The sequence below is a fragment of the Pimephales promelas genome, chromosome 2 (assembly GCF_988280905.1).
Source record: "Pimephales promelas chromosome 2, fPimPro1.hap1.1, whole genome shotgun sequence".
Lineage (NCBI taxonomy): Eukaryota > Metazoa > Chordata > Actinopteri > Cypriniformes > Leuciscidae > Pimephales > Pimephales promelas.
This window is the reverse complement of record NC_142770.1, coordinates 8,925,012-9,066,469: the sequence shown is the minus strand read 5'-3', so window position 1 is coordinate 9,066,469 and position 141,458 is coordinate 8,925,012. Positions and strand designations below refer to the sequence as shown.

General features: G+C 38.5%; 12 protein-coding genes and 1 pseudogene across 13 annotated transcripts; 3 read left to right on the top strand and 10 right to left on the bottom strand.

The window, feature by feature from the left end:
- The first annotated feature begins 27,117 nt into the window (after positions 1-27,117).
- LOC120486517 (transcription factor 15) lies at positions 27,118-28,161 on the top strand. The gene is made up of 2 exons (XM_039682585.2): positions 27,118-27,838; positions 28,129-28,161. Exons 1-2 carry the CDS (start codon positions 27,287-27,289, stop codon positions 28,159-28,161), a joined length of 585 nt encoding a protein of 194 aa, XP_039538519.2. The 5' UTR covers positions 27,118-27,286.
- A 3,166-nt stretch (positions 28,162-31,327) lies between these two features.
- On the bottom strand, positions 31,328-38,287 carry bzw1a (basic leucine zipper and W2 domains 1a). The gene is made up of 12 exons (XM_039682584.2): positions 38,140-38,287; positions 37,331-37,403; positions 35,759-35,935; positions 35,565-35,659; positions 35,357-35,422; positions 35,115-35,250; positions 34,925-35,034; positions 34,126-34,296; positions 33,806-33,952; positions 32,397-32,535; positions 32,119-32,241; positions 31,328-32,036 (listed from the first exon to the last, which is right to left on the bottom strand). Exons 2-12 carry the CDS (start codon positions 37,392-37,394, stop codon positions 32,005-32,007), a joined length of 1,260 nt encoding a protein of 419 aa, XP_039538518.1. The 5' UTR covers positions 37,395-37,403; positions 38,140-38,287; the 3' UTR covers positions 31,328-32,004.
- Positions 38,288-39,107: 820 nt separating this feature from the next.
- Positions 39,108-39,482, top strand: LOC148995792 (hatching enzyme 1.2 pseudogene; annotated as a pseudogene).
- Positions 39,483-39,787: 305 nt separating this feature from the next.
- Positions 39,788-73,251, top strand: aox5 (aldehyde oxidase 5). The gene is made up of 35 exons (XM_039682966.2): positions 39,788-39,957; positions 40,907-40,964; positions 41,085-41,181; positions 41,361-41,469; positions 41,572-41,698; positions 41,781-41,842; positions 41,984-42,064; positions 42,208-42,288; positions 42,525-42,666; positions 42,898-42,990; positions 43,085-43,236; positions 43,322-43,415; positions 43,581-43,690; positions 43,844-44,028; positions 44,153-44,315; positions 44,386-44,475; positions 44,563-44,732; positions 67,995-68,121; positions 68,283-68,405; positions 68,519-68,615; positions 68,725-68,849; positions 69,439-69,572; positions 69,702-69,789; positions 69,882-69,968; positions 70,137-70,328; positions 70,592-70,822; positions 70,968-71,063; positions 71,157-71,285; positions 71,365-71,439; positions 71,534-71,586; positions 71,719-71,833; positions 72,046-72,111; positions 72,252-72,440; positions 72,780-72,947; positions 73,201-73,251. Exons 1-35 carry the CDS (start codon positions 39,808-39,810, stop codon positions 73,249-73,251), a joined length of 4,110 nt encoding a protein of 1,369 aa, XP_039538900.2. The 5' UTR covers positions 39,788-39,807.
- LOC120486804 (hatching enzyme 1.2) lies at positions 44,702-47,186 on the bottom strand. Its single transcript, XM_039682960.2, has 5 exons — positions 46,112-47,186; positions 45,939-46,017; positions 45,686-45,826; positions 45,483-45,600; positions 44,702-45,365 (listed from the first exon to the last, which is right to left on the bottom strand). The coding sequence occupies exons 1-5, from the start codon at positions 46,178-46,180 to the stop codon at positions 44,969-44,971; spliced, it is 804 nt and encodes a 267-aa protein (XP_039538894.2). The 5' UTR covers positions 46,181-47,186; the 3' UTR covers positions 44,702-44,968.
- LOC120486805 (hatching enzyme 1.2) lies at positions 47,460-49,749 on the bottom strand. The gene is made up of 5 exons (XM_039682961.2): positions 48,826-49,749; positions 48,663-48,741; positions 48,417-48,557; positions 48,226-48,343; positions 47,460-48,141 (listed from the first exon to the last, which is right to left on the bottom strand). The coding sequence occupies exons 1-5, from the start codon at positions 48,892-48,894 to the stop codon at positions 47,751-47,753; spliced, it is 798 nt and encodes a 265-aa protein (XP_039538895.2). The 5' UTR covers positions 48,895-49,749; the 3' UTR covers positions 47,460-47,750.
- LOC148995791 (hatching enzyme 1.2-like) lies at positions 50,477-52,730 on the bottom strand. The gene is made up of 5 exons (XM_089134579.1): positions 52,049-52,730; positions 51,888-51,966; positions 51,642-51,782; positions 51,444-51,561; positions 50,477-51,359 (listed from the first exon to the last, which is right to left on the bottom strand). The coding sequence occupies exons 1-5, from the start codon at positions 52,115-52,117 to the stop codon at positions 50,969-50,971; spliced, it is 798 nt and encodes a 265-aa protein (XP_088990705.1). The 5' UTR covers positions 52,118-52,730; the 3' UTR covers positions 50,477-50,968.
- On the bottom strand, positions 53,686-55,564 carry LOC148995790 (hatching enzyme 1.2-like). Its single transcript, XM_089134568.1, has 5 exons — positions 55,260-55,564; positions 55,097-55,175; positions 54,851-54,991; positions 54,653-54,770; positions 53,686-54,568 (listed from the first exon to the last, which is right to left on the bottom strand). The coding sequence occupies exons 1-5, from the start codon at positions 55,326-55,328 to the stop codon at positions 54,178-54,180; spliced, it is 798 nt and encodes a 265-aa protein (XP_088990694.1). The 5' UTR covers positions 55,329-55,564; the 3' UTR covers positions 53,686-54,177.
- Positions 57,402-58,610, bottom strand: LOC120486807 (hatching enzyme 1.2). The gene is made up of 5 exons (XM_039682963.2): positions 58,527-58,610; positions 58,364-58,442; positions 58,119-58,259; positions 57,921-58,038; positions 57,402-57,836 (listed from the first exon to the last, which is right to left on the bottom strand). The coding sequence occupies exons 1-5, from the start codon at positions 58,593-58,595 to the stop codon at positions 57,446-57,448; spliced, it is 798 nt and encodes a 265-aa protein (XP_039538897.2). The 5' UTR covers positions 58,596-58,610; the 3' UTR covers positions 57,402-57,445.
- LOC120486808 (hatching enzyme 1.2) lies at positions 62,359-65,121 on the bottom strand. Its single transcript, XM_089134556.1, has 5 exons — positions 63,730-65,121; positions 63,567-63,645; positions 63,322-63,462; positions 63,124-63,241; positions 62,359-63,039 (listed from the first exon to the last, which is right to left on the bottom strand). The coding sequence occupies exons 1-5, from the start codon at positions 63,796-63,798 to the stop codon at positions 62,649-62,651; spliced, it is 798 nt and encodes a 265-aa protein (XP_088990682.1). The 5' UTR covers positions 63,799-65,121; the 3' UTR covers positions 62,359-62,648.
- LOC120486806 (hatching enzyme 1.2) lies at positions 66,290-68,932 on the bottom strand. The gene is made up of 5 exons (XM_089134561.1): positions 67,395-68,932; positions 67,232-67,310; positions 66,987-67,127; positions 66,789-66,906; positions 66,290-66,704 (listed from the first exon to the last, which is right to left on the bottom strand). Exons 1-5 carry the CDS (start codon positions 67,461-67,463, stop codon positions 66,314-66,316), a joined length of 798 nt encoding a protein of 265 aa, XP_088990687.1. The 5' UTR covers positions 67,464-68,932; the 3' UTR covers positions 66,290-66,313.
- Positions 73,252-73,463: 212 nt separating the features above from the next.
- Positions 73,464-138,662, bottom strand: aox6 (aldehyde oxidase 6). Of its 2 annotated transcripts, none has more exons than XM_089134527.1 (35): positions 138,554-138,662; positions 94,106-94,163; positions 93,662-93,758; positions 93,192-93,300; positions 90,918-91,044; positions 90,777-90,838; positions 90,319-90,396; positions 89,753-89,833; positions 89,411-89,555; positions 89,194-89,286; positions 88,768-88,919; positions 88,225-88,318; positions 86,300-86,409; positions 86,049-86,233; positions 85,360-85,522; positions 85,194-85,283; positions 84,657-84,826; positions 84,015-84,141; positions 83,794-83,916; positions 83,611-83,707; positions 83,395-83,519; positions 82,828-82,961; positions 82,627-82,714; positions 82,404-82,490; positions 82,094-82,285; positions 78,611-78,838; positions 78,405-78,500; positions 78,199-78,327; positions 77,946-78,020; positions 75,611-75,663; positions 75,308-75,422; positions 75,169-75,234; positions 74,333-74,521; positions 73,975-74,142; positions 73,464-73,857 (listed from the first exon to the last, which is right to left on the bottom strand). In XM_089134527.1, the coding sequence occupies exons 2-35, from the start codon at positions 94,131-94,133 to the stop codon at positions 73,795-73,797; spliced, it is 3,939 nt and encodes a 1,312-aa protein (XP_088990653.1). In that variant the 5' UTR covers positions 94,134-94,163; positions 138,554-138,662; the 3' UTR covers positions 73,464-73,794. The 2 variants fall into 2 exon arrangements, with proteins under 2 accessions (XP_088990653.1, XP_039538899.2); XM_039682965.2 differs by lacking the exon at positions 138,554-138,662 and adding an exon at positions 94,405-94,568.
- Positions 127,052-129,044, bottom strand: arl4ca (ARF like GTPase 4Ca). Its single transcript, XM_039682959.2, has one exon. The coding sequence runs from the start codon at positions 128,573-128,575 to the stop codon at positions 127,997-127,999; it is 579 nt and encodes a 192-aa protein (XP_039538893.2). The 5' UTR covers positions 128,576-129,044; the 3' UTR covers positions 127,052-127,996.
- Positions 138,663-141,458: the final 2,796 nt, after the last annotated feature.

The following is a 141,458-nucleotide window of genomic DNA, read 5'->3' as shown; positions in this document are numbered from 1 at the left end:
TTTCGGGCCGAATTTTTGAGTTTCGATATCTCAGCTCTGGAAGGGGCTAGAGCCTCCATTTTTGCACTCAGGTCTAAGTCTCATGGCCCTCTATCAGAATCCAGAGTTTTGGGAAGATTGGAGAAACTTAATTTTTCGCCCAAAAAAAAAAAAAGTAAGGGGTACCACTGTCGTTTTTTTTTTGGGCCGAATTTTTGAGTTTCGATATCTCAGCTCTGGAAGGGGCTAGAGCCTCCATTTTTGCACTCAGGTCTAAGTCTCATGGCCCTCTATCAGAATCCAGAGTTTTGGGAAGATTGGAGAAACTTAATTTTTCACCCAAAAAAAAAAACGTAAGGGGTACCACTGTCGTTTTTTTTTCGGGCCGAATTTTTGAGTTTCGATATCTCAGCTCTGGAAGGGGCTAGAGCCTCCATTTTTGCACTCAGGTCTAAGTCTCATGGCCCTCTATCAGAATCCAGAGTTTTGGGAAGATTGGAGAAACTTAATTTTTCGCCCAAAAAAAAAAACGTAAGGGGTACCACTGTCGTTTTTTTTTCGGGCCGAATTTTTGAGTTTCGATATCTCAGCTCTGGAAGGGGCTAGAGCCTCCATTTTTGCACTCAGGTCTAAGTCTCATGGCCCTCTATCAGAATCCAGACTTTTGGGAAGATTGGAGAAACTTAATTTTTCGCCCAAAAAAAAAACGTGAGGGGTACCACTGTCGTTTTTTTTTCGGGCCGAATTTTTGAGTTTCGGTATCTCAGCTCTGGAAGGGGCTAGAGCCTCCATTTTTGCACTCAGGTCTAAGTCTCATGGCCCTCTATCAGAATCCAGAGTTTTGGGAAGATTGGAGAAACTTAATTTTTCGCCCAAAAAAAAAAACGTAAGGGGTACCACTGTCGTTTTTTTTTCGGGCCGAATTTTTGAGTTTCGATATCTCAGCTCTGGAAGGGGCTAGAGCCTCCATTTTTGCACTCAGGTCTAAGTCTCATGGCCCTCTATCAGAATCCAGAGTTTTGGGAAGATTGGAGAAACTTAATTTTTCGCCCCAAAAAAAAAAACGTAAGGGGTACCACTGTCGTTTTTTTTTTCGGGCCGAATTTTTGAGTTTCGATATCTCAGCTCTGGAAGGGGCTAGAGCCTCCATTTTTGCACTCAGGTCTAAGTCTCATGGCCCTCTATCAGAATCCAGAGTTTTGGGAAGATTGGAGAAACTTAATTTTTCGCCCAAAAAAAAAAACGTAAGGGGTACCACTGTCGTTTTTTTTTTCGGGCCGAATTTTTGAGTTTCGATATCTCAGCTCTGGAAGGGGCTAGAGCCTCCATTTTTGCACTCAGGTCTGAGTCTCATGGCCCTCTATCAGAATCCAGAGTTTTGGGAAGATTGGAGAAACTTAATTTTTCGCCCAAAAAAAAAACGTAAGGGGTACCACTGTCGTTTTTTTTTTCGGGCCGAATTTTTGAGTTTCGATATCTCAGCTCTGGAAGGGGCTAGAGCCTCCATTTTTGCACTCAGGTCTAAGTCTCATGGCCCTCTATCAGAATCCAGAGTTTTGGGAAGATTGGAGAAACTTAATTTTTTGCCCAAAAAAAAACGTAAGGGGTACCACTGTCGTTTTTTTTTCGGGCCGAATTTTTGAGTTTCGATATCTCAGCTCTGGAAGGGGCTAGAGCCTCCATTTTTGCACTCAGGTCTAAGTCTCATGGCCCTCTATCAGAATCCAGAGTTTTGGGAAGATTGGAGAAACTTAATTTTTCGCCCAAAAAAAAAACCGTAAGGGGTACCACTGTCGTTTTTTTTTTCGGGCCGAATTTTTGAGTTTCGATATCTCAGCTATGGAAGGGGCTAGAGCCTCCATTTTTGCACTCAGGTCTAAGTCTCATGGCCCTCTATCAGAATCCAGAGTTTTGGGAAGATTGGAGAAACTTAATTTTTCGCCCCAAAAAAACAACGTAAGGGGTACCACTGTCGTTTTTTTTTTCGGGCCGAATTTTTGAGTTTCGATATCTCAGCTCTGGAAGGGGCTAGAGCCTCCATTTTTGCACTCAGGTCTAAGTCTCATGGCCCTCTATCAGAATCCAGAGTTTTGGGAAGATTGGAGAAACTTAATTTTTCGCCCAAAAAAAAAAACGTAAGGGGTACCACTGTCGTTTTTTTTTCGAGCCGAATTTTTGAGTTTCGATATCTCAGCTCTGGAAGGGGCAAGAGCCTCCATTTTTGCACTCAGGTCTAAGTCTCATGGCCCTCTATCAGAATCCAGAGTTTTGGGAAGATTGGAGAAACTTAATTTTTCGCCCAAAAAAAAAAACGTAAGGGGTACCACTGTCGTTTTTTTTTCGGGCCGAATTTTTGAGTTTCGATATCTCAGCTCTGGAAGGGGCTAGAGCCTCCATTTTTGCACTCAGGTCTAAGTCTCATGGCCCTCTATCAGAATCCAGAGTTTTGGGAAGATTGGAGAAACTTGATTTTTCGCCCCCCAAAAAAAAACGTAAGGGGTACCACTGTCGTTTTTTTTTCGGGCCGAATTTTTGAGTTTTGATATCTCAGCTCTGGAAGGGGCTAGAGCCTCCATTTTTGCACTCAGGTCTAAGTCTCATGGCCCTCTATCAGAATCCAGAGTTTTGGGAAGATTGGAGAAACTTGATTTTTCGCCCCCCAAAAAAAAACGTAAGGGGTACCACTGTCGGTTTTTTTTCGCGTCGAATTTTTGAGTTTCGATATCTCAGCTCTGGAAGGGGCTAGAGCCTCCATTTTTGCACTCAGGTCTAAGTCTCATGGCCCTCTATCAGAATCCAGAGTTTTGGGAAGATTGGAGAAACTTAATTTTTTCGCCCAAAAAAAAAAACGTAAGGGGTACCATTGTCGTTTTTTTTTCGGGCCGAATTTTTGAGTTTCGATATCTCAGCTCTGGAAGGGGCTAGAGCCTCCATTTTTGCACTCAGGTCTAAGTCTCGTGGCCCTCTATCAGAATCCAGAGTTTTGGGAAGATTGGAGAAACTTAATTTTTCGCCCAAAAAAAAAAACTTAAGGGGTACCACTGTCGTTTTTTTTTCGGGCAGAATTTTTGAGTTTCGATATCTCAGCTCTGGAAGGGGCTAGAGCCTCCATTTTTGCACTCAGGTCTAAGTCTCATGGCCCTCTATCAGAATCCAGAGTTTTGGGAAGATTGGAGAAACTTAATTTTTCGCCCAAAAAAAAAACGTAAGGGGTACCACTGTCGTTTTTTTTTCGGGCCGAATTTTTGAGTTTCGATATCTCAGCTCTGGAAGGGGCTAGAGCCTCCATTTTTGCACTCAGGTCTAAGTCTCATGGCCCTCTATCAGAATCCAGAGTTTTGGAAAGATTGGAGAAACTTAATTTTTCGCCCCAAAAAAAAACGTAAGGGGTACCACTGTCGTTTTTTTTTCGGGCCGAATTTTTGAGTTTCGATATCTCAGCTCTGGAAGGGGCTAGAGCCTCCATTTTTGCACTCAGGTCTAAGTCTCATGGCCCTCTATCAGAATCCAGAGTTTTGGGAAGATTGGAGAAACTTAATTTTTCGCCCAAAAAAAAAACGTAAGGGGTACCACTGTCGTTTTTTTTTTTCGGGCCGAATTTTTTAGTTTCGATATCTCAGCTCTGGAAGGGGCTAGAGCCTCCATTTTTGCACTCAGGTCTGAGTCTCATGGCCCTCTATCAGAATCCAGAGTTTTGGGAAGATTGGAGAAACGTAATTTTTCGCCCCAAAAAAAAACGTAAGGGGTACCACTGTCGTTTTTTTTTCGGGCCGAATTTTTGAGTTTCGATATCTCAGCTCTAGAAGGGGCTAGAGCCTCCATTTTTGCACTCAGGTCTAAGTCTCATGGCCCTCTATCAGAATCCAGAGTTTTGGGAAGACTGGAGAAACTTAATTTTTTGCCCAAAAAAAAAAACGTAAGGGGTACCACTGTCGTTTTTTTTTCGGGCCGAATTTTTGAGTTTCGATATCTCAGCTCTGGAAGGGGCTAGAGCCTCAATTTTTGCACTCAGGTCTAAGTCTCATGGCCCTCTATCAGAATCCAGAGTTTTGGGAAGATTGGAGAAACTTAATTTTTCGCCCCAAAAAAAAAAAACGTAAGGGGTACCACTGTCGTTTTTTTTTCGGGCCGAATTTTTGAGTTTCGGTATCTCAGCTCTGGAAGGGGCTAGAGCCTCCATTTTTGCACTCAGGTCTAAGTCTCATGGCCCTCTATCAGAATCCAGAGTTTTGGGAAGATTGGAGAAACTTAATTTTTCGCCCAAAAAAAAAAAACGTAAGGGGTACCACTGTCGTTTTTTTTTCGGGCCGAATATTTGAGTTTCGGTATCTCAGCTCTGGAAGGGGCTAGAGCCTCCATTTTTGCACTCAGGTCTAAGTCTCATGGCCCTCTATCAGAATCCAGAGTTTTGGGAAGATTGGAGAAACTTAATTTTTCGCCCCAAAAAAAAAACGTAAGGGGTACCACTGTCGTTTTTTTTTCGGGCCGAATTTTTGAGTTTCGATATCTCAGCTCTGGAAGGGGCTAGAGCCTCCATTTTTGCACTCAGGTCTAAGTCTCATGGCCCTCTATCAGAATCCAGAGTTTTGGGAAGATTGGAGAAACTTAATTTTTCGCCCAAAAAAAAAAAACGTAAGGGGTACCACTGTCGTTTTTTTTTAAGGGCCGAATTTTTGAGTTTCGGTATCTCAGCTCTGGAAGGGGCTAGAGCCTCCATTTTTGCACTCAGGTCTAAGTCTCATGGCCCTCTATCAGAATCCAGAGTTTTGGGAAGATTGGAGAAACTTAATTTTTCGCCCAAAAAAAAAAACGTAAGGGGTACCACTGTCGTTTTTTTTTTTCGGGCCGAATTTATGAGTTTCGATATCTCAGCTCTGGAAGGGGCTAGAGCCTCCATTTTTGCACTCAGGTCTAAGTCTCATGGCCCTCTATCAGAATCCAGAGTTTTGGGAAGATTGGAGAAACTTAATTTTTCGCCCAAAAAAAAAAACGTAAGGGGTACCACTGTCGTTTTTTTTTTCGGCCCGAATTTTTGAGTTTCGGTATCTCAGCTCTGGAAGGGGCTAGAGCCTCCATTTTTGCACTCAGGTCTAAGTCTCATGGCCCTCTATCAGAATCCAGAGTTTTGGGAAGATTGGAGAAACTTAATTTTTCGCCCAAAAAAAAAAAAACGTAAGGGGTACCACTGTCGTTTTTTTTCGGGCAGAATTTTTGAGTTTCGATATCTCAGCTCTGGAAGGGGCTAGAGCCTCCATTTTTGCACTCAGGTCTAAGTCTCATTGCCCTCTATCAGAATCCAGAGTTTTGGGAAGATTGGAGAAACTTAATTTTTCGCCCCCAAAAAAAAACGTAAGGGGTACCACTGTCGTTTTTTTTTTCGGGCCGAATTTTTGAGTTTCGATATCTCAGCTCTGGAAGGGGCTAGAGCCTCCATTTTTGCACTCAGGTCTAAGTCTCATGGCCCTCTATCAGAATCCAGAGTTTTGGGAACATTGGAGAAACTTAATTTTTCGCCCAAAAAAAAAAACGTAAGGGGTACCACTGTCGTTTTTTTTTCGAGCCGAATTTTTGAGTTTCGATATCTCAGCTCTGGAAGGGGCTAGAGCCTCCATTTTTGCACTCAGGTCTAAGTCTCATGTCCCTCTATCAGAATCCAGAGTTTTGGGAAGATTGGAGAAACTTAATTTTTCGCCCAAAAAAAAAAAAGTAAGGGGTACCACTGTCATTTTTTTTTTCGGGCCGAATTTTTGAGTTTCGATATCTCAGCTCTGGAAGGGGCTAGAGCCTCCATTTTTGCACTCAGGTCTAAGTCTCATGGCCCTCTATCAGAATCCAGAGTTTTGGGAAGATTGGAGAAACTTAATTTTTCGCCCAAAAAAAAAAAACGTAAGGGGTACCACTGTCGTTTTTTTTTCGGGCCGAATTTTTGAGTTTCGATATCTCAGCTCTGGAAGGGGCTAGAGCCTCCATTTTTGCACTCAGGTCTAAGTCTCATGGCCCTCTATCAGAATCCAGAGTTTTGGGAAGATTGGAGGAACTTAATTTTTCTTCCAAAAAAAAAACGTAAGGGGTACCACTGTCGTTTTTTTTTCGGGCCGAATTTTTGAGTTTCGATATCTCAGCTCTGGAAGGGGCTAGAGCCTCCATTTTTGCACTCAGGTCTAAGTCTCATGGCCCTCTATCAGAATCCAGAGTTTTGGGAAGATTGGAGAAACTTAATTTTTCGCCCAAAAAAAAAACCGTAAGGGGTACCACTGTCGTTTTTTTTTCGGGCCGAATTTTTGAGTTTCGGTATCTCAGCTCTGGAAGGGGCTAGAGCCTCCATTTTTGCACTCAGGTCTAAGTCTCATGGCCCTCTATCAGAATCCAGAGTTTTGGGAAGATTGGAGAAACTTAATTTTTCGCCCAAAAAAAAAAACGTAAGGGGTACCACTGTCGTTTTTTTTTCGGGCCGAATTTTTGAGTTTCGATATCTCAGCTCTGGAAGGGGCTAGAGCCTCCATTTTTGCACTCAGGTCTAAGTCTCATGGCCCTCTATCAGAATCCAGAGTTTTGGGAACATTGGAGAAACTTAATTTTTCGCCCAAAAAAAAAAACGTAAGGGGTACCACTCTCGTTTTTTTTTTTCGGGCCGAATTTTTGAGTTTCGGTATCTCAGCTCTGGAAGGGGCTAGAGCCTCCATTTTTGCACTCAGGTCTAAGTCTCATGGCCCTCTATCAGAATCCAGAGTTTTGGGAAGATTGGAGAAACTTAATTTTTCGCCCAAAAAAAAAAACGTAAGGGGTACCACTGTCGTTTTTTTTTTCGGGCCGAATTTTTGAGTTTCGGTATCTCAGCTCTGGAAGGGGCTAGAGCCTCCATTTTTGCACTCAGGTCTAAGTCTCATGGCCCTCTATCAGAATCCAGAGTTTTGGGAAGATTGGAGAAACTTAATTTTTCGCCCAAAAAAAAAAAACGTAAGGGGTACCACTGTCGTTTTTTTTTCGGGCCGAATTTTTGAGTTTCGATATCTCAGCTCTGGAAGGGGCTAGAGCCTCCATTTTTGCACTCAGGTCTAAGTCTCATTGCCCTCTATCAGAATCCAGAGTTTTGGGAAGATTGGAGAAACTTAATTTTTCGCCCCAAAAAAAAAAACGTAAGGGGTACCACTGTCGTTTTTTTTTTCGGGCCGAATTTTTGAGTTTCGATATCTCAGCTCTGGAAGGGGCTAGAGCCTCCATTTTTGCACTCAGGTCTAAGTCTCATGGCCCTCTATCTAAGTCTCATTGCCCTCTATCAGAATCCAGAGTTTTGGGAAGATTGGAGAAACTTAATTTTTCGCCCCAAAAAAAAAAACGTAAGGGGTACCACTGTCGTTTTTTTTTTTCGGGCCGAATTTTTGAGTTTCGATATCTCAGCTCTGGAAGGGGCTAGAGCCTCCATTTTTGCACTCAGGTCTAAGTCTCATGGCCCTCTATCAGAATCCAGAGTTTTGGGAAGATTGGAGAAACTTAATTTTTCGCCAAAAAAAAAAAAAAAAAAAAAAGAGGTCTAAGTCTCATGGCCCTCTATCAGAATCCAGAGTTTTGGGAAGATTGGAGAAACTTAATTTTTCGCCCAAAAAAAAAAAACGTAAGGGGTACCACTGTCGTTTTTTTTTCGGGCCGAATTTTTGAGTTTCGATATCTCAGCTCTGGAAGGGGCTAGAGCCTCCATTTTTGCACTCAGGTCTAAGTCTCATGGCCCTCTATCAGAATCCAGAGTTTTGGGAAGATTGGAGAAACTTAATTTTTCGCCCAAAAAAAAAAACGTAAGGGGTACCACTGTCGTTTTTTTTTCGGGCCGAATTTTTGAGTTTCGATATCTCAGCTCTGGAAGGGGCTAGAGCCTCCATTTTTGCACTCAGGTCTAAGTCTCATTGCCCTCTATCAGAATCCAGAGTTTTGGGAAGATTGGAGAAACTTAATTTTTCGCCCCAAAAAAAAAAAACGTAAGGGGTACCACTGTCGTTTTTTTTTTTTCGGGCCGAATTTTTGAGTTTCGATATCTCAGCTCTGGAAGGGGCTAGAGCCTCCATTTTTGCACTCAGGTCTAAGTCTCATGGCCCTCTATCAGAATCCAGAGTTTTGGGAAGATTGGAGAAACTTAATTTTTCGCCCCAAAAAAAAAACGTAAGGGGTACCACTGTCGTTTTTTTTTTCGGGCCGAAGTTTTGAGTTTCGATATCTCAGCTCTGGAAGGGGCTAGAGCCTCCATTTTTGCACTCAGGTCTAAGTCTCATGGCCCTCTATCAGAATCCAGAGTTTTGGGAAGATTGGAGAAACTTAATTTTTCGCCCCAAAAAAAAAAACGTAAGGGGTACCACTGTCGTTTTTTTTTCGGGCCGAATTTTTGAGTTTCGATATCTCAGCTCTGGAAGGGGCTAGAGCCTCCATTTTTGCACTCAGGTCTAAGTCTCATGGCCCTCTATCAGAATCCAGAGTTTTGGGAAGATTGGAGAAACTTAATTTTTCGCCCAAAAAAAAAAAACGTAAGGGGTACCACTGTCGTTTTTTTTTCGGGACGAATTTTTGAGTTTCGATATCTCAGCTCTGGAAGGGGCTAAAGCCTCCATTTTTGCACTCAGGTCTAAGTCTCATGGCCCTCTATCAGAATCCAGAGTTTTGGGAAGATTGGAGAAACGTAATTTTTCGCCCAAAAAAAAAAAACGTAAGGGGTACCACTGTCGTTTTTTTTTCGGGCCGAATTTTTGAGTTTCGATATCTCAGCTCTGGAAGGGGCTAGAGCCTCCATTTTTGCACTCAGGTCTAAGTCTCATGGCCCTCTATCAGAATCCAGAGTTTTGGGAAGATTGGAGAAACTTAATTTTTCGCCCAAAAAAAAAAAACATAAGGGGTACCACTGTCGTTTTTTTTTCGGGCCGAATTTTTGAGTTTCGGTATCTCAGCTCTGGAAGGGGCTAGAGCCTCCATTTTTGCACTCAGGTCTAAGTCTCATGTCCCTCTATCAGAATCCAGAGTTTTGGGAAGATTGGAGAAACTTAATTTTTCGCCCAAAAAAAAAACGTAAGGGGTACCACTGTCGTTTTTTTTTTTCCGGCCGAATTTTTGAGTTTCGATATCTCAGCTCTGGAAGGGGCTAGAGCCTCCATTTTTGCACTCAGGTCTAAGTCTCATGGCCCTCTATCAGAATCCAGAGTTTTGGGAAGATTGGAGAAACTTAATTTTTCGCCCAAAAAAAAAAAACGTAAGGGGTACCACTGTCGTTTTTTTTTCGGGCCGAATTTTTGAGTTTCGGTATCTCAGCTCTGGAAGGGGCTAGAGCCTCCATTTTTGCACTCAGGTCTAAGTCTCATGGCCCTCTATCAGAATCCAGAGTTTTGGGAAGATTGGAGAAACTTAATTTTTCGCCCAAAAAAAAAAAAACGTAAGGGGTACCACTGTCGTTTTTTTTTCGGGCCGAATTTTTGAGTTTCGATATCTCAGCTCTGGAAGGGGCTAGAGCCTCCATTTTTGCACTCAGGTCTAAGTCTCATTGCCCTCTATCAGAATCCAGAGTTTTGGGAAGATTGGAGAAACTTAATTTTTCGCCCCAAAAAAAAAACGTAAGGGGTACCACTGTCGTTTTTTTTCGGGCCGAATTTTTGAGTTTCGATATCTCAGCTCTGGAAGGGGCTAGAGCCTCCATTTTTGCACTCAGGTCTAAGTCTCATGGCCCTCTATCAGAATCCAGAGTTTTGGGAAGATTGGAGAAACTTAATTTTTCGCCCAAAAAAAAAAACGTAAGGGGTACCACTGTCGTTTTTTTTTCGGGCCGAATTTTTGAGTTTCGATATCTCAGCTCTGGAAGGGGCTAAAGCCTCCATTTTTGCACTCAGGTCTAAGTCTCATGGCCCTCTATCAGAATCCAGAGTTTTGGGAAGATTGGAGAAACTTAATTTTTCGCCCAAAAAAAAAAAACGTAAGGGGTACCACTGTCGTTTTTTTTTTCGGGCCGAATTTTTGAGTTTCGATATCTCAGCTCTGGAAGGGGCTAGAGCCTCCATTTTTGCACTCAGGTCTAAGTCTCATGGCCCTCTATCAGAATCCAGAGTTTTGGGAAGATTGGAGAAACTTAATTTTTCGCCCAAAAAAAAAAACGTAAGGGGTACCACTGTCGTTTTTTTTTCGAGCCGAATTTTTGAGTTTCGATATCTCAGCTCTGGAAGGGGCTAGAGCCTCCATTTTTGCACTCAGGTCTAAGTCTCATGTCCCTCTATCAGAATCCAGAGTTTTGGGAAGATTGGAGAAACTTAATTTTTCGCCCAAAAAAAAAAACGTAAGGGGTACCACTGTCGTTTTTTTTTCGGGCCGAATTTTTGAGTTTCGATATCTCAGCTCTGGAAGGGGCTAGAGCCTCCATTTTTGCACTCAGGTCTTAGTCTCATGGCCCTCTATCAGAATCCAGAGTTTTGGGAAGATTGGAGAAACTTAATTTTTCGCCCAAAAAAAAAAACGTAAGGGGTACCACTGTCGTTTTTTTTTCGGGCCGAATTTTTGATTTTCGGTATCTCAGCTCTGGAAGGGGCTAGAGCCTCCATTTTTGCACTCAGGTCTAAGTCTCATGGCCCTCTATCAGAATCCAGAGTTTTGGGAAGATTGGAGAAACTTAATTTTTCGCCCAAAAAAAAAAAAACGTAAGGGGTACCACTGTCGTTTTTTTTTCGGGCCGAATTTTTGAGTTTCGATATCTCAGCTCTGGAAGGGGCTAGAGCCTCCATTTTTGCACTCAGGTCTAAGTCTCATTGCCCTCTATCAGAATCCAGAGTTTTGGGAAGATTGGAGAAACTTAATTTTTCGCCCCAAAAAAAAAAACGTAAGGGGTACCAATGTCGTTTTTTTTTCGGGCCGAATTTTTGAGTTTCGATATCTCAGCTCTGGAAGGGGCTAGAGCCTCCATTTTTGCACTCAGGTCTAAGTCTCATGGCCCTCTATCTAAGTCTCATTGCCCTCTATCAGAATCCAGAGTTTTGGGAAGATTGGAGAAACTTAATTTTTCGCCCCAAAAAAAAAAACGTAAGGGGTACCACTGTCGTTTTTTTTTTCGGGCCGAATTTTTGAGTTTCGATATCTCAGCTCTGGAAGGGGCTAGAGCCTCCATTTTTGCACTCAGTTCTAAGTCTCATGGCCCTCTATCAGAATCCAGAGTTTTGGGAAGATTGGAGAAACTTAATTTTTCGCCAAAAAAAAAAAAAAAAAAAAAAGAGGTCTAAGTCCCATGGCCCTCTATCAGAATCCAGAGTTTTGGGAAGATTGGAGAAACTAAATTTTTCGCCCAAAAAAAAAAACGTAAGGGGTACCACTGTCGTTTTTTTTTCGAGCCGAATTTTTGGGTTTCGATATCTCAGCTCTGGAAGGGGCTAGAGCCTCCATTTTTGCACTCAGGTCTAAGTCTCATGGCCCTCTATCAGAATCCAGAGTTTTGGGAAGATTGGAGAAACTTAATTTTTCGCCCCAAAAAAAAAACGTAAGGGGTACCACTGTCGTTTTTTTTTCGGGCCGAATTTTTGAGTTTCGATATCTCAGCTCTGGAAGGGGCTAGAGCCTCCATTTTTGCACTCAGGTCTAAGTCTCATGGCCCTCTATCAGAATCCAGAGTTTTGGGAAGATTGGAGAAACTTAATTTTTCGCCCAAAAAAAAAAAAACGTAAGGGGTACCACTGTCGTTTTTTTTTTCGGGCCGAATTTTTGAGTTTCGATATCTCAGCTCTGGAAGGGGCTAGAGCCTCCATTTTTGCACTCAGGTCTAAGTCTCATGGCCCTCTATCAGAATCCAGAGTTTTGGGAAGATTGGAGAAACTTAATTTTTCGCCCGAAAAAAAAAAACGTAAGGGGTACCACTGTCTTTTTTTTTTTCGGGCCGAATTTTTGAGTTTCGATATCTCAGCTCTGGAAGGGGCTAGAGCCTCCATTTTTGCACTCAGGTCTAAGTCTCATGGCCCTCTATCAGAATCCAGAGTTTTGGGAAGATTGGAGAAACTTAATTTTTCGCCCAAAAAAAAAAACGTAAGGGGTACCACTGTCGTTTTTTTTTCGGGCCGAATTTTTGAGTTTCGATATCTCAGCTCTGGAAGGGGCTAGAGCCTCCATTTTTGCACTCAGGTCTAAGTCTCATGGCCCTCTATCAGAATCCAGAGTTTTGGGAAGATTGGAGAAACTTAATTTTTCGCCCAAAAAAAAACGTAAGGGATACCACTGTCGTTTTTTTTTTCGGGCCGAATTTTTGAGTTTCGATATCTCAGCTCTGGAAGGGGCTAGAGCCTCCATTTTTGCACTCAGGTCTAAGTCTCATTGCCCTCTATCAGAATCCAGAGTTTTGGGAAGATTGGAGAAACTTAATTTTTCGCCCCAAAAAAAAAAACGTAAGGGGTACCAATGTCGTTTTTTTTTCGGGCCGAATTTTTGAGTTTCGATATCTCAGCTCTGGAAGGGGCTAGAGCCTCCATTTTTGCACTCAGGTCTAAGTCTCATGGCCCTCTATCTAAGTCTCATTGCCCTCTATCAGAATCCAGAGTTTTGGGAAGATTGGAGAAACTTAATTTTTCGCCCCAAAAAAAAAAACGTAAGGGGTACCACTGTCGTTTTTTTTTTCGGGCCGAATTTTTGAGTTTCGATATCTCAGCTCTGGAAGGGGCTAGAGCCTCCATTTTTGCACTCAGTTCTAAGTCTCATGGCCCTCTATCAGAATCCAGAGTTTTGGGAAGATTGGAGAAACTTAATTTTTCGCCAAAAAAAAAAAAAAAAAAAAAGAGGTCTAAGTCCCATGGCCCTCTATCAGAATCCAGAGTTTTGGGAAGATTGGAGAAACTAAATTTTTCGCCCAAAAAAAAAAACGTAAGGGGTACCACTGTCGTTTTTTTTTCGAGCCGAATTTTTGGGTTTCGATATCTCAGCTCTGGAAGGGGCTAGAGCCTCCATTTTTGCACTCAGGTCTAAGTCTCATGGCCCTCTATCAGAATCCAGAGTTTTGGGAAGATTGGAGAAACTTAATTTTTCGCCCCAAAAAAAAAACGTAAGGGGTACCACTGTCGTTTTTTTTTCGGGCCGAATTTTTGAGTTTCGATATCTCAGCTCTGGAAGGGGCTAGAGCCTCCATTTTTGCACTCAGGTCTAAGTCTCATGGCCCTCTATCAGAATCCAGAGTTTTGGGAAGATTGGAGAAACTTAATTTTTCGCCCAAAAAAAAAAAACGTAAGGGGTACCACTGTCGTTTTTTTTTTCGGGCCGAATTTTTGAGTTTCGATATCTCAGCTCTGGAAGGGGCTAGAGCCTCCATTTTTGCACTCAGGTCTAAGTCTCATGGCCCTCTATCAGAATCCAGAGTTTTGGGAAGATTGGAGAAACTTAATTTTTCGCCCGAAAAAAAAAACGTAAGGGGTACCACTGTCTTTTTTTTTTCGGGCCGAATTTTTGAGTTTCGATATCTCAGCTCTGGAAGGGGCTAGAGCCTCCATTTTTGCACTCAGGTCTAAGTCTCATGGCCCTCTATCAGAATCCAGAGTTTTGGGAAGATTGGAGAAACTTAATTTTTCGCCCAAAAAAAACCGTAAGGGATACCACTGTCGTTTTTTTTTTCGGGCCGAATTTTTGAGTTTCGATATCTCAGCTCTGGAAGGGGCTAGAGCCTCCATTTTTGCACTCAGGTCTAAGTCTCATGGCCCTCTATCAGAATCCAGAGTTTTGGGAAGATTGGAGAAACTTAATTTTTCGCCCCCCCAAAAAAAACGTAAGGGGTACCACTGTCGTTTTTTTTCGGGCCGAATTTTTGAGTTTCGATATCTCAGCTCTGGAAGGGGCTAGAGCCTCCATTTTTGCAATCAGGTCTAAGTCTCATGGCCCTCTATCAGAATCCAGAGTTTTGGGAAGATTGGAGAAACTTAATTTTTCGCCCAAAAAAAAAAAACGTAAGGGGTACCACTGTCGTTTTTTTTTTTCGGGCCGAATTTTTGAGTTTCGATATCTCAGCTCTGGAAGGGGCTAGAGCCTCCATTTTTGCACTCAGGTCTAAGTCTCATGGCCATCTATCAGAATCCAGAGTTTTGGGAAGATTGGAGAAACTTAATTTTTCGCCCAAAAAAAAAACGTAAGGGGTACCACTGTCATTTTTTATTCGGGCCGAATTTTTGAGTTTCGATATCTCAGCTCTGGAAGGGGCTAGAGCCTCCATTTTTGCACTCAGGTCTAAGTCTCATGGCCCTCTATCAGAATCCAGAGTTTTGGGAAGATTGGAGAAACTTAATTTTTCGCACAAAAAAAAAAACGTAAGGGGTACCACTGTCGTTTTTTTTTCGGGCCGAATTTTTGAGTTTCGATATCTCAGCTCTGGAAGGGGCTAGAGCCTCCATTTTTGCACTCAGGTCTAAGTCTCATGGCCCTCTATCAGAATCCAGAGTTTTGGGAAGATTGGAGAAACTTAATTTTTCGCCCAAAAAAAAAAACGTAAGGGGTACCACTGTCGTTTATTTTTCGGGCCGAATTTTTGAGTTTCGATATCTCAGCTCTGGAAGGGGCTAGAGCCTCCATTTTTGCACTCAGGTCTAAGTCTCATGGCCCTCTATCAGAATCCAGAGTTTTGGGAAGATTGGAGAAACTTAATTTTTCGCCCGAAAAAAAAAACGTAAGGGGTACCACTGTCGTTTTTTTTCTGGTCGAAATTTTTAGTTTCGATATCTCAGCTCTGGAAGGGTCTAGAGCCTCCATTGTTGCACTCAGGTCTAAGTCTCATGGCCCTCTATCAGAATCCAGAGTTTTGAGAAGATTGGGGAAACTTAATTTTTCGCCCCCCCCCCCCCAAAAAAAACAAAAGGGGTACCACTGTCGTTTTTTTTTCTGGTCGAAATTTTTAGTTTCGATATCTCAGCTCTGGAAGGGTCTAGAGCCTCCATTGTTGCACTCAGGTCTAAGTCTCATGGCCCTCTATCAGAATCCAGAGTTTTGAGAAGATTGGGGAAACTTAATTTTTCGCCCCCCCCCCCCAAAAAAAACGAAAGGGGTAACACTGTCGTTTTTTTTTTCTGGTCGAAATTTTGAGTTTCGATATCTCAGCTCTGGAAGGGTCTAGAGCCTTCATTTTTGCACTCAGGTCTAAGTCTCATGGCCCTCTATCAGAATCCAGAGTTTTGAGAAGATTGGGGAAACTTAATTTTTCGCCCCCCCAAAAAAAACGTAAGGGGTAACACTGTCTTTTTTTTTCTGGTCGAAATTTTGAGTTTCGATATCTCAGCTCTGGAAGGGTCTAGAGCCTCCATTGTTGCACTCAGGTCTAAGTCTCATGGCCCTCTATCAGAATCCAGAGTTTTGAGAAGATTGGGGAAACTTAATTTTTCTCCCCCCCCCCCCAAAAAAAAAAAACGTAAGGGGTAACACTGTCGTTTTTTTTTTTCTGGTCGAAATTTTGAGTTTCGATATCTCAGCTCTGGAAGGGTCTACAGCCTCCATTGTTGCACTCAGGTCTAAGTCTCATGGCCCTCTATCAGAATCCAGAGTTTTGAGAAAATTGGGGAAACTTAAACCCCCCCCCCCCCAAAAAAAAACGTAAGGGGTAACACTGTCGTTTTTTTGGGGTTTTTTTGGTGCGAAAAAAAAGTTTCTCCAACCTTCTTGAAACTCTGGATTCTGATAGAGGGCCATGGGACTTACACCTGAGTGCAAAAATGGAGGCTCTAGACTCTTCCGGAGCTGAGATATTGAGTTATTTATAATGGCATAAATGTAAGTAAGTACAGGGGTTGGACAATGAAACTGAAACACCTGGTTTTACAACACATTAATTTCTTAGAATGGTGAGGGCCTCATTTTGCATCCAAACACAGCACCAATTGACAGATAGAAGTCCTTCACAGTGACCAGTGGGATTATGAGCCGTTCCTCTTCCAGAACAGTGTCCAGGTCACTATATGATGCTGGTGGACTCGCTCCTCCAAAACACCTCAATAATATTCAGATCTGGTGACTGTGCAGACCATGGGAGATGTTCAACGTCACTTTCATCTTCATCAAACCCTTCTGCTGTGTGTGTTGGTGCATGATCATGCTGATACACGGTTTGAGCATCAGGTGCTCATGATCCTCCAGAAGGGTTTGGTAGTCCTCGGCAGTGTCGTGTCCATCAAATACAATCAGGATTGTCATGATATTGGAGCTCAAATCATCACTGATCCACCCGTGCTTCACTCTGAAGATTGGCTGCCAGGCATATAGATGTGAAACCTCCAACATTGGCCAGTGGTTCAGTTTCATTGTCCAACCCCTGTAAGTAAGTAAGTAAAGTAAAAGTTTATTTATATAGCACCTTTCACAGGTATAGGGCCACAAAGTGCTTCACAACAAAAAACAATTTATATAAAATACACACAATAAAAGCAAAGAGAGTACATGATCACATCAACCCACAAATAGCTAATTGAAAGCCTGAACAAATAAATGTGTCTTTAGTCTGCAAATGCTACGTGGGATCTCAATATCTCAGCTCTGGAAGGGTCTAGAGCCTCCATTTTTACACTCAGTTCTAAGTCCCAAGGCCCTCTATCAGAATCCAGAGTTTCAAGAAGATCAGAAAAACTGGTGGTACCCCTTTCGTTTGTTTGTTTGTTTGTTTTTTGGTGCGAAAAAAAAGTTCTCCAATCTTCTTGGATCTCTGGATTCTGATAGAGGGCCATGAGACTTACACCTAAATGCAAAAATGGAGGCTCTAGACCCTTCCGGAGCTGAGATATTGAGTAATTTATAATGGCATAAATGCTACGTGGGATCTCAATATCTCAGCTCTCGAAGGGTCTAGAGCCTCCATTTTTGCACTCAAGTCTAAGTCCCATGGCCCTTTATTAGAATCCAGAGAAGGCCTTTTTCACAGCCTTGGACTAGCTAGAGGCAGTGAGTGAGCCGCGCATGCGTTAAATGTTCAATTTCTGCGAAAGCAATCAAACATATGCACAAAGTCTGTTGTTTCGCTCTGAGTCTTGTTTTGGAGCTAAAACATGAACAGGAAAATAGTCTCTGTCGATGTCTTTTTATTCAGCATTTATTTTTTTTCTCACAAACATCAACACAGATGATGACGCAGGAAAGAATAGCTTGTTTTCCTATGACGTCACGCCACTGCGTTGCCAAATGGAAGGCAGGAATTGATTTGCTGTATTTAGAAAGCACTATAACAAACTCAAAATGCCTGTGTTTTGAGTCATTTATGGTTACTTGAATCGATCAAACCACAAGGAGTTTTTATCGTGTACCAAAAGTTGTTGTTCATAAGAGGGGATGCTCTAAGAACATAATGCAAGAAATTGATCGAAAAACGGCTTGCAAACCTATGTCTGCGGTCGGTTAGTGATCGTTAGTGATCACTTCGTCAAAGGTGAGTTAATACTATTTAAGTGACTGTTTGTGTAACATTTGTTTGTGTAACGTTTCCGAACTTTGTAAAGTCAAAGTATGTCTGTAAGACGAGGTAGTTGCTGATCTACCGCCTCGATGGCAGGAAAATATTTCAATTCAGTTGTAAAATCGCTCCTCTTCATAACGTAAGGATCAGGTCCAACATATGTTTGATTTTTTGTTTATTTCTTTCTCTTGTAATAGCGTGTAAAGTAGTACAGTACGTACGGACTTTCCTCCATCTCGTCCATTGCACTCTTCACTCCTTGCCCTTCATCTGAATTCCACGCGTCATCATAATCACGTGACTGAAACCCAGCTATGGTCTTGTTATTTTTAATTGTACCAAAAACAAATAGTTTCATTTGACCCCAAAAATATGAAGAATTTATATATATACAAATACACAAGAGTAATGAAAATATAAAGAATATAGTTATTGTTTTTCTATTGATTTTGAAGTGGCCTCCAGCTCCACTGGACTTTCTTAACCTAATAAAAAAAGGCATTTATTTAATTCTCTTCCAGTTAACGTTCAACGGATTGCACTCAGTCTGTCCTTTATATCTTGGAAATGTCTAATTAAAATGTGACCTTGAACTTGAAGTATAGCTATAAACTCCTCAATCGTGTAAATATCCTCTGGGTTATGCATCTAATTTGCGATTTATCATTCATGTGCATAAGGCATGTACGTAATTATAATCTCAGTTCTAAAAGCAGCCATATAACTGTGGTTCTCTCATTTATGCTTAGAAAATGAATTAGTAAATACTTAGGCTAATATACTTACTAGAATAGACTATAAAAAAATTGCCATTATCATAAATTATTAAACACTGGTGTATTTTGTGATACTCCCATGTATTAATGGAAATATGACACGAGAAGCTACAGTGATTTTACAGGGTTTAAGGTAATCAGCTTCGTATTGCAGGACGCACTACCTCTCATTATTTCTTTAATAATCATAATTGTATGTGTTTTAAGGTCTCTTTAAGCATATGGGGCCACAGACGAAGATTAAGCCATGTATTTGTGTTCTTACCTCCTACGGTGTTGTTATTTAACATGTTGAGAAGTGTTAACTATGGTGAGGAGGATGATGACAGCCTTCTAACATCTTTTTGTCAAGCTGTGATTCTCACTCCATGTGTTATAATTAAACCGGTTGGGGATTGTCCAGTTTATGCCATATACTCTCTCCAATCACACTTTACTTGTCTAGAGGTCATATTGAAAGATTATTGATCTATTGTTTGAACATGACATGAACAATGAGGTGAGATATTTTACTGAGTACCAACATTGTTTTCTATGGACTTGACTGATTAGCAATAAGTAAACATTGTGACTCAAAGCAGTTACATATTGCAGTAAAAAAACAGCCTCAATATTGTTGGGAAGAACAAGAAAAGACAAAGAACTTAAAATGGATGAAGACGTGTTGCATCGTATATCTTAGATCACATATCTTAGCATAAGCATTAAGCTAATCTAGACAAGTTATTATGTTTTCCTCAAGTCACTTTGGATAAAAAGTCTGCTAAATGAATAAATGTAAATTATGTTTGATTAGCTTATCTAACAAGTTCAGTCAGTTACATGATGTATTTATTTATTTGGCAAGTAGGCTAGGCTATTCATGTACTGTAGCAAGCAACCTACGGTAGCTACGCCGCTCATTAATGCAAAAATAAAAACATTCAGGGTGACAAAAGAGCTGCATACTTTATGTCAAGGTCTTTATCACCATGTCTGGGTATATTTTGCAATAATAACTGTGCATTATCCCTGTTGCAAAAGCTGGCTAAATCTGACTATGCTAGTCTATAGAATCTGATTAGTAACATTTGTGAGGCATTTAGGTGCAAATGTATGTCTATAGGCTAAAACTGAAATGCTATAGTCCAGGCAATCACTGAAGACCAACGCACAGATAGATTAATGGAGAAAATGTAAAAGCTGAGAAGAAAGAGAACCAGTTCAAATCTCTTGCATGACAGAAGAGTAAACTAAATATCTTCCAGAAACCCATCACCTCAGACTTTTTTCCTTCTTTCACTAAGCAAGACGGTGCTGGAGTGTGGTCCAAAACTGCAGTAGTATTTCCTTTTTTTTCCTTGTAGAGATGTTCTCTGGGAACTCTTTTCTTTGAGAGGTTTCTGCAGCTCTCAGAGCTGTCTGTCCCTGGGCCCCAATTAGTTGCCTTTAATGGTCAGCAAGGGCACTAGAGTGACCCTCATAAGGTTCGCCTGCCGAGCAGAAGAAATAAAAGCATGAAGTGTGTCTCTCATCTGGGCTGGTCTTTCATATGTTTCTTTACCTTATTGTATGGCCTCTCACTCTGTCTCTTCCACTCTCTCAGTCTTTTGTTCTATTTAATGGGTTGTTCCTGTTACATAGTTGTGAGCTCTACCTTTAGAGTGGCTCAATCAAAATTAAAACATCACAGTTCATTCAATCTGTTGTTAATATTGTCTGATGTTCATTCTGTTTGTTTTTTTTTTATTCTTTTTTACTGACATTTTTTAATAAAAAAAAATCATAACTCAATCTTCCAGTGGAATTCCAGAATTCTCTCTGGTGACTAGGGTTGCCAGGTTTCCACAACAAAACCCTCACAATTGCTCATCAGAATTAGTTCAGTTGCATTCCGGGGGGTTTCCTCTGTACCCGTCAACAATGCTGGTGACTACAATTTTCCAATTATTTAGTCTGCTTAAACCATGCCCCTTTCTTGCATTCAACTGCAAGCTCGAATTCAGTTCTACCTCCATTGTCCTGTTCCACTTTTTTTTTTCGATGATACATTTCACTCAGATGTCGATCACAATATGGAAGATATGATCTAAAGCTACTTTAGTTACATGTTGACTTTAAGGACCTGGATTTTGGAAAAGGCTAACATGATGGATGGGCTTATTGGGGAATAAGGAAAAGCTTAAACATTCTATAAGTTAGCATAGCACAGTTAGCACAAACAGTAAAAATGGCAACACCAACTCAAACCACAGTAAAATGATTTAAATTTCACCCAATTTCTCACTAAATTGGGAAGTAATATGGTTTCCATTTTTAAAGTCCAAGTGTGATTTTAGTATTTTATCTAATATAGACGCTTTCATCAGACGCGTTGCAATGGTGACGAGCTGGCCCAAAGTTAACTTCCGTTCTGTTCGTTTATTAGTGTTTATAATATGGCATTGACTACAAATGCAGTGAAAGTTAAGGTGATGAGCAAGTTGTTGAGCTGTGGGGTGCAACCTACCTGACCTAGGGAGCAAACACAATTTTTAAAAATAAAAATGTCAAGGTTTCCTATGAGGGAGACGGCAGTATTTATCTGAGTGATAACCGGTACAGTGTTTCCCATACATTTATTAGTGGCAGCCCACCACATCAGCGCTGACCGCCACATATTGATTTCCGTGTTTTTAACAATTTAAGATGGGAAAAGTAATTAGCCTTTCGCCGAGCCCCGACCCCCCTTAGTTACTGTTGCTACCTCCGTCAAACAAATGGTCAAACACGGGCAGCGCGACAGATTGCCATGACAGCAAAGGGTATTCCCGTGCGTGTCAGTGACCTTTTTTGGAGCAATACCTCCGCGATATCAAGCAAGATCGAAGCAAAAGGGGTTACGGTATGCGGTGGAGGGATTTATTCCAAATATAAAATTAAGAAATGAATGGGACACGACTACTATTGATGCTAATGCTTACCAGTCTCAAGAAAAATCAGAAAAACCCCATGACCATGCTAAGTTACCTCAACTGCAACCAGCACAGCCTTGAAGATTTTATAAACTGGTTCAGTGGCTAATTGTTTGGAGTTCAAAATATATAACTTGCGCTGCATATTTATTCATTTTGCCTCCGATACAGGAGTAGCACGTTCGCTTTAACAAGCAGGTTGTTCACTACCACAGCAACCGATTGCGTGTCATGCTCATGCTGAATGCGATTTTCGTGTTTAAAAAGTAACTAACGTTATGCATAAGAGACGGAAAGAGGCAGAGAATCATACGTTATTTAAGGTTATTTCTATTCGTTACGATATTGATATATGAACTGATGTTGTCATAAGCTTCATGCTTTCCCCGTTGCGAACGTCCTCTAAACCGTAGTCTACGTTGCTGCACTGCTAACTTAGCTGACTGCTGCTCGTTTTCCCAGAGAATATCATGGTATGTTAACAACAACCCTTTAGAAAATGTACAGTAAGTCCTTTGTGGATCCTCTTGATCTGCTTTCTCCATGCTTCTTTGACTAATCTCAGTCGCACGCACGCTTCACGCGAGACGAGTTAACCATGTTCGACACATTTAACTGGAATTGGGGCGTCCACACTGTTTAATACATCTTAGGCACCGCTCGCGTTGTGTTTTGGTCTTTGGAAAGGGAAAAAACACAACTTCTCCAGACAATCTCTCGGGGTATCATGTGTCCGATTTACAAACGCCGTGCACCGCTTACTGTTTGACAGAACAGCTCACACAGTAACGGTTGCTATGATGTGTGATTGGACAATGGCCATTTTGTGGGAGGGGCCGGCGAAAGGTCAATTGACTGCAGAGTTGCGTGCAGCGTATACTCGCACGCTCTCACTCTCACTCTCTCTCTCTCGCAAACACATTGACAGCGGACCAGTCTGTGTATTGAATGGTTAGTGTCATAAACAGCGCTGCACAGATCCATCCAACATGCTGTCAATGTGGAGACCCACCTTAAAAAAAGGTTAGCAAGCATGTAAGAAGCCTAGCTAATAAGGAGAGCTATGTTAACCTTATCAAACCCCGCCGTCGCGCTCGCCACAGTTTTTTTTAACACTGCGGTAAATCAGACACGTCGGTAGAAAAACATCTTGTCTCCAATTTTTGTTCAACGGGTCTGGTAATGTCACATTTCAGTTTGGCCAGGTAACGTTAACATGGTAACACTTTAGAATACTGTATCTTACTTACTGCAGAATTAATAAGGAATTATTGATGAACTAATAGGTAATTCTTCATTAACTACTTCTTCACTACTGTTAACTACTAAGGAAGATGTGTTAACTAATCAGTATGTAATATAATTTTATGATTGTGTTAAGTATCAGTTAGTTAATCAATAACTAATGAATTCTGTCATACCTCCTGAAGAACTACTATTAATTATCTACTAATTAAGGTTCAAGAAAAATAACTAAGAAGTAACTACTGAACAGTCATACAAAACTAACCTCAGATTATTTGTATATTTTATATACAGTACTGTGTGTGTCTGTTTTCCTCAGCATAGAATGCCACTGGGTAAATTCATGTATTTGAGGCAACGACTGAGGGAAACTGAAAATATAGAGAACTTATTAGTAATTAATAAATAAGTATCAAATAATTCTGCAGGAATTACTTAGAAGCTGGAACAGTATTCTAAAGTGAAAATATAGGGAACCCATTAGTAATTAATAAAGAATTATCAAATAATTAACCAGGAATTAGGCTACTTATAATCTGAAACAGTCTTCTAAAGTGAAAATATAAGGAACTTATTAGTAATTAATAATTAACTTTTAAATAGTTCTTCAGGAATTACTTAGAACCTGGAACAGTATTCTAAAGTGAAAATACAGGGAACCCATTAGTAATTAATAAAGAATTATCAAATTAATTATCTAGGAATTAGGCTACTTATAACCTGAAACAGTCTTCTAAAGTAAAAATATAAGGAACTTATTAGTAATTAATAAATAATTATTAGATAGTCCTTTAGGAATTACTTAGAACCTGGAACAGTATTCTAAAGTGACAATATAGGGAACCCATTAGTAATTAATAAAGAATTACCACATACTTCTGACTCAAATCAAACTTACTATAAATAAAAAAATATTAGCCTATATATATATTAACGTAATCATCTAAACCTTTGTAAAATACACGACAGTTACTTGCGACAAAGGCGAAGAGAAGTGAAAAAGGCAACAGTGGCAAGGAACCAAAACTCCATCAGGTGACAGAATGGAGAAAAAAACCTTGGGAGAACCCAGGCTCAGTATGTGGCTACCGCGATATTGCCGGAACTTGAATGGTGCAAAAGAAATTTAAAATGTATAAGAACTAAGTATAATAATAAGGTGTTATATACATGAGATGTTTTTGCTTATTTGCAGATCATAGCCTATAGGTAAATGTCTGCACTTATTTTTCTTATTAGTGCTGAAGAATGACAAACTGACTACTGTGTATGAGTGTTAATTAGTAGTTACTTCATAGTTATTTTTCTTGAACCTTAATTAATAGATAATTAATAGTAGTTCTTCGGGAGGTATGACAGAATTCATTAGCTATTGATTAACTAACTGATACTTAACACAATCATAAAATTATATTACATACTGATTAGTTAACACATCTTCCTTAGTAGTTAACAGTAGTGACTTAAGTGTTAATAAAGAATTACCTATTAGTTCTTCATTAATTCCTTATTAGTTATGCAGTAAGTAAGATACAGTATTCTAAAGTGTTACCCGTTAACATTTATTTTCTTTGACTGGCAAGAAATACCAGCTACTAGGTTATTTACTTGTTATGGGTTATGGATTGTCTCCGCAAGTCTGCCGGAAGTTAAGTTTGGGCCAGATTAATGCACATGCGCAGTACCGTTTGTTTATGTTGTCACTGCTGAAAGCGTGTATAGACTATGTTATTTAATATACGATGAGGACATGAAAATGTACTACATAACTAGATGCTAATGGTCTCTTGGCGCTTCTATGCAGTAGACCAGCATCTCACAGATATGATTTGCAATTGCCCTTTTACTTAGATTATGTTTTATGGCATGGTTTCAAAATAGATTAGTTAAAGTGTGTGAATTTATGTAGGTGGAGGGGGCATCCTTTGTATGGTGACCTGTATTTAAAAGCACTCCAAAACCATTGAGAGAAAGCTGCCAGCGAGTGCAGCTTTTGTTAGGGCTTTGAAAATTTTCTAATTTGTCAATCTAATCACACGCTTTCCAACAGAGTTTTAAAACAGGTGCTTAAAAGGTGTGCACAGAGCTTTATAATCTTGCTCCACGGGAAATTAGGCCTTTAAAATGCTAATTGGCACTCACCTTCGCTCAACTGGAACTGAGTGTAAACCATGTCATATTGTATGTAAACTTGGAGCTGCAAAACTGTTCAATGAAACTATGAATTGTTTCATGCTCCACTTGCTGCCACGAAGGCAGGTATCCAGGAAACCACTGCTACAAGCCAATGTCTGGTTTGTGCAACTTACCAGGAGCTTTCACCTGCAAATTTAAGTGCCAAGCAAACTCTCAGAGGATTACAATGGCGTATCTTTGTTTTGCATCCCAGCAGGCACTCTTAAAGATTAGAGGCGATGCTTGCAGGATAAACAACAAACCAGTTGGAGCGTATGTTTGGGCCACGGGCGGCTCATTGAGGATGCAGCACGCGTATTGTGTTAGCATGTGCGCATGGACTTTGGGAGAATGTTATAATTCAGGTCTGCAAGAAGAGCTCAGAGGGTGAAACAAATTAGTGAAGAGTTGTCATGTGAATGGATAAGAGTAAAGATTTATCAGTTAACTAATTTGGACAAACTTACCAAAAGGCTAAAGGGAAATCATTGGGAATTTAGATTTAAACAAAGTCCTGACAAGTTCCATGCATTATGATTTGACTGCTCATAAAACAATTTCCACACAAGAACTTTAAATCTCTAATATGGTAACGGCACACTAGAATTTAGTTTTTGTTTTCATGCCCCATTAGTTCACTTATATTCTTATTCATGTACAGAATACTTGTGCTTTAAAAAGCTGGAATAACAATCTCTAGTGGTTTGCTACTGACATCTAGTGGTGGTTACATAAAAACATGAACCTAGTGTCCTACTACTGAGTCTAACTAAAACATGGGGTGTCTAATCCTGCTCCTCGAGGGTCACTGTCCTGCAGAGTTCAGGTCCAACCCCAATTAAACACACGTGAACCAGCTAATTATAGTCTTACTGAGTATATCAGAAACTTCCAAGCAGGTGTGTTGAGGCACGTTGGCTAAATTCTGCAGAACAGGGCCAACTGAACTAAACCATAGAATGTGACTAAAGATAATCAAGTTATAAAGTAAACAGTTTTCATTACAGAGTGCAACTAAACGTAATAGATAAACCAAAAATTAAAACACTGCCTAAAGTAGCATACAAAAAAGAAGCAATGCATGATGTGCTGAACTCTAACTGATATTTTTAGATGGAACACAGTATGTGCTTGCTAGAGAAATGGACACACCTGGACTGTTCAGTCAGACAGGGCATTAAAGAGAAATAGGATGACAGCATACAAGAGAGAGCACCCTTATACAGCGGCGATTATGTTAGCTACAAGCTAACGCTAACTGCAGCTACTGGTTAAGACTTTTAGGGTACATTTATTCGATACCGATGTACTAAAATGGAAAAGTATTATCACATACAGACAACAATGTTGTCTAAATGATGCAAGTTCACATGGATCTGCGAAAACTAGGGCTGCATGGATACTGGGAATTACCATGTAATTGCACTTCAACCAATTTGGCTTATCGTGATTATGAAATCGCAAAGGCTGCGATTATGTGTAGTGCGCAGCTTGTCACTAATATATGGCTCAGAAAAAGCTACTTCATCTGAAAGCAAAGAGTTTGAGTCACTTAAAACTTGCATTTGAAAAAGATGAGAAGCATTTACGAACCTCTTGTCCAACATAAGACAACAATTAATTACATGCTTTTACTCCCAACTCACCTCATAATGACAGTTGAGCATCCTTCTGTGAGACGATGGCCTGATAGGGATTTCCTGGAGTGATGCGTGTTCTTGCTCTTCTGCGGTGGGGCATATTTGGTGTGTCTGCGTGAGATGCCCTCTGGTGTAACGGTTTTCAAAAGTTTGCGTTTTCAGGCAAGTCTTAAATGAATGGACAAAGCGCATAAAAAGTTTAAAGCTTTTAGTTGAAAATTGTGTCATGTAAACAACCCCTTAGTTAAATAGTTTTAATATCACTTAATTGTTTCTTGTGGTGGTGTTGGTGTGGATGTCAAAACTTCTGGCTAAGTAGGTTTTTTTTTTTTCTTTGGTAAACTTTCAGAGCAATGATGTTCATTACACCTACAAGTAATCAAATGTTTGCAGCAACATTGATAGTAAGACAACACAAAGTAAGTAAAAAGCTCTCCAATAACTTTCTTCACAGTCTTTCTCATTGCTAGCATGTCAAACAGGTGTTCTGAATTACATTGTCAGATTTGAAACACTGCCCCCTATGTGCAGCAAAGTCCCAACTGTGTCTCCCCTTTTGGACCTGAAGTGACCCATAGCCCATGTGATACGAATTTTACAGGCAACGACAACAGTCTCTGTCTGTAAACTTTTCGGAGCTAAATTTAGCACTGGGTCAAACAACAAGGTTGCTTAGCTATTGCATAGATATTATATAGCATGCGAAGACTTAGAAAGCATGATATGTTTAGCCAACAATATCAGGAGCGAGAGATGAATGGACTAGAATGAAGGGACAAAAACAGAGGTGGGTCGTCTCAGAGAAAGTAGAGCAAATCACTGTTGACCTGCATAAAATCACCCAGAGGACCCAAATATTACAGCCCAAAGGTGAACAAACACCCAAATCCCTGTATGTGTGTAAGTGCGCGCATTTATTTATACATCTTCAAACGTCCTCCTTCTTTGGGCCATGACAGGTGCCCCTCAGCTCCACCTGTCCATCCTTTTCCACAGCCACATGGTGGTGGACAAATCCAGAAAGGGATCAGTCATTCAAAAAATGGCATGCTGAAGTGCCACGGGGCCACGGAAGATCTCTGGACACCGGATCAGACGCAGCTGCCCCCCGGCTGCTATTTTCACTCAGCTTAAAGCACCATGGGCAGCCAGCATCTATGCCATGGACTACCCACAACAACCAGTCTGTCTCTGCACACCATGAAGTCCACTGCAGGCGAGCGAGGGCTAACTCATGAACATCCTTCACACGACACCCAGAGCTTACCCTCCGACCCTGATGAGCTCGACAGCGGCAGTGACAGTTCGGAGAAATCCACAGGGAGCCCAACACGGGGCCACAGGGAGGCGGGGAGACACAGAGGAGGCCGTAGACTCTCAGGGGTTAGTAAACAACGGCAGGCAGCTAATGCTCGGGAGCGAGACCGTACACACAGCGTCAACACCGCCTTCACGGCTCTACGCACCCTCATCCCCACGGAGCCGGCCGATAGGAAGTTGTCGAAAATTGAGACTCTGCGATTGGCATCAAGCTACATTTCACACCTGGCCAACGTGCTTCTGCTAGGGGAGGACTGCAGGGATGGGCAACCATGTCTAAAATATCAAAACATCTTACAAAGCAACACCAACCTCAAAACCCCACCAGTACGACCCATCTGCACCTTTTGCCTGAGTAACCAAAGGAAAATGGTGAGTCCTTGAAGGTGGCGAAACTATCAACTTCTACCTGAGTCTTTCAAGGTTGGGATTGCCAGAAATTGTGGCATATTTGGGAAAATATTTGCATGCCAAACTATATTGGATTTCACGTTACTTGTCAGTAGTAAATAGTATGCAAATAGCTTTCCTTGAATTGTCCTCTTAGCTGTTTAACAGCAATAACCCATCCCTGTGTATTTCACACACAATTTGAAACTGATATGATAAAATTTGTGCATGTGTGAATTCTAACGCCTTTCAATTATCATCTACTTCTGCAGCTTAGAGACGGAGAAAAGCAAACAACTGCGTGACAGCAGAAGTTCTCTGACTGACTGCTGCTATGTACAAGCTCTCAACTTCTGAATGTTTACATGTATAGACATCGCCTTGCACAGAGACAAGACTTTCTGCTGTATGTTTTTTTTTTTTTAAATCTCTGAGGACAGCCAAAATTAGCGACAAGAAGAGAGATCTTCTTTCAGAGATTCTTGAAGAATCTGCACTTTTTCTGCATTTCCGATAAATGTGTTGCTTCTGCATGTGTGGCCACCTTATCAACTGTTATTGGTTAATGTAACTGGAGAATATGTGTAACGTTGCACCTGGTGGGAGGCTATTTCAGTATCAGATATAGTAAGCTACACCATCCCTTGCCTTAAAAAAACAGTCTTGTGTCTGCCTCTTGCATGTCACATGATGGTAACTGAAACCTTGCGGTTTGCAGTGGTCGCTGTCAGTACAACGGCAGGCAAAATCTCATCCCCTCCCTCTTGTCTCAACATCTAAGCTGGGACCCCAATCCCAACATGTCTCTCAGGAGACTACACCCAAGAATCTAACCTCGGCACGAGAACTTGGGTTGGGCAAAGCATGCTCAATATGTATTTCGAAAGTTCAAGTGGCGCAACTGAATGCTAAAGGTGGAAGTATTTCATAATGAGAACATAATCTTTCTTGTCTTGGGAACAAGGTACATGATCCCTAACACGAGCCTTGGGTCATGACCCTGACCCCAAAAATGATATAGTCTTGTCTCAAATGCTACCTGCAGTCCTTACTGTCTTTCTTTGAGTCCACAGTTTGGTGACATAACGCCGCATAGACTGTCGTGTAGAAGACATGCTCAAGGAAATGGGTACAACAAGGTCATAACACCAAATTGGGTCTTGTGGATTTCATTGACATTGCGCGAGAGAAGGCCATGTTACCACAAGTCCAAATCACAAGCATACATCTTGGGCCCTGTTTACACCTGGTATTAAGGTCACCTGGTATTGGTTGATCTCATCACAAGTAGATGAGGGAGACGTACCTGTTTACACCTCTTTTTTCTTCTCCATTTTCAAGTTGAAACCCCATCTGGCTAGTGCGCTTACCATGTTTACAAATTAGGTAAGTAGGCGGAGAGCAGGAGGTCTTTTGTGGCAGTTCGAATAAATCGATAACATAAGCATCTACACTACAAAAACAATATGGTCGAATGCATTTTCAACTACCTCTGAAGTGGTCGAAAGTGGACAAGCTCAAAACATTTCAGACCCCATTTACACCTGTATTGAGCGTCGTCCACTTCAAGTACACTATGGGTTACGCGTATTTGGCATGCTGTTCGAGGGGGGATGGGCTCAGAGCCCGGAATTGTGGCCCAAACCCAGAGTAGAAGTGAGGAGATGGGGCGGTGGAGGGATGTTGATAAATTGTCAACGAACAGGTAAGTGATATACACCTCTTATCGTTATTTGGGTTGATTGGCTGAATGCACCCCTCCGCCCCTAGGTTAATTATCTGAACGTGCTCCTCTCAAACTTCGTAAATAAAATATCATGCGATCAGATCGACCAAACGCATCTTTATACCAAGTGTAAACAGGGCTTTCGGCATGCTACAAGATTGCATTTCAAATCTTCAAGACTGTTGTCAACGTAATAGTGCACACTTGTTGCCTCATTTATAAAATGTGCGTACGCACATATTTGATCTTAGAGTGTGTACTAAACTCCATACATTATTAGAAAAATAGTCTCTAACTTTGAAAAGTGCTTAGTGAAAAGTGCCACGTCAAGGTCTTAGCAGATGTACAGACCTGTTCTTTGGAGTCTGAGCACTTCAGATATTTGGAAATCGAACACAATTTCAAGATCATTTGCGATTCACAGCTGGAAGAGGTTAGTTCTCTGAATCACATGTACGCACATAGGAGAAAAGATAGGAAGATCAAATGATAACATTTTATTAAATTAATGAGGCCCTTGTCAATTACACAAATAGTCTCCACAATTGTCTCTTACAAACATGCAAATAGCTATATGATAATTAATTTGCACCAAATGGAACCAAAATATGAGACATTTAGAAGCTAGTAATTCCTATGGTTCTTCAATTCCTCATTGGCTATTGTCAAAGTGTGCAAGACTTAATGGGCAGTATACTTTGATTTTGAGTTAGTGGTAGGTAAGTTCAGGCCTAGAAAGCTGCTGTCCTGCAGTTTGGCTTCAACCGTGAAAAAAAAAAAAAACCCTCACTTGCCTGTAGCCTTAGTAATCCTTAAGACATTGATTAGCTTGTCAAGGTGTGTCTGATTAGGGTTGGAGCTAAACTCTGCATGACAAGGCTCACTAAGACCAAACTTGCCTATCCCTGGTTTTGGGGAAAGGTTGACAAGCTTCTGGCTTGTAGCGTGCACTAAGCTCAAGTACACTACTGAATCCTCACATGTGCTAAAACTTTTGTTGTACTGTTTACATTAACAAAAGAGGAATCACAAATTTGAGCCTAATATTTACTGTGATTACAGTTTAGTTTATTTTCAGATTCCGCACCTGCGATTTTAAACATTTAAGAGTTTTACTTTTGTAAAAGCATCAAGATGTAAAGCATTGCCATTTCCACCGGTAATCCAAAATGTTTACCCATGCGTCTTGCACAAATCAAAACTTCCGCTTGTAAGGGTTTCCTGTATTTTTGGAGACTGTGCATGACTTTCTTTGTCTTTCATGACTGTGCATTCACTTTGAGTTTTTTCCCCCTTTTACTAAAGATACTAAAGAAAAAAAAAGTGCCACGTTGTACTGGAAATACTATGACACGGCTTTCGTAAGTCATTTGTAATTGTATTTTCTCCAGCAAAATTAAGGTAAAAGTGCATTATATCAATATGGCCTACTTCTAAAACCTGTCATTCTAATACTTGAATTGTCTTCTCTTCTAAAAGTGGTCATTTGCACATCCCAAACATCAAACAAGCTGCTATTTAATTATCAAATATTTTTGTATAAAAACAGTCTGTTCTTGTGACTTTTTCAACCAATAAATTATTTTTGAAAAACATGTTCTGAATGTGGTTCTTTAGTGGTGCCTCTGGTGAAGGACATTGCACACGCCTTTAAAATAGTGGACTCAATCTGATTTTGCAATTATTTAAAAAAAAAAAAAACAGCATGTAAAAAAAAAATAGGCAAGAACCACAGACAAAGCATATACTTCTAAGTCTTTATTTCTTAAAAAAAGTCAATTAGTTATTCAGTTTAAAGAAATTGGTGACAAATAAGATGGCGATACATCATAGAAGTGGTTGGGAGTCATTTAAGGGTCTTTACAGGGTGATAAGCTATTAGTTTTCAGCGCTGTACAGTTTCATAGGCAGGGAACAGAATGCTAATGGATGTTATGGGAGAAGGACTTAACCCTTTGGCAATAACATCACAATGAGACAAGCTGACTGTTCTTCCCTATGTGGACACTGATCATGGCGAGGCATGAAGGCATCAATACCATATAGAAAAGGGCATCTTAAAACCAAACAAGGCAGCCTGATCTAAATCAATGGAATGTCAATTCATAAAGGAATCATTTTAACAATAATTTAAGATGTCCAAAGTGTATTGACACTTAAAAGTTCCTTGAGTGAGTAAATAATTACAAAGGTTGACCACAACTTTTGTGCTATTTTAAGTGTAAACCTTTATATTACAAAAAACTGTTAAAATTAACCATTTGTTATAAAGCCCTTAAATGACATCTAAATGTTATGGTTCGAAAAACAGGAGGTAGAATAAAAAAAAGAAAAAAAATAGGAAAAAAAAAAAGGCCAAAAGAAAAAAAAAAATTAGAAAGACGAGCACTTCTGTAACAAAACATTCTGCTGACATTGTGTTTTAGTCTGCCTCCTCTTCCTCAGATTCAGATTCTGAAGAAAAGAAAAAAAAAGGCAAAAATTTAAGAGCCATTTTAGGCAGGGGAAAAAAAAAAAAAAAAAAAAACCTACTCACCCTCCTCAGCATTTTTCAGCCATTCTACAAACTTCTTCATCTGCTCCAGGAAGACGCTCTTTCCTTTGGCCACATGGGCTTCTGTGTACCACTTCAGAATAACCTCCTCGCTCAAAACATCAGCTACAGGCAGTCGAAAAAGAAAAAAAAGATTCAAAACACAGCCATAACCTCTGTAATCCACTAGTCAAGTAACATTTTTGTTTAAAATTACCATATTGCGACACACCTTTGGCTTAAGTGCATAGCTTTGAAGGGATCAAGTAAGGAAGACACACCTTTGTAAAGAAGCACCACGATCTTCTGGAAGGCCTTCATGAAGTGGATATTGTCGTAGCAGTACTCCTGGATCTTCAGCAGGAGGGTGAGCTCAGACAGGCCTTGTGAGGTGAAGGCCTTCAGCAATGGGCTGTATTGCTGCAAAACAAGTTGGCAGAAACTATTAGGGGTGGCACGGTACATGAAAAAACACCCGAACCGTTCGGTTCGCTTGTCTCGGTTCGGAGCGCATGTGCGTCTCACGGTTCGACGCATGCGTAATGTAACCTCGTGCCCGTATGTGACGTGTTTTCTTTTCGCGCGACATAAACTTGTTCGACTTGGACCGGCGCTGCACAGAGCAATCGGTGAATAACATCAATCTAGCGCGAGTCGGCTCCGTATGCATTCATCACTTTCGCGGTATTTGATGTCATTACCGATCGCTCTGTGCATTGCCGGTTCAAGTTAATAAACAAGCCAGTAAAAGTGGAGTATGGAGCGCTGCAGGTCACGGCACGCGGAGAAATGGCAAGTGGGAGAGATGAGGGAGTTGGAGGATGCGCCAGCGTCGTATAAGTTTATGGTATAAGTCCGGTGTGTGGGAACATTTTGGATTTCATGTTATGATATTTTAATTTAACTACAGTGGCACTTTATGTATAGATAAGAGCTTCAGTCATACGTTTCCAAACCCTGCACTTTAATTTTAAGTGGAAAAAAGTACCCTCACATTTTGGGAATAGAAGCATTGTCGATACTGTTTTTGTGTTGAGGTTGAATTTCAATTTCACTTTATGTTTATGGCCTTTGCTATTGCTATAGCTTAATTATCTATAGGCAATGAGGTTTCATGTATATTGACATTTAAAAGACAGTGTTTTAAGAGTTCCTCTCTTTTTCTTTTAAAAGATAGAATTTTGGTAAGAGCTGCAAAAGTTAGCAGTTGATGCATGAAAGTTAATTTCTTTGTGTAAATAAGATTTATGTGATAAAAATGCACAAGTTCTTGTAGAGATAGTGATACACATTCTCCTTTTTTTGCCAAATAAACAAAAAGCATGTCAATTTCTTCTCTCTTGCTGTATCTAAATCTCAGCTAGCTTTCCTCTGAGATAGTCCCAAAATGTGCTTAAAGTCAAAGAGTCAAATTCAGTTTGTGCATGATTGCATGAATATAATATATATTTTTTTAATACTGTATCCTAAAGTGTGGATAATTAAGCTATATATCACATGCTGAAGTACATTTCTGGAGTGTTAAAGATTAAAAGAAAAAATAACAAGAACCGTACAGAACCGAAAACCGTGACCCTCAAACCGTGATACAAACCGAACCGTGGGTTTTGTGAACCGTGCCACCCCTAGAAACTATTACTACCGATTAAATTAAAGGAAGTTATGTCGCTTCAATGAGCGATGTAGATACCTTCAAGTGTTTGATGGCTTGCTCTGTGACGAGCTCCTCCTTTTTATTCCACTCGACAGCGCTCATAACACTGGTCCACACAATACCAATCATCGTCTGTTCAGAGATGCTCGTTTTCTTCATCTCCTCACGAACATAGGCAATGATCTGGGGAAGAAAAACACATTAGCTGAATACGGCAACAATAAACCTGCATAGCCAAAATATGGATGAAAATGTTAATCCTTAATATTTTAAATGAATCAATATTTGGATGCCTATTTTTAAATATATAAATTGAAAGTGGGAAAGTAGCCCAGCTGTTGACAAGACAAACTCACGTCTTTGAGGGTCTCGCCACGGGACATCAGCTCTTGCAGTTCTTTCTGAAGCTCTTTGCGCGCTCCAATGGACTGCTGGTTGCGAGCGAAATCTGAGAGTTCCTTTAGCCCGGCATCGGTGAAGTATTTTGAGAAGTGTTCGCAGCTACGCTTGTTGGCAGGGAACAGCTCCTGTTTTGTGCAAGAGGATGATCGATTAAAACATTTTTTTTTTAAATAAGAGAACAAAAAAAAAAATGCATCAACCAGAGGTCTTCACAGGTCCACACTTATGGCTCATCTCCACTAAGCGGTACGGTACGTAATTATTTGCGTTTCCACTGTCAAAAGTTGTGAATGGTACCAAAAAAGCCGTACTAAAAGGTGGAGCTAGACTCACTGCAAAACGCTGCTTAGTTGACACAGTATGATCACTTGCACGTCCTAGAAGGGCATTAGAAGCACCATTTTTTTAATATACATTTGAAATATCCTACTGTTATCGTCACGAAATGTAGTAGTTTTTCAGGCGAGAATGTAGTTTTTTTTTAAATGGATAGATTTTTAATAGATTTGATAATTTGACTGAGCAGTCACCGGGCGCTCATGTACCCCGCCTTGATAAAATTATCAAGAGTTCGATAAATGTTCAATAATATTTATTGCCAAAAGTGGAACGAAACTCATGTCAACCACGCACGCCTCACAGTGAAATATTCTAAGTGTTTGTTATGTTCTGATAATAAAGAGTAGTTTAAAACCACAATAAACGCACTGATTTCAGATTTCCCCCGAGTTGAGTCAGCAGTACGATATTTACCATAAGCCTGTTGTCCATGCCAACTTTACGCAGGCTAGCAGCAACTGAGTTGATGTCTTTTTCGTTGATCCACGATTTGAAGAGTTTCACAGCGAAGGCGGCAGATACCCCTACAACAAAATCCAGACGATGAGTTAGTTTACATATTCTTCACTCAGAAAGTGCTGCCGTTAAACAAGTCTGTCATTACCTTCCTTAACCAAGTTCTCATTAAAGAGGCTGCTCAGGATGGAGGCTGATATATTGCCATTGGCCAGCAGGATTCCGGCAAGCATGGCCAATTTATTCCTCTCAGACTCGGTGAACCCTTTTAAAAACAGCAGCAGCTGTGAAAAAAAAAAAGACATTATGGGACTTTACAGATGAACAATGAAGCAGTCTTTGTTTGACTAACAAATACGTGATAATCCTTAGTTCAACAACTTTGCTTACCTTCTTAATCTCCTCTTCAAACCCTTTCTCCAGGTACTTGTAACGCCTGATCAGCTTGTTAAAAACCTACAGCACAAGGTGAATATGTTGAAACATGTAAAGAGGAAGCCGAAAAGTACAATTAATACCCATGACAGTGACGTTAAATCAGAACAAGCTCTGAAACGTTAGACTATTTAACAGCCAAGCAGTTTATAATGGTGAACACCTGAGCATACGCCTGCATGGTCTCCAGGTCTTCACTTGCCGTGAAGAGGCAGAACTCAGTACGGGTCAAGTCATCAGACAGAGTCCCTCCTGGGGCTGAAAAAAAAAAGAGAAATATATACAAATACAAACCATTGAATTAAAATGGTTTATTGCAATTCCAGCCCACTGATATAGCCATAAATAACTGCTTACCCAGCATTCCTCCAGCCACCAGGATGTCGAAGAGAGTCTCAGCATACCGGCGGTAATCGAGCTTGGCGCCAGAGGCATCAAGGAACTTTGCAACCGCTTCCAAATCAGTGCCAGTTTGGTTCAAGCCTTGAACAATACTTTCTTGAAACTGAGTAGGGTCAAATCTCTCCTTTTCATCTGTGGGGAAATGAGTTTTAAAATGGGTGGCACTTTAACACAGAGGTTCCTGAGGCTAAGGGTTTTCAATTCAGATTACTTTTTATTTACTGCCATAAGGGTTTTCAATCTTATAGAACTAATGGTTGAAGTACCCAACTTTTGGGGCATTCACACCAATTTTAGCTCCTACTAGGGGTGGGAATTACAAGGTACCTCAAAATACCGATATCACAATACAGCAATTCTGCGATAATCAATGTATCATTAAAGGATTGTCTAGCAAATATCATGATATTAGTCTATGAAAACACAGCACCTGTGAAAAGGTTAAGTGCTGGTTTTCCAGACTTAGGACAATTAATTTACTCACACTGTTGTTCTCCATTCAATAAAATCTTGTTCTTAGGTCATTTAACTTTTGTTCACATACATTCATTTGTTTGTTTAGAGCCACATTGAGGAGCCATGAAATATATCGATATTTGGTGCCAGCATACAAAATTCTTGTATCGAACGGAAAAGAATAACGACATTTCCCTATCGATATTTTGTCCCACTTGAGAGAAGGATCTAACCAATCACAATAGGAACTACCAGTGGGGTAAGTGCTGATTGGCCGAATGCACAAAACACCAGTACCAGCATTTTTTGAAAAACAAAACAAATTAGTCTATTTACTCAATGAACAAACTCTACAAACATTTATAGATGGACCTTCTAATCTTTACAATAAGGAGAAAATCTAACAACTTTAAGGGGACCAAGTGAAACATGATATTATATTTCTGTTCAACTATAGACACTGGGCATCAACCACAAGGCAAACAGCCAAACACTAATATTTTTTCATAAACCCCACTGTCTATTTTCTTTGTACAACAATTAAATCTAACAACGTTTTAGGCAGGATTACTAAACAGAGAATGGGAGCGCTGTGTGCTCAGACGAAATAAATGTCTGCCGCGCCAAAATAAAATTCATAAGGGCAGCTTGTTCCTACTGGCGGTGCGAATGCAACCAGAAAAATGGTCCTAGGGGAATATTTAGTTCTCGGGGAACCACCCTGGTGGCTAGATCCTATAACCAAGTTCCTAAAAGTACTAAGTGCGAAAAAGGCTTTAGCTACCACAAAGCCCCAAATACGATCTTCCTAATGCGAAGGAACCCGCGTCATGAAATTTTAAATTTAAAAACTGTCAAGCAAGATCAGTTTTTAAAACGTCACGTGAACAGATCCTAAATCAATTTAATAAAATAATTTATTGAACAGTAATTTGTTAAATCTCACTCAAACATCTTGTTAGTAAAAGTTATTTACACACCATTTTTCTCTGAATTTTTCTACGGACTGCTTAGTACTCCATCACAGCCCCCGGGACCCCAGTTTGAGGAGCCTGGTGTGAGGCTACTTACCTCTTTTCCTAGTTTTAAAACGCTGGCCGGTAAGCGTTGGCTTTTGCTGCTTTTGATTATTCATAAAAGACACCTATGAAAAGAAGAACAATATTTAAGAACATTTCATTGAAGAGCACAAAGAAACCGCATGTAGATGTGGCAGGACATTTCCAAAGCCATCAATACAATTAAAAAAAGAAAATGCGCTAAACAATACTGTCAATACTTTAGGGATTTAAAACGTGAATAATAAACTGGTTTAATTAGTAGTTTCAGTAAAACCTGTAGTAATTAATCCAACGTGAAAGCATACATCACGTTGTCTCGTGGGCAAATTATACACTTTAGTATTGCTCAGATAAAATCCAAAACTTGTTTAATTACTAATTGCATATGGATATGTTACTGTAGAAATGTGTTAAATAACGTTAACGTTTATGTATTTTTTTGAGGGGGTCTGAACTGCAACTCACGCGCTGGGCTCGCGCTAAAGCTAACCGGCTAAAAAGAGGCCTAACCGCTCCAAACATTTTTTAAGAACCACTTATCAAATTTTACTTATCAATATAAAGTATTTCAGACCCAAACGAGCACAATGCCAATAATTTACTAAATTAACATAAAAAAACAGGAATTATAACTTACAAGGTATTATCTTTTATATTAAATTGTTATAATATCGGGGGCTCCGCCATCATGATTTAAACAGCTGATCACAAACGTTAGCCCCAAAAAAACGGCCATCCTTTTAAAATAAGGATATAAAACCACTCAAGCTTAAACCGTATACAATTATTATACGTATATAAAATACATAATGGGCTTACCGAAATGAATTCAGATAAAAAACGGCTTTTGAACCCAAGAACAAAGCAAGACAATAGCAGGTTCAAACTCAACACACAAAACCCTCCCTGATGGCAAGAGCATGATGCGCCTGCGCAGAAGAAGATCAGAGAGGGGAAACAATGGACTCGTCCATTACAGGGGAGTGTGAGGGGTTAGAGGGGTGTTTATTGATGAAATAATGATAGTTAGACGTTTACAACTATTGTTTAGTCAATTACAATATTTATATATGACCAAAAAGTTTCTTAGAGTGTAAAATATACTCTTTTACTATATATGTGAAAGTTCATAAAAACATGTACCCCCTCCCAGCTGACAGTGATTTGTAAGCCTAATGCGGGTCATACCATTGTAATGAGGGGTGTGATTATTTTTTTTTTCCTTTATCCAAGGGTAAACCATAAAAAGCATTGAGTTCAATTAGGTCAGCACGCTAAGCTTTGATTTGCATATTTTAGTATTATTGTAATTTTCTTGAAATGTATATTTTATATTTGAAGCTAAATATGAAATATTTTCACACAGATACTTTGAGTAGGCTACATAGTAGGCCTAGCCTATATATAGCCTACCTAAATCAAAAAAAGAGTTTCATGTCCATGTATTCCTTTGATAGTTAGTGAAGTGAAGTGAAGGCCAAGTATGGCAAACCATACTCAGAATTTGTATTCTGCATTTAACCCATCCAAGTTAGTGCACACACACATTAGGAGGACACACACACACTGTAAACTGTCTACTGGACACATTCACTACGGCGCCCAGGGACCGATTGTGGTTAGATGCCTTGCTCAAGGTACCTCAGTTGTTTCTGCAAGTATTGAGAATCGAACCCACAACATTCGAACATTCAAGTCTGACTCTCTAACAACAAGGCCAACAATAATCTGCTTTGTGGCCAGATCATCTCAGACCAACTAGGCCTACATTGTCATTGACAACTAAAATGGGTGAGAACAATCATACTATACCAACAATAAATATTTGCCTTAGAACAGGCCTTAAAAAGCTCAACAGGGACGGCTGTGTGTACATTGGCATCTTACAACTTGAGCTCAATCATGCCCTGGGATTTTACCATGAGCAAACTAAGAGCGATCGTGACAAGTATGTCAAAATCAACATCCAGAACATCTACACCTACAACCAAAACACCCCATATGACTACGGCTCCATCATGCACAATGGAAGAACTGCCTTCGCCATTCAGCGCTGGCTGGAAACCATCACTCCCATTCCCGATGGGACTGTGGAAATCGGACAGACGCAGAGATTGTCCAACATCGACATCCTGAGGATCAAGAAGCTGTATGGATGCTGAAGATGAGACGGATACACATTATTTAAAACTGTTCAACTGTCTGTATAGATAGTGTGATGTGGTGATGGTCTTTACTTTCTAATGGTGTCGTATTTCTGAAATATGTAAAGTTTAATTAAACATTTATCAAATGTCAACCTTTTTGTGAACTCTTTGCATCTATTAGTTTTTCTTCTCTAATAATGTTTCTTCTTTTTGAACGAATAAAAATAATTTCCAAAACAATAAAGAAAGATAAAAATGAAGGAAAACCCACTGCACGCACATCTTCTTCACGCATTCCTGAATTTCACCGTGAAAGGCAGGGCAAAGCCTTTAACATGTGATGTCAGTCAGTCAGTCGCTCATTCAACTGATGGTTAGTAAACCAGGAGCATCTGTGACAACTCATCTTCCCATCACATATCCTTCTCAACTCATCATGTCATCTCTAGCTGTGAACAGTGAGCTTGTCTTCTACGTTAATGGCAAGAAGGTATGATTCAATTATAAATACTGATTTTAAATGTTTACAGATTTGAAAATGTAAGGCGCGTATATGTGGAGGACTTTTCATTTTCTTAATAGTTTTTGGCTAATAATATTGTTAATATGTAATATATGGCTTTTATATTGTGTTAGTTCATAAATAAAAGTGTTTTCAATTTCAAGTTGCTGTCACAATTGTCACAAGCTGTGAAATACTATCTCAAAAAAAAGGAAGTGATTCTGCTGGAATTATCACTGTGATGAATATTAACATTTTTTTATGTTTAGTCTACTCATATTCAAAGTACATAACCAAACTTGAACATATAACCAGCAGAAAATGGCGTGACTAAACGTGCATGTCTGAATCGTGGCACATGACAGTCAGCCAGCAGCCAAAAAAGAAATCTTTACCTCTCATGTATGATGCCATGAAAATGATTTTCTACGCTGCACACAGTCAGTTCATCATGTGTTTGCCCTTGTCACACACATACACTTTCTAAATATAATTGATGTTCATCTATTCCAATGTTTCCACATTTCTCTTAGAATTCAACTCAAAACAAGTAACATAAAATCACTGTAAAAAAAAATATTGTTGGTTTAACTTGAAAAAATTAAGTAGCCTGGCTGCCTTAAAATTTTAAGTTCATTGAAATGGGAAAATTGAGTTAATGCAATGGAGATTGATTTCAGAACTCAAAATATCAAAATATCATCAGAAACTCAAAATATTATGTTATCTGAACTATATAAATTATTTAAGTTGATTTGACAAAAGAAAAATGTTGTGATTACAAATTTTTACAGTGATCAGTGTGTGATATACTCAGAAATCCAATCCTGTCACATGACATGACCATACCAAACTGTGTATGGCTAATGGTTATCAATTGAAGATATTTGAGCAATGGCATATAGTCATTACATGTTTTTGCTATTTTTATGTAAAGATAGTAGAGAAGAATGCTGATCCAGAAGAGATGTTATTGGGTTACCTACGACGGAAGGGTATGGTTATTTCCATATGACAAACATTCTCCAAACAATGGTGTAGATACTTAGCCAAGGATATTAAAGATTTTATACTCACCAAGCCTGTATTTGCTTGTATGATGTTTTGGTGTCCAGTTGGTCTTACGGGCACAAAGTATGGCTGTGGTGGAGGGGGATGTGGAGCCTGTACGGTGATGCTGTCCAGATATGACCCTATCCAGGACACTGTGCTGTATCTTTTACTCGTATATCAAAACTAGCGGTATAAAACCTTTATATGAAACAAACGAAAGGAATATCTTTTGACATAATCAATGCTTTAATCAGCAAAAACTTTATCAAATTTATTGAATTTTTCATTTAAAAAAGTTATGGATTAAATCGTTTCATAGTCCTTAATCCGTTCTTCAGACACTGGTCGGTAAACGCGTGTCTGCAGCCAATTTGTGCTCTGCACGGTGCGGCGGTGGTGACCGTCGAGGGCATTGGAAGTACTAAGACTAAACTACATCCTGTTCAGGTACCTGATTCTACCTAAGAGACAAACTACATATCAATGTTCAAAGTAGGTTCTTTGAATAGGTTTTCCAGAACCATGTAGACATTGTTTTGTTTTGTTTAGGAGCGTATAGCAAAGGCTCATGGGTCTCAGTGTGGGTTCTGTACTCCTGGGATGGTGATGTCCATGTACACATTACTTAGAAACAACCCACATCCCAACATGGAGGACATTCGAGAGACACTGGGAGGTAACAAAAATACAGATACACGCAATTTTGAAAACTACGAATTTAAACACATTTAAAAACCTTGCGTTTTCTCTCGTTTAAGGGAACCTGTGTCGTTGCACTGGGTATCGACCGATAATTGACGGATTCAAGACATTCTGTGATGTAATAGCTTTGAACTTTTAATACAACATAAAAACATTTCAACAAAGAAGTCACAATCAGTACATTTAACAATTTGTAAAACTATTGATTTTGACTGAAGAAAACTAACATGTGCTCATAATGTGATCCATATGTTTCCAGACTCCAATATGTTGCCAAAATGGTGACGGAAATGGGAAATGTTGCATGGAAAGCAGCAATTCCCACAACAATGAATCTGATGTAAGACAATATGAGAAACAGAAATTCTTACAAATGCATATGCAAATTAAATGTGACTTTTTATTAGTGGAACAGCACAACAGAAAACCTATTACTTTTTAGCAGACAAAGTTAAACTCTTCTACTACTGGTATTTTTGGTAGATATCTGGAAATCTTTTCAGCTTGGATGATGTCTTACCCCTCGACCCAACTCAGGATCTGATCTTTCCCCCAGAGTTACTGGTAAGCAAACCGTTCACTCTTGGGTCGTTTTAACCCAATTTGGGGACAAACCCAGCCATCGGGTTACATTTTTAAATTACATTTTTATCCCGATGGTTGGGTTTGTCCATATTTTACCCAAAATTGGGTTAAAACAACCCAGCATTTTTTTTAGAGTGTTTGAGTTCTTGTGGTAGCTAATAAGAACATGGATATTTCAGGCCACTGATCTTTGTTATATCCTTTCTTTCTATCAGATTATGGGGAAGAAAAAAGCAGAACAACTTTGTTTTCAGGGCGAAAACGTCAGGTGGATTTCCCCAGCAGATCTGAAAGATTTAATTAGATTGAAAACTGAATACCCCAACGCACTTCTGTTGGTGGGGAACACAACCATAGGTTGGTTTCAAGAGGAAGTTCATCCATCCATGCATCTATGCATCCATGCATCCATCTATCTATCTATCTATCTATCTATCTATCTATCTATCTATCTATCTATCTATCTATCTATCTATCTATCTATCTATCTATCTATCTATCTATCTATCTATCCATCCATCCATCCATCCATCCATCCATCCATCCATCCATCCATCCATCCATCCATCTGATTTTGTTCTCTCACAGGGCCGAAGATGAACCTGAAGGGAACCGTCAATCCTTTGGTGATCTATGGTGGAAGCGTTCCAGAACTTCGTGCTATCAAATGGCAAAACAATAGTAAATCACATTCAAACAAAGCATCGCCATTACATATGTGAATACAAAGTGAATATTAAAGCCCAAAGTAAATTCAACAACACTTTTTTTTTAGGCATAACTGTAGGGGCAGGATGCAGTTTGTCTGTTTTGAAGGACGTCCTGCTGCGTGGAATTGAGGAACTCGGCCCAGAAAAGAGCAGGGTTTACCAGGCCCTTGTTCAGACTCTACAGTGCTTGGCCAGCCAACAAATACGCAACATGGCTGTGAGTAACAAAAACAAATTACCATGAGGAATTAAGAAGAACAGTTGTCTACATGTTACACTTTTGTTTATGTTGGAATTTCAAGACCATCGGTGGAAATATCCTGAGCGCCAACCCCAAATATGACCTGAGCAGCATTCTCGCAGCGGCGGAGTGCACGCTACACATTGTTTCCAAAGGTAATTTCAGTGTATTTGGACTTTATATTTAAATGTAGAAATATACATTTTTTTCACATTTGTTCTCTGTTGCCAATATATTAAACGTGGGAAGTAACTATTCATTTAAAAAAAAAAAAAATAAGAATAAGAATTACATTTTTGTTCCTTTGTCCTTAAATATAGATGGTACGCGAGAGATTTGTCTAAGTGAGGAGTTTTTCACAGACTTTGGTAAAACAGCTCTACGACCAGATGAAGTTCTGCTGGCTATTGATATTTCCCACTCGACACCGGTATATACTTCAAAATGGAGGAAGCTAAGCCTACTTAATATTACCAAACTACGTCAAGTTTCAACTTGGCCCTAAAAGACTTTTAAAACGACAAATATGCTACGAATTCACTTGCCATTTTGAAAAATAAATACTAATCCCTGTGTTTTTCAGTGGGAGTTTGTTTCAGCATTTCGCCAGGCACAGCGCAGAGAGTTCGCCTTCTCCATAGTGAATGCTGGTATTAGGGTATCGTTCAGGCATGACTCAAATGTGGTGGAGCATCTGGATATTTTTTATGGAGGTGTGGGTCCCACCCTGGTAAAAGCCAGACATACCTGTAAAGAGCTGATGGGAAGGTAAAGCTATCACAAGGCGTGCATAATTTATATCCGTAAATCCTGTATATAAGAACAGCCAACATTGCAAAATCTGACATCTTAGCTGCATTGTAAACATTCCTGTCAATTAACTCTTTGGCAGAAAATGGGATGAGAAACTTCTGGTAGAGGGAACACAGCTCTTAGAAGGAGAAATCTCCGTGCCCCCTACTGCCCCTGGTGGACGGGAGGAGTATCGCAAGGCTCTAGTACTCAGCTTCTTTTTTAAGTTTTACATGCAAGTGCTGCTGGAACTCCAACAAAAGGTATGATGATGCTTATAATTTGTTTAAAAGTGAGCAATGTACTTAAGTCATGCTTTTTTCTCCCCTAAAGGAGGTTTCTGTGAATGATTTGCCATTAGAGTATGTCAGTGCTCTAAAGCCCTTCAAAAATGAGGTACCACAAGGAAACCACTCTTTTCAGGTGAGCAGACCCAAGTCAAGCTTGAGTTGTCATATCAAGTCTGTCTGATAACAAAAACGTTCTCATTACATTCCAATTAAATTACAGCTTGTACCAGAGACTCAGTCTTCTAGCGACCCAGTGGGACGCCCCAATGTTCACCAGGCCGCCCTTCAACAGGCTACAGGAGAAGCTGTGTATTATGATGACATCCCATCTGTTAAAGGAGAACTCTTCGCTTCCATGGTAACCAGCACCAGGGCTCATGCAAAGATCATGTAAGTGGACGGAAATTCATTTATGAGATAATAAATATTTTTTTTTTATATTTTTTTCTGACACAATCACGCATTTCAGAAATTGAACACCACCACAAGACAAAATATCACCTCATAATTTGCTTTATTTTCCCGTGTAAGATCAAACATTTTGACCCAATTTAAAACCATCAAAAGACAAAGACCATCACCTCATTACATTATTCATCTGTATATGGATAAAACATAATAAATGATTAAACAGCACACCCATATAGCTTGTTGATCCTCAGGATGTCGATGTTAGACATATCCTGCCTCTGTCCGATTGTCACCGTCGCATCAGGAATGGGAGTGATGGTTTCCTTCCCGGTCTGGTTAGTGAAGGCCGTTCTTCCATAGTGCATGATGGAGCCGTAGTCATATGTGGTGTTTTGATTGTTAGTGTTCTTCAATTGAAAGTTGGAGGCATAATTGGTAGGGATGTACTCCCAGTTGATTTTGACATACTTGTCACGATCGCTCCTGTTTTGCTCGTGGTAGAAGCCCAGAGCATGATTGAGCTCATGTTGTACGATGCCACGATACACACAACCAGTTCTTTTGAGGGAGACCACCTGTTTGCCACCAATTCTACCAAGATAAGAGTAGCACCTGAGAGAAAAAGAGAATTTTATATTATCAATCTGTGTTTAACATCTTACTCACTGTAAAAGAGTTTTGCTAAGGTCAGTTAAATATTTTTCATTTGTATTGTATGAATATCCTCACCCATCTTTGTTCTCAATACTGATGTAGTCGGTCTGAGATGATCTGAGCACAAAGCGGACGCAGGTTTTGTTGTGAAAGGTGGACATGGCGTTCTGAATAACAGAGATGTCACTAGAGGCTGCAAAGAAAAAGTACCACAGGTTTTTAAATATGATTTACACACACATATATTATGCTAAAATGAATAAAGATGATTTACTTACAGTATTCACTGCTTATTATATAAGGGACCTCTACAATGTTGCTAGAGTTTTTCTTCCAGAAACAGTTGTTGTTGTAGCAGTAGAGAGCATTTTTGGTTTTGGGAAACACCAGATCTCCTTCAATCAGGTGTACCGATGATGCTGTATTTAAAGAAGGTTTTTTAATGAAATTTCTCATCAGTACATTTTAGATATATTTCACTATTTTATGAAACCCATTGTTGGCTTAACAGGAATCTACAAGATGCCTGACCATTGTTGGACTCCAAAATCTTTGTTGTGATGTCCACATTTCCAGGTATGGGTGAGAACCCATTGTGATGGACAGGCTTCTGATTATGAAAAAAGAAAAAGAAAAGTTAAATATTACTCTTTTATAGGAAAGTTCATCATCTGAGTGCATTGAGAGACTAGAAAAAGTCTTACCCTGACAGGAGACGCCTGGGAGATGCCGAAGAGAATCAGCAGAATAGAGAGGGAGGCTCTTGGGTCCATGTTGTCTCAGTGTAGGGATGTTTAGGATGCTCCTGGACTGATATTTGGTGTCTGCGAGCGGTTGAACCTAAACTTTATATTCACCTGTGTAGGTGGGTCAACCAGGGTTAAGCCTTAGTGTCCAAAGGGAGGTAATTAACTCATCTGTTAATCCAAAACATTGCACAACCAGATCATTTACAGATTGTTTTGCTAATCCACTGAAATAAACAAAGGCAATTACTTTTTTGTATCAAGATCCCCAAAACTCTATTATACGGGGAGTGTCCCAAACACTTTAAATGGTTTCTTAATACAGATCTACAACAAAATGATTTGCGTCAACATCAAATTTGGAGGTGATAGTTAAGCTCATCATGAAATTTCTTTACTATTTCTTTAAGTGCATTTTATTCACTGGATCAACTGTACCCAATATTCCTCTTTAAAGTCTTTTGCAGGCAAGGAGTACAATACTTCAATTCTTGGTAAATTTTCACTATGGCTACGAAGTTACTTTTGCAAAATAGTTACAATCACTACTTTCCCATTTATGTACAGACACCTATAACCTGAAATATGCATGAGTATGATGGGCATTTGAAATCTGATTATCTGAAATCATGAGTATTGATGAGCATTTGAGACTGTGTCTTGCTCATCAGTACATGCAGAGAGAGTGATAAACTCCAAGATTTATATTTTAAAAACTACATAATATACCGTTAAAATCAAAATATATCTGATTTTGTGGAATGCGGTTGGACTTGTTATTTGTGACAAAATAACAGAATTTGGGTGTTGACCAAGAATAGGGGAGGATTTGTTCTTCTCTGGAGCTTAGATGTGCACCTGTCATAAGCTTTGCCTTTGTTATGTTAATGTACAGTTTTTCAGCCTAACATGTGTCATTGCATCGAAACTATGGTACGGAACTTAAGAAAGGCTGAGAAAAATAGTATCTTTTGATAATTTAAGAAAGGTTTTTCGTTCAAAGATAAAAACATTTCACTGTTTATTCTTGATTTTTTTTCCCTACACACACACACACACACACACACAAACACACACATATATATATATATATATATATATATATAAAACATTTAGGTCAAGTTTAATGATATATTACGACTACTTCTAGAAGAGGGTCTTGGCACAAGGTCTTTAAAATGTAGGTATCAGACAGGAAACCTTTCTTCTCAAACATCTGAACTAAATGTCAAAAATCTTTCAAAATCTACATTATAGCATTTTGACAAAAAAAAAAATATATATATATTTTTTTTTTTGAAATGCATAAATCATATTTTGTGCCCAGTCCTCCTAAGGTTTAGCCAGGTGGCTTTAATTAGGGTCCAGGAGAAGCTTAATGACACCTTTAATGCTACAATCAAGCACTTTCTTAAACTTTACATTGAATCACAAATAAAGTATTAGTTTGTCTTAAAGTTCACCTTTATTTTTCCCAACCCAACACAATCACACATTTCAGAAATCCAACACCATTAAAGGACAGAAACATAATCTCATTACATGATTCATCAACAGACACATAAACTATGTTCAATTATGTGTTTAAGCCTCATCTTCAGCATCCATACAGTTTGTTGATCCTCAGAATGTCAATTTTTGACATTCCCTTTCTCTGTCCGATTTCCACAGTCCCATCGGGAATGGGAGTGATGGTTTCCAGCCAGGGCTGAATGGCGAAGGCAGTTCTTCCATAGTGCATGATGGAGCCGTAGTCGTATGGAGTTTTTTGGTTGTTGGTGTTCTGTTTCTCGAAGTTGTAGGCCATATCAGGAGAGATGTTCTCAAAGTTGATTTTGACATACTTGTCACGATCGCTCCTAGTTTGCTCGTGGTAGAATCCCAGGGCATGATTGAGCTCATGTTGTACGATGCCAGTGTACACACAGCCGTACCTATTGAGGGAGACCACCTGTTTGCCACCAGTTCTACCTAGAGCAGAGAAGCACCTGAGAGGAGAGAGGAAATAAAGGGGTTAAATATTGATCTGTTAAAGGTCTGTTAAATGTTTCTTGTTGGGATAGTGTTCTCACCCATCTTTGTTCTCAATACTGATGTAGTCGGTCTGAGATGATCTGGCCACAAAGCGGATGCAGGTTTTATCGTGAAAGACCGACAGGGCGTTCTCAATCACTGATTTGTCAAAATTGGCTGCAAAAAGGGTCCTAAAATGGCATCTAAATGAATCGTAGATATGTGCAATGAATGAAGGAGATTCACGTACAGAATTCTCTGCTCACTATGTAAGGGATCTCCACTATGTCGTCAGAGTTTTTCTTCCACAAACAGTAGTTGTTGAGGCAGTAGAGAGCATTTCTGGTTTTGGGAAACATCACATCTCCTTCAAGCAAGACTTCAGAAGATCCTGTATTTAAAGAGAATTATACTGATGAAATAATGCAATTTATTCATAAATCCAGATCACTTTTCAGAAACGTGACCCATTGCTGGCTTTATCAAGATGCTTCACCATTGTTGGTTTCTAAAATCCTTGTAGTGATGTCCACAGGTTCAGGCTCTGAGACAAACACATCATCAGACATCTGCTCCTGGTGGTAGAAACAGAGATGTTTAAAACAAATCATTTGAGGACTGTTAATGGTTTAAGAGAGAGAGACTAGAAAGGACCTTACCATGAGAGGAGACGCCTGGGCGATGCCAAAAAGCAGCAGAAGAATGGAGAGAGAGGCTCTTGTGTCCATGTTGCCTCGATCAGTGTGTGGAGATGTTCAGGATGCTCCTGTGCTGAGATTTGATGCCTACGAGCTGTTCTGTCTGGACTTTATATTCACCTGAGTAGGTGGGTCTACTGGAGGATTATGGGTAGGGTCTTGGTGTCCAGAGTCTAAAATGTGTACCTTCAGGGAGGAAACTCTGACCTCGCCTGTTGGTCCAAAACTTTAGACAATCATAAAATGTACCTCAGTTTGTTTAACTAATTCCCTAAAATGGGCATGCTATATTTTTTGGACTTTACCACAAGCCCTAAGACAGTGGTGTACAGGGATGGTCCACAATACCTTAAATATGCTCTGTTGGTAGATTACAAATGAATCCTTATTTGTAAGAACATCTTAGTTCGTTATAGAGATTAGTAAACGACCACAAAAATATTAGCAAGATGGACAACTAGTTATTTAATAGAAACATTTTTGCTTATAGCTAAACTGGAAGCTTCTGATTTGAAGGGAAAATAGGACAATTACTGTGAATTGCTAAAATATTTTCAGGAGAAATGTAGTAATATAGTATTTCATTGCACTACACCGCTTCTTAATTGAAATAATTGTTTTGTTACTGAAAAGCAAAATTATTTCAAACAATGACAAAACAAACTGGCTGATTAATAAGGTAGTTTAATCGTTTAACTACGCATAACAATGCTACTGTATTTTAAACATTAAACTGTACTACATCATAACTAGTTAAAGAAAAGTCACATTTCAACTCTTTGAGGTTTAATGTTTTGATCAAAAAAGTTTCTAATTCGATTTTTACAAAAGTTATGTATTTTATTTTGTACTCCAGATGTTATAATCAGTTTTTGCAATCCAGCAGAAAAAAAAATGCTCAAAATGTATTTAGATTTTAACATCACAGACAAGAAGTTGTGAATCTCATTTACGTAGCGATTCTGAGTGGAGGGGTGAGGCGGATGTTTTCGGGGGAACTGCTCTTGCATAGTTTGATTTTGTTCATCTAGGCCAGAGCGTTCCCGTCTGAAGTGTGACGTACGTGTTCAAAAGTCCTGCTCTTATTGTGTTATCCTCCCAGCAAACAATAACATTGTTTATTGTGCCATTAAGCAGCTTGTTCATTTGTCACCTCCATGGATGGGAAGTAGATCCCTGATCTTGATATCACTCGTGTTTGTAGTGATTGTTATTTTCTTGTTTCGTTGTCAATATGCAATTTTTTTACTGTTCTTCCTCCAGTCAAATAATTCCACAATAACTAAGATCATCACTGCAACACACACCCGACACAGAATCGGCTCTGGCTCTTTTCACACTGATATTTTCCGCAATTTATCCCAGTATAGTATTATTACAGGTTCTTGTAAGAGTGCCGAATTTTCCAGCATTCTGGCTCTGGCTTGTGTTCATATAGAAAGCTCCCCGGCAATTTTCTGGAACCAAAGTCTATTGTGAACACAGCCCTTATTTTCACCAGAACTTCTGCACATGTCTACAACTGCATCTTTGGCTGACTTTGTGCTTTAGGTGATCAGATTTATGTCTGCTCGAGACTTTCTCAATCTTTGCCAACTTTGAAAGTTGAGTTTTCTTTACTAGAGGATGCCAGAGCAACAGACTCCAGAAGAGGGTCTTGACACAATAAAGGTCTTTAAAATTGAGGTGTCAAACGGGAAAACTCCCTTTTCAGCTGTGAACAACATATGATTGCACCAGAACTAAATCTCAAAAATCTTTCAAAATCTACATTAACGCATTTTTCAGCCCCCACCAAAAAATATATTTTGTTGAAATGCATAAATCATATACTGTGCCCAGTCCTCCTAAAGGTGGCTTTAATTAGGCTCCAGGAGAAGCTTAATGACACCTTTAATGCTACAATCAAGCACTTCCTCAAAATTGACATTGAATCACAAATAAAGTATGAGTTTGTCTTGCAGTTCACCTTTATTTTTCCCAACCCAACACAATCACACATTTCAGAAATCCAATACCGTTAAAAGACAGAAAGCATAATCTCATTACATTATTCACCTACAGAAACATAAACTATATTCAATTATGTGTTTAAGCCTCATCTTCAGCATCCATACAGCTTGTTGATCCTCAGAACGTCAATTTTGGACAATCCCTGCCTCTGTCCGATTTCCACAGTCCCATCGGGAATGGGAGTGATGGTTTCCAGCCAGGGCTGAATAGCGAAGGCAGTTCTTCCATAGTGCATGATGGAGCCGTAGTCGTATGGGGTGTTTTGGTTGTTGGTGTTCTGTTTCTCGAAGTTGTAGGCCATATCAGGAGAGATGTTCTCATAGTTGATTTTGACATACTTGTCACGATCGCTCCTAGTTTGCTCGTGGTAGAATCCCAGGGCATGATTGAGCTCATGTTGTACGATGCCATTGTACATACAGTCGTCCTTTTTGAGGGAGACCACCTGTTTGCCACCAGTTCTACCAAGAGCAGAGAAGCACCTGAGAGGAGAGAGGAAATAAAGGGGTTAAATATTGATCTGTTAAAGGTCTGTTAAATGTTTCTTGTTGGGATAGTGTTCTCACCCATCTTTGTTCTCAATACTGATGTAGTCGGTCTGAGATGATCTGGCCACAAAGAGGATGCAGGTTTGGGCGTGAAAGACCGACATGGCGTTCGCAATCACTGATTTGTCAAAATTGGCTGCAAAAAGGGTCCACAGGTTTAAAATGGCATCTAAATGAATCGTAGATATGTGCAATGAATGAAGGAGATTCACGTACAGAATTCTCTGCTCACTATGTAAGGGATCTCCACTATGTCGTCAATGTTTTTATTCCACAAACATTGGTTGTTGAGGCAGTAGAGAGCATTTCTGGTTTTGGGAAACATCACATCTCCTTCAAGCAAGAATTCAGAAGATCCTGTATTTAAAGAGAATTATACTGATGAAATAATGCAATTTATTCATAAGTTCCGATCACTTTTTAGAAAGGTGACCCATTGCTGGCTTTATCAAGATGCTTCACCATTGTTGGTTTCTAAAATCCTTGTAGTGATGTCCACAGGTTCAGGCTCTGAGACAAACACATCATCAGACATCTGCTCCTGGTGGTAGAAAAAGATGTTTAAAACAAATCATTTGAGGACTGTTATTGGTTTAAGAGAGAGAGACTAGAAAGGACCTTACCATGAGAGGAGACGCCTGGGCGATGCCAAAGAGCAGCAGAAGAATGGAGAGAGAGGCTCTTGTGTCCATGTTGCCTCGATCAGTGTGTGGAGATGTTCAGGATGCTCCTGTGCTGAGATTTGATGCCTACGAGCTGTTCTGTCTGGACTTTATATTCACCTGAGTAGGTGGGTCTACTGGAGGATTATGGGTGGGGTCTTGGTGTCCAGAGTCTAAAATGTGTACCTTCAGGGAGGAAACTCTGACCTCGCCTGTTGGTCCAAAACTTTAGACAATCATAAAATGTACCTCAGTTTGTTTAACTAATGCCCTAAAATGGGCATGCTGTATTTTTTGGACTTTACCACAAGCCCTAAGACAGTGGTGTACAGGGATGGTCCACAATACCTTAAATATGCTCTGTTGGTAGATTACAAATGAATCCTTATTTGTAAGAACATCTGAGTTCGTTATAGAGATTAGTAAACGACCACAAAAATATTAGCAAGATGGACAACTAGTTATTTAATAGAAACATTTTTGCTTATAGCTAAACTGGAAGCTTCTGATTTGCAGGGAAAATAGGACAATTACTGTGAATTGCTAAAATATTTTCAGGAGAAATGTAGTAATATAGTATTTCATTGCACTACACTGCTTTTTAATTGATATAATTGTTTTGTTACTGAAAAGCAAAATTATTTCAAACAATGACAAAACCACCCCACTGATAAGTAAAGTTTAAACGTTTAACTACGCATAACAATGCTACTGCATTTTAAACATTAAATTGTACATCATAACCAGTTAATGAAAAGTCGCATTTCAACTCTTTGAGGTTCAAAGTTGTGATCAAAAAAGTTTCTAATTCGATTTTTACGGAAGTTATGTATTTTATCATGTAGTCCAGATGGTGTAATCAGTTTTTGCAATCCAGCAGAAAAAAAGCTCTCATTTTATTTTGATTTTAACATCACAGACAAGAAGTTCTGAATCTCATTTTACTTAGAGGTTCTGGGCAGAGGGCGGAGGGGATGTTTTCGGGGAACTGCTCTTGCATAGTGTGATTTTGTTCATCTACAAGGCCAGAGCCTTCCCGTCTGACGTGTAACGTGTAGATGTTCAAAAGTCCCGCTCTTATTGTGTTATCCTCCCAGCAAACAATAACATTGTTTATTGTGCCATTAAGCAGCTTGTTTATTTGTCACCTCTATGGATAGGAAGTAGATCCCTGATCTTGATATCACTCTTGTTTGTAGTGATTGTTATTTTCTTGTTTCTTTGTCAATATGCAATTTTTTTACTGTTCTTCCTCCAGTCAAATAATTCCACAATAACTAAGATCATCACTGCAACACACACCCGACACAGAATCGGCTCTGGCTCTTTTCACACTGATATTTTCCATGATTTATCCCAGTATACAGGTTCTTGTAAGAGTGCCGAATTTTCCAGCATTCTGGCTCTGGCTTGTGTTCATATAGAAAGCTCCCCGGCAATTTTCTGGAACCAAAGTCTATTGTGAACACAGCCCTTATTTTCACCAGAACTTCTGAACATGTCTAGAACTGCATCTTTGGCTGACTTTGTGCTTTAGGTGATCAGATTTATGTCTGCTCGAGACTTTCTCAATCTTTGCCAACTTTGAAAGTTGAATTTTCTTTACTAGAGGATGCCAGAGCAACAGACTCCAGAAGAGGGTCTTGACACAATAAAGGTCTTTAAAATTGAGGTGTCAAATGGGAAAACTCCCTTTTCAGCTGTGAACAACATATGATTGCACCAGAACTAAATCTCAAAAATCTTTCAAAATCTACATTAACGCATTTTTCAGCCCCCACCAAAAAATATATTTTGTTGAAATGCATAAATCATATACTGTGCCCAGTCCTCCTAAAGGTGGCTTTAATTAGGGTCCAGGAGAAGCTTAATGACACCTTTAATGCTACAATCAAGCACTTTCTCAAACTTGACATTGAATCACAAATAAAGTATGAGTTTGTCTTGCAGTTCTCCTTTATTTTTCCCAACCCAACACAATCACACATTTCAGAAATCCAACACCATTAAAAGGACAGAAACATAATCTCATTACATTATTCATCTACAGAAACATGAACTACATTCAATTATGTGTTTAAGCCTCATCTTCAGCATCCATACAGTTTGTTGATCCTCAGAATGTCAATTTTTGACATTCCCTTTCTCTGTCCGATTTCCACAGTCCCATCGGGAATGGGAGTGATGGTTTCCAGCCAGGGCTGAATGGCGAAGGCAGTTCTTCCATAGTGCATGATGGAGCCGTAGTCGTATGGAGTTTTTTGGTTGTTGGTGTTCTGTTTCTCGAAGTTGTAGGCCATATCAGGAGAGATGTTCTCAAAGTTGATTCTGACATACTTGTCACGATCGCTCCTAGTTTGCTCGTGGTAGAATCCCAGGGCATGATTGAGCTCATGTTGTACGATGCCAGTGTACACACAGCCGTACCTATTGAGGGAGACCACCTGTTTGCCACCAGTTCTACCTAGAGCAGAGAAGCACCTGAGAGGAGAGAGGAAATAAAGGGGTTAAATATTGATCTGTTAAAGGTCTGTTAAATGTTTCTTGTTGGGATAGTGTTCTCACCCATCTTTGTTCTCAATACTGATGTAGTCGGTCTGAGATGATCTGGCCACAAAGCGGATGCAGGTTTTATCGTGAAAGACCGACAGGGCGTTCTCAATCACCGATTTGTCAAAATTGGCTGCAAAAAGGGTCCACAGGTTTAAAATGGCAACTATATGAATCGTAGATATGTGCAATGAATGAAGGAGATTCACGTACAGAATTCTCTGCTCACTATGTAAGGGATCTCCACTATGTCGTCAGAGTTTTTCTTCCACAAACAGTAGTTGTTGAGGCAGTAGAGAGCATTTCTGGTTTTGGGAAACATCACATCTCCTTCAAGCAAGACTTCAGAAGATCCTGTATTTAAAGAGAATTATACTGATGAAATAATGCAATTTATTCATAAATCCAGATCACTTTTCAGAAACGTGACCCATTGCTGGCTTTATCAAGATGCTTCACCATTGTTGGTTTCTAAAATCCTTGTAGTGATGTCCACAGGTTCAGGCTCTGAGACAAACACATCATCAGACATCTGCTCCTGGTGGTAGAAACAGAGATGTTTAAAACAAATCATTTGAGGACTGTTAATGGTTTAAGAGAGAGAGACTAGAAAGGACCTTACCATGAGAGGAGACGCCTGGGCGATGCCAAAAAGCAGCAGAAGAATGGAGAGAGAGGCTCTTGTGTCCATGTTGCCTCAGTGTGTGGAGATGTTCAGGATGCTCCTGTGCTGAGATTTGATGCCTACGAGCTGTTCTGTCTGGACTTTATATTCACCTGAGTAGGTGGGTCTACTGGAGGATTATGGGTGGGGTCTTGGTTTCCAGAGTCTAAAATGTGTACCTTCAGGGAGGAAACTCTGACCTCGCCTGTTGGTCCAAAACTTTAGACAATCATAAAATGTACCTCAGTTTGTTTAACTAATGCCCTAAAATGGGCATGCTGTATTTTTTGGACTTTACCACAAGCCCTAAGACAGTGGTGTACAGGGATGGTCAACAATACCTTAAATATGCTCTGTTGGTAGATTACAAATGAATCCTTATTTGTAAGAACATCTGAGTTCGTTATAGAGATTAGTAAACGACCACAAAAATATTAGCAAGATGGACAACTAGTTATTTAATAGAAACATTTTTGCTTATAGCTAAACTGGAAGCTTCTGATTTGCAGGGAAAATAGGACAATTACTGTGAATTGCTAAAATATTTTCAGGAGAAATGTAGTAATATAGTATTTCATTGCACTACACCGCTTCTTAACTGATATAATTATTTTGTTACTGAAAAGCAAAATTATTTTAAACAATGACAAAACAAACTGGCTGATTAATAAGGTAGTTTAATCGTTTAACTACGCATAACAATGCTACTTCATTTTAAACATTAAACTGTACTACATCATAACCAGTTAATGAAAAGTCACATTTCAACTCTTTGAGGTTCAAAGTTTTGATCAAAAAAGTTTCTAATTCGATTTTTACGGAAGTTATGTATTTTATCATGTAGTCCAGATGGTGTAATCAGTTTTTGCAATCCAGCAGAAAAAAAGCTCTCATTTTATTTTGATTTTAACATCACAGACAAGAAGTTCTGAATCTCATTTTACTTAGAGGTTCTGGGCAGAGGGCGGAGGGGATGTTTTCGGGGAACTGCTCTTGCATAGTGTGATTTTGTTCATCTACAAGGCCAGAGCCTTCCCGTCTGACGTGTAACGTACGTGTTCAAAAGTCCCGCTCTTATTGTGTTATCCTCCCAGCAAACAATAACATTGTTTATGGTGTCATTAAGCAGCTTGTTTATTTGTCACCTCCATGGATAGGAAGTAGATCCCTGATCCTGATATCACTCTTGTTTTTAGTGAATTTAATTTTTGTTGTATTTTTGTCAATATGCAATTTTTTACTGTTCTTCCTCCAGTCAAATAATTCCACAATAACTAAGATCATCACTGCAACACACACCCGACACAGAATCGGCTCTGGCTCTTTTCACACTGATATTTTCCGCGATTTATCCCAGTATAGTATTATTACAGGTTCTTGTAAGAGTGCCGAATTTTCCAGCATTCTGGCTCTGGCTTGTGTTCATATAGAAAGCTCCCCGGCAATTTTCTGGAACCAAAGTCTATTGTGAACACAGCCCTTATTTTCACCAGAACTACTGAACATGTCTACAACTGCATCTTTGGCTGACTTTGTGCTTTAGGTGATCAGATTTATGTCTGCTCGAGACTTTCTCAATCTTTGCCAACTTTAAAAGTTGAATTTTCTTTACTAGAAGATGCCAGAGCAACAGACTCCAGAAGAGGGTCTTGACACAATAAAGGTCTTTAAAATTGAAGTGTCAAACGGGAAAACTCCCTTTTCAGCTGTGAACAACATATGATTGCACCAGAACTAAATCTCAAAAATCTTTCAAAATCTACATTAACGCATTTTTCAGCCCCCACCAAAAAATATATTTTGTTGAAATGCATAAATCATAAACTGTGCCCCATCTGCACAAAATTGTCCCCTATCTGCATAAAATGCATAAATCATGAACTGTCTCCTAAGGTTAAGCATTATTAGGCTCCAGGAGAAGCTTAATGACACCTTTAATGCTACAATCAAGCACTTTCTTAAACTTGAAATTGAATCACAAATAAATTATTAGTTTGTCTTGCAGTTCACCTTTATTTTTCCCAACCCAAAACACAATCACACATTTCAGAAATCCAACACCATTAAAGGACAGAAACATAATCTGATTACATGATTCATCAACAGACACAAACTATGTTCAATTATGTGTTTAAGCCTCATCTTCAGCATCCATACAGCTTGTTGATCCTCAGAATGTCAATTTTTGACATTCCCTGCCTCTGTCCGATTTCCACAGTCCCATCGGGAATGGGAGTGATGGTTTCCAGCCAGGGCTGAATGGCGAAGGCAGTTCTTCCATAGTGCATGATGGAGCCGTAGTCGTATGGAGTTTTTTGGTTGTTGGTGTTCTGTTTCTCGAAGTTGTAGGCCATATCAGGAGAGATGTTCTCAAAGTTGATTTTGACATACTTGTCACGATCGCTCCTAGTTTGCTCGTGGTAGAATCCCAGGGCATGATTGAGCTCATGTTGTACGATGCCAGTGTACACACAGCCGTACCTATTGAGGGAGACCACCTGTTTGCCACCAGTTCTACCTAGAGCAGAGAAGCACCTGAGAGGAGAGAGGAAATAAAGGGGTTAAATATTGATCTGTTAAAGGTCTGTTAAATGTTTCTTGTTGGGATAGTGTTCTCACCCATCTTTGTTCTCAATACTGATGTAGTCGGTCTGAGATGATCTGGCCACAAAGCGGATGCAGGTTTTATCGTGAAAGACCGACAGGGCGTTCGCAATCACTGATTTGTCAAAATTGGCTGCAAAAAGGGTCCACAGGTTTAAAATGACATCTAAATGAATCGTAGATATGTGCAATGAATGAAGGAGATTCACGTACAGAATTCTCTGCTCACTATGTAAGGGATCTCCACTATGTCGTCAGAGTTTTTCTTCCACAAACAGTAGTTGTTGAGGCAGTAGAGAGCATTTCTGGTTTTGGGAAACATCACATCTCCTTCAAGCAAGACTTCAGAAGATCCTGTATTTGAAGAGAAATTGATGTAATAATGCAATATATTCATAAATCCCGACCACTTTTCAGAAAGGTGCCCCATTGCTGGCTTTATCTACAAGATGCTTTACCATTGTTGGTTTCTAAAATCCTTGTAGTGATGTCCACAGGTTCAGGCTCTGAGACAAACACATCATCAGACATCTGCTCCTGGTGGTAGAAACAGAGATGTTTAAAACAAATCATTTGAGGACTGTTAATGGTTTAAGAGAGAGAGACTAGAAAGGACCTTACCATGAGAGGAGATGCCTGGGCGATGCCAAAAAGCAGCAGAAGAATGGAGAGAGAGGCTCTTGTGTCCATGTTGCCTCGATCAGTGTGTGGAGATGTTCAGGATGCTCCTGTGCTGAGATTTGATGCCTACGAGCTGTTCTGTCTGGACTTTATATTCACCTGAGTAGGTGGGTCTACTGGAGGATTATGGGTGGGGTCTTGGTGTCCAGAGTCTAAAATGTGTACCTTCAGGGAGGAAACTCTGACCTCGCCTGTTGGTCCAAAACTTTAGACAATCATAAAATGTACCTCAGTTTGTTTAACTAATTCCCTAAAATGGGCATGCTGTATTTTTTGGACTTTACCACAAGCCCTAAGACAGTGGTGTACAGGGATGGTCCACAATACCTTAAATATGCTCTGTTGGTAGATTACAAATGAATCCTTATTTGTAAGAACATCTGAGTTCGTTATAGAGATTAGTAAACGACCACAAAAATATTAGCAAGATGGACAACTAGTTATTTAATAGAAACATTTTTGTTTATAGCTAAACTGGAAGCTTCTGATTTGCAGGGAAAATAGGACAATTACTGTGAATTGCTAAAATATTTTCAGGAGAAATGTAGTAATATAGTATTTCATTGCACTACACCGCTTCTTAATTGAAATAATCGTTTTGTTACTGAAAAGCAAAATTATTTCAAACAATGACAAAACCACCCCACTGATAAGTAAAGTAGTTTAAACGTTTAACAACGCATAACAAAGGTACTGCATTTTAAACATTAAATTGTACATCATAACCAGTTAATGAAATGTCGCATTTCAACTCTTTGAGGTTCAAAGTTTTGATCAAAAAAGTTTCTAATTCGATTTTTACAGAAGTTATGTATTTTATCATGTAGTCCAGATGGTGTAATCAGTTTTTGCAATCCAGCAGAAAAAAAAGCTCTCATTTTATTTTGATTTTAACATCACAGACAAGAAGTTCTGAATCTCATTTTACTTAGAGGTTCTGGGCGGAGGGGATGTTTTCGGGGAACTGCTCTTGCATAGTGTGATTTTGTTCATCTACAAAGCCAGAGCGTTCCCGTCTGAAGTGTGACGTACGTGTTCAAAAGTCCCGCTCTTATTGTGTTATCCTCCCAGCAAACAATAACATTGTTTATTGTGCCATTAAGCAGCTTGTTCATTTGTCACCTCCATGGATAGGAAGTACATCCCTGATCTTGATATCACTCTTGTTTTTAGTGATTTTAATTTTATTGTATTTTTGTCAATATGCATTTTTTTTTACTGTTCTTCCTCCAGTCAAATAATTCCACAATAACTAAGATCATCACTGCAACACACACCCGACACAGAATCGGCTCTGGCTCTTTTCACACTGATATTTTCCATGATTTATCCCAGTATAGTATTATTACAGGTTCTTGTAAGAGTGCCGAATTTTCCAGCATTCTGGCTCTGGCTTGTGTTCATATAGAAAGCTCCCCGGCAATTTTCTGGAACCAAAGTCTATTGTGAACACAGCCCTTATTTTCACCAGAACTTCTGCACATGTCTACAACTGCATCTTTGGCTGACTTTGTGCTTTAGGTGATCAGATTTATGTCTGCTCGAGACTTTCTCAATCTTTGCCAACTTTGAAAGTTGAGTTTTCTTTACTAGAAGATGCCAGAGCAACAGACTCCAGAAGAGGGTCTTGACACAATAAAGGTCTTTAAAATTGAAGTGTCAAACGGGAAAACTCCCTTTTCAGCTGTGAACAACATATGATTGCACCAGAACTAAATCTCAAAAATCTTTCAAAATCTACATTAACGCATTTTTCAGCCCCCACCAAAAAATATATTTTGTTGAAATGCATAAATCATATACTGTGCCCAGTCCTCCTAAAGGTGGCTTTAATTAGGGTCCAGGAGAAGCTTAATGACACCTTTAATGCTACAATCAAGCACTTTCTCAAACTTGACATTGAATCAAAAATAAAGTATGAGTTTGTCTTGCAGTTCACCTTTATTTTTCCCAACCCAACACAATCACACATTTCAGAAATCCAACACCGTTAAAAGACAGAAAGCATAATCTCATTACATTATTCATCTACAGAAACATAAACTATATTCAATTATGTGTTTAAGCCTCATCTTCAGCATCCATACAGCTTGTTGATCCTCAGAATGTCAATTTTTGACATTCCCTGCCTCTGTCCGATTTCCACAGTCCCATCGTGGAAATCGTTTGTTTAACTAATTCCCTAAAATGGGCATGCTGTATTTTTTGGACTTTACCACAAGCCCTAAGACAGTGGTGTACAGGGATGGTCCACAATACAGTACCTTAAATATGCTCTGTTGGTAGATTACAAATGAATCCTTATTTGTAAGAACACCTGAGTTCGTTATAGAGATTAGTAAACGACCACAAAAATATTAGCAAGATGGACAACTAGTTATTTAATAGAAACATTTTTGCTTATAGCTAAACTGGAAGCTTCTGATTTGCAGGGAAAATAGGACAATTACTGTGAATTGCTAAAATATTTTCATGCGAAATGTAGTAAAATAGTATTTCATTGCACTACACCGCTTCTTAATTGAAATAATTGTTTTGTTACTGAAAAGCAAAATTATTTTAAACAATGACAAAACAAACTGGCTGATTAATAAGGTAGTTTAATCGTTTAACTACGCATAACAATGCTACTGTATTTTAAACATTAAACTGTACTACATCATAACCAGTTAATGAAAAGTCGCATTTCAACTCTTTGAGGTTCAAAGTTTTGATCAAAGAAGTTTCTAATTCGATTTTTACAGAAGTTATGTACTTTATCAAGTAGTCCAGATGGTGTAATCAGTTTTTGCAATCCAGCAGAAAAAAAAGCTCTCATTTTATTTTGATTTTAACATCACAGACAAGAAGTTCTGAATCTCATTTTACTTAGAGGTTCTGGGCGGAGGGGATGTTTTCGGGGAACTGCTCTTGCATAGTGTGATTTTGTTCATCTACAAAGCCAGAGCGTTCCCGTCTGAAGTGTGACGTACGTGTTCAAAAGTCCCGCTCTTATTGTGTTATCCTCCCAGCAAACAATAACATTGTTTATTGTGCCATTAAGCAGCTTGTTCATTTGTCACCTCCATGGATAGGAAGTACATCCCTGATCTTGATATCACTCTTGTTTTTAGTGAATTTAATTGTTGTTGTATTTTTGTCAATATGCATTTTTTTTACTGTTCTTCCTCCAGTCAAATAATTCCACAATAACTAAGATCATCACTGCAACACACACCCGACACAGAATCGGCTCTGGCTCTTTTCACACTGATATTTTCCATGATTTATCCCAGTATAGTATTATTACAGGTTCTTGTAAGAGTGCCGAATTTTCCAGCATTCTGGCTCTGGCTTGTGTTCATATAGAAAGCTCCCCGGCAATTTTCTGGAACCAAAGTCTATTGTGAACACAGCCCTTATTTTCACCAGAACTTCTGCACATGTCTACAACTGCATCTTTGGCTGACTTTGTGCTTTAGGTGATCAGATTTATGTCTGCTCGAGACTTTCTCAATCTTTGCCAACTTTGAAAGTTGAGTTTTCTTTACTAGAGGATGCAAGAGCAACAGACTCCAGAAGAGGGTCTTGACACAATAAAGGTCTCTAAAATTGAAGTGTCAAACGGGAAAACTCCCTTTTCAGCTGTGAACAACATATGATTGCACCAGAACTAAATCTCAAAAATCTTTCAAAATCTACAATAACGCATTTTTCAGCCCCCACCAAAAAATATATTTTGTTGAAATGCATAAATCATATACTGTGCCCCATCTGCACAAAATTGTCCCCTATCTGCATAAAATGCATAAATCATGAACTGTCTCCTAAGGTTAAGCATTATTAGGCTCCAGGAGAAGCTTAATGACACCTTTAATGCTACAATCAAGCACTTTCTTAAACTTGAAATTGAATCACAAATAAATTATTAGTTTGTCTTGCAGTTCACCTTTATTTTTCCCAACCCAAAACACAATCACACATTTCAGAAATCCAACACCATTAAAGGACAGAAACATAATCTGATTACATGATTCATCAACAGACACAAACTATGTTCAATTATGTGTTTAAGCCTCATCTTCAGCATCCATACAGCTTGTTGATCCTCAGAATGTCAATTTTTGACATTCCCTGCCTCTGTCCGATTTCCACAGTCCCATCGGGAATGGGAGTGATGGTTTCCAGCCAGGGCTGAATGGCGAAGGCAGTTCTTCCATAGTGCATGATGGAGCCGTAGTCGTATGGAGTTTTTTGGTTGTTGGTGTTCTGTTTCTCGAAGTTGTAGGCCATATCAGGAGAGATGTTCTCAAAGTTGATTTTGACATACTTGTCACGATCGCTCCTAGTTTGCTCGTGGTAGAATCCCAGGGCATGATTGAGCTCATGTTGTACGATGCCAGTGTACACACAGCCGTACCTATTGAGGGAGACCACCTGTTTGCCACCAGTTCTACCTAGAGCAGAGAAGCACCTGAGAGGAGAGAGGAAATAAAGGGGTTAAATATTGATCTGTTAAAGGTCTGTTAAATGTTTCTTGTTGGGATAGTGTTCTCACCCATCTTTGTTCTCAATACTGATGTAGTCGGTCTGAGATGATCTGGCCACAAAGCGGATGCAGGTTTTATCGTGAAAGACCGACAGGGCGTTCGCAATCACTGATTTGTCAAAATTGGCTGCAAAAAGGGTCCACAGGTTTAAAATGGCATCTAAATGAATCGTAGATATGTGCAATGAATGAAGGAGATTCACGTACAGAATTCTCTGCTCACTATGTAAGGGATCTCCACTATGTCGTCAGAGTTTTTCTTCCACAAACAGTAGTTGTTGAGGCAGTAGAGAGCATTTCTGGTTTTGGGAAACATCACATCTCCTTCAAGCAAGACTTCAGAAGATCCTGTATTTGAAGAGAAATTGATGTAATAATGCAATATATTCATAAATCCCGACCACTTTTCAGAAAGGTGACCCATTGCTGGCTTTATCTACAAGATGCTTTACCATTGTTGGTTTCTAAAATCCTTGTAGTGATGTCCACAGGTTCAGGCTCTGAGACAAACACATCATCAGACATCTGCTCCTGGTGGTAGAAACAGAGATGTTTAATACAAATCATTTGAGGACTGTTATTGGTTTAAGAGAGAGAGACTAGAAAGGACCTTACCATGAGAGGAGATGCCTGGGCGATGCCAAAAAGCAGCAGAAGAATGGAGAGAGAGGCTCTTGTGTCCATGTTGCCTCGATCAGTGTGTGGAGATGTTCAGGATGCTCCTGTGCTGAGATTTGATGCCTACGAGCTGTTCTGTCTGGACTTTATATTCACCTGAGTAGGTGGGTCTACTGGAGGATTATGGGTGGGGTCTTGGTGTCCAGAGTCTAAAATGTGTACCTTCAGGGAGGAAACTCTGACCTCGCCTGTTGGTCCAAAACTTTAGACAATCATAAAATGTACCTCAGTTTGTTTAACTAATTCCCTAAAATGGGCATGCTGTATTTTTTGGACTTTACCACAAGCCCTAAGACAGTGGTGTACAGGGATGGTCCACAATACCTTAAATATGCTCTGTTGGTAGATTACAAATGAATCCTTATTTGTAAGAACACCTGAGTTCGTTATAGAGATTAGTAAACGACCACAAAAATATTAGCAAGATGGACAACTAGTTATTTAATAGAAACATTTTTGCTTATAGCTAAACTGGAAGCTTCTGATTTGCAGGGAAAATAGGACAATTACTGTGAATTGCTAAAATATTTTCATGAGAAATGTAGTAATATAGTATTTCATTGCACTACACCGCTTCTTAATTGAAATAATTGTTTTGTTACTGAAAAGCAAAATTATTTCAAACAATGACAAAACAAACTGGCTGATTAATAAGGTAGTTTAATCGTTTAACTACGCATAACAATGCTACTGTATTTTAAACATTAAACTGTACTACATCATAACTAGTTAAAGAAAAGTCACATTTCAACTCTTTGAGGTTTAATGTTTTGATCAAAAAAGTTTCTAATTCGATTTTTACAAAAGTTATGTATTTTATTTTGTACTCCAGATGTTATAATCAGTTTTTGCAATCCAGCAGAAAAAAAAATGCTCAAAATTTATTTAGATTTTAACATCACAGACAAGAAGTTGTGAATCTCATTTACGTAGCGATTCTGGGTGGAGGGGTGAGGCGGATGTTTTCTGGGAACTGCTCTTGCATAGTTTGATTTTGTTCATCTACAAGGCCAGAGCGTTCCCGTCTGACGTGTAACGTACATGTTCAAAAGTCCCGCTCTTATTGTGTTATCCTCCCAGCAAACAATAACATTGTTTATTGTGCCATTAAGCAGCTTGTTCATTTGTCACCTCCATGGGTAGGAAGTACATCCCTGATCCTGAGATCACTCTTGTTTGTAGTGATTGTTATTTTCTTGTTTCTTTGTCAATATGCAATTTTTTTACTGTTCTTCCTCCAGTCAAATAGTTCCACAATAACTAAGATCATCACTGCAACACACACCCGACACAGAATCGGCTCTGGCTCTTTTCACACTGATATTTTCTATTATTACTTGGGTGTTGTATGAGTGCCAAATTGTCCAGCATTCTGGCTCTGGCTTGTGTTCATATAGAAAGCTCCCTGACAATTTTCTGGAACCAAAGTCTATTGTGAACACAGCCCTTATTTTCACCAGAACTTCTGCACATGTCTACAACTGCATCTTTGGCTGACTTTGTGCTTCATGTGATCAGATTTATGTCTGTTCGAGACTTTCTCAATCTTTGCCAACTTTGAAAGTTGTTTTTTTTCAGACTGATCTCATGAAGTAGCGTGTGTATGACACGCCAATTCGTATTTCCATTTTTGGCGTGCTATCAAAACGCATAATAGCTTTTCAGCGTGTTTATGAACGCCGTTGACTTAACGTTATTACTGTATATATAAATATATGACTTACCTCAACCCCGTCCCTAAACCTAACCGTCACTGGGGTTAATGGCATTTATGATTGTTCCCCCTACCATCCTAGGAAAAAAAAAAAGATCGCTCCCCAGATGTAGATCTACATTTTGCTTCGTTTCGCGCGGACATTTGACGGCGTGTACAGACACGCGGAATCACTCGGACGTTAATGGCGTAGACATACATGCATACACGCGGATAGCTCAAAATGCGTAGAGATAACACGCCACTTGACTCGAAAGTGGCGTGTATGTTTACGGAAAAGTCATGATGTCATGTTGTTTTTTTACATTTTTTTTATTTTTTACTAGAGGATGCAAGAGCAACAGACTCCAGAAGAGGGTCTTGGCACAATAAAGGTCTTTAAAATTGAGGTGTCAAACAGGAAAACTCCCTTTTCAGCTGTGAACAACATATGATTGCACCAGAACTAAATCTCAAAAATCTTTCAAAATCTACATTATAGCATTTTTCCACCCCCACCAAAAAATATATTTTGTTGAAATGCATAAATCATATACTGTGCCCAGTCCTCCTAAAGGTGGCTTTAATTAGGGTCCAGGAGAAGCTTAATGACACCTTTAATGCTACAATCAAGCACTTCCTCAAAATTGACATTGAATCACAAATAAAGTATTAGTTTGTCTTGCAGTGTAGCTTTATTTTCCCCAACCCAACACAATCACACATTTCAGAAATCCAACACCATTGAAATGACAGAAACATAATCTCATTACATTATTCATCTACAGAAACATGAACTACATCCAATTATGCGTTTAAGCCTCATCTTCAGCATTCATACAGTTTGTTGATCCTTAGAATGTCAATTTTGGACATTCCCTTTCTCTGTCCGATTTCCACAGTCCCATCGGGAATGGGAGTGATGGTTTCCAGCCAGGGCTGAATGGCGAAGGCAGTTCTTCCATAGTGCATGATGGAGCTGTAGTCGTATGGAGTTTTTTGGTTGTTGGTGTTCTGTTTCTCGAAGTTGTAGGCCATATCAGGAGAGATGTTCTCAAAGTTGATTCTGACATACTTGTCACGATCGCTCCTAGTTTGCTCGTGGTAGAATCCCAGGGCATGATTGAGCTCATGTTGTACGATGCCAGTGTACACACAGCCGTACCTATTGAGGGAGACCACCTGTTTGCCACCAGTTCTACCTAGAGCAGAGAAGCACCTGAGAGGAGAGAGGAAATAAAGGGGTTAAATATTGATCTGTTAAAGGTCTGTTAAATGTTTCTTGTTGGGATAGTGTTCTCACCCATCTTTGTTCTCAATACTGATGTAGTCGGTCTGAGATGATCTGGCCACAAAGCGGATGCAGGTTTTATCGTGAAAGACCGACAGGGCGTTCGCAATCACTGATTTGTCAAAACTGGCTGCCAAAAGGGTCCACAGGTTTAAAATGACATCTAAATGAATCGTAGATATGTGCAATGAATGAAGGAGATTCACGTACAGAATTCTCTGCTCACTATGTAAGGGATCTCCACTATGTTGTCAGAGTTTTTCTTCCAGAAACAGTAGTTGTTGAGGCAGTAGAGAGCATTTCTGGTTTTGGGAAACACCACATCTCCTTCAAGCAAGACTTCAGAAGATCCTGTATTTGAAGAGAAATTGATGTAATAATGCAATATATTCATAAATCCCGACCACTTTTCAGAAATGTGACCCATTGCTGGCTTTATCTACAAGATGCTTCACCATTGTTGGTTTCTAAAATCCTTGTAGTGATGTCCACAGGTTCAGGCTCTGAGACAAACACATCATCAGACATCTGCTCCTGGTGGTAGAAACAGAGATGTTTAAAACAAATCATTTGAGGACTGTTATTGGTTTAAGAGAGAGAGACTAGAAAGGACCTTACCATGAGAGGAGACGCCTGGGCGATGCCAAAAAGCAGCAGAAGAATGGAGAGAGAGGCTCTTGTGTCCATGTTGCCTCGATCAGTGTGTGGAGATGTTCAGGATGCTCCTGTGCTGAGATTTGATGCCTACGAGCTGTTCTGTCTGGACTTTATATTCACCTGAGTAGGTGGGTCTACTGGAGGATTATGGGTAGGGTCTTGGTGTCCAGAGTCTAAAATGTGTACCTTCAGGGAGGAAACTCTGACCTCGCCTGTTGGTCCAAAACTTTAGACAATCATAAAATGTACCTCAGTTTGTTTAACTAATTCCCTAAAATGGACTGTAGCTTTTGGACTTTATCATGTTTCCTAAGACAGTCACAGTGGACAGCTTTTCTGTCTGGACTTATATTCACCGGAGTAAGTTGGTTTACTGGAGGATTATGGGTAGGGTCTTAGTGTCCAGAGACTAATGTGTTTAACAGAAGGGAGTGCACTCTATGTTAAGTCCAAAGCTTTTTAGAATCAAGAGTAACCAAACTTGTTGAACTAATTAATTTAACAATGGATGCACTACTTAAATTTGGGAATCAAATTTTCGTCTGAACCTTATCACATCAGCTCTATAGATGCATCAGTGGCTCTAGCCATGCCTGGAGTGGTCGCCTTCGTCTCTGCCAAGGATGTTCCTGGTCAGAATCAAAGACTCTGGTTCAACAACCCAGAGGAGCTTTTTGCAGAAGAGGAGGTACTACAATAAACATTGCTGGTCCCGAGATACATCTGAATACTAAATTATTTCTACTTCAGATTAGATTCTTCAAGCTTTATAAGCCATCAACAGTGATGTTATTTATTTCTATTTCAGGTACTTTGTAATGATATGTTTTGTCTCTTTACCTTTTCCAGGTCATCTGTGTGGGGCAGATTATTGGTGCCATTGTCGCTGAGACCAGACAACAAGCCAAAAGAGCAGCCGAGCAGGTGGCCATTACTTACCAGGACATCCAACCTATCTTTTTTACTATAGAGGTATTTCTAAACAAATTTACATTAATAAAACACTTAATGGAGTGCTACATGAAAGTTTGGGAGCAGCACTTATCTTTTATCCTGCTAATCACAAAATCTTTCTTTTTATTAAGGAGGCCATAGAACACCAGTCCTTTTTTGACCCCAAGAGAAAACTGGAAAGAGGAAATGTCGAAGAAGCATTTGAGAAAGCTGACCACATACTGGAGGGTTTGTACAAATATATATGAATCCTTATATATCTCTTGAAATAGAAATCTTTTTTAAACCGTTATTTATTTTTTTCGATTCAATCTGAATAATCACTCTTATCTCACAGGTGAGCAGTATATGGGTGGCCAGGAACATTTCTACATGGAAACTCAGGGACTGATTGCGATTCCTAAGGGAGAAGCAAGTGAAATGGAGCTCTTTGTTGCCAGTCAGCATGCAGCTTATACTCAGGTTTGTATTACCCCAATGACATACATTGATGAATATGAATCAATATAAGGATATTCATATTTTTATGTAAATTACCTTAAAAAAAAAACAAGCTGATCTCATGAAGTAGCGTGTGTATGACACGCCAATTCGTATTTCCATTTTTGGCGTGCTATCAAGACGCATAATCGCCTTTCAGCGTGTTTATGAACGCCGTTGACTTACCGTTATATAAATATATGACTTACCTCAACCCCGTCCCTAAACCTAACCGTCACTGGGGTTAATGGCATTTATAACTGTTCCCTTACCATCCAAGGTAAAAAAAAAAGATATGACTTACCTCAACCCCATCCCTAAACTTAACCGTCACTGGGGTTAATGGCATTTATGACTGGAGATTTGACTGCGTGTACAGACACGCAGAATGATGCGGACGTTAATGGCGTAGACATATACGCATACACGCGGATAGCTCAAAATGCGTGGAGATAACACGCCACCTGACTCGAAAGTGGCGTATATGTTTACGCAAAAGTCATGATGTCATGTTGAAAAAAAAGGACATTATGAAAACGACAGTATTGGCATAATTTCCTTTTTGAAACAGGAAGTGGTGGGTATCACTCTTGGAATTGACTCCAATAAGATCACATGTCATGTGAAGAGGCTGGGAGGTGGATTTGGTGGTAAAGTCATGAAGATTGCATCCTTATCTGCCATCGCTGCTACGGCCGCTTACAAGTATGGCAAAATATGGGAAACTCTTTCTTCTTTTCATTTGGATGTGAAATTTGTGAAATTTAAAGAAAAGTTGTTTTGAAGATTTTAAAACAATGCTGATTCTAAGTATTGACTAAAATCGATCCACAGGACTGGCCGTGCTGTGCGATGTGTTCTAGAACGGGGAGATGACATGCTCATCACCAGTGGCAGATCCCCTTTCTTGGGGAAGTATAAAGTAATTTGACATTATGGGTAATAGTTTTTTTGACATCACTGGACAACTGTGCATCACAACAGCTTCCAACAAGTCCTATCTTTTTCCTACAGGTTGGATACATGAATGATGGAACAATCCTGGCTGCTGATATTACATACTACAGTAATGGAGGATGCACTCTTGACGAATCCTCTTTTGTAAGTTGTTTTTTTATAAACAGGCATGAAATATTGAAATTCAAATAAGTCAGTCCTCAAGGCTTGCAAAGAGAGACACTATCATGGATCTAAGTTTACCTTGAATTCGTATATATGTAGGTCAGTCGCCAAGTCACATACCGTTTACTTTTTGTAATTTCCGACCAGATCATGGAGAAAGCGCTTCTTCACATGGATAATGGTTACAAAATCCCTAATCTACGTGGACGTGGACTGGTGTGCAAGACCTACTTACCCTCATATACAGCATTCCGTGGCTTTGGTGGACCTCAGGGTTTGACCATCATCGAAAGCGTGCTTCACGAAGTGGCTGTCAAGTGTGGCTTGCCTACACATCAGGTGGGACCTGAAAACAGAACAAGACCAAACACATGTCAAACAGTGCTTTAAAGGTTTGAAATTTGAGCTGATAACCAAAAGATTGTATGTTTAAGTGTTGATTCAAGATGTTATCGAGGTTGCTGAGTTGTTGAGAAGTGTCAGTTTTTGCCATCATAAATTTGCTGCAGTGAGATTATTTTGGTGTCTTAACTTGACGGGCCTTCTGCTCAACTCTCTGAAAAAAAATAAATAATAATAATTTAAAAAATCATAACTTCCAGGTGAGAGACATCAACTTGTACAAGGACGAGAAATGCTACACCCACCACAAGCAGCTCTTTTCCCCCCAAGACATGGTGCGGTGCTGGAACGAGTGTCTGGAAAAATCCGACTATACCCATCGATGCCTGTTAATTGAGCAGTTTAACGCCCACAATCACTGGAAGAAGCGAGGGATCTCCATTGTCCCATTGAAGTTTGGCATTGGATTCTCCAAGGGCTTCTATAACCAGGTTGGTGAAAACTTGTGAGATTGCACATAAAATGGTGCATTTTGGTTTGAAGCTTCACACGACCCCTTTAAAGGTTTTAACTTGGTATTAGTAAAGAGTAAAGACTACTATTAAGAATTTCCAATCTTGGAAAATGTCTCTTCAGGGAGCAGCATTGCTGAACATCTACAAAGATGGATCGGTTCTCATTTCTCATGGGGGAACAGAGATGGGTCAAGGTATCAACACCAAAGCCACACAGGTACGATGAGTCCCAGTGTCAAACAATGGATCCAAATTCATACATCACATGAAATATGCCAGTTGCAACATGTCTATCTTCGACAAATTGCAGATAGCCAGTCGCATTTTGAAGGTTCCAATGTCTTCGATCCACATCAAGGAGACCTGCACAGGAAACGTGCCCAATGCTGCACCATCCGCTGCATCCTTTGGCACGGATGCTGTCGGCATGGCGGTCAAGGTATAGCGATAGTCATCCATTTACAAGTATTTACATGCACTTTTTTTTCACAGCTGAAATTGTTATATTTTTCATGTAGAATGGTTGTGAGAAACTAATGAGACGTCTGGAGCCACTCATTAAGAAACATCCCTCATACACCTGGCAGCAACTGGTTAGTATGAGTGATATCCAAATACTCAAAAAGTGAATTAAAGATGTTACAGTGAGAGCCAAAGGAGAATCACTTACTGTATCTATGTTTCCAGGTGGTGGAAGCATATTGCCAGAAGATCAGTTTGTCAGCAACAGGTTTCTTCATGTAAGTGTTCGACCGTGATGTAGCATAATTTAGCCGCATGGTAAAATTTTTGAGCATCCAACAAATTATGTTTTATTAGTATTTGTTTGTGATATTTTGATAGTTTGAAAATAAATTATATACTTCTAACAGGGGCCCACACACCAGTGTTGACTGGGAGAAGAGTGAGGGCAACGCATACTATTACTTTACTTTCGGTGCCTGTTGCTCAGAGGTGGAAATTGATTGCTTGACAGGAGATCACAAGGTACTTGTCATCTATATTTATAAAATTAAATCATAAAAAATATATATAATTTGGCAATGGATTGCATTGTGATTCATATCTTAATACATATTTATAAGCAGTTATTTATGTCACTGGCCTGGATTCTAATGCTGCAATTTATCAGGTTATGTGTGCATACATTCACAATTTGAATATCAAAATTTTGTGGGCTGTGAAATTATATTTTACAGAACATTAGGACTGATATTGTGATGGATGTTGGTCGGAGCATAAACCCTGCTCTGGATGTTGGACAGGTACGGAAGATATTTTATCGCAGTTTATGTATATATATATGTGTGCGTGTATATTATTTCTATAATAAATAATTACATTTTGATTGTATTATTTGGCAAATTAGTCACCATACAGTTTGTAAATCTGTGTGTGTTTACAGGTCGAAGGTGGTTTCGTACAGGGAATTGGGCTTTACACTATAGAAGAGCTAAAATTTTCCCCTGAGGGCGTGTTGTTGACCAGGGGTCCCTCTCAATATAAAATCCCAGCTCTGTGTGACGTCCCTCCTCAACTAAACGTTCATCTGCTGAGCAACGCAGAAAACCCTCACGCCATATACTCTTCAAAGGTAAGACGAACCCCCCTGAATGCCAACACGATATGTTGTTGAGACAAAATAAGAAAGTTGTTTAAGTAAACTGGCAAATAATTAGTAATATTTACCTCTCAGTGATAAATGCAGACAAAACAAACACCAAAAGTTGTGTCTAGGCTTCTGTGATGGCAAAACTATTAAGGTCAGGCTGGTTCACAGCAGACTTCAATCATTTAGCAGATAAAACAACGTTTGCAACCTATTTTACTTCCGTAGTCTGTGCATAAAGATCCCGTTTTGCTCGGAAGTATGTCAGTGGAAATTTTAATAATGTTGAAATATTGGCTGAAAAGGTTGTTTTAAAATGTTTAGGGGATCGGGGAGCCTCCTGTGTTTTTCGGCTGCACTTTGTTCTTCGCCATTAAAGAAGCAATTGCGGCTGCACGGAGGGAGAGAGGCCTGAGCGACAGTTTTCCTTTCTCTTCTCCTGCCACTGCAGAAAAAATACGCATGGCCTGTGAAGACTGCTTTACCAGGATGGTGGGTGTAAATAAATTCATATGATATATATATATATATATATATATATGTTACCTACAGTATATATAATATATATCCCACCTACAGTATATATATTATTCATATTATATAATTTATTTTATACATTATATGATAATTTTTTGACATAATTAATTTAATATATATTATTATAAATTCTTTCAGGTTTATGTTTTCGTTCCTGATAATAATCTTAAATATCACCTTTGTGTTTTTTTTTTTTTTTTTTTTACAGAATCAACAGGACAAGAAAGTAAAAATCAAACCCTGGGCTATTAATGTGTGAAGAAAAACATCCAAATACCTAAACAAGATGTAACTTCCTTTTCATTGTTGGAGACTTTGAGCTCAAACTATTAACCTTAGATGACATGTCAGGGACATGTAACGTATAGCGTTAGCGTTATCTTATAGCGTCCATGATATTTTAATTGTGCAGTTAATGTTTTATAAAATCAACAAGTAACTTGCTTAAATAATCAATACTAGGATGAGAAATAACGTCATTCACATTTATTAAACTTGCGTCAAAGAAATCATAAATGTTAAGTGTTAATAATAAACATAACTATAAATTGGTCTTAAGAAATCATAAATGTTAAGTGTTAATATAATAAACATAACTATAAATTGGTCTTGAGATGTGATTGCATGCACAGTATCTTTTGTCTGTTTTTTGCTTTAGTAGATTAGTTTCAGCAAGCAGCTGATAATAGTTTGATGTTAAATCAGGCGACCTTGAAATCATAAATGTCATGTGATTTGATAAGAGCAACATAACAGCTTTGAGTGAGATAAAAATATTAATAATAGGATGATTATGTTGTTTTCATATGTCCAGAGCCCATGGCTGAGCTGGTTCACAAGTTGATCCAGGTTCACTTTTTGCAACCTACCAAAAATAAAATTATATTCATTTTATTCAGGTTTCAACCATATTTATCTTTAAGGATTTGTTTAATAAAGATTTGGACACTTGAACACGAATGGGTTACTCTAATTCTCATACCATCTTTGTGAATTGTGTGGAACAGGCCAGACATGCCCGCTCTGGGGTGACGGGGCTGTTTAGCTGGAAGGGGCCGGTTAAACCTGCATCATTTCGGGCTGCAGTCACAGCGTCTTTAATAGCAAAGAATACAGAACTGCCCAGGAACAATGTCGGTTCTCCGATCCCCTAGAAAAGTGCACCACAATCAGAAAGCTTTAGTTTGCAATGAAGTCACATCTAGATCATCTAAAATCTGGTAATATCAGGTTTGAATACAATTAGAAGGGAAGTGAACCGCAATGGTTCCACAAAATCTAAATAAACCTGGGAAGTACATACATCCGTGATAAGGAGAAAATGAGTGAGAGCGAATCACCTTTGATGAATAGATGGCATGAGGGTTGGTTGAGCCGGCTAAAAGATAGACATTAAACTTAAGAGGGACGTCACAAAAAGCCGGGATCTTGTACTGGCCTGGTCCACGTGTGTACAGAACACCAGATGGAGAAAACTTGAGCTCCTCCATGGTGTAGAGACCCAGACCCTGCATGAACGCTCCCTCAATCTAACACACATACGTATTATATGAATAAATACATATTAAATACGAGTATATTGTTGGATAGTCTCCTCTGCTCACCAAGGCTGCTTTTATTTGATAAAGAATACACTAAAAACAGTAATATTGTTAAATATTACACTTTAAAATAGCTTTTTTTCTATTAAAATATATATTTTAAAATGTAATTCATTCCTGCAATGGCAAAGCTGCATTTTTTTTAAGCATCATTACTCCAGACTGTCATTCTTTCTTATTAACAATGTTTAAAACAGCTTCATATATTTGTGGAAACTTTGATTTAAAAAAAAAAAAAAAACTTTGAACAGTTGAGCATATGGGTAATTTGCCTCTATATAGAGTATAATAAAATATATAAATGAGGCATACACGATTAAAATGTTTAAATTTGAAAAGACTGATGACGATTATGAACTTAACTCTTGGACCTGACACAAGGGGGAGCTAACACTTCTTTAATTCTGGTACAGTTACTGGACAATAGTGGTTAATCTAAAAAAAATGGATTGGTTAATCAATATTCCTAATTAATCAGATAGATCTATTAACCACTATTTGTTTAATACATATTAAGGTATTTAATAAAAGGTTCATTCCTACTAAGCGAGGGAACATCATAGAGAAAATCTTACCTGACCAATGTCAATGGACGGATTTAGACTTCTGCCAATATCAACGACAATATCCGTCCTCAAGGTCTATGAGGAAAAAAAGCAGTATGTCAGATTCATTTTACACTGATTAAGCAAACAGCATCATATCTGCATTTACCCTGTACTCTCCGGTCAAACAGTCCAGCTCAACCTCACTGCAGCACACGGCAAACGTGAAGTAAGAGTACGGATTGCCTTCCTGCTTCTCCCAGTCCATGTTTGTATCAGGACCTCTGAAAACAGACAAAACGCAGCTAAAGCGTCAAACAAAACCTCCATGTTTTGTCTAGTTTTAAGCCTTTGTTCTAGTCTTTGATGATGCCTTGATCACGCTGTTGAAAAACACGCTCAGCTAGCACTTTTAATTACATTTAGAAAACAAAAACACAAGTTCCTTTTCAAGGACATTTGGATTATTTACCTGTAGAATCCTGTGGCTGACAGACTGATCTTCTCCAAAAATGCTGTCATTATCTTTAAAGACATAATTTAAAGCAAATGAATAAAAATTAAAAATACATAAAATATATTAAAAAAAAGAGTGAGGGCAATAAAATGATAATAAAGCAATAAAAAAAAATGATATGTACTGTAGATTATAGAATACATTTTTGAATAAATGGATGGACTGCCGACAAAGCGCTTTACACATTGCCTAAATAAATTGAGGTAACAGCTTATTATTTCACAACGGCTTTGAACGTAGCTGATTCAATCAGGTTTCAACCTATCCACACAGGATATTGTAGAATTAATAACTTGTTTTCATATGACGTCATGCGAAATACAAATGGAGGGCAGGAAGTGATTTGCTGTATTTAGAAAGCACTATAACAAACTCAAAATGCCTGTGTTCCGAGTCATTTATGGTTACTTGAATCGATCAAACCACAAGGAGTTTTTATCGTGTACCAAAAGTTGTTGTTCATAAGGGGGGAAAATGCAAGAAATTGATCGAAAATCTCTGGAAAAATGTCTGCGGTCGGGAGGAGCCGAATGGGAAAATGCTTGTGTGTGTAATGTTAGTGATCACTTCGTCAAAGGTGAGTTAATAGAACTTAAGTGACTGTTTGTGCAACGTGTAACGTTTCCGAACTTTGTAAAGTCAAAGTAACGTTACTGTATGTCTGTAAGACGAGGTAGTTGCTGATATCTACCGCCTCGATGGCAGGAAAATAATTCAATTCAGTTGAAAAATCGCTCCTCTTCATAACGTAAAGGCCCGTACACACCGGGACGAATATCAGCGCGCGTTATTCGTCAGCGTTTTTCAACGCGTTTTTTGTGTTCACACCCAAGCGTTTTTCGCTGGCGATGAGCCGAGTGAACATGCAAATTCATTCCCTGACATTAGATGGCGCTTAATGTAAAACAGAAATAATAATAGAATACTATACTAGGGTGATCATATTCATGTCTCAATGTTTTATTATGACAGATAGAAAAAAAACGAATGAAATAATGATAGAAATAATGTCTTCTGTATTAGAAAAATAAATATATAAATAATAAATAACTAAAAGAAATGCCTCCAAATGTAACAAAAAATAGCTCTCACAAACTAACAAAAATGAACTAACAAAATCTATTTATATCATTAGTTTTCATTCTCTTTATCTTGTTTTTCTTCCTCATCCACCTTGTTTGGCCATCTATATTTTGCTGTAGAACTGATCTTTCCCAGCAGTTTTTGTTTGAAAACCAGGACATTTTCATCACTTAAAAACAGTCGGGACAGGACGTGGAAACAGGACATGTGTAACGCAAAGTTGAGATGTTGCCCAGAGATAAAAACATAGCAGTTGTCGGATGAACAGATGCACGAGAGACGAGAGTTGTCGCGTTTAATAAAATCACTCAAACGTCACACTCCTCCTCATACATCGGGATCGAGCGAGAAAAAAAAAACACAAACAAACATCTGGTCACAATAGAAAAATATAATAAAAGAAAGAATACAAAGAGTCGGCAGAGCGGTTATTTATCTCCTCTCCTCACTTGTCAAAATCTAACTGACATTACGCACACTATGCGCAGTTCTCCTCAACTCAGATTTCTGTAAAGCACAAAGTGACCGTTTACACATGTCACGGGAAAACAGGACTGTTGGTCACCCTATATACTATTATTACAGAAATACTAATATAAATATTATCTTATAGCTCTTTGTGCTCCGAGACCAGCAGCTCAACATCTTGCCCATAGGTATCTTGTCTCTTCTTCGCCGTATGTGTGCTCGGCAAGACCGTTTTGTGTTTGAGCACCCTCAACTTGTGTTTTACTGTAACTTCAGAAGTACCGGACACGTGAGCAAACCCGCCAATCTCGTTGGTCGGATAGGTTGACGCGGCGCGTCAAACCAAAAAAACGAACCCGAGGCGTTTTTTAAAAAATGACGCTTTTGCGCGTGGCGTTTTTCGCGTCGGTGTGAACACTCACATTGGCGGCCATTGTTTAGTCACGAGGCGTTAAACGTCGACGAATAACGCGCGCGAAATTCGTCCCGGTGTGAACAGGCCTTAAAGATCACATTCAACATATGTTTAATTTTTTGTTTATTTCTTTCTCTAGTAATAGCGTGTAAAGTATTACAGTACGGACTTTCCTCCATCTCGTCCATTGCGCTCTTCACTCCCTGCCCTCCATCTGAATTCCGCGCGTCATCATAATCACGTGACTGAAACCCAGCTGTTACTGTACCCATCATTTTTATTTTGCATCAAAAACGAGAAATTTGAATAGTTTGTCAACTTTACCCAGTTCTGCCATGTTCCCTCAGGATCCCTCTTTCTGATTGGCTCTAGTCTTTTGTACAGTATTTGGCAGGCATGCTGCAAAAAAATGATTTTAACAATCCTAAAACATACATTAAAAGCATAAAAAGGCCAAACAATCAAAATGTAATTACATTACAATACATTAAATGATTTCTTCAAACCTCTTAAAGACATAAGACATAAATCCTTCAAGATCAACAAATTATGCAGTCCAATCTGATTTTCGATATACCTGCACAGCCATTCCGTTGGCATCTGTACCAAAGGACGCAGCAGACGGGCAGGTATTTGGGACACACTGTGTGCTGGTTTCAGAGATGTGGATCAAAGAAGCAGGAATATTCAGCTCTCGACTCGCCACCTGTGAAAAAACATGAGGTAAGCCCCAAAAAAATCTAAAATTGGTTGCAGATCTGTGCAGAAAGCTGGAAGTGGTACCTGTTGGATTTTAGTGTGTATGCCTTGACCCATTTCCGCTCCACCGTGGCTCACTAGCACAGATCCATCCTTATAAATATGCACAAGAGCTGCAGCCTTTGTAATACACACACACACACACACACACACACACACACCAAAAGATCATTTGGAGTTAATTTAAAATAATTGAAAAGTCTCAGTAGCATGTTTTAGGTCACAGTAACCTGGTTGAGGAAGCCCTCTGCAAACCCAATGCCAAATTTAACGGGTATTATGGCAATTCCTCTCTTTTTGTACTGGTTCTGCTGGTTAAAGAGAACGATGGCCTGTCGTCTCTGACTGAAGGCAGCTTTCTCCATACACTCGTTCCAGCAGAGGACGAGATTCTTTGGGTCAAACTCCATCTTGTAGTGAGTGAGGGAAACTTCCTTGTACATGTTTATCTCCCTGATCTGCAACAATAAAATAATGAAAGATTCAAAATAAATAATTGTGACAAACAATAAATAAATTAATACATTTATGTTTATTACTATATCATCATCAAAGGCTAAATCAAATACATATTAATTTCTATAACAGCAAAGATGATATTCATGAACAAATAAATAAATGCATGCATGAACTACTGACTCTATCAGCAAAGACTATTCATGACAATCAATAAATCAATCAATAAATAATAATTTACATTTCGACAGACTGTATTGATGACAATAAATAAATATGAATTAATTTCTGTATCAGCAAAGACTGTATTGATAAAATAAATAATAATAATTAAATATATATATATATAAATATCAATTGTCTAATCAACAAAGGCTATTTTCATGACAATGAATCAACCAATCAATAAATAATAAAATACATAATCATTACCATATTGCAAATGCTATGTTCATGCCACTAACTAAATAACTGTTTAAACAAATAAATACATGTTCATTACCATTTAAGCATCAAACTCTGTGTTTGACAAATTTAAAGTTGACAATAAATAAATATAAATAAAAAAAGAATCAATTGCCATATCTGCAAATGCTATATTAATAAAAATAAATGGATAAAAATGCATTGCCATAAAACAACATCATTTTCAAACCAGTAAACAAATAAATACATATTCATTACCATATCATTTATGACCATCCATACTAGAGCCAGACCGATATATCGGCAGGCAGATATTATCGGCCGATATTAGGCATTTTCCAAACTATCGGTATCGGGCAGTTAAAATGGCCGATAAATGAATATTTCAATATTAAAATAAAAATGGACGAAACACGCTTGAAACATGTCATGAGTGTTGGAGTTGTATAGTTTGTCCACCAGAGGGCAATGTTCTGTTGCGACAATAAAACAAAAAAGTTTCTTTTTAAAATGCATTTACGTATACATAACTACAAATAACTATTGTTAGGAAAATCTGTTAATGTTTTGTTGCGCATTTCTAAAAAATATATATATATATATATATATATATATATATATATATATATATATACATATCGGCCGATATATCGGAATATCGGATTTTAAAACCAACCATTATTTGTATCGGTATCTGCCTTCAAAATCCTTTATCGGTCGGGCTCTAATCCATACATGTATACATGCATCAATAAATTTCAGATGGTATCAAAATTAAAGGATATGTTCAAATGATGAATAAATCATAAATGATGCAGTGTTTCCTCTAGGATTTTTCCAAGCTGTGGGGGCAGGCCCATTTCCCCAGGGGGAGGGGGCATGGCCCACGAGTGATATTCCCTTAGGCCACGCCCCCTTGTCTCCCCAAAGTATTATAAGCGATCATGCGCATCCCGTGTGCAGAATGATGCACTTGAAGCAACACCAAGTCACAGCAACGCTTCACATTGAAAAGAACATAGCGAAGGGAAGGGGATTAAATCTATGCTCAGTAGGGCTGCATGATTTGGGGAAAATGTCATTTTTTGAGCCAATATTGCAATTGCGATACGCGATTCCGATATAATAAAATGGTTTCATGAGTCCAACTTGCTTGGTTCTAAAGTAAAATGCACACACAGATTAGTGATCATTCTGTGTATTGATGTTTATTTCTCAACTTAAACTAAAAACAACAACTAAATTATTTAACACCTATAATGATCAATAAACCATCAACCAAACCAGTGATTCCATTGTAAGCAATCAACTTTTAAAAAAAATTATAGGCTTAAAAAAATATAGCAGCTTTTAGATGTAGTGAACTTCAAATAATCCCCACATAAACCCATAATAAAAAACATATGTATTGTGCCCTGTCTTAACAGGTACAGAAATTGAATAAAGTTATCAAACAGTCTGCGATGCATGAATCATAAATTATATATAGAATAATCCTTATTAAAGCTACAAAAGTTCTTTAGTCAAGATCAGCGAGTAATTTTCTAATTTCCCTTCGTTCTTTGATTAACTTTACTGACAGAACGCTTTATTCGCCGCTGGCCCTTTAAGAGCACCCGTTGCCGAGACGCGGATCTCACGCGCCTCATAGCGCACAACTCTTTTCGTCCATAAGACTTTTCTTATGTTATGAAGATACTAGACAAAACGACATTTTGGCATAATTGTGTGTGCTATTGTTCGTTCAAGCTCGAAAGAGAACTGTATATTCTGGCACGCGGGTAGTGCATGCGCATTATGGCACGCGTCTTTCTGCGAGTCTCATATATTCTAGGGCATTCACAGGCAGCTTTTCACTTCTTGTCGTGCAAAATGCGAAAATGCATTTGCACGAATAAGAGCGGGATCATGTAAGACTAGTCAAAGGATGACAAAAAAGAAGAGATGCTGCGCTAATAGTCCTAATTTGTTTATTTAATATAAAATCGCGGCATTTTGCGTTATAATTGCATAGGTTTGAGATCGCTATTACGATTGCGATATGATTCATCGTGCAGCACTAATGCGTATTCTATCTATGCAACAGTTTTTTGAGCTTTTTATTTTAACAGTTTTAAATTTCAGCGCGCATGAAGAACAATAGCGCACTCTCTCGACTCCAGTGCTGTAATCTTACATACACCCGGGAGAAGGGAATGTGATTTAGAAAGGGCAATAAACTCCACTCCAGCAAGATAAAGTCATTTTATGCAAATCATATAGACCTTTATGCTTTATCTACAAATAAAGTATAATATTGGGAACATTGATCTTGAAGAGAGTGTCGTCGTGTTACTGTCGTAACCGAACGCGACGCGCTGTGTGGATGCTGAATGGAGAATGACTGAGGCGAGATGACTTTCCGTTAACCTTAACTTAGCGACTAAAATATTCATTTTACCACACATTATGCTATTGAATGACTTTAGAAGTCTTGGAGTATAGTGTGAAAACTTGATTGGGCTTTACAAAGTTTTTTTTATGCCTTTAGTGAGGCTTAACAAAATAACCCAATATGCAGAATGTCGGACGTCACTGAGAAGCTGCAGCCGTGGCGGGAGGATTTTAAGTGTGGCGGCCCGCCACGGGAGAATGAATGTAGCGGAAACACTGTGATGAAATAAATTGAAATGACTATATTTGAAATGAAATCTATTTTTTAATATTTAGAAAAAATATTCCCCATATATTAAGACCAACAGTTCATTAGCTCGAACAATAATTATATATGAAGTATAATAATGTAAACAGGCCAAAAGCAAAACATTGTTTTGTTACTGCATGGCACTGACCTCTTCAGGTAGACGGCCGAGTTTAAGAGCAACATCATGGATCATACTCTCAACGACCAGCATTCCCTGGGGCACACCGAACCCTCGAAATGCGGTATTGGAGGGCAGGTTGGTCTTGCAGGCCGCCGATCGCCCACGCAAGTTCACAATATTATAGGCGTGATCGAGATGTAGGAGGATCTTCTCAGCGACCTGGCAGAGTGAAATATAAGAATAATGATACTGTACAAATTCTGTAATAAATGTGTCTGCAATGACCCTGAACATGTAGCTTCCACTATCAAACCATTTAAGCAGGAAGTGATCTCACCAGTACGGACTCATCTACTGCGTTTCCAGCGTTGGCGTAGTACTGGAAATCGGCTGCTGTGATCCTCCCGGTGTTCATAAATCCCACCTGTTGGAGTCAAAGTCAGAAACATGCCAATATATAAGTAAATTACACAAATAAAGAGTAGCTAATAAATATACTAATAACAGCTAAAAAACATTCACAGTCGTTTTTTTAAATAAGCGTTAGGAAAACCACTCACCTTATATTTTCCCCACACCGGGTGACGCCCTCCGGTTATCAGCATGTCCTCTCCTCTCTCTAAAACACATCGTACTGGCCGTCCAGTTCTGGAGAGAGAGAGTTATACTTGGCAAACTCCTACACATCAAAATTATTAATATGGTAAAAAAATTATATATATATAAAATGTACGTTTGGGGTCTGACTTATTTCGACTCACTTCCAAGCAGCAACAGCAGTGATGGAGGCCAAAATGGCAGTTTTGGTGACCTTGCCACCGAAAGCTCCGCCGAGTCGCTTAATGTGACAAGAAACGCGATTGGACGGGATTCCCAACGTCTCAGCTACCGACTCCTACAACAAAATTGAAACAAACATACTTTCTTGTACATGTTTATCTCTCTGGTTTGCAAAAATAAAGAAAAATAAAATAATAAAAATGTAATAAAATATGTAAAACATATATAATAAAAAGGAAAGCAATAAAAGCAAAGAATACAACGAAAGGGGGGGGGGGGAGATCCACTACTGTACTATACTTTCTTGTGTATGTTTATCTCCGTGATCTGCGAAAATAAAATAAATGTGTAATATAAACGCATAGAAAATTTTTCACACGAGTTTTGTCTCATCTGAACATGACGCATTAAAAGCCGGGGGGGTGAAAACTTTTTGAATTTGAGGATCAAGGTAAAATGTACATAATTTGACTTATAATATAGGTTGTATAATAATGTGATATAATAAATCAAAATAACATAAATGATTTCTGATCATATTAACATACTTGTGTATATGTAGGATGTTGAGTGGACAAATAAACTTTCATCTCCTTCTCTTCCCCAACTGGAATGACCAGAAAACTCTGTGTTTCCATGTAGAAATGCTCCTGTCCTCCGATCCGAATCTCTCCTATGAAACATGAAGCAGCATGCTATAAAATATAAATCCGGTGATCAGAGAGGTAGTGTGATTCATCATGGATATGGCGGCACAATCTAACCTTCATACACATTTTCGGCCTCTCTCAAAGCCTTTTCCACATCTCCTCGCTCAATCTGTCTCTTAGGTGGAAAGAAAGACTCTTTCTCGATGGCCTCCTGAAAACAAGAAGATCCAAGAGCAGCTCTTTAAGAAGGGATCTTGTTTAGACGGGAATAAAAATGAGCAGATTATTTCTTCTCACCTCCACTGTGAAGATGCGTTCCTGCAGATCTTCATAGCCGATCTTCACCGCTGCCGCCCCACGTTTAGAATGAGCTTTGGAATCCGCGACCACAGCGCAAACCATCTGACCCACACAGGTCACCTGAGGACACAAAGGAGAAGAGGATTGCACATTTTGTATGTAATTAAAATTCATAATTCAAAAAAATGCCTTACATGAAAAACTAACAATAGACAGACCTCATCTTCAGCCAGCAGTTCTTCATCAATGCCTGTGAAGGTTCTGAACTTTTTCCCTGGTATGTCTTTGGCTGCGATCACATCCACCACACCGGGAAGCTTTAGAGCTTCACTAAAGTCAATATGACTGTGACGGCAAGACAATACAATCATTTAGGTTTTTTTTTCATTAACATTTTTATTGAAATATCCATTGTCATCTCAGTTTCAAAGACAATTTTTACCATAACTTATGGCAGTTAGCATTAGATTATATCATTTGTTGATGGATGATGCTCTGATGAATGTTAATTTCCATATCAGCAAATTAAATTGATTCAAATTCATTCAAAATAAAAAATATATATATATATATATATATATATATATATATATATATATCAGCTTCAAAGGCTATAATTATGTAAAAAATAATTAAATATTCATTGCGATACTAGAATAAAAGGCTATATTTATGCCAATAAATAAGCATTCAATTTCAGATTCAAAGGCTATATTTAAGACATATATTTAATATATGTATATTATATTTGTATGTATGCTATATTTAATCAGCTGATTATATTCATTCATTCAAATGATTGTCCGCATAGATTTCTAACAGCTTTTTAAGCTAAAACTGTCAAACTGTCTCCATCTTACGTGATTTTGGCATGTGGTCTGGAGCTTGTCACAATTGTGAGGAAAAGTTCACCATCGGTGTGTGGTAGGTCATCACAGTACACGGCCTCTCCAGTAGCCTGACTCAGCGCCGACCGGTGCATCATGGGTCGGCCCACAGGATCTTGAGCTGGCTGACTCTCCACGACATTCTGTACACATAAAACACACACACAGTCCGTTGTTCATCTTCTATAAGTTCAGTGCTTCTGCTTTTGGTGGATTTTTAATAGAAAAAAGTGAACAGATAATACAATATATGACGTGTAGAGAAAGGAAACAGAAACAGGAAAGTTGCGAGCTGGATTCGAACACAAATTTCCCGTATGAGAACCATGAGACCATGATTTTGCCAATGCATGGACAGCTACAATGAAAACACACACCAAAGAGTGTATTGCATTACCTTAAGTTATTTATGGCAATATTGCTACATAAGCATCAAAGGCAATATTTATGACAATAAATGCTTAAATATTACTATAAAACCACACACATCGGAGGTTCGTATAGCGTTACCTGAAACCTTTGGTAGCCAGGCTGAATGCGTTTAGGAAGAGGCTGAATTGCACTTTGCATCTCTTGAGGTATTTCCATCTGAGTCAGACCCTGTAAAAAAAAAAGACGCACAAAAGGTGTAATAAACTATGTCCATTTGGTAACCATCTCCAAAAGTCACTCATACCTTTTCCTTCAGGTAACGGAGGACCAGCAGGTGGAATTTAAAAAGCAAACTCAAGGTCAGGGATCTGCGGAAATCCACCTTCCCGCCTGGAGCCGACGGCCCAAGTTTGATCTCATCAACCAGCGCACTGTACGCATCACTTAACGTTGCCTCCTCCCACGGCCTTGCAAAAAAAAAAAAAAAAAAAAAAAAAAAGTCCTTTTGTGCTTTTTTACATTTTCAATCTTCTTTAGTTTGTAATGTTGCTGTTTGAGTATGAAGAAGGTCTGCAAATTGAAGTCACTTCAGACAGAGTTATTCTCTATATCAGTGTGCACCGTTTCTCAACTCCCTTGAATGCCTTGATTGTCACAATATTTCTCATTTAAATAATTCCCGGCCAAGGCCTAAGTTTCCCAAGTCCACCGCCGTGGTTACACACATTGTCATGTTGTAAATGAGAATAAATAGGCGTATACCAACAAACGCAATGTCATTGCCATTGAAACCAAAGCAGGTATTCTGTAAACGAAAGAGTGGCAAGGGACACACAACTCGGATCTCAGCAGTTGCAATTCACAATGCGGACATTCAATATTTTAGATCGGATTCAAATCGGATGCACAAATAATCAGATTTCGACTGACAAAAAAATGTGAGTCCCATCCAAGAGGAAATGCAGCTCAAAAAGATATACATTTGTGTCCTACCTTCCTAGAATCTGTTTGCACACGTGGTCAGCGCTGAGGATGGTGGCTCCCACACCACCGTAATAAATACTGATCTCCTTCACTACATTTGAGTTCTCGTTGAACCAAACGCGCATCCCAGCGTTCACCGTAGCTAGCGCGTTCTCCTTCCGCGGGGCGTGTCTGAAGGCATAGACGATCTCATTCTGCCAAAAAAAAATGCCGCTTTAGCTAACAATGTGCAAAAAGCTAGTAGATGGTTCATTTCTTACCTGTCTTGTAGCTGGAATGAAAACGGACAAGACGATCTCCTCTGGCTTTAGGGCAGTCTTTGCAAATCCCAGGAAAAAATCTTTATCGATAGGCACCCTCCTTCGTCCATCTGTAATCGATATTTGGTAGAAATTGAGACACGTCAAAATATCCTCTTTGATGACTACTTTCAGAATGAATGCAAAATGTGAAATTTTTTTAAATGATTTAAACAAAATTACACTTGTTTACACTTTTTTCGATAGTCCGCATTAGATATTCTGTTAGTTGACTAAATGTCAACTAACTCTCATTATTTTGCAACTACATGTCAACTAACTGTTCGATTAGGGCTAGCTGTTTGAATAAGTTGACATGTACTTGCAAAGTTACTTATAGTCCGTAGAATGTCTTTTGGTGGCAAGCAGGACAGGGCCGGTCCAACTCGACCCGCTTCGAGTGGGATTCAAACCGGTATCTTCGGCATTGGGAGGCGGGCGTGCTTACAAGTACGCTAAAGATCGCATCCGTCACTAGTGCCCCTTTTAAGGCCAAGGGAGTGAGGTTTACTCACAAAGCTCTTACCCTCCGCTACACTCACCCCTTAAACCTCACTCCCATCCGGGTCACGGCACCAAAAATTTAACCGGTGTCTCTGGCATGGGAGACGGGCGCGCTAACAAGAACGCTGTAGACCACAGCCTCTTTCGTCAATTGCTAGTGCGCCTTGAGGATAAGTGAGTGATGTTTGAACACACAGCTCTTACTAGCTGGCCTCCGTTACACTAGTGTTATGATCACCACATCAGTTTTGAGTCCCATGGAGGGGCTCCAGTAGGACAAAAGGACCAGGATTGGACTTTACGCTTTGTTTTAGATTATGCTGCAGTCATCCGTGAGGAACTGACATTTTACTTTAGTTTTGTTTGTTTTTTAATGATAAAAGGGATGTTAAGCGTTCACTGGTTCAAACCTCCTCCTTCCCTGAGCCTTTAAAGGGTTAGTTCGCCCAAAAATGAAAATTCTGTCAGTATTTACTCACCCTCATGTTGTTCCAACCCCGTAAGACCTTCTTTCATCTTCGAAACACAAATTAAGATATTTAAGATATTAAGATCGCTCCTGCATACTAGTCCATAGGCTTCTTGAGGGAATGACACTTGCTGGCATCGAAAAGTCATTAAAGACATCGTTAAAATAGTCCAAGTGACTACAGTGGCTCAATTTTAACTTTATCAAACGACGAGAACACTTTTTGTGCGCAAAAACAAACAAAAATAACGACTTTATTTCAACTATTCACTTCCTTCTCCATGGGCCTGTAGTCAGTTAACGTAGTGTGATGGTGTAGAGCTACGTCACACGTAGGCTCACCATTGGCCGACGCTGGTCATGTGTGTGATGCGTGTGACGTACAATAACAGAAGCTTACGCTATTAAACTAGTAACCTGACTCGAGGCAGAGAGAGAAATAAACGAATAGTTGAAATAAAGTCGTTATTTTTGTTGTTTTTTGCGCACAAAAAGTGTTCTCGTCGTTTGATAAACTTAAGATTGAGCCACTGTAGTCACTTGGACTATTTTAACGATGTCTTTAATGACTTTTCAAGGCCAGCAATTGTCATTCCCTCAAGAAGTCTATGGACTAGTATGCAGGAGTGATCTTAATATCTTAAATATCTTAATTTGTGTTTCGAAGATGAACGAAGGTCATACGGGGTTGGAACAACATGAGGGTGAGTAAATACTGACAGAATTTTCATTTTTGGGTGAACTAACCCTTTAACTTTGTTACAGGCGACCATCAGAATAAAGTGATAGCAGATATGATGTAGACAGTCTACTGACACTCTAATTAATGGTAGTTGACATGTAGTTGCAAAGTTACTTATAGTAAGAAGAATGTCTAAAGTGGACTTTTAAATTGTTTACTAAGTTGGCTCACCTTTAGAAAGTGCCACTAAGGTGCATCTCCCAGCAGCTAAGACGGGGGTCAGGTCGGAGTTTGGATATGCGCTTGCAATATTGCCGCCCAAAGTCTACATATTTCAACAAACAAAATAATAAATAATATAAACACACACACACACAAAAGAAAAAACGATTAAAATAGCTCATTTTCGATGACGAACTTCAACATTCACATAAGTTGAAGAACTAAAATTATTAAAAATAAAACTAGAAATCATGAAAACGACAAAAAACAGACAAAATAAATAAAACTTAAATTAAAATAAAAACTGAAAATATAAAAATAAAAGCCATATCAAAATACTAATAAATACTACAATGGTATATAATTAATACTAAAATAACTTGTTGATTCTCCCTTAATTTGGCAATTGAGTGCTCAAATATTAAAATTCTAAAATGGTAAACCTTAAATATATTTTTTATATCAGTTTTTGGAACAGATCATAAGAGACTGAGAAATATTTGTGAGTGTAGCAAGAGTGACGTTGTGCATTCAGGGTCTGTTTACACTTACAGCCACGTTTCGGATCTGCTGTCCGCCCACAAGGTTTATCTGCAGCAGAAGAGCCCGAAACAAGTGTGTGTTCTCCGGCGGGAAATCATTTATACTTCTCTCCAACACACTCTTCAAAACAGACATACTGCACCCTGCTCCAACACACACACCTACAAATACAAAGCATTCATTAATGCTACTTAAAGGTGGAATATTTTTGTAGTTGTTGTTAAAATACATTGCCATTCATAGGGGTTTATCTCCCCTAAAAGTGTAACCACTGAGCCTCCCAGGCATCATAGAAACATTGAGAGCGCTCTGCTCAGATCTGTCAATCTCTTTCCACCTTAACCTAATCTAAACGCAGTAGGCTTGCTAGGAAACCTTAATGTAAAGTGTTATCAATTGGAATAAGGTTAAGCTGACGTACTAAAACACACATACCCTCTGATCTCTGGGTAACTTTGAATAGTTCCGACACTCGTGTTGGTGATATTAATACAGGATGGAAGATACCCTTGAACTTCATGTCCAGACCTGAATAGAATAGAAAATTAATTAATACAATAAAATCGGGGAAATGTCACCTGAAAATGCTGAAATAGCACACAAAAATATGTTCGAGTTTATTAGGTTTGGCCACGATTTGCCCATATGACACCTATGTTGGTGTTGCCCATGACAAGAGGGGCTTGTGGGTAATCAGCCTTCAGCTGGAGCAGCTCATCTAGAGATCCAGGGCAGATCCAGGTCATTCTTTCCCCACAAAACTTCTGAGTGGTTTGGTCCTTTATCTCTGCCATTCTCTAAACACAAAATAGACTGAATTTATAGCATATATGTTTTTTTTAAATGTGTTGTTTAGTTGATAACAGCATTTGAACTTCTGACAGACGACCTTGATGCAGCTTAAACATTAAGCTGATATTCTATCTAAAACCTCTTAGTCATAGTTATATAACATACTCTGGTGAAGACAAAGTTTTGAACAAGTCTGACAAACCACGAGTTCAGGGGGAAAGATCAGATCCTGGGTGGGGTCGAACGGGAGCAGGTCCTCTTTAAGAAACAGTTCTGGATGACCCTATTAAACACAAAAATAACTATTACATCATTCAATCCACTGAGCGCAAGTGTTATATTTTTCTACAATAGGCTTAAATGCATCCAAGGTCAAAAAAAAACTTTCATTTTCTCACTTCTATTCTCAGCGTGTCTGAAACGGATCAATAAAGGATTTGCTCAAACTAAACTCTTTAAGGCCTCAAACCCTGTTTGAGGGTGGAGCAAAGTAGATGTTACGTAGGTATGTTACAAGAATTAAGACTAGAATTACTGACGACTTGTTTCGGCAGTTGAGAATTGGCTTTTGTGAGACATTATCTCAATTTGTCTGCACTTTGATTCTTAAAAGACATATTTATATGAGTGTGTGTGTGGTTTTTTTTTTTTGTTGTTTTTTTTTGCTGCAACTAAAAAGTTAAAGTGCCGCAGTACAATAAAATAGGGCAAAAGTGAGTGCAATAAATTTACTAATTTAACTCTGGGTATCAAGATGAAGACACTCACATTCTCTATGGGCTCCACGGATCCATTTCCATTGGCCAAACTGCATCCAGTGCCATTCAACTGACAACAGTTTTCACTCTACAAAAAAATAACACGAAACGTTTGATGTTATATATGCTATGCACATATAATGTAACACACAAATGTCAGTTAAACCTCAAGTGAAAAAACAAAACAAAACAGAAAAGCGTTTAAATGACTGTCACATTGTAAAAGTCACATTTTATTTGATGATAACATGATTATGTATCACTTAATGTCAACCACAGACTAAGATGTTTAAAAACAGAAACAAAAAGAAAAAAATTGCATAAAAATATGTGGAGTCATAATGGGTCGCTTTGAGATGAATCAAGAATATTAGACATGGATGGCCAGCTCAGAACAAATCCATAAAGGATCTGGAATGCCAAGTAACACATGATTCAGCAGCTGAAACGAATGCCGGCGCTGTTCACCTCACAGAAGGTTCTGTAGCCATCAACGATTGGGCGGTACCCTGTGCACCTGCATAAATTACCTGCAATAGGAACATTCATGATTGGTCAAAGTGTTCTTAAGGTTTTTGTAGTTTTAAAATCATGTTTGCGTCACTGTACCAGCCAGACCCGCCGTTAAATCTTCCAAAGTTGGCTGTGGGTTGTTTCTCAGTAATGCATACATGGACATCACCATCCCAGGAGTACAGAACCCACACTGAGACCCATGAGCCTTTGCTATACGCTCCTGATGAACAGAACACACATATACTGTCAATGATGTGCTAAAGTGTCCATGTTGACTATATACCCTGTATTCAAATATTATATATATATAAATATTACATTAATTACATTTGTAAATATTACATTTGTATTAACTGAAGTAACACATATTTGTCTACATATTAATAAATGGTAAATATGATCAAAGATGGCTATTTTTTTTTTTTTTTTTGCAAAAATCGAACCTTTCATGCGTTTTGGAGAAAAACATAATGACTTTAAATTCTTTTCTTCAATAAAAGGTTCGATTTTTCGTAGGTATGTTACAAGAATTAAGACTAGAATTACTGACGACTTGTTTTGGCAGTTGAGAATCGGCTCTTTGATTCTTAAAACACATGACTGTGTGTGTGCACATGTTTTTACTGCAAATAAAAAGACAAAGTGCAGAAGTACAATAAAATAAGACTAAAGTGAGTGCAATAAGTTTACTAAATTAACCCGGGTCAAGTTGAGGATACTCACATTCTCTATGGCCTCTACTGAGATATATATATATATATATATATATATATATATATATATATATATATATATATATATGAAGAGTTCAGAAGCAAAAGCCTCTAAGTGCCATCTGAAATGTTCTTCTAGAATGATCATTTTTATCAAGCTCGTATATTTAAGTTCAGTAATTTCACTTAAATGGCTATGAAATTGCCTATTAATTGTAGTTTAAGTGAAATTATTGAACTTAAATAAACAAGCTTGATAAAAATGATCATTCTAGAAGAAAATTTCAGCACTTAGAGGCTATAGAACTATTCATTCATATATATATATATATATGTGTATTACTTATTTACTTAATTTATATGTATTACTCTTTATTATACTAGTTTAATTATAATCAATTAAATATTTTTAAAAATCTTAAAACGCAATATAAGTAGCATTTTAATGTTTTTAATTTATTTTTTATAAATAGATGAGAAAAGAATTTTAAATCTAAATACAAACTAGGATGAAAATCAAGTAATGATCAGATGATATATCAACTGTCTGTAATTTAATCTCATAATCAGGACTGAGTGTAATAATCTATTTTCAAAAATGATATTTGAACTGGCAGTAATATATTAACCTGGATTATAATCTGTCTGCATACTAATTTCCTAATCTGGATTGGGCAAGTATAGAGCTGGTAAGTCCCGCCCCTTCAGCTAACCCCGCTGGACCTCTAGGTTGAAAAATCGTCAATGCAAGTGAATGAGGGAAAATAATTATTTTCTAATCCCGTTTGAATTTTGCAATGAATGTGAACATATGTTGTCTGTGAATTTTTTATATAGTGTTTCGTGTAAAGAATGCTACAATTTAGCGGGTAGAATTTTCATACGGTTAGACTTTGTGTGAGAGCACTTTGTGGACTACAACTCTTTCGACGTGTTTGATAGGCCTATACATCACACCCACCAGCACACGGATCCCGCTAAACATGCCTGTGTCCTTGGTGCACTTCACCGCCTTCTTTGAGGGAGAGGACAAACTAGTTGAGCGTGGTGAAAACCGTGATTTGTGGAGGGAAAATGGGTTATGTGGCGACGTCACATATGCGACGTGTAGTCTTTCTCGTTTTGTCTATTCCAAAACTGCTAGCCAAAGAATCATACAATATACTGTTACATTAAATTCACAGACAACATATGTTACATCCATGGCACAATTCAAACGGGATCATCACTTGCATTGCCGCTTTTTCAACCTAGAGGTCCACTTGGAGTTTTACGGATGGGCGGGACTTACCAGCTCTATAGCCCTTATGTAGCCCCGCCCCTTTTCAGCATTGCGCTCGTTGTCTTTTGACTTCCGGTCTGTATTTTCACAGCGATCTTGCATAGGTATGAATGAACTGCTCGTAAAAAAATTCCCGGTCGACATTTGTTAAGACATCTGCTTTACAAAGCTTATGATAAACATTACAATGTTCATCATGATAACTTTTGTTAACTCTACAATAAGTAAATTCACTTCACCAGCTAATTACTCCTCGACAGCGATGCCATAGAAATATACAGAACCGGAAGTTCAAAGACAATATTCTAAAGATGACGGCGCCCACGTTTCTCTGGTGCATAAGGTCTATAGATTATAATGTGAATTCGATACCTGGACCGGGTGTAGTTTGGTTTTGGTGCTTCCGATGCCTTCCACGGTAATCACTGCCGCTCCATGAAGTTGGCACACAGGAAGCAGGCAAGCATTCACCGACGAATGACTGGCCAGTGAAGAAAAAAAATGCTCCTTACATGCATTCTGAAGTGATTTATCATGATATCTAAGTAATATATATCTAAAAACATACAAATACTAGAAGCAGGGGGGCTATCTTCCTTAAGAAAGCTGACTAAAAACACAGCCAAGAATTTGAGTTTGGATCTTAAAAAAATGGGAGAAAATGATATGGAAGTACTGTAAAAATCTTGTACTTGAAAAAATATGCATTGCTTTAACCCTGCTTGCATTTTTGCATTGTATTTTTAGGGCTTGCATTTTTTGCATAGGAGTACTATCATGGATCAGACCTATTGATAAAGCAGTGTGATGAAAAGAAAAAAAGTAGAGCGAGAATGAAATACTTGATGCTCTTGGTCTGAGGGTCGTATCTGGACACCATGACGGTACAGGCTCCACATCCTCCTCCACCACAGCCGTACTTACTGCCCGTTAACCGCACTAAACACACACACATAGTGCAAAACTGAACAGTTAAAATAAACCAATAATATTCAGAATTACAGATTAATCTCCTCTAAAAACTATCCACGGTATCACTTCAAAATTAAGATCAACAAACATTATGTTACATAAATATATACTTTTAATATAGATAGACAGACATGTCAGGAAAATTTAGCTATGTTCTAAAAAATAATATTAACATTCTACAACTAATGTTTTAGTTTTTATACTTCCAATTACAAATTTAGTGCTTCAACTTAAACTCAAAAGGCAACATTTCGGTTAGTTTAAAATTTTCAATAATTACAATAATAATGCACATTTAAAATGTGTAAACATACATTTCAGCCTCAGATAAGACAGCAACATAGTCTCGGGGTCTGGGTTTTTCTCCAATATCTGTCAACAAGAAGCATACATATGCAGGACAATAAATTCATGCAGATTTCTATTATTTAAATAGATTCTAATCACAGTCTAAGTTCAAATTAGATTCAATGCCTTTATATGTGCCAATTATTACTATAAGGATTGAACTTGACAACAGGTTCACAACCAAACAAGTCTTTACAGTTTAACAATTAACACATGACCAGAAATTCTGTGAATTACGTTGATTATGCATGAGCAATACTAGCACCTTTTTCCCGTTGACATAGAAAATCAAGCCATTGTTATTTTGATCAGCCATTTCCTCAAAGTTTAAGCCCAAATCAAACCAACTGCAACAGATCTGCGAACTGCGTCTCCAACAGGGTGAATGCAAGAGTAGTCGCTCGAGTTTTCTGCAAACTGCTAGTGTAGAAACAGAAAAGTAGTAGAGGATAGCAAAGGCGGAGTTTGTCCCAGCCTACTTATAAACACTACTGTTACTTTTCTGAGCGCTGACTGGTTAAACCAATAACCGCAGTTTGTGATGACTGAATACGTATTTTAAAAATAATTTTATAGAGACTGCGTACATTACTGGTTTTGTTTACATATCAGGTAACAATTCGTAAAGTTAGTGGATTAAAACGATGACGTTTTAGTACATACAATAAAAAAAAAACGAACGCGTTTGATCCAACGAACTCAAAACGCACTTTTCAGAGTTTTTACATATTTCTCTGACCCTGAAATTCAGATTTATTTTGGTTTTGCCTGCTTTTAACTGGTTTTAAAAATGTATTTTTTCATTTTATACAAGTGTATATATTTACCACCAGATGGCGCCAGAGGCATAAATGTAACTATTTTATCTGAACACGAGATGGGGCCAGACGCCAATGCGTAATTAACATATCTGACCACAAGGTGTCAATAGAAACAAAAAATAAAAGCACTATTAAGAAAAAAAAAAATGTATTACCTCCAGAATCATCCATATATGAAACTAAAAAACCTGATACAATGTTTTCAATGTGTATTTCTTTTAGCTCATCAGAAATGTTCCCATTTTAAACTGTGAAAAAACACAATAGTTACACATTCACAGCAGCTCTAAGAGCTGAAAAGCATGTCAGCAAATTGTGTGTGCCCATCATCTGTGTCTTCTGTTGCTGCTGAAATAGAAGAAAAAGAAAAGAAAAAAAACACACACACACATAGAAACCCTGCTGCGACCCCCTGTGAAGTGTGATCAGGGAACCCCTACAGAGATTATAGCAAGTTAAAACCCAACAGAAATCTCTCCCTAGGCGTTTTAGGATTAGCTAACACGCTAACGCACATACAAAACATGCACATGCACTTACAAGCAAGAGACCACACTGAGAAAAACATCAATAAACTTAACCACTTAACACACAAAGGTGTTGAATGCAAAATTACAGTAGTCAGACACATGCAGTTTGCAGTTCAAACACTAGAGGACGCTCATGAGTGAAGATCGAATCCATAAAGACTGTAAAAAAGGCCCACACCCATAGGCTACATCGCCAACTGTCCATAAATCTCACAAAAAATTAAAGAAATAAAAATAAAATAATAAAAAATAAAATACAGCTGTTCTGTTTGCCCTTTGTGTTTCCTCATATTTACAGTCTTGTGTAACAAGAAGTTATGGCAGGACAATTTCATGTTCCTAGTCATCATGGTGTACTAATATATATCTATATATATATATATATATATATATATAGACCATTTTGCAAGATGTAAACAACACTGGTCCAGAAGCACTTCCTGTTTCAGTTTTTTAACACTACACAAAAGCTGGGACAAACAGAACATGTAAAACTGAATCAAAAAGTTAAACAAATATCTTTAAGATGTTTTCTTTACATGTGAAATAAAGAAAACAGTTACAAACTGAAACAGGAAGTGTTTCTGGACCAGTGTTGTTTAAATCTAGCAAAATGGTCTATATATATATATAATATATATATATATATATTAAGTACACCATGATGACCAGTAAGAATATGAGTAACCAAAGAGTTGATGGATCCCATTGACTTTCATAGTATGAAAAAATACTGTTTGGTTACCAACATTTCTCTTTAAAATATATATATATATTTTTTAAAATATATAATATAATTTTTTTTTTTTTTGTGTGTTCAGCAGATGAAAGAAATTCATACAGGTTTGCTTGGTTTGCTTTGCTCATGCTTATGCTGCTCATTAATAAACTTGAGATATCATTAATTCAAGATTTTAAAGAAGCAATTTGAGAATTGAATGCCAAATCCTGACAGGGCGAGAGGAGGAGCCGGGGATGGATGAGGTTATTAGCTCCTGAGAAATGCCATAGCTGTTGATAATACTGAAGGAGTATACAGTGATACAGGGATAACGTCATATAGGTATATATGGATCAGCTGAGAGAAAGCTGATGCGAGCTTGACAAACGTGACCTGCCAGAACTTTCACTTAAATTGATATTTTACACATTGGAATGAATGAGTGAGTGTGTCATTTCAGACTAAATCGATTAATGAGTAGGTCTGTATTAAGGCATTGACTTTAGCTGCTGAATTTTGAAGGACAGTGGGAAAGGTTAAGCTACACACAAGGTTAAACATTGTGAATCATGGTAATGGAATGTTTGCTTTCACTCGACCAAGAGTGTTCGATTTCTAGCCATTCATGGCAAATGGGTCTCTGAATTAGGGTCCCAGAGTACCAACAGTTTTGACTTAATTCTATTTTTCACAAGGTCTGTTTTAATGACACATTACACAGTCAATCCAGTGTACAGAGTTAGCAAGCATATAACTACTAAGCTAACAATCACAAGTTTTTTTCGGAAATCATAAAAAAAAAAAATTTACATACAGTATAAACAGTATAAAGTATTTTATAAAACATTTTGAACCAATCACCTGAGCTGTAAAAGCCATGTGACTGATCATTGCCTCAGTGATACCAGTGAATGACTGATGAAATCAGGCAATGGTAAAACATCTACTTTAATACATCAAAATATTTGTGATTCCAATATTGCATGCATGCAAAAAATAAATAAATAAATAAATTCATGAATTTTGTCAGAATGCATCTTGAATGTTTGTCTGTGGAGAAAGATGCTAATGCTAAAGCTAACCAGCAAAACATTGACCTACTGGGCCTCGTTGTATGTAATTGTGATGGCTAAGGCCACACCTGAATGAACATCCCAGATAGCAAACTGACATTGAATCAACGTGGAAACGACGTTTCTCATGACATTGAAACAACGTTGATTTTGCTCATCGAATTAACGTTGAACCAACGTCAGACGCGGCATTCTTCAAAGCTAAATGAAAATCGAAAATTGGTTTGCTTTCATAACGTTGAAACAACGCGTTGATTTCAAGTTGATTTTCCGTTAGATTTGAAAGAATGACGCGTCTGACGTTGGTTCAACGTTAATTCGATGAGCAAAACAATGTCAGATCAACGTTGTTTCGATGTCATATTTCCACGTTGATTCAATGTCAGTTTGCTATCTGGGATTTGAATTGGTTCTAGTTTATTTTTATTTATTTTTGTTTGATCTGGAATTAATGTTCTTTGTTTGGTCTATGTATGAATTTCTTTGTAAGTAATGTGCCTGCTTAAATATAATTTAACCAGACCTTGGAACTGGGAAGTTACATTGTCTCTTTAGTGGTTTAAATATCAAGGAGTGACAAAATCTATTACCATTTATTTCTAGAGTGCACGCTAGAGTAAATGAAACCACAACCAAAATATGGGGTTAAAGCAAGTGTGCCCCACCCTGCTCCTGCCAATCGACTGTCCTGCACAGTTTATCTCCAAATCTAATCAAACACACCTGAAGCAACCATTTAAGATCTTCAGAATCACTTGAAATTTAAAGGCAGGTGTGTTAGATTTGGGTTGGAGGTGAACTGTGCAGGACAGTCGATCGGCAGGAGCAGGGTTGGGCACCCCTGGGTTAAAGTTTTATTTAAGCTTGTTATATGTATATCTTACCCTTGGTTTCGCTGGGATGCATGACTGCAGAATGGAACAGTTTGGAATAAAAAGGGTGTGGTCTTTCCCTGGTGTCCTTTATATCTCATGGAGAACTATGGGAAATGTAGTTTTAAAGGGACAATATAAGATGGGGTTGTGTGTTAATTCACATGTGTTTAAAGGAGGTGTTTAATGTATGAATGTCTAAGTGTATTTTCTTTATTGCTTTATGGTATATGTTATTCTTATGTTCGTTCGTGTCCATGTATTGCTGTATATATTTTACCCTTTTATGTTTGCTGTAATAGAATGAGAAGTCTTGTGATTACCCCTGTAATTATCAAAATGGTTTGGTCCGGGTTGTTAAAAGATGTCTGTGGCTGGGTTAGTTCTGACGAGGGATCACTGATGTAACATCCAAGACCCAGAACTCAGTAATGTGATGCCGACGCTGACGATGACGCTGACAATGACGCTCACGCTGACACTCACGCTGCTGCTGATGCTCATGCTCATACTACTCATGCTCATACTACTCATGCTCATACTACTCATGCTCATACTACTCATGCTGCTCATGCTGACAATGATGCTGACGCTCATGCTGACGCTCATGCTGATACTGCTGCTCATGCTCATGCTGCTCATGCTTATGCTGCTCATGTTGCCCATGCCAACGCTCATGCCAACGCTGACACCGACACTGACGATAACGCCGATGACACTCCCGACACTCCCGCTCACGCTGACGCTGCTGCTGACACTCATGCTGCTCATGCTGACGCTCATGCTGATGCTGACGCCGTCGCCGATGCTGACGCTTATGCTGACGTTAATGCTGACGCCGAAGATGATGCCGACGCTGACGCCGACACTGACATTAACGCCGACGCTCACGCTGCTGCTGACGCTCATGCTGCTCATGCTGATGCCGTCGCTGACAGCGTCGACGCTGACGATGACGTCGACGCTGACGCTGCTGCTGACGCTCATGCTGACGCCGACGCTGACGATGATGCCGACGCCGACACTGACGATAACGTCGACGCTCACGCTGCTGCTGACGCTCATGCTCATGCTGACGCTCATGCTGATGACGCTGACGATGACGCTGCTGCTGACGCTCATGCTGCTCATGCTGACGCCGACGCTGACGATGATGCCGACGCTGACGCCGACACTGACGATAACGCTGCTGCTGACGCTCATGCTGACGCCGACGCTGACTATGATGCCAACGCTGACGCCGACACTGACGATAACGCCGACGCTCACGCTGCTGCTGCTCATGCCTATGCTGCTCATGCTGACGATGATGCTGACGATGATGCTGGCGCTCATGCTGACGCTCATGCTGATACTGCTGCTCATGCTCATGCTGCTCATGTTGCTCATGCCGACGCTCATGCCAACGCTCATGCCGACGCCGACACTGACGATAACGCCGACGCTCACGCTGCTGCTGACGCTCATGCTGACGATGACGATGCCGCTGACGCTCATGCTGACGCTGCTGCTGACGCTCATGCTGACGGTGCCGCTGACGATGACGCTGACGCTCACACTGACGCTGCTGCTGACGCTCATGCTGACGCCGACGCTGACGCCGACACTGACGATAACGCCGACGCTCACGATGACGCTCACGCTGCTGCTGACGCTCATGCTGCTCATGCTCATGCTGACGCTCATGCTGACGCCGACGATGACGCTGACGCTCACACTGACTCTGATGCTGCTGCTCATGTTGACGCTGATGCTGCTGTCCATGCTAATGCTGCTCATGCTCATGCTGCATATATTTTAATCTTTGGAGAGGATGTATAGATAGGTTTACATTTTCTCTTCAGAGCTCAAATCCATATTTGGTCACTGCCTAGTTTGTAGGTGTATGGTGTTAAATGTGTTCATGAACTCCTTTATCCTCTCTTTGATTTTCTCCATCCCATCCCCCACTTCTATGAAAAGACAGACACATCTGCTTTCCATCACACCTTTACAACCATGACTCCCCTCTCTCTTTTGTTGTGTCTCATACTTTCATCTCTATCCAATTTCTTCCCTCACTATCTTTCTTACCTTTTGCTCTTTTTTCACGATATTTTCTATAATCTCATGTCTTTCTACTTGACATGAACCAGTTAACTTTACAAGTAAGTACAGGTCTGGATCAGTCAACTGTGGTTAAGTAAGCGTGTGTGTGTGTTTGCTCAGGACTTGTAATCACAGACCAAAGTAGAGACGCTGACAGAAGCAAACTACTGTTCAGCTATAGTAATAGTCTAGCATATGACCTTTGTGAACACCTTTACAGTGGATTCTGTCAATATAGATATAGAATTAAAATCTCCAACACTCTTCTACCATCTGCCATTGTTTGGCCAAACAAGTCGATCTTCTCCAAAAATCACATTTGGTTCATGTTTGGTTAATTGTAGAATTTTCCGGCCCAGTCAGGACGTCAAACAGTTTGCCTTTCGTTTGGTAAACTGCAAACTTTAACTTTAGTTATCTATGTTGTTCAGAAAACATTCTCAGCACATTCATAACCACATGCTTCAGTCCGTTATCCCAGATACAGCTGCCTATTAGTCATGATGGAGCGAAACAAAGAAGTTCTGTTTGTAGGTTGATCGATTCGTCATGCTGGCGATTTGCTCTGCCGAAACATCCAACAAGAAAACCTTTTAATCAAGATATACTCACACATACATTTAGGGTTGGGTTCAATTAGGTTTAATTCCTATTTTGAATTACTTTTTATTATCATATATATTTAGTTTATAATCATTTTTATTTTAGTGCATCAAGTTAAACTAAATGAAAATGTTTTTGTATTTCAAATGTTTTTGTATTTTCAAAAAAATGTTTTTAATTTCAAATGAAGTTTATTTTATTTCAAGTAACAATTGAGTTTTTGTGTATAAAAATTATTAAATGTAGTATTGAACACTTTCAGTATAAAGGTGCATTCCCATTCATGACGTAATTATGAAATACAAATTGTAAAAGCTCCTACTTGTACCATGTGACCGTTGTACCACTTGACTGCTGCAGATTAATTTGGGCATTGATTGTGCTGCCATAGAAATGCATAATTCCCAGTCGGAGGACAGCTTAGGCCGTGTGTCCACCAAAGCGTTTTTTCCACGCGCCTGGCGTATGTTTTCAATGGGAGCGCCGCGTTTTTTAAACGCCATGAGCGTAACGAAGCGCTGAGCATTTTTTTCAGCGTTTTTTACTGGTCAGCGAAAGTTGAAAAATGTTCAGCTTTGGATAAAACGCAGCGCTCATTACTGTCACATTTTACCCAGCCGTCCAATCACAGAGGAGGAGGGGCGGGACTAATACCACACCAACCAACTGTCACAACATTCTTTCTGTACAACAACATCAACCGACAGCTAACCGAACAAAATGGATAAAAAATACATTTTTAGTATAAAAAAAATTATCTGCGAAATCAGTGTCAAGTAAACTGTGCTGCTGATATTCTGTATCATAGCAACGACACGTCTCAACTAAAAAAAACCGCTGCACTGCCAAAACGCTCAAGTGCCGAAAGCACGGTGTTTTCAGCAGAGCGTCTGGTGTTTTCAGCTGGATAAAACTGCTTTGGTGGACACACTGCCTTAGAGTAGAACACCATGTGTTGTCATCACAAAATTACAGTTCGTACATGTTCGTGAAGGCAGTTTAAGATTCAATTAAATTAGTCATTGACAAATATGCCTTTTTCTACACTGAAATCGGTAACAATAAATGCTTTTGTGTGATGCTACATCCACATCAAAAGGTGTCAGTATAAATATTGAACAAAATTGTGCTGTGGCCAAAATCGAATACTTCCATATTAGGAGAAAAACCGTTAGCCAGATGTGTAGTTTGTCCAAATACACAGTATTCATAAAAACAGTAAGCGAAAGGTCCCTGGATGACCTACTACTCCTGCGAGATTCTGAAGTGTGCATTCGATGGACACTTTACTATCCCATGATGCCCCGGGAGAGGATTTGGAAGGTCATGCTGGAAGATGGCCAGTATATTACGTCCGAATTTCATTCATAACACACATTCATAAAACATACTTTTTTTAACAGTGTAAATTCAAATTTAAGTGTAGTTCATTCTCAGACAGTACGAGATTTTGAAAGCAGCGCTACAGAATACTAATTCTAAACTAATTTACTTCTACATTTACTAGTAATATTAAGTGTTGTTTTCATGAATAAACTCTAAAGTAGAAACTCGATTTTAACATATGCTAAAACCATGCTAGTTCTTGGTGGTTGTTTACGACATTGCTCTGCGTTTAAGTGCATTGCTACACAGTTTTAAGGGTGTTGTGGGGGGGTTGAGTTTAACTCTACTTAAGTTTTCAGGCATTTTATCGTGCACCAGGTGAAAATTGTAAGCATGATTGCAAGTAATTTTATGTCTGTTGCACAAATGATGCTGACAAGTCAACCCAAAGTTTAATTCCTCAGTTTAAGAGCTTGTTCAGCACTCTAAGCCTAAGTATTAGCAACCACAGAGATGTTTAACTTGGCAAACACCAATTAAAAGATGTAAGCATTGCTAGTTTTTGTCATACAAAGTTAACCAAACTGAGCTTGTTTACTTCAGTAAGCAAATGAGGGCTCTCTTGGCCATTGTCAGCAGTGCGGCAAACGGCAGGCTCGGGACTGTCCCGAGGGAGCTAACATTTGCAGTAGCCCTTTGAATGGTCCTGCAAAGAGAGTTTTCTCTTTAGCTAATGAAAGAGAGGATCGCTTGGGGGACACTTAGCTTTCATTACTTTCCTGAGAGTGCTTAATGCAGTGTTGCATAAACGTCCTCAAGGGGTGCCTTCTTGGTATAATACGTCACTTTTATCAAGAAAAGGATTGAATAGTACTTCATGTTCTTTTCTAGGTGGAGGGACGTGTTCTGATTTTAAGGCTTGTGAAAGGAAACCCATATGTGTTTTAGTGCAGTATAAGGCTTGTGGGTCACTATTAAAGTGCCTTGTTGTGCTAGTACATTATTGAATTTTTGTTTGTTAGTGTTTGGGTTTTAAACAGCGCAAATATAGAGCACTGCGTTAGCAATGTCAAAATTATGAGTTCGATTCCCAGGGAAAGCATGAACTGATAAAATGCATACCTTCTTTTGATGAAAAACACTATTTCATATTGTTATAACCCTTAAAGACACACATACACCAACCTGAGCATTGAAATGATGTTGCTCTCTTTCTTGCATGTATTTAGGTCAGAAGAAAAGAGCAACCAGAGGATATAAGCTTGTTACGAGTGGCACTGAAGAACCGTGTACATGTGAAGCCCCAAAGCGTAGCTCTTCATGGGGAACTCAATGTATGTGCTCTCTGGCAGACTCGTTAATCTATAGAGCCGCTCTGTACGGCTCAGAAATAGGTCAAAGCTGAGACTATAGGGTTTTATAGGAGTATGAGTGTGTAATATGTGTGTGTGAGTGTATTTCACCTGATTCTGACTGCACGGTGGTTGTTCATTACAGAGGATGAGAATCACATGTCTTCATCCGACTGTGAGTTTATGCTAATTATAACTAATTAGTTCTGAGCCGTGCTCTTTTAAAGATTCAGACTGTGAATTACGCATGGTGTGATATTGTATTTCAGTCATGACAGCTCTCGGAGTGCAAGAGATCTACAACGCTGCTCAGCAAAGAATTTGTTCAGCTTGGTCAAAATAAACAAAAAGGACAGCCTACTGCAAGAAAATGGGAGAACCCCGGTGGCAGATTTCTACAGGTGGTGCTGGGGAGGAGGAGGGGGTATACAGTTTTTTAATTCTCACAGCAGGGTGATCGCAGGCTAGAGGGTACGAGATATAAGGTTACGTGGATTAGGAAGTACTTCTGATTGGCTGATGTCACAGTATTGAAAGAACCAATCATCGCGCTTTTTTATGCAAAAAAGGAATGCAACACTATTTACAAGTGACAAATATACCGTGCATGCAGAATTATTACGTTGATTTTCTGATCATATTTTCTTCCCCATTTTCTTCCGCACATTTTACCAATTCCAAACCACATTAATCTTAATAACTACACTGTAAAAAATGGTTGTGCTTTTAACGGTAAAAGACGCTACATTGAAAAACGTATGTAACCCTCGTTCCCCGAGTAGGGGACGGAGACGTTACGTCGGATGACGGAGAATGGGGGTTTCGCATAGAAAGCCAATCCTCTTCGAGTATTAAAAAACAAGCCAATGGCATGAAAATGCATTGGTTGGCTGTGGCCGTGAGGCAGCAGCCTCGCCCAAAAACCAATCATCCATCCGTGAGCGATCGGGACAGGGCGGAGGGTTCCACTCTAAACCAATGCTCATGGCGGCCCGAGACAGCATGACCGTCATCTCGGGATCAGACACGGACAACGCTGGCACTCCCGAGGGAGGCAACACAGCCGCATCCTCACTTCCCGAGGAATCTAGCCCACCTTGTGATACGACATCGCATCCTCCTCTGGAGCACCGAATGAAACAGACGGCACTTCCGAAGAAGCGCTCGTGTCAATCATCTCGGCACTCTCGGGTTGCAACACAGCTGAGGGGGGTGTGGCCCGAGGAGCAAGCGTCGGGTTTTTGTTCCACACTGTCACCGGAAGATCACCCTGTCTGCCGAAGAGCTCCCTCATGAAGAGGAAGCAGATGGGGTAAGAGACACGGGGACTCTACAGTAAGATCATTGAGTCTCGATCTAAGTGTTGCGATGGTCATGTTCCCACAAAAGAAACATGAGTCATCCACGAGCGCTGCTCTAGCGTGCTCAAAGCCCAGACACACAAAGCAGCGCTAGTGCCCCTCAGAAGAGGAGAAATATCGACCGCACCCAGAAGAACACGGGCGAGCCATCTTTAAAAAGACGTGCCACGTGCAGCTCTTTCAATAGAGAGGAAATTCACTCTGCAGCGCTGAGGCGATCAGGGAGAAGCACAAAGTCTGGCAGACCACTGCACAGATCGCAGGTAATGTAGAATCTCGCTGGGTACCGCCGTCACACCAACACTGGAGAGGATGCTCGTCTCGAAGAGTTAAACTCGGTATGAGTGGCTTGTGGAGTGAAGAGGTTCTCTTGGCTCCGAAGCGAAAACATACTGCGGTTGCGTCTGCGTCCTCCTTTTATACCCACGAGGTGGGGCGGAGATACGCTATGCAAATTCCGCAGACCCAAGGCATTTTCATGCCATTGGCTCGTTTTTTAATACTCGAAGAGGATTGGCTTTCTATGCGAAACCCCCATTGCCCCATAACTCGGAGTGACTCGAAAGGGAACTGTTAATTGGTTAACAGAAAGTTTCCTTACTATATACGGTAAATAACAGTGATATATATAATGGTACATTTAATGTAATTTTACTGTAAAATATCGTTAAATTTACAGTTTTTGGAAGTGAAAAAGTCATTGTATAATTTACAGTGAAAAAATTTTAATTGACATTCCCACAATTCCCTGCATGACACTTCACATTTGATGTATTTCTGTTGAAATAACTGTTTCTTCCTAATTGTCTTAGTTTTTTTTCTAATCTGTTATGTACATTAGGATTTTATGTTACATTTAATGTTGTTAAATGAACATTTATTGCATTTTTTTTTAATTTCAACATTTTACCATGATGGTGTTTCATGTTTGCGTGAATGACACGGTGCAGCTCTATATATTTGTATTATCTTTCTGGAAGAGTTACTTGTGATTCCCCCGGGCCATGGTCCGGACCAAACAGATGAAATTTGGTCAGGCGAAAAGAGGTAGTCTCGGTCCAGATCAAACTGAAAAAAAGGTTTGGTTCGTTTATAGTGTGAAAGCATTTCTGTTTGGGTCGGACTTTCAGACCTTTTACAGGAAGTTCTAGTGGTTCCCAAAAAGCCAAAAAAACAGAAGGTGGCAGGAGAATTGAGCCGTGTTGCATATGGGGAGACGAGGATTTTAATTGAAGTATGGTCTGATGACATAATAAGAAGTCAACTTGCAGTCTTCATCTCCTTTCCTGCCGGCAACGATTAAATGTTCGCACGATAAGGACGTTCATTGAGCCATAAAAATAACAATATAGTTTCAACGATATGCGTCTGTTTGTTCATGTTGTCAAAGTTACCCGCCAAATTGACAAACGCTGACGTCAGACGCACGTTCATTTACTAAACCAATCAATGTCAAGATGCAGCCCACATAGATGATGATGACAGGACGTAAGTATGTCACGTAAAGTTCTATAGCGCTCGCATTATTGCAGTGTGAAACCAAACCAAAACTTTCTGAAAGTATAAAATGCATCAAAACATGAACTTTGGTTCGGACCTTGGTGCGGACTTTCAGGTGTGAAAACGCCCTTAAAGAATGCTAAAAATTACCCCCAATTAATAAGAAAGCTGAAGTAGTAAAATACATGAAGACGGGTTCTTTTTATATTCTTTATAGACAGACAGACTGAGAGTGACTCTTGAAGGACCAGCACCACATCCTCTTGTACCACAGTTTGAAGAATTCATCTTCCAGAAGTTTTGGGAGTTCATTTTTAGTCCATCTCCTACCCTGAATGCACTTTGTTTCTGAGTCAAACAAGTCTCTATGACATAAATGTAAGTTTATTGCATTTTCCCCACGCATTATTACACCATGTGAAAATTGTAGTTTATATAACCTGAACTAATAACCCGCCTCTCCTCAAAAAGAGACATGATTTAATGTCTGGTCCATAAGCCATGTAGGGTAAACCATATTTTAAAATCTAAGGTAGGTAAGGAGATTAACTACCCTGAGTATGAGCAACAAGAAAAAAGTGGATATACAGAGTGCACGAAAGAGCACTTTTTATCAGCAGGAAGTCATTTTATAATTGAGATCGTAAGTCTGGAAAATATCTTCTGCGGGGTACGTGTGGTTTAAGTACGCCTGAGAGGCCAGACGGGACAGTGTTTTAAAGATCAAACGCTATAAGCAAACACAGAGCTCGATAGTCCACGATCAAAGCACGCCCCGGTCGACATCGTAAACACACACACATGCTTGTGCTCACCGAGATGCTCTGGATCTTGCTGTTGTGATGAAACACTTTAGTGGTAAAATATTTGCAAGCACTTTGATGCATAATTCTATTGTTCAGCCACTTTGGTCAATTTTACAGGCTCTTCCAACCACACGTATACGGCTCTGATGGAATATTCTGCATTCAATGGACGTGTTTTCTCAATATAATTTGCAGCATGCACTTGATTGCGCTAAACAATAATTGTCTTGTCTGTCAGTTTGTAAAACAAGGCAAAAAAGTGTGCACGCATGTAAAACGAAAGTCTGCACTGCATTCTCGAGAAACACATTTAAATCTTGTTTATACTGCATGTGCATTTCTGTAAATATGATGTTTGCTTGTTTTTATAAATGAGATCAGTCAAATTTATTTTCTATGCTAATCGACAGCATGTCAAAGATGAATTGATGATTTGAATGTGAAACATCGAGCTCATTTTTGGAAATCATTGTCACATGCTATTGTTTCTGTATGGACTTGAAAGGGAACAGTTCATGTTGACTCTGAGACTTCAAAAGACAACTTGTTTTGTAGTCATGAATCACCTGCTTGGCTGTCGTTTTTTAGAGGCAAGTTCTTGTAAAAAGGGTCCCAGTTAACCTCAAGGTCAAACCAACTCTCGTTAAACATTCTTGTATGCATTTGATCCAGGATTAAGTGGTAACTCCAGTTGTGATAAGGTGAAAACTATTATATTCAAACAAGGTGGTGATGGCAGAACAAGAAAAATGTTTTGGTAAATTTATGGAATGGGTCCGAAACAACAAATGCACATGAACCTTGAGTCTATTATCTGCTGGTCTCCACCAAGACGTCTGGCTTCCGAACGAGGATTATACTGATAAACGTGGTCTCTGAATCAACTTTGTCTTGGGAACAGAACTTAAAAGTTCCACACAGTGCTGTAAATATTTAACAAATGTTAACCTAAGAACCTTGAGTGTAACCTAACCTAAAGCAAACAAGCCTTCTTTTATGCAAATAGCTTTTTTGGTTAAATTTTAGTTAGCTTGTTAGCCACAAGTATTTTCAATATGGTTTTACCCAGCCCAAATATGTTAAAAAAGGTTATGAACAGTGACATAATGCAAAACGTGTATTATGTTGGTGCGTTCAAGTACTCCTGGGGAATTTTGTACGTATGAGGTTGGACAACATGACATCATGACTTTTGCGTAAACATATACACCACTTTCACGCCAGGTGGCGTGTTATCTCTACGCATTTTGAGCTATCTGCGTGTATCCGCGTGTATGCGTATATGTCTACACCATTAACGTCCGCGTCATTCCGCGTGTCCGTACACGCAGTCAAATCTCCAGTCATAAATGCCATTAACCCCAGTGATGGTTAAGTTTAGGGATGGGGTTGAGGTAAGTCATATCTTTTTTTTTTTTTTACCTAGGATGGTAAGGGAACAGTCATAAATGCCATTAACCCCAGTGACGGTTAGGTTTAGGGACGGGGTTGAGGTAAGTCATATATTTATATAACGTTAAGTCAACGGCGTTCATAAACACGCTGAAGGGCGATTATGCGTCTTGATAGCACGCCAAAAATGGAAATACGAATTGGCGTGTCATACACACGCTACTTCATGAGATCAGCCTGGGTTGGAAGTCGTGTTTACGACGGCAGTGCGTTCAAGTCACTTTCGTCGGAAGAAGATGGCGGAGTACTTTCTCTTAATTAATTATACAAAAATACAGTAAGGTTCTTAAACTCTTGTTCTAGAAAATGAAGAACAAAGAAATGTGCATCGAATGTACTTTGTTTTTTTTATGTTTTTAATTAATTTATGAAGCCACTGCCAACTTCATCGTTACATGTTACACTGTTATATTATAATGCCATCATATTCTGTGCAGGCAATTCATTTAACTGTGCTGTAAATAAGAAAACCTTGACAATATCACTGCATAATATTTAAGTATTGTGGTAATTCGCAATGTTTCTCAGTGACACGCCCACAACTCGGAAAGATCAGGGCTAAGAGAAAATCCCGAGCTCCCCACTGGTATTTACGACATTGTGGTGGCGTTCAACGCACCATGTGTTCAGTCTATATTGTTTCCTTACAATGTAACATCGCCAACTACTGGCCTGGCATGGACAATACAGCTTTTTTTTCTCGATTTCGTGAATCCTGGTGAACGGGGATCAACTTTGTTGTCAGTACGTGTAAAACACAAAGTATAAGCTTTTCCGTGTTTAGTACATCGTTGCCGCATAAACGTACCTGGATCACCAGATTTCTGTACGTTAACATTAAGGGACCATTCCATTTTATAATTTTGCAAACATTATGAGAACGTAACTTTTGAATGTTCTCTGTACGTTCTGAGACAAGCAGCAACATTTAAAACATGTTAGATGATTGTTCATATAAAATGTTTCAGAAAAAAATGAATGATGTATAAATAATATTTTTGTGCTAATGTTTTGAGAACAGTATTGAAGACCAGATCATTTTGAATAAATTTTTTATAAACGTTACTGGATGAGCATTTGTTTATATTTTTGAAAATAAATAAGCAAGAACGTTCCACGTTAGTTGGATACCTTAATAAAAACGTTAGCTGTTAGCTTGAGGTATCAATCTGTATATTGTCTGTAGAAGGATTTTTTTCATGTTAAATGATGTATAATACATTTTTAATAATTTTTTTTTCTTTATTTGCAGCTGTTAGCTTGTGGTGTTATTGATGTATGAGAAGCTTTTGTTGGCCATATGATGTATTTGTTTGACCTCATCAAACCCTGGAGATCAGCGTATAATTCATTCAATATGGACTCAACTGTCTTTGCCTTGCAATATGTTTGCGTGCAACTCCACCCACCGATGTAACACTTTGATCCACAGCTCCAGGTGTTCCTGGTGTTTGCAAGCAAAGGAGGGTGAGCCCTTTGTGGTAAGAGGTGAACACTGAGGTCATCTGCTGAACATTCACAGTCCAGATGAACCGTTTATAGAGATATTGAGGTTATCACCAAGGTATTTAAAAGAAATGCAGTCACAGTTTGAATTAGAGAACGAAAAACATGTGCACATGGTATTAGTTTCTAGATTCAGCTGTTTTTTTTTTTTTTTGTGTGTGTGAGTGTGTGTTTCAACCAACAAGGTACTTCTCCTGGAAAAAGTTGATAAGACCTGTGTGCTTAGCATATGGTGCAATTAATATTTAACATCATTAACACCATAGTTAGTTACCAGTTGATCAGTGCTTCCCAATACATTTGTTCAGGTTAATTTTTAATTGGTTCACTCGGTTATTAGGTCTTTTGTTTTGTATTTACTTTAGAGACATACAAATCGTTTTGAATTTTTACTCAGAGTACGTGCGTATTACACGCCATAAAGTGTGTATCATATGCACGCGAAAACTGCGTATCATATAGACACAAAAACTATTTTGGGCATATAAATGGCACGAGAAATAACATTTGTTGTATAGATATGCACTTTCATGAGATCGGGCTGAAAATAGTATAGTGATGATATTGGTTTTTAAAGAAAAACACCAGGTATGGGAGGTGGAATAGCTATGAATTGCAAGTAATTTGAGTTGTACTCATTTTTAAACAGAGCTATATTTTGTGAACGTGGTGGGGCTTGTTTTCAATCGGTTGTCATTACGGCAATTGATTTTAGCAGTTTGTCAACGGTAGAATGATCAGGCGACAGTAACTGAACACATTAGTGTGTCAGAGAAGAGAAACTCGCAGAGTGCTGAAGCGTGAAAAATGTCCTCTTTCAGCCTAAGGCTGTGGAACTTGCCAATATTCAGATATTGAATGTGAATGTGTTTCTTTGGTGATTCCTCTGTGATGCATTTAAAAAAAAGCTAAAGACGTACACGGGACAGTCCTGTTGAAGATTTTATAATTCAGTGTCCAGCTATGCTCATAGACTTGGATGAATTCGCACACATACAAGCTCACAGCAGAATTGGGAGCTCTTGGCACTGGTAGCTGACCGAACTCAGTTTCCTAGCAACCAGGTGGCTCGTTGAATGAGGGATGTCAGGATTGTGCTCTGTGTGTGTGTCTTGGAGTACACAGCTCGCACTTTATTCCCCGAAAATGCTTCACAATCAATGTCTTCAATTTAAACAGAGGCAAGCTAGTACGAGCCTTTCGTCTAAACTTCACTCCCATCGGGTCACGGCACCAAATTTCACCGGTCCTCCTCGGACTGTACCGAGCGGGATTCGAACCGCCGTCTTTGACATGGGAGGCGTGTGCGATAACAAGGACCCTAAAGACCAGCATTCTTGTTTTCTTAGTCTTTCATTGGTTTCGTTCTTTCTACAGCTTAAAGCATACTTGCAGCTCTTGTTTGGCAGAAAGAAACCTCTCTCGTTTCACGCCCAGTCTTTCAGTCGTCTGCTCTTCTCCCCCAGGAGAGAGAAAGATCTGAGTCCCAAATTCATTCTGCTGGGACTTTACATCAGGAAACTCTTGCGGCTCCCGCCTCCTCAAGAAGCCAAATGATATGCTTGGCTTTTACAACTGCATCAACAGCTTGTCCTGATGTCTGTCATTAAGCGCCATAAATTCTTCATGAACAACAAGAGCAGGACAGTACATGTTTACTGTAGATGTGTCAACTCTGTCTCCAACAGAAGATTTGGTCCTGCAGAAATTTATTTTACGTATTTAACTCAATTCAGACTTTAGGAGACACCTAAGCATGTCCACGTATTGGCAGCATTATTGTGTTTAGCAGCATTAGCATTGCCTTTTCACTAAACCAAGTTAATGCAAAGGGTGTGTTGTGTATCTTTTGGGGAAAATGACAAGCTGTGTTCCCCCTCTAATCTAGTCAGTGCCACCTGAGAAAGACTCTGCTAATCAGGATATGACGCATTTTGGGTTTCTGTTGTCTCTGATTTTCTCTTTTGAAGACAAAACATAATAATGGGTGAGGATGTCCGTTTTTGTTGAATAATCGCCAACTATGAATTATGTGTTGCGTTCTCAGGGTTGCCTCAAGGGGTGCTGTAGGAAGAATTAGCACAAATGGTCTTCTCTTTCAGTTGAACTACAGTTGTGGCAGAGCAAAATATTTGAAGAGAATTTTACAGTTGAACACATGATAAAGTAGGGCAGAACGGCTAGTTGTAATACCCTTATTGTTTTAAATACTTCCACACGTGCCAGCATGACGAAACTTTACTAGTTGCCATATCAACACTATATAGAGAAAAAAAAACGCGACAAAATTCAGAAATCTTTGTAAGATTTCACTGAAAATTTGTTTAGCAAAAGTAAATTTCTTATTGAAATTGAAATTTGCCGCTAAATCCGATGCACATGGCATTCTTTCGCGTCAATATAACACGCTTCGGTTATGGGTAGGTTTAGGTCTGGGGTAGTGTTAGGGTTAGACCACTAGGAGGCGCCTTCTGTCCCATATATATTGACGCTAGGGTACCATGTGCGTCGGATGTAGACGCAATTTTAAAAGTGTCACCTATATGAAGCCTTGGGATGAGACCGGGCTCTTAATTCCCTCGTTTTAGTCAAATTGTGGACAGGGTTGCAATAATTTGTTCCCTCATTTTAGGGTCTGTTTACACAGCACCGTTTTCAATTAAAAACGTGTAACGTGTTTTGGTCGTTACTCTTTTGAAAACGGGTTTCAAAGTGCACGTTTTTGAAAAGGGTCTGCAAACAACAAGTACGGGAATCTCTGAAGACGATGGCAGCAGAATAAAAGGGTTTTTAGTCATTTTTGTGGATCCGTGTGAGGGAACGTCGGGAACGTTTTGACAATGGTGTCTTCTGTACGTGGAAAAATCAAGAAAAAACTTTCGCTTTACACATATTGTTGTCATAGTTAAATCATGGTCACGTAGTACTAATTTGTTCCTACATTTTACAAAGTTAAACCGTGGCCACTTTGTAGTCATTAATTCCCTTCTTTTACTTGTATTTTAACAAATTCTTAATTATTTTGGTAATTATTTCATTAATTTATATAGCTAGCTATATTAAAATATATATATATATATTAAAGATTTATTAAGTTCTATCACCCGCTTGAGTACTGAGGTTTGTTAACACAGGAACAAAACAGGACAGTGTGCTCACATTTATGTGTTAGTCAAGAACTTTTATCTGTGTTTTCATATTTATGTAGTGGCTTCTGGTCTAGTTTCTGGTCTAACAATGTGTGCACAAGGCTACAGGTAAAATATAGACTTCTGCACTATCCTGTTACACTTGGTAACAGTAAAGCTAATGCACATTGTTAAGTACTCAGAACAAAGATCAACTGCAACATGCCAATATGCTAAACCACCATTTAGCTCAATAGATGTAATGGATGGAGTAGATTAAGCTCTGAGCGTAGGAAAAAGATAGCGCTTTGCTAGCAGGGTTACGATTAAAATGATTTCATGGGTGAAAATGAAGACGCACTCACACAGTGCAGTAATGCTGTGGTGCTAATGATTTACCGTTCCATTTCTTAACTTCTAAGCATTACCCATTGTGCTGAAGGGAACACATTCCACTCGACAGTGTGTCTGGGCACATACATCACGTGCATTACTTCTTTATTCTCCTGCTAGCACTCTAACCTGAGGCCTTCATTAGGGAGAAATACCAGTGTACTCTGATTAGCGCGCTAGTTTTGGTGCAGCTACCCGTTATTCATTTCACCTCACACAAGTCAGAACATGACAACCACGAGCACACACGCCCTTTTCAATGAGCTTTGAATTTAACAGTACATTGTTACTGTCTTTTCTCTGGAAATCAAGTCAATCTTTCTGTTGAAACACACATGTATCTGGAATAATAGCTTATGACACAATCACAATATACAGTGTATACTGCCATTTAAAAATACAGCATGTGAAACAGTGCAACAATAAACATGTTAATTAGCAAGGTCACGTGACAATGTGTTAATGAAGTTTAATTTGGGAAAGATAGTTGGAAAATAAATACTTCGTTTACTATTGTAACCTATTGTTGTCAATTTCGAAAAAACAATTACAAGTTCTTCAGATGTCATCGGATGCAAAAGTTACTTTTATATGGTGTTTTGCATATAAATGTGTCTTTGCAGTGTGTGGACAAAACCACCATACAATGAAAAAAAAAAAATCCATTTTACCCTCAAAAAGCCAATACACTCTCATTAATCAAGCTGTTTGGATTTTTATGCTCCACCCACGACCACTGACGGACTGTCTCGTCTTGGCATATTTCCGCCCTCAGCCATTTGTATACTCTCAGCACTTTACGTGACTTGTGTTGACAAGCCCTATGGAAGAGAGGGGTGGGGTGAGCACTGAGCAGTTGCTCATTATCATTTAAATGCACCGAAAGAGCTGTTTTTGAGGTGGTAAAAAGGCTGTAGTTTTCAAGGGGGTAATCCATCAGCCGGAAGTTGAAGCCTCACGGGAGCCGCCATTAGCAGAACTTCACCTGCTGTTAGCATCCCATTGACTCCCATTCATTTTGGCGTCACTCTGATAGCAAATAACTTTACATCTGAGGTGTCCAAAGACTGCATTTGTCCATTATTTATTTCTAAAGAAACACGACAATGTATAAAAGTCTCCATTACTTTGTATCTCACGTTACGGCCCCGTAGAAGCCGTTTTTATAAAAATAGGCTAACGATTGCGTCATCACTACGCAAATTTCTGTCGCATAATAGAGACATTACCGTATAGACAGGAGGAGAAGCTCGCAGGCAATCTTTTACTGTCTATGAGGCAATCGGGGGGACATGAAGGCACAAAGTCAAAGTCCAAAAAAGCAACGGGACAAAATATTTCAACAACGTTTTTGAAGAATTAGTTGATTCAGATTTGTCTTGGCACAACTACTAGAATATTTTCAACTGTGAGACTGTTGTCATGCTCAGTTTGAGCCTGTGCAGTCGCTCAGACATCAGACAGGAAGTGCAATAATCGGGCTTCAGTCTTCTCCGTTGAAATCAATGTGGTCGATGTGTCCATTTCTTTTACTGTCTATGGTAGTTTTACACAACCATTTAGGAATTTTAACCGAAGTATGTTACAATCTTTACATGAAGACCCTACAGAATCAAACCAACTTATGGAAAATGGGCATCCGATGACCCCTTTAACAAGATCAATAAACAATAATCAATAAACTGGTTAAACACATGTGGAAAAAGCTGTCATTTATGTGTCCATATATATTCCTAAATACAACCTACAAGTCTTAACATACAGTTTTGCTTCTCCAAGAATGTATTTTGTGACAAAAAAAAGACAAAATTCTTTTAGGTTTTAGAGGTGTGTTTACTGTTGTTAGGAAAATAAACTTACAGATTGCTAACTTTAGCATCTACATACAAGTTGTTCCTTATTGGCAATAACCAAGTAGTCATTACAGTAATTCTTAAATGAACGCAGCAATATCACATTGGGATCAAAGTCACACGGTAAATCAAAATTCCATTGAATTATTTAAAGCTTTATTACAAGAAAATTTGGACCACAAAAAAAAACCCAGTGAGATGAAGGCTATTTGCGATTTCTTGCCTGAACTAATCCCACTTTGAAGAAATTAGACTGTCAAATTAAATCCAGCTCCTCACGATAAGACCGACCAAATGCCCTATTTGTCCTTCTGATCTCTGCTGGATTGCTTGTCTTTTTAATATTTACTCTACCGGAGATGAAGTCTCGGCCAGCGAAGGCTCAAGACTCTAACCGGTCCAGCTGAGGTTCAAAGGGAACTTCAGTTAAGACCCATAACCCTGTCTCCTCTGATTAGCTAATTGGTGTTCAGAACTGTCTGATTGAATAGACTGCATGGATTGCCAATGTGTAATCTTAATGCCCATATATAATCATAGCTTGTGGAGATATATACATGACTTGATGCTAAAAGGTACAGCTCTGCCCAAGTCCGACTATCACGATTTTATGTTATTTTGGTGATATTTCAGATGTACAACAGATGTTCCTGGATCAACATTCCTATCAACCAATCAGATTTACGGTTTAGGTCAAGTTTAGGCTTCCAACCAGGGTTAGGTACTTCTACACCTATAATTTCCCTCTGATTTTAGGGATGTGTTATAGGTAAGGTTAAGACTAAATTTTCAGACAGAAATGTTGTTGCAGGATCAACAAAATATGTTGATCCAGATGTCTTACTCGGCAAAATCAGAGTAACACGGCACTGTCTCGAAGCGCCCTTTGTGAGATCTCGTTTCTTGTCGGAGAAGCTTAAACTCTTGCAGGGTTCAAGCTTTTATTTTTGTACATTTCCTGTCATCTCGGTGCAGAGATCGTTCTTCAGAGTGCCACTGAATTCTGTCAGCATCAGCATACTGAATCTCTTCTCCTCCCTTTCATTGGCCTCTTTCCCGGGTCTCATATCAGAAATAATTGACAGGGACAAAGATAGTAAGAAAAACGGAGAGATAAACAAGAGAAAAGCAGGGTTCCATGGTAATTGATATCTAAGCTTTGCGATCGGCAGGTTGTTTCCGTTTCGTCTGAATTGTCATGGTGGGAGATATGGTGGCATCTGTGAAAGTGCGAAAAGGAAGGAACGGATGCCAGGAGCAATAGCTTTTTAGCTGTTCTGGGCCTTCTTTGTGCCAAAGAACAGAGAAGAAGCTTAACGTGCCATATTCTTAATCGTGCATCTACAGACTAGCTATGAATCACTGAACTTCCTCAGGGAATCTATAATTACAGTTTGCTGACTGTCATAGATCTAATGTTTAGTTACAAAAGTTTTGTTCAGTGTTGGGAAAGTTCACTTTCAACATGAACTAGTTCAAAGTTCAGTTCATACTTCATATTTCAAAAAATGAACTAGTTCGTGGTTCTTTTTTTCCATATGTTGCGAGCTTTTTTTTATTGCCACAGTCCATATACAACCAGGGGCGCAACTACCAAGTGTCAGAGGGGTATGGTATGGTAGATTAGGTATTTTTTGAGCGGTAAACTCTTCCATCTCCAAGCATTTTGGGTGGTGTGGCAACAAACCAATTTGGTTAAGAAAACCTTACATACTGTAACTGTAACGGAGGCCAGCTAGTAGTTGCTGTGCGAGTAAACCTCACTCCCCGATCTCAATAGGCGCTCTAGCGACAGAGCGCCCGACTCTCACGCCGGAGACCCGGGTTCGAGGCCCGCTCGGAGTGGGGCGATTAGGACCCGGGTGTAGGGGTTACATTGGTGCCGTGACCCGGATGAACCTCACTCCCCGATCTCAATAGGCGCTCTAGCGACAGACGCTAGAGGCTGCAGTCTTTAGCCTCCTTGTTAGCGCGCCCGACTCTTACGCCGGAGACACGGATTCGAGGCCCGCTCGGAGCGGGGCGAGTAGGACCCGGCTGTAGGGGTTACATAACCTTCCAAAGGGTTTACTTAATCTAATGTGTTCATTGCAACTGGACACTGACCTCTACCGAACAGGCCTAGAGAGAACTTCCAGGAAATCCAACGTAAGTCAACGGGCTAATATAGAACTAATAACTGGAAAGATCTGTCATATTTGTTTGACAGGAAGTATAGTCAAATAGATGTCCCATTCAAGCTCACTGACCCTGATAAATGAGATTTACCATATCTTAAAAATGCATATGTGTATGTAGGGATGGGACGATAACCGGTTTCGCGATAAACCACGATAAAATATACTGACGGTTAGTATTATCGTTTAAAATGTAATTATCATTAAAACCGTGTTTGATTATCGCGATTAATAACTCACTGTAAATCCTGTCGGCCAGTCTGACGCAGCCGCGCGCTGCACGCAATGTTTACTATTCGAGAAGGAATGGCGGAAGGCAGTGACCGTGCTTGGGAGATTCAGCCTTTTAAGAGGACCAAATCTGGAGTGTGGTCATAGTTAGGCGTTTACTAAAGTCCTGAGGGAAACTTGATCGAGGATAGTCACCCTGTCTGCAGAACAAAAAGTCACTGTCCAAAAGAAACGTCTTCTTGTGCAACCATCACCCGCTGTTGTATAGCGAACACAAGGCAAGTTAACTTTGACTTCAATACCGAAACTAGGTCTGGGAAACAATTGGGCAATGGGCACGAAATGTTGTTTTGAGTTTAAACATTTTATGTCACTCACTTGAAAATAGAAGTGAAGCTTCCACGAAGAAAATTTTGCAGCAAGTGTCTTTGAGCCGACGAACGAACATCTTCAAATAAGACTATTATTAAGAGTGACGTTTTAAGGGATAGCAATGTATAGATACATAACGTATTACACCGATTTTATTTTTACCACATAATTACGGGGGCATATTGAATTGATAATGAGTTTAGCTAATGTTTTAAATCTTACCCGTTTATAAATTCATTTAGTAAAACAATCGTCCAGACAAGATGATTATTAAACCAACCAATATTATCAAACTCTGTAAGGAATAAATCAACTCTGATTTCATTTTTTTAAAACAATCAAAAACTGGAGACGCAAGACGGCCGGCAAGTTGTATTTGAATTAAACGAGCGCGTGTCCGTTTGTGATATTGATGTGCGCGGTGTGTGTAATACTGCGTTGCTATTGACGACGGGCATTATAAAGAAGGAAATGCCATAGAATAGAATCTTGCTTAAAAAAAACTGCATAGAGCTGCTTGTTTATTTGTTGTTTGTTGATTTTCATTCATAAAACTTGTTGAAATGTTTTCAGTGTGAGCATCAGTTCTTTTTGAACACTTTATATTTTTACACTTTATATTTTGAACACTTTATATCTAAATTTAAGAAAACCGTGATAATATTGATAATCGCGATAATTGTGGACACTATAATCGTGATATGAAATTTTCATACCGTCCCATCCCTATGTGTATGCTTATGTGTATTTAACTTTTTTTACTGCCTGATTTTAAAAGTATGTATATGTGTTTAATCTGTGAATATGGTCACCACATGGGTGCTGGCACCAGCACCAAACCTTTTAGCATGAAGGAACCCACATCAGAAACAGCTGCACGTCTCGACCGTTTCCACCGTAATTTACCACCAAAGCGGCTCTGAGGGTCCTTGAGTGTAACATGCAACTACAAATTGAGACTGGAGGAACATGTTCCCAATTTGTTGACATTATGCAACGCTTTTGGCTTTGATAAGTGTATCAGACAAACTATATACATCAGTAGTTGGCAGGGTTGAGCGCGTGTCTTACGCACCTTCTTTGGATAGTACTGCACCTCCCTGATTGGTTCCTGCCTTAAAAGGGTCAATTTCATGGAAAAGACGCTCTTTTGCCGTGTCATAATTTCACTCAGATTAACTAGACTGCCAAAGTCATTTAGATATCATCATCATCATACTCATACAAAATGGCAAATGAGCTCTCTTTAATATTCTCCTAGTTAGCGATGAGATGAAATAGTGATCGAATGGAGACTTGGAGACTCTCCCTACCACAGCACAGCAAATGATTTGTTTGCTCTCCTAATTAAAGTGAAAATGAAATGCACTGGAAAGCTTCGGTATTCAGACGTGGACTCAAATAAACCAAGTTTCTGCTGAAACACAAGCTTGAAACTACCGAGAGAGAGAGAGCAGCTGAGTGAGGAGACATGTGGAGACGCACACCTGGGAAGGAGGGATTAACCCATTTCTGAACTTTACGCTGTCTGAACACGCTCTTACAAGCGAAGGAGCAAGGGAAGCAAAACGGCAAGAAAGTTGGGCGGATTTAGAGCTGTAAATTACAGCGCATTTATAAGTGGCTTGAATTACTTTTGGATGGTACATCTGATAGCATAGCATAGCAGCATAAATTAGAAGAAAGAAACTTTAAGGCATGAACTGATAGCCATCTGGTAACCTTCTCATTCTCCGCAAGCATCACACTTTGGCCTTGTTTGCTTATAGCAAGAGATAATGCAGGATTGTTTCTCTAGAAATTGTCGAAATTCTTTCACACAGTGCTGTCAAGAGCAAACAGTCAATGACCTTGCAGGACAGCAGTGAACTACACCCTGTCGCAAGCATGTTACGTAACAAAGAGCTCTCAGTTTAACGGCCTGCCTCAATAATAGGGTTGACCGAAAACACGCCAGGGCACCAAAAAAACTGTGTCTCCCCACTGACAGGAACACAAAATGTCTTGTTTATTCAGTGGTATGTTAACTGTTGTCTTTGGCTCCTATTAAAACAGCTTGCCTGTTGTAGATGAACAGTTTTACAGACGCAATGGTGTCCAGCGATGTCCATATGGCGAATATTTACCTCCCTGTGAGTTCTTTATTCCTGTCCTGACACTTGTGTTAGGAGTTAAGTCTTTCTTTAAGCCTTGGCAAACAGCTGAAATGACTCAGATGCTAAACTGGCGTTAACGGTTAATCCCTTTCCCTCCCGCCGAGTTGGGCTCTGTCGAGGGCGGGTATTACAGGTCAGAGGTCGCAGTGTTAAACCTCCCGATTCACAAAATCTCAAACTTGAGTAATGTGCTAAAGCTGAACATATGTGGAATTATGAGACTACAACAACCAGCGACGTTTTGAACTTAAGCCTATCTATCCATCCATCCATCCATCCATCCATCCATCCATCTATCTATCTATTCTGTCTGGCTATCATTCTGTCTGTCTGGCTGTCTATCAATCTGTATGTCTATCATTCTCTATCTCTCTGGCTGTCTATCTGTCTAATTACATTTTTCTATCAATCTATCATTCTATCTGACTGTTTATCTATCCATCTGTCTGACTGGTGGTCTTATCTATCTATCTATCTATCTATCTATCTATCTATCTATCTATCTATCTATCTATCTATCTATCTATCTATCTATCTATCTATCTATCCATCTATCTATCCATCCATCCATCCATCCATCCATCCATCCATCCATCTATCCATCCATCCATCCATCCATCCATCCATCCATCCATCTATCCATCCATCCATCTATCTATCCATCTATTCTATCTGGCTATCATTCTGTCTGTCTGGCTGTCTATCAATCTGTATGTCTATCATTCTCTATCTCTCTGGCTGTCTATCTGTCTAATTACGTTTTTCTATCAATCTATCATTCTATCTGACTGTTTATCTATCCATCTGTCTGACTGGTGGTCTTTATCTATCTATCTATCTATCTATCTATCTATCTATCTATCTATCTATCTATCTATCTATCTATCTATACATTTGGCTGAATGTCTATACATTGTAAATAGTTTGTGACTGTGGTTTCTGACATTGGATTGTTCCCATAGAATGCAAGCATCATCATATTTTGACCTCGTCACCAATCAAAGCCCTTTGATTTGACTTTTTCGGCACAAAGGCCCGAGGCACGGCACAGTATGTCATAAACAAAACACAAATCCCCTGGAAGCTCAGCACTGACAACAAAACATGAAAGCTGCATGCATTGTATTTTTAAGACAGCACTGATGTTGGCATATACGGCACATTCCTATAGACTTAATCCAGACGGTGTGATTTAAATGGCCCGAATGCAAAAACACCCACACAGGATGAGAAGATAAACAGAGAGAGACTTGATAGCACTGAACTACTAAGCAGGATTAATCAGTTCTCAACAATACGCAGTAAACAAACAAGGCGCCAAAGCAATGTCTTCCATATCCATGAGCTCAGAAATGAATGATGCATCGGCTGAAAGAGGAAGACAGAAAAAGATGACAGGAAGGTGAGAGGGGGTGGGTGAAGAAGTTGTGGAAAAGTAGGCCACAGAAACAGGAGGGAGAATGAGAGATTTCTGTTTAGGTTAGATATCGGTTTCAGCACAACAAAAGGTGAGAGAAAAACCAGAGAGGTAAAAAGGCAATCTTGGTCTTGGGATGAACAATGAAAAGTGGTCCTATGTACAATGAAAAGTGACCTTGTTATATATCAGCAGAAAAAGTTGCTGTTTCAGAGATTTAGACATTTATTATGTTTTGATGAGAGATTATGAAAAATAATGCACATTGATGAATCATGCACAGTAAGACCAGCAGAAATATTTAAAGGAGCTGTATGTAAGAAATTTGTTTCAAATAATCATAAAATGGCCCTGATATGTCACTACTAGACATTAAGAAATCATGTCCGTTTCAAATACTTATATCACTGACAACAGTAGTCCGGCCAGGATATTGTCATTGTGTTTAGGTCTGATGCTCCACCCTCCACCTATCTACCAATCACGAAGTCAGTAGTGTTGCAGCATCCGGGTTGCCAGCTCTGCTGTAGTTACCACAGCTGCAGATACAAACGTGTCGGATAAAAATTTTTGGATCCTGCAGCCAATCTGGCAACCTCGAGTCAGGGGGGAGGGGGAGGCGATACACTGCTCTACAGTAATTTGAAAGTGATTGCAGTACCAGTTTTGGCCACAATCTTACATATGGCTCCTTTATAAAATCATTAACATCATTGGATTAATGGATTAATGTATAATCTATTGTATATTATTGAATAAAATAATTTATTTAAATAAATTTACATCTAAATAGTATATTTATTTTTATATATTATTTTATTCAATAATATACAATAGATTATACAACAATATGTAGATTCGATATATTTTAAAATATATCGAATCTACATATTGTTGTATAATCTATTGTATATTATTGAATAAAATAATATATAATATAAAAAAATATATATACATTCAAACATGCACATTCTGGTGACTAAATTATGACTGGGTGTGGGTGAACAATATAAATAAGGTCAATATTGATATATTGAGTGTTATTCAGGGTCAAATTATTTTGTGGGCCAGATTTTTTTTTTTTCCAAATAGTATTATTACACCAAAGTATTTTTACACCAAAATAATGCTGTAATTCAGTGAGAGACAGAGACGCATAAATGCATGAATACGTTTCTAGTGGTTATTCATTTCTGAGAGCATCTTTTCAACCATAAATTTCTCCACTCATTTCAATCTGGTTAGCTGCAGAATGACGAGTCTAAAAGCAGGCAGAGAAAGAGAACGCTTGGAGAAGAGGACAAGAAGTAACGTGATGAAAAATGGAAGGGAAAGATGGGTAAACAGGTGTCATACAAAAAGACGAGCAAAACAAAATAGGCATGTCATGACGGGCAACAAACTCCCAAATATTTCAGTCAGAAGATCCAGGTGTGTTTTCCAACGCTTCATGGATTTACCCAGAAAACCGGGATGGAGGCGTACGGGAAAGGGGTATATTAATAGACAAATTCTTCGGTATGACCCAAATAGAAACAAAAACAATTTTCCCTGCCCCTCAAAGCCCATTTCGAGTTTAACTCTTAGGAGTTCAAAATACGGCCTTCTCAGTGTCTGTCTAGTTTATGAATTATGTCATTGTTCCACAAACATACAATTTGCATGCAATTGTACAAACGGCTCATTACAGACAGCAGAACAAAACATTGGCTGCGATTTACAGACTAACAAATTACATTTTAATAACTTATTTTAATAACTGTTGTAAAAAGATACTCTGATATCTCAATTTCCATAATTATATGTGTAATCCCTGCCTTCAAGTATGATTTCTTTATTCACAGTAAACTCATTGGGAAAATTAAAAACACGCATTGTATCACATTGACTGTCTTGCACTTCTGGCTCAGTTGTCACTAAGATCCCATTTCTGGCCTTTTCGTATATTTCCAGTGGGTGCTACATTAATTATTAAGGTCTATTAATAGAACCCTATTACCTGCTGCTCCAAAAAAAGCCCATCATTCCCACTGCCTGGGTTTTTAGATAGGTTGATGTTAAAATTAATTATCTATATCATATTTCCTGTCGCCTCTGTGGGTTTCTGGATCTCTCTTCTTGTGACACACCTTACAGAATTTTCCACTCAAGGCCATGGGTTCATTGGGATGATGGGTAATTAATGTGGCTGATATGGCGTACCCCTGCGATTGTGAGCATAAGCGGAAGCAGTACAAATATAGAAAAAAGATCTTAGTCTCATTTTTATCAACCATAAACCAATATAACTGTTTTAATTAGGGATGCACCGATATGAAAATTTTGGCCGATACCGATGACCGATAATTCTTTATATTTGAAAGCTGATAACTACGGAGGCGTATTGCATTCACTTGAAGAAAAAAAATCTACTCTGTTTTTCTGAATTAATGAGTTATTTTTTCATGAGAAAAAAAATTTTGCTCTGTTTTTCTGAATTAACAAGTAAATTTTTCATGAGAAAATTTTTTTTTGCTCTGTTTTTCTGAATTAATGAGTTAATTTTTCATGAGAAAAAAAAAATTTGCTCTGTTTTTCTGAATTAACGAGTTAATTTTTCATGAGAAAAAATTTTTTGCTCTGTTTTTCTGAATTAATGAGTTAATTTTTAATGGAATTTTTTTTTTGCTCTGTTTTTCTGAATTAATGAGTTAATTTAGAAAAACAGCAAAAATAAATTCTCATGAAAAATTAACTCATTAATTCAGAAAAACAGAGCAAAAAAAAAATTCCATTAACTTTTTTTTTCCTCATGAAAAATTAACTCATTAAATTCAGAAAAACAGAGCAAAATTTTTTTCTCATGAAAAATTAACTCATTAATTCAGAAAAACAGAGCAAAAATTTTTTTTCTCATGAAAAATTAACTCGTTAATTCAGAAAAACAGAGCAAAAAAAAATTTTTCTCATGAAAAATTAACTCATTAATTCAGGAAAACAGAGCAAAAACTTTTTTTCCTCATGAAAAATTAACTCATTAAATTCAGAAAAACAGAGCAAAAAAAAATTCTCATGAAAAATTAACTCGTTAATTCAGAAAAACAGAGCAAAAATTTTTTTTCTCATGAAAAATTAACTCGTTAATTCAGAAAAACAGAGCAAAAAAAAATTTTCTCATGAAAAATTAACTCATTAATTCAGAAAAACATAGCAAATTTTTTTTTTTCTCATGAAAAATTAACTCGTTAATTCAGAAAAACAGAGTACATTTTTTTTCTTCAAGTGAATGCAATACGCCTCCGTAGATAACCGATATATCGGCCGATAAATTTAAATCCAAATTTTTATCTAATTTAGATAAAGCCTAATTACAAAAACAAAAGTCTCACAATTAAATCCATGTCCCAAGCGCACGATTATAATGATGTTCTCATTATAGTGTTGTATAGCCGATATGACAGATTTGTGCTGCACATGTTGTACCGAACCGTATTTTAATTTTTTTTTAAGAGATTTCAATAATATTTCAAGAAATTCAAAAACAAACAGTGCTCAACAAGTGTCTCAGCTATTTATCGGCTTTAATATATCGGCCACATTTTCTTACCAGGCCGATAACGATAACATTAAAAATTAGCATATATCGGCCGATACCGATATGCTGGCCGATATATTGTGCATCCCTAGTTTTAATAGTCTAGTTCATGATCATGTTGTATTCAAGTGATCAGTAAACTTAACTTAAAAAAAGTGAGGAAACCTGTTGCCTAAAAATTATCAAGTAAATAAGTGTCATGTGTAATTTAAAAAAAATAATAAGTTATGTGGAATTGTCATGTTCTACTTTTTCAATTACACATGAAGTTTAATAATTAATAATTTTAAGAAAACGTGGTTCCTCACTTTTTTTAAGTTAAGTCAATGAATAACTTTTATCTAAAATATATATATTTATAAGTATTAATAAAGGTTATATTAATATTTAAAGGTAAAAATTTATTTAATACAAATATCATGATATGCATTATTACTTTTTTTTTAAAAGAAGTCTACATCATTCATAAATCATTCTATTTTGGTGCTCAAAAAACATTTCTTATCATTAACGTTGAAAACTTTTTGCTGCTTAATATTTGTGTGGAAAAAATTATAAATTGGGCTACGGAATATATTAAAAAGGACGCTGAATAAAATTGACCATGAGTGACATTAAAGACATTTATAATCTTACAAAAAAAAAATGCTCTTCTTTTGAACTTTCTATTAATCGAAGAACCCTGAAAAAAAAGTAAGGAAATAAATCCTGGTTTCAACGAAAATATTAAGCAGCACTGATAAATAGGAACCATTAATAATTGAGCAGCAAATCAGCATATCAAAAATGATTTCTGAATGATCATGCGACATGTGAAGACTGATATAATGGCAGCTTAAAATCCAACTTTTACATCCCAGGATAAATTACATTTTAAATTATATTAAAATAGAAAACAGTTCTTTTAAATAATAAAAAATATTCACAATATTACTATTTTCACTGTATTTTCAGTCAATTAAATGCAGCCTTGCTAAAGCACAAGCACATTACAAACAAAAATTCCTACCGCCATATGTCCAACCAAAACCATGAACCAGTATGAACCATTGACCTTTCTAATTTTCTAAATTGCGACTGATTTCTTAAAACAGCACAGCATTTTAGCGTGACAGATTTTGCAAGCAACATATTCCTTAAAACTTCATCAAAACCATAGTACAGCCTGTTAAATTTGTGTTTTTGCCCACCCAGCAGGTGTTGTGTTGCACGCCTCTAGGCCCCAGTCACACTCCCATCAGAGGGATTTTTCCGGCCCATTGTGGCTTATTTTAATTACACAATGGGCGAGCTCTCCTATTAATATCCATTTTCAATCTCGCTGAGCACTAAAAGGTCATTATCCCAGTCCCGAGAGTGTTTGTGCTCAAACGTGAGCACGTGTGGACCTAGCTCGGCCAGCCTGGAGCTAAATCAAAGGGATTTACGTCGTCCAGCGCAGTGGAATCATGTAGATCTGACAGCTCGGGGAATTATGGGTGATGGCTGTTGTACCAAACGGCAACTTTAATTACAGAAAACATCTCGCCGCCCGCGATAATGCTGAATGCAGACTTTCCTCAAGTGTTTCAGGTTGCAAACCAACAAAACGTTACACGTGTTCTGTATATTTTAGTATCATTTATTTTTGGCATCATGTGCATAAACAGTCTTCATTTCACTACATGGTTTCATGATACAGCAAACTCTGATTGTAGTACAAAGTAGCATTTTAACAAAACAAACATGTTCAAAGTAGGCAGATGGAAAAAAATTGGAAAAACTGCATTGGAGGAACTATAAGGTTCAATGTGCTGCTAGTTATGCAAGAAAAGCATAATGTACAAAAAAATCGATTTAATTCAGTTTATTTAAGGAATGATTTTGTAACAAAAGCACAGGCTACTGTTTATTAGCAATATTTATGGAGTTAATATCAAGCAGCAACATGGGTCCGGCCCATTTTTTTTTTCTCTTATTTTTATGCATTTTAATTTATTGGCTAATTACATATTTTCTCGCTATTTATTTAAGTAGTTTTTGGTTCTATACGCAAGCATATTATTAACCACTGTATTTTTTTTGTAACACTTTATAATAACTTTCACTAATAAGTAAGAAACATGCTTAAAGTGTGTAATTTCTGCACAACAGCACCACAACTAAAGATTTTCCAGGTTTCCCAGATGTATCAGCCATTGGTCGGCCAAACAGATTGTCCTGCCGAAACTCACGCCATTGGTTGTGGCAAAGATGCTATATTGTTCAAGTAAGCTGTGTAAATGTTTTAACACGTCACAGTTATCAGATCAAGATTTCATACGGATATTTATGCAAATATTATTAATGAAAGTTAGTACAAAGTGTTACCAAATCTGGCATACCAAGGCAAAACCCATCAAATCTTTCATGGCAATTTTATTTAGTACAATTCTGTCATCATTTACCCAAACGTACTGTAATTCTAAATCTGTACGATTTTAGTTTTCGATTCGAGTAAGTGATGACAGAATTGTCGTTTTTGGGTAAACTATCCCTTTAAATGTCTCCACGAGTCTGCAATGGTCTATCGCTTCTTCTTCTGTTTGAGAGATTTCCTTCGTTTGACGATCATCTCGTAAAGTTTGTCCATTCCTTCATGGAGACCCTCGCCGATGATGGCGCAGGCCGGTTGGACGTGGTACGTGGTGGAGGGACTGAGTTCATGGAGAGCCAGCTGCTTCTCGATCTCGGTGACTGTTAGGGATTTGGGGAGGTCCTGCTTATTGGCGATCACCAGCAGAGGAGTTCCTTGGTTCTCTGCGAATTTCGTGACTTTATGCAGTTCCGTCTTGGCTTCCTCGAGCCGGTCGACGTCTACCGAGTCCACCACGTAAATAATACCGTCCGTGCAGCGGCTGTAGGATTTCCACAAGGGTCTTAACTTCTCCTGTCCGCCGACGTCCCAGAAGTGACAGCTGATCCCTTTGGCGGTGCCATTGCTGAGTTTGATCTTCTCCGTGTTGAAGCCGATGGTGGGAACGGTGTTGACGAATTCGTTAAACTTTAACCGATACAGTACTGTGGTTTTACCGGCCGAATCCAAGCCTAGCATCACGATGTGCAGGGACTGGAACGCTGCGATGTTGGAGAACCCGTTCCCCATCTTATGATAAATGTGTAACAATCAATAAATCACATAGCAACGTCGCCTATCTCGCCTCTTTGATCTCGAGGCTTCCAGGCTTCAGATTCATTGGTTGTTTAGCATCCAAACTGAGACGACTTTCAGTTTTGAAGGAAAAAAACACCAGGTTATGATCCCATAAAGCGATCCATTGCATTCTTATCCATGCAAACCCATTAAAGCATCCACATCAACCCAGGCAGGTATGCATGGTCGGTCTGGGAAGGGCGTTGGGTCCTCCTCCTGTTTTCTGATGATATGTTGTACCGCAGACCGCTGGCCTCCGTTTATCTCCTCACTACGAAGAGTTCACGAATAGATCTCTTCCACACACAGCATAAATCCGAGACTTGTAAGGTCAGGGAGCGAGGCGTTTCCTCAGTGGAGATAAAAACAAGCCGACAGTGAGAGTAGACGGAGGTTTCCCCGCTCTGCTCTGACTCACACTGAAGCGCTGCTGCTGCTGTCTGTGCGTGTGCATGAGGAATACAAATCTGTGCGAACTCCTCCCACACAGGCAAGCAGAAGCACCAGTTCAGAAAGTCACATCCCAACACTGCTTGTACATCCCCATGTACAACATGAGGTACTGCGCACACAAAAAGTTTGCTGCTTATATATACCCATATATTTATTTATATAGGTTTGCATGGACACGGTCACCTCTGATAATAACAGATCGCTATAAAAAGTAATGTAGATAATGCCTTTTCTGTATAGCTGCTTTGAAACGATATGTATTGTGAAAACCACTTTACAAATAAATGTGAAATGGATTAATATATATATATATATATGCGTGTGTGTGTGTGTGTGTGTGTGTGATTTTAAAATCTCAAATTTGATGTATTTAAATTGTAAAATGTTTATTATAATTATTATTATTATGGTGAGAGATATTTTTTCCCATATTGAGTGCATAGATTGTAAAAAAACTAGAAACGATTAAAGGATGAATCATTTAAAGAGAGACAGTGCTGTTGAGTCTCTTTAAGAATTTGCTTTGTGAGTCTGCTGACACCTGGTGTAAAATATATGTATAACAGTCTCTGTTAAATCTGTTTAAAATAACTTTTCACTGACCTAATTATCTAAGTATTACTACTACTATTATTATTAGTATTATTATTATTATTTTATTTTTTATTTTTTTGGTGTATAGTGTTTGTACCGGTAATTGTTTGTTGGTATGCATGGCTTTGTGTGTCTGTCCTCGTTTATGGGCCTGTGTTGGATTAGCTCTGGGTGGGGGTGGGGGGTATTGGGTACAGGTGAATTTTCGGTCCCACTTTGTAATGTTTATTGTTAATCATATTTGTCACCTGGTGTTAAAAAAAAAAGTAAAATTCATTCAATAAAAAAGTTGGAAAAAAAAATTCATCATTAAAATGAAACACACACACACAAAACCCCAACGTGTGTGTGTGTCCGCTTCATCTGAATTATCTGCACACATATATTGGATTTGGCAAGTTTTATGAAAAAAAAAAAGGTTTTAAAAATTATATATATGAATAAATAACACACACGCACAATTATATAAGTATATATGTATACAGTGCATCTTAACAACTCAAATGTGACATTTATTTAAAGTTGCTTATTATTTTAATTATTGTTGTTATTATTATTACTAAGGTGAAAAAAAACACACCAAAGCTTTAAGAAAATACTTAAAGCCTTGTAATAGTATCTAATTGCATTTGTTTTTTTAATATTTTTAAGATTAATATTATTTGCTTGTGCATTGAGTGTTTATTTAGGATTGTTGACTGCCAAAAAATGTAATGTTGCCTTTCTATCACTAGATGTCAGGATTGCAGAAGTTTACAAAAAGTGTATCCCTCCCTGAGGAGAACATCAATTTCTTTGTGTTTTGAACAAAAACGTTTGTAAGGGTCAGTATAAAATGTAATTTGTGTAAAAAATGTCAATTAGTTTAACCCTATTTTTATCCAGCTTAATGTGTATAATGTTAATTAGTTCTGTCATTTCTGACATGTTTAAGTGAATTGTTTTACAAAGTCTAGTTTCTCACACAACGTCGCAATTAACTCGGCTGTATTCGGACTGTCTGAGAAAAATAAAATGAGTGTGAAAGAATGTCAAAGCAAAAAAAGGATTTAGAGAAGAAAACAAAATAGCAAGTTCCTGCCATTCTGACAGTCCTCCAAGAGGAAGGAAAGGGCTCAGGAAGGAGTACGTGGGTCTTACAGAGGAACTGGTTTATTGTGGCCGAACAATTCAATCCAGATCAAAGCCTGCTTCACATTCAAATGGACCTCAATGAAGAGCACAACTTCCTTAGTTAAACCTAGCATGCTGCCTACCTAGACAGCATTTAAAGGGATCATAGGTATCCTGACAAGAAGAATGTCGCAAAAAGATATCAACAATATTATGTTGCTTTCTGAGTTCCCTCGTTTTGGTAGAAAAACACAATCCCAGAATGTGTTGCAATGAGGGAGAAAAAGTCCAAAAGTTGTGAGAAACTACCCAATATGTGTGTGGTATTATGTTTTGAGTTCCAGCAATATCTTCTCAAGGGACAATACTATTTGGACAATACTAAGAAATGTTGAGTTTGTTGCCCAGCCCTGTTTGATTGAACCCCGAGAGACATCAAACCTTATGCTACTCTTACATCCTACATCGTCTTTTGGAGTAAGAAACTCTTTTGTGGACTTTCAGACCAGAAGTTTTAATCAAACCAGTTGGTCTTTACCTTTTTTTGTAATGTAGTCTTCTGAGTTGTTATTAAATTGGATTGTTTAAATGTAATAATTACATTTAAAATGTCCTATATATTTACTTATTTAATTTAAATGTATCATTATTTATTTTTAACACTATTATTAATGGTGTTAGGCCTAAATGTAAAAAGAAAAAGGATGGTATTACATGCAACATGCATTTGAATCCCAAAACTTCAACTCTGTGATCTTCATTAGACCTTTATTTCACATTTTGTCCTCAGAATAGTGGAGGATTTTGGTTCTTACAAACCTTTCAAGTTGAATATTTGAGAACTGATGCCAAGGGGACGTAATCCTCAGGGTTAATCTAACTCCAGCTTCTCCAGAACATCTAGCGTTCTTTGTTTGTATGGAGACCAAGTCCTCCTCGGGGAGTTCCTTTGAGGTTCCTCCGAAAAACATTGAGCAAACAGACCTACAATTTCATATTTAACTCCCTTACGACACCCTCTCACTCTCTCGAATGCTAAGCGGCCTCTTACGTTAATGTGTTTTGGCGTACAAATTTGCTGTCAGCACAATCTTCTCATCTCCTTTCTGTTTTACCCACAAGAGCTCTTGCGTGAGGAACAGGTAGACGAGGAGCCGCATTAACATGCAGAGAGGGTACGTAACCGAGCAACAGGCCTGAATGGGATGTGCTGCTAATTGGTTTCTGTTCCCGTGAGGCTCATCGGTTTTGTATTCAATGATGCTGTAAGATCAACCAAGACACGATCAGCGTTCTTACATCAGATCAGGGTGATCATCTCTCTGGAACCACTGGCATATCAAATTAGATCTTTTTTTGTATCTCAATTGTAGAGCCGGGCCGATACGATTCAAATATTTGTTAGTTTTGAAATCCGATATGCCGATATATCGGCCGATATTTTATTTTATTTGTATTTTTTTCTGAAACGCGCAACAAAACACTAACAGATTTCCCTAACATTAGTTATTTGTAGTTATTTATGAGTTTAACTAAAATAAAATGATCATGCATTTTAAAAAGAAACTTTTATTTTATTGTCACAACAGAACAGACTGTTGATAGTGGCATTAGCTAGCTTTGTGGTTAGCTAGTCTATGATGATCCTTAATTTAGCAATGGATAACGTCATACTGCAAATTGCAAAACATACATTTTCAATATAACAGGCCAAGGAGAGATGATGCGTCTCATTGCTATAACTGTCACACGCTTTTAAAGAAATACTTCAGTCGCATTGCCAAAAGTTAAAAGGACAGCCAGTCAACTACACTGTAACAACGTAACGTAACTATTACTAGCTGATTCCGCTTCACTCTCGCCTTATTTAACCGCAGCAAAACTGGACATGATAGTCACAAATTTTGTCATGCTTATTTGAGTCAAGAGAACTGATGGGGACGTTCTTTTAATTGTTATTCAAGCAATGTATGTCTTGTGACCAACTCAACGAGTGTTTTGCTAACAGGGACGGTGTAGAGTGCCCTCTGGTGGACAAACTATACAACTCCAACACTCATGACATTGTTCAAGCGTGTTTCGTCCGTTTTTATTTTTCTATTTTTGAAATAATTATTTATCGGCCATTATAACTGGCGATACCGATAGTTTGGAAAATGCCTGATATCGGCCGATAATATCGGTCTGGCTCTACTACTAGCGATGTTAGTGAAGCTACTTCGAGCTTCGCTACATATACATATTAGTTTACTTTATTGTCATTCAAACATGTTAGACATGAAGGAACGAAATTCGTTTCCCAGGTCCGGCAGCGTAATACAGAATAAATAACAATTCAATCCTCAGATAAACCCCAATAAAACGTATAAAATGGATTATATATATTACATTAAAATATATATGATTTGAGGTCTGCCAACTTATTCGGGTTTACAGTGTACTTCATAGATTTAAGTTATAGTAATTGAATGGAATTAGTACTATTAACTTTATTTACCCAAATTATCTTAACAATAAGTTATTGAGTTACTTGGAAACAAATCAAATATTTTTTTTATGCTTAAATTGTTTGAGTTAATAAACTTCTCAAACGGTTTGAGTTTGAACAAACTCATCAGGTTTTACGGTTCTGACAATTATTTGAGTTATGCGATGGACGTTCATTTTAAAACTATTGACTTATTTTTTCTTATTTCAGGGATTTTTTAGGATCAACATCTTAGACAAAGTTGCTATGAAGTGAAACGCCTCTTATCTTGTTTATCCCCCCTCCCCCCCCCCCCAACCTTCCCAGCATGAACCCATGAGAATCTCGTTCTCTCTCTTTCCGCATTTGCTCAGGTGAAATACAGTCCACCTGTTAGCCACAAAGCTCAGCCAAGCAAGAAACTCATGTTTTTCACAACAGATGCAAGCGCACACCAGAGACACCATCTACCCCTCATCGCACTGAAAATCATTAGTGCGCCTTTGAAACAGATGGAATCAAGTTTGTTTGTGACATGCTGAAAGTTATAAAGCATGCCTGTACACGTTTTAATGCAACAAGGCCTTTGAAACCGTTCAGTTTAGCGAATAGAGATAAAGAGCTTTGAAATACATAATGCGGAAAAGGAAGGCATCATGTTATTTAACATACCCACAATTCTGTATTGACTAATCAACATCCATGATCAAAAGCTGTATCTGATTCATAACAGCCTGGTGTCTTGGGACTTAGCTTGCTAATTTTCCATGATTGACTTCATAATTAATTTTCTGCATACGCAGCTCTCATTGGCACACACCTTTAAGTCGAAACTGAATAAGAATTTGGTTTATCATGTTTAATTGCCGATGCCAAATTGTAATGAATCAAGCCAAAAACTGGAATGAGACCCTAAGCACTAATCCGAGGCAAGGCGATTCTCAGGAAACAATGGCCTTTTGTGTGTCCATGTGTGCCAAAAAATGAATACTTATGGAAATGATATATTTGAAATACTTAAGTGTTAAATGAATGTAAATGTTCATTGCAATTAGATGAAAATTTACGGATTTACTAACAGCTTGAGCCACACTAATTTGCTCTGTTTAGTAAATCTGGGCCTAAATGTAATATCAAACGACACAAGAGTTAATTATAATCCAGTAGCCTATACTTTAACATACAGTATCCTTTAGTATTTTAGTCTACACATTGAAGAAAGTGTCCTTTAAAGCACAACCGAAGATTATAAACGCATGATGATTTAAGCCAACCCATTCATTTCGTTTTCAGAAGGGTGCTCTCTAGCGCCCCCGTCAAAGTGTCATTACGTCACAAAAGTACAGACTCACAGGAAGACCGCGATTGAGTGCCATTTGGGACAGGGCCAGTGTACTCTTAAGTACAACTAGAACACTTTTATTGTTTATAATGAATTGATTGAGGAACACTAAGGAGGTTGATGTGTAACTTTAAAAAATGAATGAGGAGGATGGTAGTGAGTGACGTCCCGGGTCACTAAAGACCCGAGGTATGGGTTTAAGGGTTAGGCTAATAACTGCAACAAGATTGAAATAACGTTGCATTTCGAGGTTAGTACTGATAAATAACTTGCTTAGCAAACTGTGACTACATAAGAAGTTTAGAGATGGGGTTCATTTTTAGGTAAATGTTTAGTTCAGAATCAATTTCCATGTGATCAAAGTCAAATATCAGAATCTGAGGCACACAGGCTTCGGATCTTTGTGAAATATCACCTCTACACACAAAGTCACGAACTCTGAAGGACAGGACTCTACTGTGCCATATCTCCCCACAGCGTCTGACAAATCAAAGCATGTCACATCAGTCCAAAACCCATCGGGAACAAAACCCAGCATGGAATGCATATTTAATCAGCTGATCTGTGAGTGGCCTAAAGGGTTGTCCCAGTGACAAAATGCAGCCACAAGAGAGCTCATTTATTTCACACAGATCGAGGGAATTGAAAAAAAAAAAATATTGTAAAGTGCTTCACAGATATTTTTTTACATCGTCCTGCCGGCCTTATGACCTGACCTTGGGGAGTGTTTCTTAAATTAAAGCCAATGAATTGAGACTGAATTCTTTGCTGCTGCAATAGAGCGTATCAGTGACCACTCTTTTTCAGCGAACTTAGTTCTAAGTATTGTTCTCCTTTATTTTCTCCATGGTTTTAAACAAATTTCAATAAAGAGTTTTAAGCAACAAGCCCTGTGACATTTGATTTGGAGCAAAAAATAATTAAAACATTAATCAAATGAAAAAAAGACTATGTACTTGTTTTTATTTTATTTTATGGAGAATAAACTCCATGAAGCATTAAAAATGATCTCAAAAACTTTTAAAGACTAAGTCATTGATTTCAAGTATAAAAACAATATACAAAAAAATAATAATTTTATTAAGTCAAAAGTATATAAATAATAAATATAAAATAAATAAAATATATTTAAAATGAAATATTATTTTTTTGTGAAATGTATTGACAGGCAATGATTATAAGTATAAAACAATATTTCAAAATATTAAAATTTTTACAGTCAATAAAAATAGATTAAAAAACAATATCATTTATTTTTATATTTTTTTTATAAAATGTATTTTGTCAAATGTATTCACTGATTATAAGTATAAAAACAATACATTTTAAAATAATACTTACTCTTAAATTTTGAAATGTAATATTCTACATTAAAATATTTAAAAATGTAATTTAAAACAATTAATATTCTAAATTGTATTTTGTAAAAAAGTTGTGTAAAAAAGTGTAAAAAAGTTGCTGCCTTACATTTTTCAAGTAGCCTACAATCACCTTGGATGTTTAAGTCAATTCAACTTAAATGACATTATACTGACTTAAAAAAAATGAGTTGAATCATAAAAGTTAAAAATTGCTTAACTTATTTCAATGAGTTAAAGCAGTGTAAAAATATGTCACAACTCATTGATCATATATACATCATTTTTTTGCAGAGTAGTTGAAAGTGTGAGAAGACCAAATCAATTCAAAATTCTTCCCTGATTGGTGGATATTTCTTCAGTATTTCTTTAGAAATTAAACATTATCCTTTAACTGTCAATGCTTTACAATAAGGTTCTATTCAATGAACACAGGGGACATTATGTTTTCAAGCAAAATAAAAAGATCTAAATGTCTTGTTTGTTAGATATTTTGTAGCTGAAATGGAGATTTAGATTTCTCTCCTGGCCTTAACTTGATTGCATTATTCTTAGGGTGTGTAAAGATAGTCTTTCTCCATCTCAAAAGGTTGTTTTCCCATGGATGAACTGATGCAGGTTTCGAGGTGCATTTCTTTTCCTGCCATTGTCACTGAGCTTTTGCATTTACTGTGTAATTATGGAAATGAGCTCTGTCGGGGCAACTCAGCGAGCACAATCTGGGCACCTTGTGAAATTGGAAATGAGTTAGTCGCTTGCCTGCTACAGATTTAGGAGATAGGAGTTCAGTTACATAAGGATGCCAAAAGGCAAGGGGAGATGCTTAAGGGTTTTATTGCACTGAAATACACAGCCTGGCCAAAAAGAAAGAATAAAAAAAGATTACTGTTTGGATTTAAATAGGAAAATGATTAAAGAGTCTATGATTGGATAATTATGGTGATTATTATGTTTCTAGCATGTTGTTTAGCAACAGTTCTTCTAACACTAGGCTATAGCTCGTTATTTCTTAAACAAGCATGTAGGAAAACCAACCCGATCTCACGAGAATTCGTACAAATTTTACGAGGTGGCTAATTCGAAACAATTCGTATGACCTCACTCGTACAATATCATTGATATCATAATTGACCTCACTCGTACGAATTAGTACAAAGAAAAGTTTGTAGGGAACATGAAGAATCATTTTCACACATAACTTCCAGTGTGAAAGTCCAGACCTTAAATTCACTGAAAGTGTTTGGGATGTGCTGGAGGAGGCTTTACAGAGGGCTGGACTCTCGATACGTTCGATATAAGTTCTTGACCAAATATTGATGCAACTCTTGATGGAAATACATGTTGTGATGTTATTTCCATCAAGAGGTGCATACATTTTTGGTCAAGATCTAAAAAATTACATTTATTAACAAAAAGGTTGCAGTTACAATAGCGATCACATAAGATGCTAATAGTGAATGCTGACACGCCACTACCATGGTGCTTGTCTTGTGATAGGCCTATTGTATTATGGAAATAAAGTAATAATCACTCTGTTGAAAAAGAAAAGCACGGTATTACCAATGTGTCTATTGCCAAATAAACATGTATTTGTCCCAAAAAAAATAAAAAATAAAATTGCATTAGGCCTACCTACTTTTTATTAGAGTAGCCTACTTGAATGAAATTTTTTTGCACTCAAGAGACCCACACTGAACATCAGCACAGATAACAGTAAATCACCCTAAATATCCAACAACATTGTGGACGTAGAGAACAACAACACAGCAATGGTGGTAACATGCAATCACCAGTCCAACAGCTAAAATGAATCAATAAATAGTCAAATAAATAATTAATAATACACTATTAAAAAAATCTATGTGCCTATGTCTGATCTGTTCAGTAACTGAATGCTCCTCGGCACAAATTATGTAATGGCACATTTAGATTTCATTAGGGGCATTCGAAATCTATAAAATTTGGAACAGCTAGAGTGAATGATGATGGAAGAACTATCCATTTTTGGAAGAACTATCCCTTTAAAGGATAGTAGTTTTTTGGGAATAGGCGCATTTTACTATAATATATTTTAGTATATTTGTATATTTTTTTCCTACTATGGAAGTCACTGAGACCAGAAACTGTCTGGCTACTGATATTCTTCTAAATATCAGAAAATTGGCTAAATGGATTTGAAAATGGTAAAACTTGACTGTTTAACTCTGGGGGAGTTGTAAAATTAGCCTATTTCCAAAAAAAGTGGAGTATCCCTTTAAGTCACAATGTTTGCACATTTTACTGAGGCTGGATTCATCCATTGCAAAGTTAAGCTTAAGGAGATATTGATTTATTCTTCTAACTATTATCCGTCCACTGCACTCTATAGGGAGGGAGAGATATTAATTAAAGGACTTTACTTCAAGAGCAAAGTCAGTTCAAGCACTCTCACTTTCTTTCCTATTACTGTATGTTTTTTTCCCACCTGTCCGCACATCATTCACCTTCGCAGGTCTGAACCATCGGAACAGGAATATGAATTAGGCCCAACTCAGCTGCTCCCTCAGGAACAGTTTCTTCCGTTTTACTGCTAGATTAGCTACTAAACGAGGCTGTTTACTCACCTTTCATTTCTGCTACGAGACAAACGGGTGTTAATGACTCACAGGATGCTGGGTATTCAATTCAAAGAAAGGAAATATAAATTCGTCCCCTGCCTCAGGCTTTGTGTGTAATGTTCGCGCGCACGCGCGCTTTTGTCCTCTACATTATAGCCTATTGCTGACAGCTGTGTGTTACTTAGTGGTTGTTGTCATAGAGACAGCGCATTAGAAAAAGTGTTAGCGATCATTGTAGCATATTTCCCCCGCAATAATCTCTATCTGCAGCTCCTATATACCCATGTTGGAAATTATGAGGCAAACACACATAAACACACCGCTTAACCCATACAGAAATGTATATTCACATATATGTGGTACACTGTAAAATATATTGAAATATATTTTGGAAATATATATATTTTTAAACATATTGCATTTAAACATATTATATTGCTTATAACATAAAGCTTAAACTGTCATTCGTTTAAATATGTGTACATATATGTGCAAATATATATAACATATGGAGACACTCATGCTATGTGGCATTACTTAAATATTTAAACAGTAGCTACATTTCTTAATATATTTACATTTACAGATAACGACAATATTAACATATATATTATCCATTAATATATATTTACATATGCAGTTAACTAATATATTTAGATATACATGTATCTATTAACGTATATTATAAATTAATATATTTTCATTTACAGATAACTAATATATTAACACATATTATAAATTAATATATGAACAAATATTGAACATTAATGTATTTACAAAGATGGATATCAAAACATATTGACTAAGAAAAACATGTATTTGAAGATTTGCAATAAAAATGGATTTACATATGTGAAAAATATTAAAGGGGGCCAAAATAAAATATTTAAATATATTTCTAACATATTTCAAAATGTATTTAAATACAAGTAAAACATATATTTTCTTCTATTTAGAATTAATAGATTAAAATACATGGAAATGTATTTATTACTAATACACTTCAATATATATATATATATATATATATATATATATATATGTGTGTGTGTGTGTGTGTGTGTGTGTGTGTGTGTGTGTGTGTGTGTGTGTGTGTCACAGAACTGCTATCTTCAGATTTACGGTTTGTCTTCAGATTTAATGTTTCTAGTGAACCGTATGAGATGAAATCGAGATGGTCTCTGTGCAATAAACCTTATACTAACAGGGAGAAAAATAAAATAGTTACAAAACTGGTCCCTTTAGGTATTGCACACGCCATTTAAACCTAAAATCGAATCAGGTCCACATTATTTTGACATTCCCTGAGTATTAGATCCAGCTTCTTTACAACGCAATGACCTCTTCCCCTTTAGCCAATCAGCCTGAAGCATTTCCTCGTTTCCTGGCAACCGTCTGGAATGTTTTCCCGCTGTGTGGCCTTGCCTCCTTGCAAAAAGCTCTCAGTGTCGGCTGCCCATTATGATGCGTAGTGGATGGCTGGAATGTTTAATTAACCCAATTTTGCAATGGATGCCTGAGACAAGCAATTATGTCATCAGAATGATACATTCATTTAATCATTGGCTGCAATGCGGGCTTAATAAAAGGAGCGGAGGATCATGATGGTTCTTTTGTTTGTCTTGTGTGAAAGAAAACAAGAATGTTGGTTGTTTGTTTGGTTGAGGTTTTTCTGTCCCACTCTTTCATTTGCTCTTCCATTTCTGCCACTTGTTTTGCATCTGTGCTTGAATTTCAGTCTCGATCTGATGTCGATGAGAAGCGAAGGGTGTGAAATAAACTGAGAAGTGGAAGTGGAGGTTCATCCTCTTTTGCATCTCGAGAACTTTTACTCCTCAGAGAGTCCTCACGATGAATCCACCAACATGAAAGACTCCAGTAGATTATGAAGAAAACGGATCAAACGCCTTTTTTTTTTAAACTTAAACCCTAATATTCCAGTAGAAGACACCTTTAAGTCACTCCTCAGTTCATTTATTCATTAAAGAAAAGCCCTATTATTCTTTCTCATAGAAGTTTGGCTTTGAGTGAATCTCACGGAAATGCCCACATCACATTTCATTTTCATGGCAATTATGATTTTTTTTTAAAGTGTCCATTTTTTATTGTTGGACATTATAATAGGCTAATTTGCATTTAGAAAGAATTTGTAGAGAAACTGTGCCGAATTGTGATGGAAACTGTCATGATGCAAAAGGATATTAACATATTAAAGAAATTTCAAAACAAACCTTGGTCTGGACATGTTCTTGAGAGGTTTTGTGAGATTTTCAGGAAAAACAGCCAAACTATCTTTTTAACTTGACACCGTGTCCTAACCAGACGCGATGCGATAAGATCCCAGGGACAAATCATTAGTCTGTCCACACTAGACGCGAAGACGCGACTGCGAGATGCGTCAAAATCAATCAAACACCACAGCCAATCGGAACAGCGTGTGGGCGGAGTCTCGCGACAAGTACACAGCACCAGAGAGTAGCCTAAAATACATAATCAAATTCACAAATAGTTGCCTGCAACATTTAAACATTATTAAAAATACATAGGCTACTGAGTCTTTCTCTAATACACTTGGTTTTTTTTCTTTATTCTAGTCAATATTTTATAAAAATGGATACATCAAGTAGGCCTACTTCAAAAGAGAGAAAAAAAACAAGCATAAAATATAGCTGCGAGCAGCGATTGCGGGCCCAAGCCGGTGGCACCGCAACCCTGATGCCTTTAGTTACCTAAAGGCACCGGGATGGTGGTACCACCGGCTTTGGCCCTTTATCGCTGCTCACAGCTATATTTATATTTAATATAAAGCCGGTGGCACCGCCACCTTGGTGCCTTTAGGGTTATTCTGTATGACGTGCAAAAACGTAACCCCCACTTTGACTGTCGAAAAGAAGTGTATTGTAGAGCTTGC

Bases quoted from the DNA above. Each gene is read 5' to 3' on its own strand.
- LOC148995790 (XM_089134568.1), bottom strand. From the start codon at position 55,328: ATGGACACAAGAGCCTCTCTCTCCATTCTTCTGCTGCTTTTTGGCATC. The intron at 54,771-54,850 runs GTACGTGAATCT...CCCTTTTTGCAG, and splicing joins CATAGTGAGCAGAGAATTCT to CCAATTTTGACAAATCGGTG. The intron at 54,569-54,652 runs GTGAGAACACTA...CTCTCCTCTCAG, and splicing joins AGTATTGAGAACAAAGATGG to GTGCTTCTCTGCTCTAGGTA.
- LOC120486807 (XM_039682963.2), bottom strand. From the start codon at position 58,595: ATGGACACAAGAGCCTCTCTCTCCATTCTTCTGCTGCTTTTTGGCATC. The intron at 58,443-58,526 runs GTAAGGTCCTTT...TTCTACCACCAG, and splicing joins CCCAGGCATCTCCTCTCATG to GAGCAGATGTCTGATGATGT. The intron at 58,260-58,363 runs GTAAAGCATCTT...CTTCAAATACAG, and splicing joins GATTTTAGAAACCAACAATG to GATCTTCTGAAGTCTTGCTT.
- aox6 (XM_039682965.2), bottom strand. From the start codon at position 94,455: ATGGCTGATCAAAATAACAATGGCTTGATTTTCTATGTCAACGGGAAA. The intron at 82,962-83,394 runs GTATGTTAATAT...ATTTTGTTGTAG, and splicing joins AACATCCTACATATACACAA to GAGTCGGTAGCTGAGACGTT. The intron at 75,235-75,307 runs GTAAATGCAGAT...TTTTCCTCATAG, and splicing joins GTTTGACCGGAGAGTACAGG to ACCTTGAGGACGGATATTGT.
- bzw1a (XM_039682584.2), bottom strand. From the start codon at position 37,394: ATGAATAATCAAAAGCAGCAAAAGCCAACGCTTACCGGCCAGCGTTTT. The intron at 35,936-37,330 runs GTAAGTAGCCTC...ATTTCCCCACAG, and splicing joins TTTTAAAACTAGGAAAAGAG to ATGAAAAGGAGAGATTTGAC. The intron at 32,242-32,396 runs GTGTGTCTTCCT...GACTGCCTGTAG, and splicing joins CGTGGTGCTTCTTTACAAAG to CTGATGTTTTGAGCGAGGAG.
- LOC120486805 (XM_039682961.2), bottom strand. From the start codon at position 48,894: ATGGACACAAGAGCCTCTCTCTCCATTCTTCTGCTGCTTTTTGGCATC. The intron at 48,742-48,825 runs GTAAGGTCCTTT...TTCTACCACCAG, and splicing joins CCCAGGCGTCTCCTCTCATG to GAGCAGATGTCTGATGATGT. The intron at 48,344-48,416 runs GTACGTGAATCT...CCCTTTTTGCAG, and splicing joins CATAGTGAGCAGAGAATTCT to CCAATTTTGACAAATCAGTG.
- arl4ca (XM_039682959.2), bottom strand. From the start codon at position 128,575: ATGGGGAACGGGTTCTCCAACATCGCAGCGTTCCAGTCCCTGCACATC.
- LOC120486804 (XM_039682960.2), bottom strand. From the start codon at position 46,180: ATGGACCCAAGAGCCTCCCTCTCTATTCTGCTGATTCTCTTCGGCATC. The intron at 46,018-46,111 runs GTAAGACTTTTT...TTTCATAATCAG, and splicing joins CCCAGGCGTCTCCTGTCAGG to AAGCCTGTCCATCACAATGG. The intron at 45,601-45,685 runs GTAAGTAAATCA...TTTTCTTTGCAG, and splicing joins TATAATAAGCAGTGAATACT to CCTCTAGTGACATCTCTGTT.
- LOC120486808 (XM_089134556.1), bottom strand. From the start codon at position 63,798: ATGGACACAAGAGCCTCTCTCTCCATTCTTCTGCTGCTTTTTGGCATC. The intron at 63,646-63,729 runs GTAAGGTCCTTT...TTCTACCACCAG, and splicing joins CCCAGGCATCTCCTCTCATG to GAGCAGATGTCTGATGATGT. The intron at 63,463-63,566 runs GTAAAGCATCTT...CTTCAAATACAG, and splicing joins GATTTTAGAAACCAACAATG to GATCTTCTGAAGTCTTGCTT.
- LOC120486517 (XM_039682585.2), top strand. From the start codon at position 27,287: ATGGGCAGCCAGCATCTATGCCATGGACTACCCACAACAACCAGTCTG. The intron at 27,839-28,128 runs GTGAGTCCTTGA...CTACTTCTGCAG, and splicing joins TGAGTAACCAAAGGAAAATG to CTTAGAGACGGAGAAAAGCA.
- LOC120486806 (XM_089134561.1), bottom strand. From the start codon at position 67,463: ATGGACACAAGAGCCTCTCTCTCCATTCTTCTGCTGCTTTTTGGCATC. The intron at 67,128-67,231 runs GTGAAGCATCTT...CTTCAAATACAG, and splicing joins GATTTTAGAAACCAACAATG to GATCTTCTGAAGTCTTGCTT. The intron at 66,907-66,986 runs GTACGTGAATCT...CCCTTTTGGCAG, and splicing joins CATAGTGAGCAGAGAATTCT to CCAGTTTTGACAAATCAGTG.
- aox5 (XM_039682966.2), top strand. From the start codon at position 39,808: ATGTCAGTCAGTCAGTCGCTCATTCAACTGATGGTTAGTAAACCAGGA. The intron at 42,065-42,207 runs GTAAGACAATAT...TATTTTTGGTAG, and splicing joins CCCACAACAATGAATCTGAT to ATATCTGGAAATCTTTTCAG. The intron at 69,969-70,136 runs GTAAGTTGTTTT...ATTTCCGACCAG, and splicing joins CTCTTGACGAATCCTCTTTT to ATCATGGAGAAAGCGCTTCT.
- LOC148995791 (XM_089134579.1), bottom strand. From the start codon at position 52,117: ATGGACACAAGAGCCTCTCTCTCCATTCTTCTGCTGCTCTTTGGCATC. The intron at 51,562-51,641 runs GTACGTGAATCT...CCCTTTTTGCAG, and splicing joins CATAGTGAGCAGAGAATTCT to CCAATTTTGACAAATCAGTG. The intron at 51,360-51,443 runs GTGAGAACACTA...CTCTCCTCTCAG, and splicing joins AGTATTGAGAACAAAGATGG to GTGCTTCTCTGCTCTTGGTA.